A 112955-nucleotide genomic window follows, 5' to 3' on the forward strand; every position below is an offset into this window, starting at 1 on the left:
AGGTTCAAAAATTCACTTTCACACAAATGACCACTTTACCACAACTCAGATTATAAACTCAACTATTTGACCATAACTGCTATTTAAAGTGCACAGAAAAATGCTAGCAGCCTAAGAAAAAACAATGTGAAAGAAATAAATCATTAATCTGACTCTCTGGTAATACATTAAGGGAATATGCTTTTAAACAAGACCGATTAAGAAAACTACTGTAACGGGGGGAAAAATTAAAAGGTTACTTCAAAGATAATTGCAGAAATACAGTTTAAGAAAAAAGTGGCTAAAAACCACTTTTCCATTCTGGAAAAGAAATGTTGGGAAATATCAGGAAGGGAGAAAGAACATAAAGACTCCTAACTCTGGGAAACGAACTAGGGATGGTGGAAGGGGAGGAGGGCGGGTGTTGGAGGGGAATGGGTGACGGGCACTGAGGGGGGCACTTGATGGGATGAGCACTGGGTGTTTTTCTGTATGTTGGTAAATTGAACACCAATAAAAATTAATTAAAAAAAACCATTCTGGCAAAGCTTTAGTGAAGTTTAATATTTTATTGGAGAAAATGTTAATTAAATAGTCACACAAACATATATATGTATACATATGTACATAGTTAATGGAGTTATATTAGCATAGAAAGTCATCTATATCAACATACTGAATTACATAATTACATGCAATAAGCTTTATATATAGTGTATGGAGAAGATTAGGGGTGGGAAGCCAGAGAGAGATAGACAGGCAGAGACACACACACAAGAGTGAGCTGTGAGTCCAGAAAGGAGATTTATAACAAGTGGGTTTTTTTGTTTGTTTTTTGTTTTTGCTTTTTTTTTTTTTTTGTATAACAAGTGGTTTGAATAAGGAATATCAATCAGTCTGTGGTGAGCACGGCAACAGTAGTTGATTTGTTTATACTATTTAAAGATCAGCAAATGTGGCAAAAATATATATTAATACATATTATAAATAGAGATAGATATGGACCTCTGCTGACACATGAGGAAACATAGCAATATAAATGGAAGCTTTAGAATAAACTCAACTTTGCTCCAGATAAATTCCTTTGCCAAGATTTCCCTGGTTAATTAGAATTTTAGGGATTTTTAAAGTAATAATTTTATTCCCAAAAGAAATCTATAAGAAAATTATCTATTTTTAAATAATCCAAAAACCAAAATATGCTGCAAAATAAAGCTCAGGCCTGAGATTTGACATCACCATAATTATTTTTTTACATTTTAATATAATTTCTTTAAAGTTATTACCCATTTTTCACTTTGAGTATATATTTTATATGAAATATATTGTAATAATTAGTATATTGATTTTTGGTAAATACTTTTCCTCATTTTAAATGTTATGACCCTTGTTTATTCGAAGCTGATTAATTTCTTTAAAATTATGGTATTCTGTGAGAGTATCTCTTAGAATGACATTGATCTTTCCAGTAGAATAATAAACTAAATCCACCGAAAAGGAAAAGATAAAGAGTAGATTTTATTTCTATTGTTTGTATACAGCACAAAATGAAGTGATAATTTTATAAGACCATCAATACTGCAAATGGCATAATGTAACTATTACCACAATTACAGAATCTTAGAGATGAATGGGGTACAGTTAGATGTCACGTTTTTTTAATTCCTGGTTTCTTGTATTTATGACAAGACGGTTCCAAAATCCCTCAACCGAAACTTCATGCAAACTAGAGTTTACATGAAAACTGTCCAATTGTTGATAACTCTGGCGTAGTGGGTTGAATCATAGACCCCCAAAGACAGGTCTACCTGCAACCACAGAATGTGACCTTATTTGGAATCAGGGTCTTTGCAGATGTAAATAAGATATGGATCTCAATATAAGAACTTCCTGGAGTAAGAAAAAATAAGTGGGAAATATCAGAAAGGGAGACAGAACATGGAAGACTCCTAACTCTGGGAAACGAAGTAGGGGTGGTGGAAGGGGAGGAGGGCAGGGAGTGGGGGTGACTGGGTGGCGGGCACTGAGGGGGGCACTTGACGGGATGAGCATTGGATGTTATTCTGTATGTTGGCAAATTGAACACCAATAAAAATAAATTTATTATTTAAAAAAAAAAGAACTTCCTGGAGTAGGATGAGCCCTAGATCCAAAGACAAATATCATATCAGTGACGGAAAAGAAGACATGGAGACACAGAGGGAGAAGTCATGAAGATGCAGACGGAGGTTGAAGGGATGCAGCAGCAAGCCAAGGAAAGTCAAGCATTGCTCCTTCTCAGTAAGGAGAAACTCAGAGGCATGGAAGGGGTATTCCCTCAAAGCCTCCCCACCAACACTTTGACTTCAAACTCTTGGCCTCTTGAACAGTGGGAGAAGAAATTTCTGTTGTTATAAGCTTCCAGGTTTGTGATCCTGTGTTATAGTAGCTCAAGAAATTAATTCATGTGGCGATTCTCAGAAGATGGATACAGGAAAAGATGGTCTACAGATTTAGGATTCTATAGCCCCATCTTTAGGTTGCAGGAATATGAATGTAGTTGAATAATAATAAAATGAATAATAAAAGAACTAACATCAATGATAGTTACCTTGTTCTCTTTTTAATATCTAAAACTGGAGTAAGTTCTTTAATAAATTTATTTTTTATTGGTGTTCAATTTGCCAACATATAGAATAACACCTAGTGCTCATCCCGTCAAGTGCCCACCTCAGTGCCTGTCACCCAGTCACCCCCACCCCCCGCCCACCTCCCCTTCCACCACCCCTAGTTCGTTTTCCAGAGTTAGGTTAGGAGTCTTTCATGTTCTGTCTCCCTTTCTGACGTTTCCCACTCATTTTTTTCTCCTTTCCACTTTATTCCCTTTCACTATTTTTTATATTCCCCAAATGAATGAGACCATATAATGTTTATCCTTCTCTGATTGACTTATTTCACTCAGCATAATACCCTCCAGTTCTAAAGGAGATTTCAAATTATCTTCAGGCGAATGCTCATTTGATGAAATTTATTTATTTTCATTTTTAAAATTTTTTAAGAATTTTAATTCTGGTATAGTTAATATGGATTGTTATATTAGTTTTGTGTGTACAATATAGTGATTCAACACTGCTTAGTTGATTAAGATTAATGTTGGGGATTGGAGTGAATTAATTTTGTTCTCTAGACAGTCTAAGCTTCTGGATAATTGTGATATCTTCCTTGTGTTATGATGAATAAACTTTGCCTCTCAATGTGGTGAAATTCATGGCTTATGACCTAAGAAAAGAGTTAAAGCATCCCGATAATTGTTTTATTGTCACAAAAATACACTCTGCCAAGCACTCACTCAAAATGCCTACAATAAAATAGACATTTATACAAATACTTTTATTTTTTTTCACTGAATTTCTGTCATTAAGATAGGGGAAGGGGGCACCTTAGTGCTTTGTACAACTATTCAATTTACCAGGAAATTTAAATAATTTTTTAGAGAATCAGGCATGGGAAATTGTATTGCCTTAGAATGTTTCATTCCACTTAGTTATGGAATAAAATCAAGATTAAATGAAGCAAGTTCTAAAAATAAAGTTTATAGTGGAAGACAGATGAGAAAATTTAGACTAAGAATCTGATGTTAATATTTTACTAATTCAGGGTGATGTTTACTGCAGTTTTGTGTTGTTATAGAAAGTTTAAAACATGCCTCTTCTTGAATTATCTAATGGTCATAATAATCACTGTTATTTGAACTGCTCCTTCCTCTCTGAAAGAGAATAGAGAAGGTGTACAAGGTGTTATCCTGGGGTGCCAGTTGGTTAAGTGTCTGCCTTCAGCTCCGGTCAGGTGCCCAGAGTCCTGAGATCAAGCCCCACATTGATCAAGAAAAAGGCTCAGCAGGGAGCCTGCTTCTCCAGTCTCCCTCTGCTGCTCCCCCTGCTTGTGCTCTCTGTTAAATAAATAAATGGAATCTTAAAGACAACCACAGAAAAACTCCCCGCCAAAACCTCAAAGTGTTATCCTGCCCTACTGAAAGAAAACCTGGTGGAGGAAGAATTATCTACACTTGAAAAAAAGATTGAATTACAAAGCAAGTTTTATTCCATCACCCTTAACTGTCCCCAAATCATGGTTCCAAAGTGTCATGGGAATTTGAGATCCCATACTCTGTTATAATATTCATCAAATAGCATCACATTTATTTTCTTCCAAAACTCATTTTTCACAAGTAGAATTACTGTTAAGTATTTCCTATTTGTAAAGGACACTGCACCACCTTTTTATGTTGGTTGAGTTAATTAAAAGGAGTGATGAGTTAATAATCAGTATTTAATTGTCATAGAGTTGGTGAGTGAAAAGCCCTTCTTAAGACAAACATAGTTTACAGCTAAGTGAACAAGTAAAGTTTTCTACAGAAAAAATTCATATTCTCAAAATTATTTCTCAATTTTCTTGAAAGTATTAAAACAGTTCATATAATAGCACTATTCTTCGCCTCTTTTAGGGAATACAATTAAAATAAAACAGCTTTCGGACATAAAATTCAGATAGACATAAATTATACTTGTTATATGAACACAGGTGTATAAATATTTTCTAGCCAAAAAAGGCCAAAACACAGGTATACAAATATTTTCTAGCCAAAAATATTTTCTAGACAATATTCATCCAGCACTTTGCTTTACATGTTCTCATAGAATTAGCATCAGTTACTATTTTACTTCTGTTAAAGATGTCTGTTTTTGAAGCTTTACCCTCTCTTGCCAACCTAATTTTACCCAAGATTAAATTACATGCACTTGAAGTTCTGATGTTTATTTTCGGCTTAATGGAAGATGTCTTCTTTAGATTTTTGCACGCCTATTTCTAACACATATGAGAGAAATGAGAAAGAATATAGTTTTTCTGATTTTTATCCCAACTCTTCAAATGTCTTCACAATACTCATACGACAAAAACCTTGTAACCAGAGGAAGCCACAGAGATGACTCAACCACACCCTCATCTCACCCTGAAGGAAAATGAAAAACACTGTGTGCTGAAAAGCTTATACTTTGCTAATAGTCTCATGAAAAAAATTGATGTGCCTGCCCTATGTCAAGTCGCTAACCATGAAATAGTTATAAATAAGAACTCACAAGGATAATTTTAAATTTTTGAAAAGTTAACCGAGTGGCTCAATGTAAAACACCAATAACTTACTGGAAATTAATGAAAATCTGAGAAGAGTTAATAGCCAGCAGCATTCCAAATTACAGGATTCTTTTTACTGAAGTAACAGAAGATAAAAATTACAATCAAATTGGTAAAGTAATGATACTAATAATATGTCAACAGTTAATCTACTGCAGTGTGATTTACCAAAACTGAAAGGAAGTCCTGGCATCAGATTAAATCACCTGCTTCATTTGCATAACCACAAAGCCATATTAGTTTTCACTTTCTCCTTTATTGTTTTTCTGGTATCTATAAAAGTAACTAATATTGATACCTTTTCTTCCTTAATATTACAAAAAATATTCCAAACTCCTTTCAATTTTTCTCACTCTCCCTGACCCACAACTGTGACTTCAAAGAGAAAATCCCATTCTCCAGAGACCATTGTTCCTCTGTCTTCCTTTTTCCTTAGATCCGTTTACCACAATGCCCCAAATCTCTATGAGCCACATTTATGCAGTACATGTAGCTGCTCCTAATTTCCTTACTTCATCTGACGGCTAAAATCATAGGCAAGAATAATATGGCTAACTGGTACATGATGACTTTGACATTGTTGAGATGAGGAAGACATCTGAGTGGGATGGGAGATGAGAGAACCCTCCATAATAAGACTGGAGAGATGGAAAATTAAAACAATGTTCCGAATTTGCAACATCTGAAAGTCTAGAAGCGCATATGAGTTGACATGAGCAGAGGGTTTGTGTTCAGTAAAATGTATCCTTGGACAATCCCATCATGTTGAAGGGGATGGGAGGTGGGGGGGGCACATCAATAGGGCACATCCTATTGATGGAAGAAGGAGATAGGGATAATTGGCCCAGGAAAATTCTTGTTTTATGTCTACCATCCCAACATAATAATTGTTAGTACTCTTTTCATTCTCATAAATGCCTCTATTTAGACAAGTCATCCTGCCAACCTAAGGCCCATCACCAGTTCTGATTTTTGAATAATTTAATACAGCCAAGATTTTTTATTTGCTAATTATAACTGCCTATTTTACTCATTTTCCATACAGAAATGTCAGTCGAAGTTTATTACCAAGTGTATCAAATTATCTTGCATTATAAGTTATTTCCACATTCCAGCTGATGGTTTTAATGATCTTAAAAATAATTCTATTAAATGCATCAATTTCACTTTGCATTAAGAAGGGAAAATTAAGACACAACAATTTTACTACTACTATTATGTTTTTCTATCTAGCAACATTGTTCTTTAACATATAAAATTTCTAGTTACTTTAACTTACCCATTTTTAACACCAAAAAGAAAATAGTCATTATTGGGACACTTGGGTAGCTCAGCAGTTGAGCGTCTGCCTTTGGCTCAGGGCATGATCCCAGGTCTGGGGATGGAGCCCTACATCGGGTTCCCCTCGAGGGACCTGCTTTTCCCTCTGCCTCTGTCTCTGCCTCTTTCTCTCTCATGAATAAATAAATAAATCTTTAAAAAAATAGTCATTATTTGTAGAAGAAAAAGATAAAGGCAATAGGATAAAAAAATGCTCTTGCTTTTCCACTATGATTAAAATAATTAATTTTACTTGATAACTCATCAAAGTACCCAGCACCAGCTATTTCCTTTCCATGACCAATAGGCTAAAATAATGATTCTGTAAAAGCAATAGTCTAAGTTGGTTCCTACCTATTCGATCTCTATCTTAGATTACAAATTTATGGGGAAAGTAGATAGAACGCATCTGGGATTCTTAATAGTATTTGTTGAATCATATAAAACCATAATTAAAATGTATATGAGTATGGTTGTGAATTTTCTTAAAAGATTTTCCCTTGACCTCTTGATTTCCTTTGTTATGATCATTTAACATAATTACATATGCCCTTTAAGCAAGTTCAATTTCTTTGTTCTTTATCTTATTGTTGGTATCATTTGCTAGGTTATTGTCACATTAAGAATTTTGTCTTTTTTAAAAAAATACATCATGAATCTTTTTTTTTTTTAAAGATTGTATTTATTTATTCATGAGAGACACAGAGAAAGAGGCAGAGACACAGGCAGAGGGAGAAGCAGGCTCCTCACAGGGAGAGGGATGTGGGACTTGATCCCAGGACCTAAGGATCACGACCTGAGCCAAAGGCAGATGCTCAACCGCTGAGCCACCCAGGCATCCCCACCATGAATCTTTAAAAAAGAAACTGAATCAAGCTCTAAGCATTTTCTGAAATTTTAAAATATAAACCCTAGAAATTTTCAGTAAATACAATAATATCTGCACCCTCATTTTGCTGGACACTAAATCACCCTTCATCCTTCCATCCATTCAATGAATATTGATATTAGGAGTCCCTATTCTGTGTCAGACACTATGTTAGATACTGTATGACTTTACAAAGTTACTTAATCTCTCTGAGCTTCAGTTTCTAGTCGGTAAAATTGGAATAATAATTTACACTTCCACTTAGAAAATTACTGGACAGCCCCAAATTCTAATTCAAACATAACCGACTCTTTGAAATGGTTCATGACCCTTCATGGGTTCTTAAAGTACCCTCTGAGCATTTCTATAATAGCATTTGTATTCCTGTAGTGCAATTATTTTTTAATTTTCCTTTCCATTTTTAAACTGTGAACTCCTGGAGGGCCGTAATTAGATCCCTTTAAAAATAATAATAATAATTCCCGGGGCAGGTCAGGTTGCTCAGTGGTTTAGAGCCTGCCTTCGGTCCAGGGCGTGATCCTGGAGACCCGGGATCGAGTCCCACGTTGGGCTCCCTGCGTGGAGCCTGCTTCTCCCTCTGCCTGTGTCTCTGCCTCTCTCTCTCTCATGAATAAATAAATAGAATCTTTAAAAAAAATAATAATTCCCAAGTTAGGTTAATAGACAACTATTGACATATTGTTGAATCAAGTGAAAGACTTAATTAATTAATTAAAGAATTGTCTTTAATGGCATTAGTTTATCTCCTGAAATGGTAGAATGTTTCAATATGTGAAATTAATGAATATTGCCCTTGATGCTTTAAACTTTCTTGATACACCAAACATCTCATAAAGGACATGGCAATACAGCTATCTTTCCTCTCAGCCTCAGCTCCACATCTCTACAATGTTCTCTGAGCTGCTTGCTCATTTCTTTTTTCTTTCTTTCTTTCTTTCTTTCTTTCTTTCTTTCTTTCTTTCTTCTTTCTTTCTTTCTTTCTTCTTTCTTTTCTTTTGTTTCTTTCTTTCTTTCTTTCTTTCTTCTTTCTTTCTTTCTTCTTTCTTTTCTTTTGTTTCTTTCTTTCTTTCTTCTTTCTTTTTTTCTTCTTTTTCTTCTTCTCCTTCTTCTTCTTCTTCTTCTTCTTCTTCTTCTTCTTCTTCTTCTTCTTCTTCTTTTCTTCTTCTTCTCCTTCCTTCCTTCCTTCCTTCCTTCCTTCCTTCCTTCCTTCCTTCCATGGTTGTACTGATTCTATTACTTTTACTGAGCCATTTTATCTTCCTTACATTCAATACAGAGAGATAAAACAATATAAAGAAAAATATGCCCTCATTATTGTTATTTCCAATAAGAAGGGTCTGCTTCCATTCTGCACTCCAGGGGATATTATATAATAAGGAGCACTTAAAGGCTCGAGTGGATCAAACCACTATTTTGATTCTGACCCACTGAATAGAATCTCATGCATATTTGGGCTAACTTCATGGGATCCGTAATGTACCATTTCTGTGGTATCCTCAGCTCTCTAAATAAGGAAAGACTCTATACAAGAAAAAATAACAATCTGTCTGTAAATTATATCTATAGATTCTTTAGTGTAAGGTGGAAAAGGGGCCCATTCTTGAACACATGGATACAAATATTATTGTGATCTAAGGATTATTGGATTGATATTGTGTCTGTTATACTGACAATAGGGTGCATCAAAATCACTGTCAGATTAAGAAACTTCCACAACTTGTCTCAATTCTTCAAATAATGGAGCAAGTTCCTTTTCTAGACTGACAGTCCTGTACTGGCATTGCCGTTAGCTATGAAACTCCCCCACCAAAGGTAAACAATCGAACTGAATCACCTGATAGGTGTTATAGTAGCAGATATTACTTTTATTTTTTTGAAAATTCAAGTTTGCTCCCCTGGTCTGATACAAACGCAGAGCTGATACGAAACCAGGTTGCAAGGTGTGCTCTGGAGCATTATCATTGACCACTTTAGTACTAGGCACTCTGCCTTTATCTCACACAATAGTGTGGAGCCCTTCAATCCTTGGCAACATTTTATACAGGAATCAATTTAGGTCATTTGCCATGATGATCCCCTTTCTTCCCAGGTTCAGTTTCCACACCAGGTTTTCTGAGCTGTCATGTTCTCTAACCTGTAAATCCAGGGACATTTTCAAAGATAGTCTCCTCTGAAAGCCAACCTCACATGATTTGCATCTCCTCTGTGCTCCAGGAAGCACTTCCTATGCCTCTCAGGCCCAGTGACATGAGTCACAGGCTCTTTTTCTAATACTATCTCTGTGCTCTGAAATTCTGGCTAACTAACTCAAAATTGGTGGGCTTATTTACACCTTAGCATAGTAGATTCAATATCCTATAGCAAATATATTGTATGGGCTAATTGGACAAAAATACACTTATACAATATTTGCAAGAATTTATTTCAAACTCTGTTGTTATACCAGAGTCTTATCAATTGAGCATCAGCCCTGCTCTTTCATGTATTCTTGGAATGCAAGTGGGAACATGGAAACTATAGTTCCCAGAATCCCTCACCAATAGGATTTAGTTTGAATTTGTGAGCTTTAGATAGCAGAGAAAAAGAGAAGTGCTATTTCCCTCTGGCAACAGCTGGCACCTGAACTGACAAAGTGACTCATGAGATTTGGCTCAGCCACCCGCACACTAAAGGCAGTTAACATCATCAGTGGCATCTTCCTCTGATCTGTACATTCCTCCTTGAGATCTTCCAATATTTCTCTTAGCACCTCTCTCTGCTCGAAATGCAAAAAGTGATTTCTGTCTTCCTGAAGACAAAGATTTGGATATAGTGGTCATAACAAAACTTAAATATCTGATAGCTGAGATATGAAAGGAAAAAAATCTTAGTGGTTGAATAAACAGTTGAACCTCCTCCTCAGCACCTCATCTCCATCATCCTTCTCTGCTTTATTATACAAATCACCATCTGACACCCTAAATATTTTTTTTTTCTTTTCCTCTCTCCCTTTCTTGGGCGGTGAGGGGCAGTGGGAGAGGGAGAGAGAGAGAATCTTAAGCAGGTTCCATCCCCAGTGAGGAGCCGACTCCGTCTCACGACCCTGAGATCATGGCCTAAGCTGAAATCAAGAATTGGGCACTTAACCAACTGAGCCACCCCCGTGCCTTAGTTAATCTTTTTAAATTGCCCATCATGGTAAAAGTGCCATGACAACAAGGATCCTTCTTTATCACACTGTCGAGTCTCCAGTTTTTAGAGCAGTACCTTTCGTGTGATTGCTACTCAATAAAAATATTTTAATGAATGAATGAATCTGAGAAAATGTTTTTCATTTTTCCTGAGTGTCAGTAAACAGAGAAAAAAAAGTCTGGCTCTAATTACAGTAAGAAGAAACAGAGCATGCATATTTAATTTTAAATAAGTCCTTGTCCTTTTTGACTAGTCTTCCAGCTGTGTTCTTCCTTCATTGTCCTACTATAGTCACCAGAAGTTCTATAACTAAGTTGAAAGGGGTAAAAAAATCAGCCCAGTCCTGGACAGCATTCTGTCTCTTGACTTATCATTAAATCCCCCATAGTTGCCTATAATTATAATCAAGAAGAATTCAATTTAAGGGTTGGTAATTCTGATATTTCAGAAGAATATTTTAATTTTTAAAGATTTTATTTATTTATTCATAAGAGACACACAGAGAGGCAGAGACGCAGGCAGAGGGAGAAGCAGGCTCCATGCAGGGAGTCAGATGTGAGACTCCATCCAGGATCTCCAGGATCACACCCTGGGCCGAAGGCAACGCTAAACCACTGAGCCACCCAGGTATCCCTCAGATGAATATTTTAAATATACAAGCAACTCCTTCAAGTGAATTAGGAAAAAAAAAGCACTAATACTTTAACCAAGGGCAAAGAGTATAAACTGACATTTCCAAAAATAAGAGATAGTGGTAGTGATAATGACCAAATAAGATAGATATTTAATATTAGATAGATAGGTAAGATATTTAAAAATCATTTATAAAGCTAATATAATTTGAAATTCGCTTTTCATGAAAATGTTTAACATAAATCTCTAATTAAAATAATAGCAAAAAATTTTAAAATATTAAAATAAAATTAAATAAAAGCAAGCAGAGGAATAACCTTTATACAAAATTCATATTATAAATTTATTAAAACTTATGAAATGATCTGGCAAGTGACATTGCTAAGTATAAAGTAACTCATTTTTTTAAAGATTTTTTATTTATTTATTCACAAGAGACACAAAGAGAGAGAGGAAGAGACATAGGCAGAGAGAGAAGCAGGCTCCATGCAGGGAGCCCGATGTGGGATTCGATCCTGGATCCCAGGATCACGCCCTGAGCCAAAGGCAGATGCTCAACCGCTGAGTCACGCAGGCATCCCAGTAACTCATTTTCTAGGACCCAAATTCCTGAGAATGAATACAGAAAGATATAAGATATGTGAACAAATCCATCTATTTATAAAATTATTCATCCATTTTTAAGTATGTGTTGCAAATAACTTCAGTTTCTTTATATCTTGTCTCTTTACTCTCTTTATAGTGTCTTTAATAAAAGGAAGTTCTTAAAATAAAATAGAATTTAGCAATCAATTCCTTTGTTCATATACCTTAAACATATTTCATGTTTACTGTTTTTCTTTTGCTCTTTCTTCTGTCTTCCTTTAAGATCATCTGCCTGGAAATACTGTGTTTTCCAAAAAAAAAAAAAATTCTATTAAAAACGGGGTATAACTGGGGCACCTGAGTGATAGGTCTTGATCTCAGGGTGGTGATTCCAAGGCCCCTGTTGGGGGCCTACCGTAGAGCCTATTTAAAAGCAAACAAATAAATAAAGTTTTTAAATGGAGTACACCTTTAGAAATTCTTTCATTTATAAGACAACGGTTGTAAAATCACCCTCTTCTCACCCTGCCTGCCAGTTCTCCCAAGACAATTTTATTGAATATACAGTTCTAGTGCCTTGAAAGTAAGAGTCTATTTTCTTCTACCTTCAATTGTTTCTATTAAGAAGCTAGCAAAATTGAGAGTCAAACTAATTGTTATTCCATTGTAGGTGATCTGAATTTTTCTGGTCACTTTGGAGATCTCTTTACCTTTGGTTTGGTTATTTCATCAATGTTTTATGAGCAGATTTTTTAAAAATTGCATTTATCCTTTTTGAATTATACTAAGAAGAGTGTGGGTGATTGGATTACATTCTGGAAAACCTTAGCAGGTGTCCCTTTTTATATCCCCTTCCGGATCCCTGAGTGGCTCAGTAGTTTGGCACCTGCCTTTGGCCCAGGGCGTGGTCCTAGGGTCCCAGAATTGAGTCCCACATCCGGCTCCCTGCGTGGAGCCTGCTTCTCCCTCTGCCTGTGTCTCTGCCTCTCTCTCTCTCTTTCCCTCTGTGTCTCTCATGAATAAATAAAATCTTTAAAAAAAATCCCCTTCCTACTAATTCTCTACTCCTTCTTGGTAATATCCTTCATAAATCTTCACCTGTCTTTCATATTTTCATCCAACTCCTTTTCTAAATTGTGGTTATTTCTTTAGATCTATTTTTTTAGCTTATTAATACTCTTTATTTTTATCTAATGTGCTATTTAACTCTTCCAACAGAATAGTTATTTTCAATCATTAGAGTTTTATTTCTGGAAGTTCCTTTTGGTTCTAATTTCAAACTGGTCAAGTTTTATATTCTGGTTCCTTTCTTACGCAATGAATGTATTTTATTTTACAAAATATATTAAACGTACTTATTTTATATTCTTCTTTGAATAATTTCTATTGTTGTAGTCCTTGTAGGTCCTCGTAGGTCTGCCTGACTTCTAAGTTTTTGAGTTTTTTCTGTCATTTGTGGTTGCATTCCTCACGTATTTGGGGACTTCCTTATTATGGGCTCATTTTTCCTGGGACTTTATCTGTAGAAATTATCCGAAGACTCTCTTTAAGGGAATTCCACCAGTGAGGATCAACATTTGCTCCTGCCAGGCTCCTGCAGCATTCCCAATGTACGTCCACTTTAAAATAAATGGTCTGCCTGCCATTTCAAGCCATTGAGTTTGTATTAATTTCCAATCCCAAACTATAGAAGTTCCTGACACCAGGAATACTTAGGGGAGACCTGGTTTCTACTCCATACTCCAATCTGAGTCCGTATCTAATGAGAGAATTTACCCTGTGAAAACACCGCCTCCAAGATTTCTATTTCATGTGTTATCATTTCCTAGTTGTGTTTCATTTTGGGGTCTAGGTCCCCCAAACATGTTGCCCAATAACCCAAGCTCTGGCCCCACCGTGACCTCAAAGCAATTGCCAACTACTGTGCTTGCCTACTAGGGAAGTCTTTCTTTCTCACTGTGTCTAGTTTCAGCTTGTGTTACCCTTTCCAGACATCCAGCCTAGTTAAGCCTTAAAATCATGTTTAACTTTTTCTTGGGCATCGCCAAGTGTGCTGTCACGGGAAGGGTTTCTCTGTACATCTGCTATGGTGTTGGAAAGGGGAGGCCTCTTTTATTACTTGCATTACTTGTATAATCAGACCAAAATAGAATATTTTAAAAAGTGAGAAGAAAGAGATTTGGTAAGGCACGATTGCCCTTCGGTAATATCACCAACCATTTAAACAAATACCCACCATTTGTTTCAACGTGGATGGAACTGGAGGGTATTATGCTGAGTGAAATAAGTCAATCAGAGAAGGACAAGCAGTGTATGTTCTCATTCATTTGGGGAATATAAATAATAGTGAAAGGGAATATAAAGGAAGGGAGAAGAAATGTTGGGAAATATCAGGAAGGGAGACAGAACATAAAGACTCCTAACTCGGGGAAACGAACTAGGGGTGGTGGAAGGGGGGAGGAGGGCGGGTGTTGGAGGGGAATGGGTGACGGGCACTGAGGTGGACACTTGACGGGATGAGCACGGGGTGTTTTTCTGTATGTTGGTAAATTGAACACCAATAAAAATTAATAAAAAAAATGAATAAATCAATAAAATCTTAAAAAAAATAAAAAATAAAAAAAAATAAAAAAATAAAAAAATAAACAAATTATTTTATAATTATAAAAGCTGCCATAACTGTCACGTTCACAAAACGAGACTTCAGTCTGCCTATGCATAGTTTGCCTATTTTTTAAATGTCAAAACAGAATTCTCTTTACTTTGAAACTTAAATCAGTTTCTTTTTTTTTTTTTAACTCATGGCACAGGATATACCTTTTGGCCCTGTCTGGAGAGATTATCATTTAAGAGCATCTCAGTCTCTCTGGCTGCTTTTCCCAGTTTTGAAATCTATGTGCTTCAGTTCTCCCAGAAGGAGAAGCATACGTGAAACACTCCTAAAAGCAGAGCTTAAAGAAAATATCTTGGCTTGGGAAATAAATCGAAAATGAAAAGCAAAATTGATACTCATTCATTAGATGTTGCTGCTGCACACTCATTAGCTCATTAGTAGGCACACATCACCAGTTGGTGAGTGTCCTGTGTTAGACTAGGGAAAACCACCAGGCCATGCTCCCGCTGGGCTGCTTAGTGAGAGGCACATGATTATTCTCACACCATATTTTGCACCTTTAAGTTATGAAAGAGTAACAGAGGAAGCAGACAAGGTTTTCTGTGTTATGCTATTTAAAAGGAGAGGGGATGCTTTACTGACTAAAGAATCCTCTTCATTTCATTGACCATTATTTGAAAAATTACAAACATGTCTTTGCGTGCAGAAGGCTCTCTTCTCTACAGATGAGTAGGTCATGTTGGCCTGGGAGTGCTCCTCTTAAAATGTAAGGGTAGCTAGATATTTTTATTTGCATATAAAAATTATCATTTTGACTAAATGCTTTCCTTTACAAGTAATATTCTATTTAAACTGTGATATTTGCACACTCTATTTTAACCCAGCTCTATAGGAACCCCCTGAAATAGTATTGTCATCCTATGGTGGAAGCTCCCAAGAAGGGAGCCCTGGGGTCTCATACATTTGATACCTAGAGATAAAAAAGTGTTGAAGAATTTCCAACTCTTTGTATAAGGCATTTGTTTAATCAGTGGTTACTTTTCAACATGACCTGCCATGAAAGGAAGCAGGAACAACTCAACCTTTATGACGTTTGAAGAATTGGTAGAAAATGACTTGAGTGTATCTTCCTTAATAGTTTCTTCTGTAAGTTGCTTTATTGAATATACTTCCAATGTTTTGCCTACCTCTTCAGTAATCTGCCTAGCTTTGTCCTTTCCTTCCTTCCTTCCTTCCTTCCTTCCTTCCCCCTCGTCTCTCTTTTCCTTTCTATAAATACATAATTACATACTGCTATTTAGATAACCATTCTATTAAAAATAAAGCTATCAAAACTCATGCTCTCCGTTCCTTACTTGGCAGCTTAAACTAATGTCAAGCAAAGAATTTAAGAGAATATATAAACAGCTCGAAGTGCAAGTGTTGAAAACCCAAACCTATTACATAATTGTGTCAGGAATAGGTACCCGTCCAAGGAATTCACAGTAAGACAACTTTACTGCCTTGAAATATTTGGTCTTCATACTCAACCATCAGAATGGACTACAGGTGCTTGTTAAAATGCAGGTTTCTGGGACCTACCAGTACTCAAACAGTCTGATTTAATGTGTCTGAACTAGGACTCTTTATTTCACATAATTAAGAAGCTCTTTTCAGGATAACCAGAGTGATTCATACCTCAGGATTATGAGCCAGATGGCCCGAGTCTGAAACCTGCTTTTGCAACTTGTTAACTGTGTGCTTTTAGGAAAGTTATTTAATCTTCCTATGCCTCAATTTTTTCCTGTGTTAAGTAAATATAATAATAATGCTTACCTCAAAGGATTACTGGAAGGAAAGGATGACCTAATGCACGTAGTGGTTAGAACTGTGTTTGGCACATATTTAACATCCTACCATGCCAACTATTATGATTCTTCTTGACAATTAAAATGTTAGAATCCTGGAAGTCGTTCATCCTTGTTTCAATGACTTTGGTTGTGGCCGATGTTGTTTTCAAATCAACTTCATTGAGATAAATTTAGATACAATAAAACACACTCATTTTAAGTGTGTAGTTCGATGAGTTTTGATACTTGTATATACCCTCATAACCACCACCACAATCACGATATAGAACATTTTTATCACCAAAACTTTACTTGCGCCCCTTTTGCTGGCGTGCTCCCACCCTGGCTCCAGGCAACTGCAAAGCTTCTCTCAGTCATTACAGATGAGCTTTGCCTTTCTTGAATTGCATATAAACGGAATCTTGCAATATGTACAATTTTATGTCTTCTTCCCCCCCCCCCCCCAGCACAATGTTTTTGAGATTCGTCCTTGTGATTTCATGTATTAGCAGCTTCTTCTTTTCTATTGCTGAGTGGTATTCCATTATACAAATATACCATGATTTGCTCATCCACCCATCTGTTGCTGGATATTTGAGTTGTTTCCAATTTGGGGCTATTACAAACTCCAAATAACCTTTGTTGGAAGCTGGCATTAGTTTTCCCATTTAAAAAAATAGAAAGAGGGGATCCCTGGGTGGCGCAGCGGTTTAGCGCCTGCCTTTGGCCCAGGGCGCGATCCTGGAGACCCGGGATCGAATCCCACATCGGGCTCCCGGTGCATGGAGCCTGCTTCTCCCTCTGCCTGTGTCTCTGCCTCTCTCTCTCTCTCTCTCACTGTGTGCCTATCATAAATAAATAAAAAAATTTAAAAAAAAAAAATAAAAAATAAAAAAATAGAAAGATAAAATACTCAGAAAACAGAATCTGGCTTTATATGGTCAATTATTTTGGAAGGTCTTTAAAAATCTTGTAAAAGCAGGGTAGAGGGTAGGGACTAAGCTACAGTGGAAGTAGCAATATTGAAAACTAAGTGTGTTTTGAACTAAGTTGGAATGAGAGATTAACCTTAGCTGTGGACTTTTCCTGTTGTTTTTATAGACATCATATCTTTGTGTGGCTGAGCTGTTCCTTTTCAATGTGTCAGTTTTTACTCATAGGAAATATTTTTTTTTATTGGGTAGAGTTACACTCAATAAATATCTTTGAGTAAGTTTTGCAAGTCTCTCTTTTGCAGTATCCAGTAACCCATTCATCTTAGGGACTTCCACGTCAATGTCTCCACCCTATGTTTTCTTTTCAATTTTCTGAAGTCGACAGCAGTAAACATATCGAGGTCTACTACTACCGCTCTGGCCTCCTTTTGAAACACAATTCATGGAATACTACTGGTATTGTGTAATGATATAGAGGTAAAAGAGTCAATACGACTAGGACTTTAGGACATGAAATTAAAATAGGGGGATCTCCCCTATCGGTATGTTCAGCAGATTTTTCAAATACGAGAATCAATAAAGAAACCTCTCTCCATGTCATCCAAGTATAGGGACATTATGTCTACATGGAAAAGGGTGGCACAGCATCTTTCAAAGTCTAGATAAACCGAAGATTTTTTAAATCGCCAATCCTGGTTCCACTTTGTTTAATGGTTCTTTGCATTTCTCTTTCCTTTAACATTTTATGATAAGCAGAAGGAAAACCCAAGCCATGCCTTCCAACACTTTGCTTAGAAATCCCCTCCACTAACCATCCAAATGCCTCCTTTCTGGTACCTGCAGACTGTAATTCAGCCAAATTTCCTTCCACGTAGCCTTTCCTCCAGTTTCCTGTAACATATTCCTCATTTCCAGCTATGTCCTCACTGGCAGCATCTTCAACTTCCTAATTCGACCAGCAGTCAGATTATGACGTGTTCCGTATTCTCTAGAATGATACAGGATCTGTCTACCATGCTTCCACTTCTCACATTGTGGAGTTCTCGCCTGTGGAGTTAACATTCATCTGTTCACTAACAGCACATTCAAAGCAACCTAGGCTTTTGAAAAATCATGCCCCACAAAATTCCTCCAGGCTTTGCCATTGCCCCATTTCAAAGCTACTTTCACATTTCTAGGTATTTATTACACTAGCACCGCACGCTCCAGTACCAAAATCTGCATTCCTTTCCCATTGCTGCTGTTACAAACAACCACAAACCAAGCTACTTAACACAAATTGAGACTCTGAAGTGAGTCTCACCGGATTAAAATCGAAGCCTTGGAAGAGCTGCTTCTTTTCTGGAGGCTCTCAGGGAGCCTAGGTTTTGTAGCCTTCTCCAGTTTCTAGAGGCTGCACTCATGCCTTGGTAATAACCCCTTTGCATCGTCCAAGCCAGCAACTGCTGGTCAAGGCTTTCTCACGTTGCATCACTCTGACTCTGACCCTGACTCTCTTGCCTCCAGTTTTCATTTATAACCACCCTTGGGATTACAGTGTGCCCACGTGTATTATCGGGGATAACCTCCCTATCTCAAGGTCAGTTGATTACCAATCTTCATTCTCGGTGCAACCTTAATTTCCCCTAGCCATGTGCCTCGGAGCATGACATAGTCATATTTTTTTCAGGGCATCTGAAGGCAGGGAGGGCACATTATTCTGCATACTGCTCTATTTACTGATAACAAACACCACTGGTTTGAGAAAACAGAGTGAACATTTCTGTCATCATTAGAATCTCTTAGAGTCCAAACTGCTACCTGCAATTTAAGGACTCCAACCTTACATGGTCTGCCCTTCCTAACTGAAATTTCACACTCTAAAAGAGACAGTTTGGACCACTAAACACGGTCCCAGCAAGGACAAGTTAGCAATGTAAAGTTTATCTAACCAGCTGTATTTAAAACAAATTGAAAGTAAATCATCTTAAGAAGGAAAGGAGGGAAAAGGAGTCATAAAGAGGAAAAAGATAATGAAGTTATCTTTCTTGTGTTTGACAAGTTACCCTGCTTTGATAAACAGTAGAGTCAAGTGGTTTGTCCATTTGCTAAAAAATAAAGTGACGTTCTGTCCCCGACATATTAAGAGAGTACACAATAATGGTCAATGTTTCTCATGTCTTTCCTCCTGCTGCATTGCCCCCATCCTCATTTCTCTCTCCATTCCCTTCGGTTTATGAATTCATGTTTGGTTTATGAACTAGACCAAGAAGCCAGGAGAAATGAATCAGTTAGTCCCATGACTTTATATAAACTGATTTGGTGGTAATATTACAGAAAAAAAAAAAAAAAAGATATGCTGGTTCTAAAAATCCCTAGGTTTAGACAAATTCATACAACCCGTTTCCACATCTAGCATAATATTAGATCTAGCATTAATATTAGATCAGGGCTTCTCAAACTTTAACATACCTAGGAACCGACTGAAAATTTAATTAAATGAATATTCTGATTGTGTAGGTTTGGAGTGAGGTTCATAACTCTTTATTTCCAGCAGGAAGACAGGTCAGGATGATCCTGCTGATAAGCGGGCCACACTCTGAGTAGCTAAGAGTCAGATCACTTCTCCGGTTGCCATTGTCATTTCTGAACGTGAGAAGAATACACATTTGAATGCTTTTGTGCTATGGTCAGTTGTAGCCGCAGAATAAGACAAGCGTTTTGAGAAGCAAAATTTAAGCTTTTCTGCCAAAGCTGACAAGATCACCAAGGATCGCTTTAAACCAAATACTAGTCCATGTTAACATTTTTTATTGAGTTGTCATGACAACTTTCCTGTTCTCAATAGAGTGGAAGCAAGTGGGTTTTAACATACACATTATCTATAAGACAGGATATGGATCCAGCAGATGACGAAATACTCATCTATTCATTAATCCACTCAACAGTAATTTTACTGAGTCCCACTTAGGCTGCAAAGATTACTTCCCTAACATCAGGGACTCTTAGCACTTTTTCAGGGTGTAACAAACATCCACGTGCTTCAGAACACGTGTTTCACGATCACTAGTACCTGAGGTTGGTTGCTTTTCCCACATACCGCATTGCCTGACCAACACAAAGGATGGGAGAAGGAGATTACACACACTGCTTAGCTGAGAGTTTACCCAGTGGCCCCTGGCAGAGATTCCTGAGGTTAAATGTAGTACTTGTGAAGGATTTGGTGTGATATGGGCTATGAGGATGGTGAAGGCAGAAAGGAATGGGTTAAGCAAGTCATGTTCCAGGATGAAAGGAATACCAAGAGTAACGCTAGTAAAAAAAAAAACAAAAACACAACAACAAAACCACAATTTTCATGTAAGCCTATAGTGCATGCAACTGGAAGATAGGCCAATGGGGCCACTTGGCCCCAACTAATCTTTCCACTTTACCTTCCTAGACTTTCTTTGTTCCTCATTTAGTTCATATTTCTAATTCATGGCATCAGTCTGTTTCTTGAATATTGGTCTTCATGCCTTCTCAACGCCATGCCCTTGCTCACACATTTCCCTCTGCCTGAAAACAAAACCAAACAAAGAAAAATCTCCTCTATTTCATCTTTTTATAATGACCACATTTTAAAGGCCTAACTCTAATGCTGCTCCATTACGAAGTATTTCCCCTATCAGAACGTATCTCTTCTTCCTCTGAGCTTTCATATCATTGAATTTATTTAAAAAAAATAGTAGGAGATCCTCTTTCAATTGTGATGTCCACTGAAAGAAGGCCAGCCTCCTGGTAGGTTAGTCAACGCCTTCTTCATGGTCTCCCTGAGGACTGGGACATAGTATTTCACATTGCTCCACAGAACTGTTTCGAAGCTTGTGAGCTACAGGGGATTATAGACACAAAAGGGAAAGAGTACCTACATATGTGCTTACAAGTATTTCCCTAAACACTTGCCATCACAAGGTACAATTCAGTTGTGATATATATATATATCATATATATATATATGTCTTAATCATTGATAATGTCTTAATCAATGTCTTAATGTACCTTAAACAATGTACAAGGTACAATTCAGTTGTGATATATATATATATATATATATATATATATATATATATCAGAGGTGTAAAATGTAATATAGTTGTAAATATAGTACGTTGTAAAAATTAAGGTTTTCTGCTTCCTACAGAAACATAAGGAAGGCCCTTAGGTCATCTTAACACATTATGTTCCTATCATATCTGATTGTTTAAAAATATTGCTCGTGTGACTCTACTTACCTGGTTTTCCAGTGTTTCCTGTTCTTGATTCCTCCTCGAGGTCACTTGAGACAATCACACAAGGCTGACGTAGTCACCTACTGCAATTTGACTGCACAGTGCAACACTGGGTAAGTATTTTTATTTTTTATTCTATGTCTTAAGTTCTTTGAGCTCTGAGGACAAAAGCCCTCCTGATTAAGACATTATCATGGACTGGGAGTAGAGGAGAAGGTTTCAGAGAAGGTGGAACCAAAAAAAATGCATATGTATAGCTCTGAACTTTTGCCTGATAACTAAGGCCAAGTTCACTTAAACATACCTTTTTACATTTAAATGTATCCACCCCCCCCCCCACCCCCCACATCCTTTGCTTATTTGCACAATGTTTGTCAAGAGGAGAACGCAGTAGGCAAGACTGGGAGAAAATTCTGCATATGTGGTGAGTCTAACATGGGACCAAATTATATGCTGGGTTGGGGAGAAATACAAGAACTGCAGATAATCATGAATGCTTGGCTTGAGGTCCCGGGTTTGAAGAAGGGTCACAGAATAATCAGGATTAATTATGAATTCAAAATGAAATAGCCTAATGGTTTTTTTTTTTAAATCGAAAAACTGACTCAAAATCAGAATCAGAACTTATTTTTCTGTGCTAGAATACTCTCTCTCTCTCTTTCTCTCTCACACACACACACACACACACACAACCAATATAATTAAATGCATTGAACCAAGCAGAGTGGGGACTTTACTGGGAAGACAGTATAAGCTCTGCAACCGAAGAATTGCATTTGCAAAGCCTTAGATTGGTTTTAAACCTATAAACCAGGACAAAAAACCCGGCTGTGCGGTATTAACTTCTCAGCAGAAATGTTGGAGGGTTTAGCTACTGAAAACGACAGTTTTTCTGGACCAGTGCATAGCGGAGTTTTTTTTTTTTTTTTTTTTTAAGTGAGCCAAATTTTCCCTGAGTTCCCTCCCTTTTTTTTTTTTTTTTGGTTTCTCTTCCTTTGTCCCTGTCCCTTCGCCTCGGTCTCCGCACAGTAACTGCCGGGATGGCGACGGGGCGGCTGGGGAGCACCGGACTCCGTCCCCTGCCCTAGTCTGGGCGTAGTGGGTGGGACGCCAGCACTGAGCTGATTTTCCCAAGCAGGTTTCTTGCGGTTTTCCGACGCTTGGGCTGCGCCAAACCGGAGGCAAAGGGCCAAAGAGCAGAGCGGGAGCCGCCGCCACCTGCGGGGGGCCCGGGGGCGGGGAGCGCGGCAGCGTCGGCGGGAGCGGACCCGAGGGACCTCAGCATGGTGCGTTCTGGTCTCCACTTTCTTTCTCCGTCCTTCGGTGCAGGGCAGGGGAAGGGGCTCCAGGGCCTCGGGGGCCTCGGGGACGGAGCCGCAGAGGGGCCCGGGCCCCGGCTCCCGGGGCGAGCGAGCGGAGCGGGGAGCCCTGGGCACGTCGCGGCCCGGGCCGCCCGTGGAGCGCTGGACGCGAGCGAGCCCGGGGCGGTGCCGCGGCCCGACAGGTGCGCCCCCCCCCCCCCCGCGTCCCGGGCGCCCGCTCTCCCGCGTTCCCAGCGGGGGGGTCGGGGGCGCCCCCAGGTCCGGAAACGCCGCCGCGGGGTGCGGGAGGCCGGCGAGGGAGCGGACCCTGCGCGCCCCGAGGGGCCGCCCCTCTCCCCGGGCGCCCGGCCTGGGCTCGCCCTTCCCCTCGCCGGGGGGCTGCGGCGCTGCGGCTGCTCTGCCCCCGGGGCCCGGCCCGGTGCCCACGCCGCGGAGGGGCGGCGGAGCGCAGGGCACGGCGCCCCGGGCCGACTCAGGGCGCAGGGGAGCGCGGGGCCCGAGGGGGGCGCCGACGGGGGGCGCTGTTCTCCCACGGCCGGGCGCCGGGGCCTCGGGTGCACGCGGGGGTACGGGGGGGGGCACGCGGGGGGCGCTGCTCGCCCACAGCCCGGGACATCGGGGTGCACGGGGGGGCGCTGCTCTCCTACGGCCCGGGCACCGGGGCCTCGGGGTGCACGCGGGGGGTACGGGGGTGCACGGGGGGGCGCTGCTCTCCCACGGCCCGGGCGCCGGGGCCTCGGGGTGCACGCGGGGGGTACGGGGGAGCACGCGGGGGGGCGTTGCTTTCCCACGGCGGGGGCCTCGGGGTGCACGGGGGGGGACACGCGGGGGGGGGCGCTGCTCTCCCACGGCCCGGGCGCCGGGGCCTCGGGGTGCACGCGGGGGGTACGGGGGGGCACGCGGGGGGGCGCTGCTCTCCCACGGCCCGGGCGCCGGGGCCTCGGGGCGCACGCTGGGGGGGCGACACGCGGGGGGGGCGCTGCTCTCCCCGGCCGGGGCCTCGGGGCGCACAGGGGGGCCTCGGGGCGCACGGGTGGGCTCTGCTCTCCCACGGCCGGGGCCTCGGGGTGCAGGGGGTGGGGCGCTGCTCTCCCCGGCCGGGGCCTCGGGGCGCACGGGGGGGCGCTGCTCTCCCACGGCCGGGGCGCCGGGGCCTCGGGGTGCAGGGGGTGGGGCGCTGCTCTCCCACGGCCGGGGCGGCGGGGCGGCGGGGGCTCCAGGCCGCGCGGCGGCGTTGCGGCCGCTTCCCCCGCGGGCTGCTGCGCGGGGAGCCGCTCGGCTCGGAGGGCGCGCACAGCCGGGGCGGCGGCCGGGGGCAGCCGCTAACTTCCAGCGGGGCTGCTCGGCGCTGGGGCGAAGAGTAAGTGTGCGCGCGTGTGCGTGTGCGTGTGCGGGTGCGGGTGCGTGTGCGTGTGCGTGTGCGCGCCTGGTCTGATCTGGCCGCCGAATTTCTGCCCGGGATGCCGGGGCACCGGGGTCCGGGGGTCCGGGGAGACCGGGGCGTGCAGAGGGGCGGCCGGGATGCCGGGGGGGGGGGGGTTCGGGGGGACCGGGGGGGGGGGGATCGGGGGCCAGGGGAGACCGGGGGGGGGCCGGGGAGGCCGGGGAGGGTGTCTGGGTCCGGGGTCCCCCCGGTGGCCGCCGCGGCCTCGTGCCCCCGCGACCGCAGGCCGTGCGCGTGTGGCTGCTGCTCACGCTTCTTCCCCGAGGCTGCGTTTGCAGTCGGTGCAGTTTGCACGTTGAAGGAGGCCAGGCTGACGCTCTCCCTCAGCGGTAACCGGCCGGAGGCACCTGGTCATCGAAAACCCGTCTGAGTTTTAAATACAACAGGCCACACACCTGCGCATTTTCAGTATTTGCCGTGAGCGGTGAGCGGTGAGCGGTGAGCGGTGAGCGGCGCCCTGCGCCCGTGCCCGGTGCGCACCTGCCTGCGACCCGGTCTTGGGGCCTCGCTCACCCTCCGTGAGGGACACAGGGTTGAGGAGGCGCTTGGCGGTGCAGAGTTTTAGATCCCGGCCCCCAGGGTGGAGGAAATCTGTTGCTCTTCCTAAAACGGCTCTATTTTCTCCTCGGGAGTGGTCACTTCAGGTGTTAGGAAGAGTTAAAAATCAGTGACAGTAAAAATAGCACAACATGAAAATCTAAAATTCCAACGCAGGTTTGAAGTTGTGGAAAAGCTGAATGAGCTTTATTACTCTCCGCGTGAGACTGTCTGTGTTCTGCTCAGTTACTGGACAAGTGAGTGTAAATCTGCTGCAAGGGGCCATGAAGCCCCTGATGCTGTATTTGAACATTTGAGTCACTGCATTTTTAGGGCTGTGGGCCAGAGTCCTCAGCTATCCAAAGGGACGTTTGACCCGAAAGAAAAATAACCAGAGTTAAAATACTTAAGCTTTACTTTTTCTGGTCAAAACAATTTTTCTGGTCAAAACAATAGGCTTTACACCTAAAGCCTGCAGACTTAAAATAGTAGGCAAGATTCTAGAGTAACTCATGTTACAATAATTAAACATTTCCTATAAAAGAGGTCCGCTTGAATGATTTTAAATGTATCAGGAAACTTAGGTAGGTAAACTTTAGTTAGTAAAAATTGGTCGTGAATAGGTAGGTACATTCTGTTTCTTCTTGTACTGTGAGATCTCTTTCTGGCATGACACAGAAAATTTAAAAAAAAATTGTATTTTTCTCTACTTGAAACCTGATAGAAATATAAAGTACTTATACTTGTGGTGGTGTTTCAAAGTATATGGATATAAATAATCCCTTAAAGGCTCTCCTTTTAGATGTCCAGGTATAATATATCTAAGATAGTTTTCTGTCATTTAAAGAATGTAGAAGAAAAAAATTAAAAATTAAAAAAAAAGAAAGAAAGAAAGAATGTAGAAGATGTAAATGTATTTGACTTACATCTGGCAACACTGAAGGGGGAATAAAGTAGTAAACCTCATAAACTTTATTCCTTGTATCTCTCATAACTATGGTTTATAAAACAATCTTTTTTTAGGGCATTTCTTTTGAAAAACTTTTAAGATCACACTAAAAACTAAAGGAGTCATAACTAAAATTAAGTTATTTCTATTATGAATATGCCAATAAAATATTCTTGTGCCTAAATGTCAACTGTTTTTGTCTAGATATTTTTCAAACAAAAAGACTTAAATCTTCAGTTAATATCACTTTTTTAAAAATAAATTAAGCCTGGATAACCTTGAATTTTGTCAGGAACCGTATCAGGGAAATTAAATCCTGTATTTACATTTGTAGATTACATTTGCTAAGAATTAATAATAATCATAAGAGGGAGAATACAGATTTTCTAAATAATATTGATACCCCCCAAAATTTCTAGCTAAAAATCAAATTAGCCCTAAGAATTAATTTCTCCAGGTAAAGAGAAGTGGAAAGCTAAAGCAGTGTTTGAATAAACCAAAATGTATGTTACTGATGGGAACATTTTTTAGAGGAAATTAACCCGAATATTTTCTATTTGTCAAATTTGCCAGCAAGTTGCTTAGTTTTTCTTTGCTGCGATACATAACTTTTATGGCATTGATTTATATACCATTTAATTATAGGTATTCACTGAAGCTGCTTGTCTTACATACTACTAATTACTTTTCTGCAAATTTGTAGAAAGAGATACTATTCTTTGTAAAATATCAGTAATTACAGTTTTAATGTCTAGACCATCTGGATTTATTCAGTAAGGATTTACTAGGTGCCTATGCAATACTTTTGAGTATCTCTACCTTGACCCGATACAAGAAGCGCTTTTGACAATTTTTAGGTCTTTATACGAACAAATTTGGTTGTCCGTAGACTAGTGGACTTACTCGGGGTCAGGATATTTTGCCTGTCCTGAATCACATTTGCTTATTTTATTTCTCTCAAACAGTTTAGAAGTGTCTGACCTATTTCTTTCTTTTTTTCTCTCTCTCTCTCTCCTGGGTTCAAGACAACAGATTTTATCTTCCTATAGTCATGAGGGCTCTAGAGCATGAACAGAATTATTTGCAAGGAGTGAAGAGCTGTAGGTAAACTCCCTCCTCAGCCCAGAGTAAGAAAGAATGATTACCATTTAAAACTTATGGGCCCTTAACTTACGGGTCTCTGGGGCATGATACCCCTTGCCACAAAAATGTGATTTTCACTGCTTGTAGTGACTCATATCACACCCGAAATGCTTTCTGGCAATTAATGCTTGTTTTATAAAATGAACCCTCCCTTTCAGAAAATCAAAGGCAACTCAGTTTAATTAACTCACATACCATCTCCTCCTACTCACCACAGTAGGAATTAGCAGAAAGCCAACCAAAGACAATGGCTTTGGGAGTGAACACCCTGGGGAAAGGAAGTTGGGCAGAGCAAAAAAAACAAAAAAAACAAAAAAACAAAACAAAACAAAAAAACAAACCAAAACCTTCTTAATCTTGAATTATTTTCCAGGTCTGACCTATCTACATATGTCCTTTCTCTGTGTGGCAGGATAGTTGTCACTGGAATCACAGTGCCTGGCACATAGTAGGTGTCTTATAAGGTTAATTGTACTGTCTTTGTAATTATTGAATTATGGGTTTTTTTAATGCTTTGATGCTGTAAGTTGGTCTGTTCAAGAATACAATTTTTTAAAAAAATACTTGTTTTGTACTGATGCTTTATGGAATATTACGATCTGGATCACCCAGAGACACTGCTGTGCTCTTCTCCCATATGCCATTCAGAACTGCTTGTAAACTGTTATTTCTTTCACCGTTGTCCAATTTCCCTTTGTCTTTTAAAATTTACAACCTTCACTTGTGTTACCCTGTCCCTGTTACCAGTGTCCAGTTTTTGACCTCCTGGACATTCTACTTTCCTTGGGAATCTAAAATAATGGAGGTTTTTCATCAGCTGTCATTGTTCAGGGCTTCATTCAACATCTGTGGGTTTGGCGGTCACAGGACCCTAACCTGCTTGACCTCCCTTTGGGAATCTGCTGGTATTTACCCACTTGGGCCTTCTCATCCCTCAGGATTGCCCCAGCAGAACAAAACGCTGCGAATTTTATACTCTTTCTTTCCACAGCCTCTTATCCCTCTGCTAGTTCCACTCACTACCCAACATCCTTCTTTCTCATTATTGTTCATTGGCCACCCTCAATTTTCTCATTTTTTCCTCTCTTTACTTACCACACTCATCTTGAACAGCAATGTCAGCTCTGCTCTAGACTTTGGATCTCTTGCCATTAGACCTACCAGAATCAGATTCATTCTGAGCTCAGCTTAAGAGATGGTTAATAGCACTAGGAAGTTATTTTATCCTCTCTTGGATAATTCCATATCAAATTCTCCATAGCCCTTGTTCCAGATTTATCCAGGTTTTTCAGCCCGTCCATAGTATCTCTACTCTTTTCGTTCTTAGCAGATGACCTTACTTCCATATTCACAGAGAATATTAAGATCAGTTTAGGCAAACCATTTATCAAGATTCATCTGGAACTTAGGAGGCGTTTCTTTATTTGACCCATCCTGAGCATAAGTATTCTTTTCTTAGATTGAACGATATTATTTACCTCTGTAATATTCGTACCCTGATTATTACCTCTTGGGGTACTTATACAAAATGCTTTTATATATGATAACTCTGTGTTTCTATTGGTACTATCCAGTTCCTTCAACTCATCCTTAATTGGCATGCCTTGGAAGTCCCATTATCATGAGGGAATTTCTCTTTTGGATGCACTCCTGTTTTTCTCAAGGTGTGCTGCCTAGAGCATAGATGAGTGGACTGATGCCATTGGTTATCTCCTCTGGATACTGTATAGTAAATCATCCTAAAATCTAACCCGGCTTTCCCCCACCTTTTCTGTGCATCCACACTATACTGTTTAATCATGCATCCTTTTATCCATACTCTTCTGCAGGTACGCTTCTCCCCAGCTGTACATTTGACTGCTTAAGTTGGGGCTTTTAAAAATACTGCAGTTAAATTTAATCTTTACCTTTAGTTAGCCTAGTGTTCCAGAAGGTCAAGGTATTTTTGGATTCTGATTCCTTGATAAAGATTAGCCATTCTTCCCGATTTGGCAGCATTCATAAATTTGGTTAGGATACAATTAATATCTTTATCCAAGTAACTGTAAAATGCTGAACTGGAAAGACGTCTGGCATGATCCTAGACACCTTCCTCTTGCTTTACATGACTCTACGAATTACTAGTCCTCTTTATTGGGGATATCCAACCGGTTATAAATAACATCAAGTAACTCTCTTTCTTTGGAGTTTACATCCCCTTGTGTGGCCCAGGGGTATACTGTGACAGACTGCTCAGATTCCTTGCTAAAATGCATTTCCACTTTCTGCAGAATAGATACCAAGTTATTACTTTTAGATAATGATATGCTCCTTGACACCCTTCACTAGCTTATAGGTAACGCCTCACATTTTTGAATACTCACATACCATAGTTTTAAGAATCTCTTGGGAATCATGCCTGGAATGACTATCATCGCGCTCTTTGTTCTCTATCAACCCTTCTTTTCATTATAATATTTTTAAAGATGATTTTAACTATTCCCTTATTTCATCTACAATTGCTTCCAGTACTTTGTAATGCAGTTTCTTTATATGAATGGATTTAAACTCATTTAGAATACTTAACACCATTTTATACCTTGGGCCTTAAATTTGTTACTTTGAATTTGGTCTTACTTGTGGCAGTATGAATATTATTTTCTTGAGGAACGGATGTGAAACAAAACAAAAATAGAATGATTCTGCCTGACCAGTCCCGTGCCATCATCTGCATTTCATCACCTCCCCTGCAAGTTCCTATACCTGATATAAATGCCATTGTCTCCACTCTATCTCAAAGATAAACTAGAAGAATTAAAAGAACTTTTTTTTTAATTTGTAATTTTTGAAAGCTTCGACTTCTTTTATATTTTACGGCACTCTTCTCAGAGGCTCAACTTTTTGTACTTCTCCCAGTAAGCTTTATTACGGATTATGCTTGTCGCTGAGTGACATACAAGCAAAGTTTATGACACAGTCCCTGACTCGAGGGAATTTACAGTGTGCGTGTAGAGATAACAGAGCCCAGAAATAGTCTCAGCATTACACACATCAGCACTTAACAATGAGCTTAACATGAGTGGTGCCTTTCTAGTAAGAGCTGAAGAACCTAAAGGAGAGAGCTTTGCAGGATGGGCATCCTGAAGGCTCTCTGGGGAAGACCTGACTCTTCGTTGAGATTTTAAAAGAGGACTGATGTGGGACTTTGCAAGACCTGTAGGATTTAAATATAGAGAAGAGTGGGAAGAGTGTTCTGGGCAGAAGATAGGAAAGGCACAGAGCAGGAAGCAGCTGAGTGGGGTAAGCGTGGGGGATGCGTGTGTGGGTCCATGTGCTTGCATGCCCATGTGGAACTGGGCTGTGGAGGGAGAAGGAGTGACACCAGGTCTTCTCAAGCACAACCTTGAAGTATTCCTTTGTGGAAAATACTATGACCTCTCCCTCCATTTCTACATTTCTTTTCCCTTTGCTCAATTTTTGGGAGACCAATAACTCCTCAACCTTTAAATCTCAAACTAGACTCTACTTTTCAGAAACTTCTGGCCTTCCCAGTCTGCGTTGAGTGCTTTGTTATGATTCCATTCAATGCCCTGTGCTTCCCCGTCATATTCTTATATTACCCTATCATTGCTTGCTCAGTTGTCTGTTTTCAGCATTCATTACACTCCTGTTCGGTGGCAGGAGGTACCGTATCTGTCCAGTGCTCATTCCATTCACTGACACCTAATAGAAGTGTCCCATGGATCCCAAGCACTCAGTAAAAATGTGTGCTATGATACGGGCCTGCTTGGAGTGATGAGGCTATAATGGGGCATATTTATAAAAAGATTTAAGGTAAAGTGAGATTGGATTACAAAGGACTGGGATGCCAGGCTGAGTTTTGGCTTTATTAGGTAATGAAGAACCATCTTGATGTTTGAGTTTGGGGACAGGATACGGCACATGTGTGACTTTTAATTAGACCTTCGTAAATCAATTCAAACTATTCAAAACTTGATACGCATTTCTAAATTTAATGAGGGAGTGATTTGGCTCCTTACCATGGATCAGGTGCTTCCCTCTGTGAGCTTGAGAAGCCCCTGTAACTTTAATGCTGTGTGTTTTATTAGAGAAGTTTTGTTATTTTACTAGCCTAATTTTATATGTAGGATATTGAGGTTATTAGCTGCTAACTGTTCTCAAGTTTCATTTGCAATTTTGCAATTTCAGATACTCTCTATTATAAGTATTTAAATGTTCCATGGTTTATATAATTAAGTTAATAACACATGGGGCAAGTGATTTTAATGTTCCATTGATATCATATAAACTTTTATGTCATATATTTGTGAGCATACAGTTTAATCAAGATAGCACAAAGAGGGGATCCCTGGGTGGCTCTGCGGTTTAGCGCCTGCCTTTGGCCCAGGGCGTGACCCTGGAGACCCCGGGATCAAGTCCCACAACGGGGTCTCTGTATGGAGCCTGCTTCTCCCTCTGCCTGTGTCTCTGCCTCTCTCTCTCTCTCTCTCTCTCTCTCTCTCTCTGTCGCTCATGAATAAAATCTTAAAAAAAAAAAGAAGATAGCACAAAGAGTGGGGTATGTAGAGGATGACAACTGTAACATGGAAGAGGTTTGGATAAACACATTAACATTGTCAATACTTGATGTGTCAGTATTTAAAACAAGATATTTTTACAGTGGATTAGCATTCATTTGTAAATGTGATTAGCAACAGGCCCCTTTCCCAGGGAAGATTCTTCGGGTAAAATTCCTTTTTTTAAATGTTTTAAAATATTCACAGTCATTGATTGTTAAGTAACATTCCTGTTTGTCCATCTTTACCCCAAATAACAATTTAATACGCCATGCATCTATCTTTGGTTCTCTTCTGTAGGGACTGGCTTGAGTAATTCTTAAGCTCTTATTGTGTTGTCTTAAACTTAAAAAAAAAAGTCAGCAGTGGTATATAGGAGAGCTGTGGTATTTCTTGAGAGAATCTGTTCCATGGGTAGCTAGCCAATTAGCCTAAGTGAATTTGCTATCTTTCTTCATTTTTTCTTTCTTTGCCACCCTTTGAAGCTATATGAATTTATCCCGATTTAGACTTGCAACTCATCTGATGGCTTAGCCAAGGGCAAGAAGGTTATATATGAAAGGTATCATAGGCCATCTACCACAAAAGTTTATTTTTTCCCCCCACTGGTCCTATCCTGGGGATTGATGCAGTCCTTTGGATTTTATCTCTAGGGGGCCCTGGAATAACTGTTTAACTGAGAAGAGTAGGATAATCTTGTTCGCCCAGTAGCAAAAGTCACATTGATTATATTGACTTCTACCTTCAGGCAAGAGCATGGTTTCCTGGACTGCAGACTTTTAAAAGTTAAGAGAAAAAGAAAACTGAAAGACCTACTGTGGGGGCCATAAATGAGAAAGGTAGATACAAGTAGGGTACATTGGGTGACACTATGGTGCTCACACAGGAAGAAGAAGGTTAAACACAGTAAAGAAGGTCCTGAAAAAAAGTTGTTTCTTCATACTTTTGTTCCCTATCTTCACTGGGGGTGGTTAGAACATTTTCCTCACCAGCCTGTTGTGGCCTTGATGATCTAAATCAAACCAGGGTAACACTGGCTTAATTATTTTTATCTTCATATTGGAACTGTTTCAGTAGGTAGGGGAAATTGGTAGCTGTATGTTGTCATAGTCTATTTTACACGCCGTAAAATGGTGTTTGGCTTTGTTTCTTTACATTAACTGTCCTTGATAAATAATCACTGGTGATTGTATGAGTACAAGAATGTGCTGCATGCCATGTGCTAAAAACCAGTGTAAGTGGTGTAGAGATCATGCAGTGTTGGTCATTTCAAGCGGGTGTTCTGCTGGCCTTACTTTACTGTCTACCTCTGCAGTTCAAGGTCTTGATCATGCTCCTACTTGGATTCCTGTGTTGTGGACATATTGTCTTTACTCTAATGGATCACCAAGCTCTTTTTTTGTTTCATTGTCTTTTGCACGTATTTTTCTGCTCCTTGGAATACCTTTCTTGTTTTCTATGCCTTGTGATTTCTTACTTATTCGAGAAGATGCAGCTTAAAGTCTGTTTTTGAGGAAGCTTTTGCCAATGTACCATGTCAGGTTTGGATGCAGATTTCCTGTGTTCCCATCAGATGTGTAAGAAACCACACTTTAACTGAATTTTTGTGCTTCTAGTCTGTCCACACCCCATTACCTACATGAAGCATTCCCTAAGGGTCTAGCGCTGGTTAGTTTTCATTTCTTTTGGTTTTTAGGTTCCTGAATCCTCATCTCTTAGAAAGTGGTAATAGGTGATTAATAAATATCTCTAGGATGTATGAACAAATGAATGAATGAATGACTGGTTAGATGGATAAATTGAGGAATTCAGGTAGAAGAAAGAGGGAAGATTTTAAGGCAAGTTTAGGTAGAGTAATTATAAAGAAAGGTCCTGGAAAAAGCATGTTGTGACGGGGTCTAGGGCAGTATACAGACTCTGAAAAGGAAATACATAGTCTTGTCCAGTATCAGAGACAAGGATAAATTGGTGGACACAGAATTAGTGTGACATTAAGGTAAATGCTGTGGAAGAGCAAAGTGGCACTACCCAAATGATTTGTGAGATACAAACCTAAAGCATATTATTTATAGTACTACCCATGCATTTGGTAAAAGAACCCACAATCATTATGTAATTGTTTGAAATAAAAAGTGATATTTTTATCTTTCTTTTAAAGATTTTATTTATTTTAGAGAGAGGGGAAGAATGCAAGTGAGGGAAGGGGCAGAGGGATAGGGAGAGAGAGAATCTTAAGCAGGTTCTTCCTTGAGCGTGAGACCAACACAGGGATCCATCCCTGCAGATCATGACCTGAGTAGAAAGCAAGAGTCAGGAACTTAACCAACTGAGCCACCCAGGTGCCTCAAAAGTAATATTTTTTTTTAACATTTAACATATTCAGGTTGTTTTAGTAGAAATATATGAAAAATATTCGAGCCTTACTCTGATATGCAGTTGAAAAGGGAGGAGTGATTTAATAGTGTTTTCAGATAATGGTAAATTTTGTTGATACAAAAATTTCCAAATTTGAAACATGATCATAACTTAAAGGTTACTTGCAAAATGGGACATGAAACCGTTACAATCTATATTCAATGAATGGATGGATCCTTTATTAATGCATGATTTTGTAACATCATAGTCTTTAGAAAATACTGGTTCACTGAGCTTTGCCAGGTCTAACAAGCATTGACACACTTTTACAATTTATCATCACCATAAATCTCATCTGGAAAGATTTGTAAGTATTGGGAAGCTGTCGAGTTCACCACGGCAGATGTAGATGGTCCAGCTGTAGGCTGAGAAAGTCTTCCAGTCTCATCTTTTCAAGCCAAGAATACATCCTTAAATATATGAAAAATACAAATAAATTTTTCTTTAAATTGGAATAAATATTTTAGAATTTACTAAAATAGCAGCTTAGGTAAAAATTTACAATTTAGAAAACATACACTAATACTACTGCGAAATAAAACAGCCAAGTGTAGTTGCTTTTTGTATTTACATAGAGGTGTAAGAACAACTGGGGAATTTCAAAATTATGATTTATTGAACAATGATGGGGTTACAGAGATGACAGCAAGTAAAACCAATGATTTCTGGGAAAAGCTCAGAAGCTCTGAACTGAATTAATCCCTGAACATGCATATGTTTATACACAAATCTCCAACCTTAGGAAGTTCTATGCAAGCACAAATCCCATGAGCTGATAAAATGATGACATTGTTAGATGTCGTGTCTATACCTTTGAGAGACTGGGAATGGAAAGGGCACACAGTAGCTCAGTAGTGTCATGAAAATTGTGGAGTTACATATCCTTTAAAGGGCCCCGGGGCATCCCCCAGAAATTGCAGATGACGCTTTGAGTATTACTGCTTTTAGTTCAACCAAGCCATGAGCGATGTAGCATACAGGTGCTAGAATGACTTTATATCTGATTTCAGAAACTAGGAGTCAGCATTTATTAAGCACATATTATATTCCAAGCATTGTTAAAACAATTAAAATTAAAGCTTTCTTGAGCCCCTTGAGAAATGTTCTAGTCTATCACTTAATGTATAAATGAGGAAATGGAGTCAAGACCATTAAAGTTCTTTGCCTTAGAGTCATATCTTCATTTAGTGGTGGACCCAGTGTTCGTAGCTAGGCAACATCCATCCTCTTAAATACTATGTCTTAGCACCTTTCCTGGCCATATAAAAGTTTTTCTTGTGGTTTGCCAGTGATTTTGCATACATCGATATCATACTTGCTTACACATTAGTCAGCTTAAACTCAGGGGTTAGGTTTCAAAGACCTGTGAACTTCCAAATAAAATGCATGAAACAGGAGATAATTAATGTCTTTGGAAGAATTATGATAGAAATTCAGTTAAATTAAAACAAAATATCTTTAAATTTTCCACCAATCTAAAGTTGTTATGATTGTTATGGGTAGGCACCTCTTTTCTTCATATGTACTAACTCTTGAAGAATATTTTGTTGGATATATAATTTAAGGGAAACATTTATTTGTTTCTTCGGTCCTTAATTTTTTTTTTTAATTTCATTATTTGCTAGTTTCCATGACTCCCTGGCTATTCTTTTTCTTTTTATCTTTGAATTCCAGAAATTTGATAACAAAATGCTTAGGTGTGATTTTCTTTGGGTTTATCATACATGAGGATTTGCTGAACTTCATGGATCTGTGAGTTAATGCTACTGTCCAATATGGACTATTCCCGGACATTTCAAATATTTCTTCTTCTTGTATCCTCTCTCTCTTATTTTTCTTTCTGGGACTCTAAGTACATGTATGTTAGACCTTTCGATCTTGTTCTATAGATTTCAGGTGCCCTTCTACATCTTTGCTGTTTATTCTCTTTGTGATTCTCTTGGGGTTATTTCTATTAACCTGACTTGAAGTTCATCGATCCTTTCCTCTGATGTTAGGTCAACTAAATGGAATTCTTTATTGGTGGCATTGTATTTTTCATTTTTAGGATTTCCAATTGTTGCATTTTCTTTGCTTTCCATTTCTCAATGGATACTCTCTGTTTACACATCCACACATACATATTAAGCTGCAAGTGTGGAAGACTGAGTCAATATAAATTGTGAGGCATCTCTGGATTCTAATCTATCTTGCAGCAGTTAAAAGTTTGATAAAGATTTACCCAGTTTTCTTAATACCTACCTCGGGGAGACTCTAACCTTCCACCACTTCATCTGGGATGAAAAGAGCCATGACTCTCATCTCTCCTAAGGTCTGTTTTCTTTTTTTTTTTTCTTTTGGAATCTATTTCATTTAAGTTTCTTTGAGTTATCCACTGAGTTTTGTTTTGTTTTTAAGAACAACTTAGACAGTGTGCAACTTATGTACAATAAATCTCACATTTATAAAATACACAGCTGGATATGATTTGACAGATGTATATAACTGTGAAACCACCACCATAATCAACGTAAAAAAAGATTCCCATCACCCCTTAAAAGTTTTCTTGTGTCTTTTGCTGATCAATTCCTCCCTCTTCCTTTGTCCCCCAGACAATCATGATCTGCTTTTTTCTCTACTTACAGATTTGTTTGCAATATCTAGATTTTATGTGGAAGTAATGTAATCCTGTATGTGGAGCCTCATTCACACGGTTTGAGATTTATCTTCCTTGTTGCATGTATCAGCTGAGTGATAGTCCTTTACCTGTGTGACTATGCAACATCTTTTTTTATTTGTTCACATGATCAGAGACATTTGAATTGTTTCCAGGTGTTGACTATTATGAAAAAAACCCTGCTGTGAACATTTGCATTCAAGTCTTTATTTGAATACATGTTTACCTTTCTTTTTGGGTAAATACTTAGAATTGGAATCACTGGGTGGTATGAAAAGGCATGTTTAACATTTTAAGAAATGACCAAACTGTTTTACAAAGTGCTTGTTCCTTTCTGGATTCCCACCAGCTGCATATAAAAAATTCCAGTTATCCCACATCATTGCTAAGTCTTGGCGCTGTCAAATCTTAGACTTTCCAGTGGGTTTTTGCCTCATAATTAATATTATTGACTATAGGAAGAGCTATTAATGGAGTATTTATATATCTTTTTTAGTGAAGCATCTGTTCAGATCTCTTGCCCATTTTTTTAATTAAATTGTTTGCTTTCTTATTTAGCAGTAAAACATCATATATTCTGGATTTAATTACTTTTGCTGATATATGTGTGGCAAATGTTTTCTCCCAGTGTGTGACTTATCTTTCTGTTTATTTAATGGCATCTTTTGAAGAGTAAAAGATTTGGAATTTTAATGAAGTCTAATTTGTCATTTTCTTTGATGTTTCATGATTTGTTTTTTCTATTTAAACATCTTTGCTTCATACAAGATCATAAGGATTTTCTCCTGTTTTCTTCTACAAGTATTATCATTTTAACATCTACATTTATGGCTGTGATCCATATAGAATTAACTTTTGTATATAGTGTGAGATATGGATCAATGTTCATTTTTTTCCATATGCATATCCAGTGGTTCCAACATCATATATTGAAAAAACTTTTTTTTTTTTCTCACTGAATTACCTTGATAATGTTGTTTGTATAATTGAACACACAACTCTGGATCTGTTTTGGGACTCGCTAGTCCACTGATCCCTGTGTTACTCCTTCCAGACCAATATCAAACTCTTTCGATTACTTTATCTTTACAATAATTTTTAAAATAAGGTGTATAAATCTTTCGGTGTTGTTTTTCCTCTTTAGTATTGATATTCTCTCTTCCCCTAAATCTTAGTATCATTTTATCAATATCTACTAACGTGACAGCTGGAATTTTAATTAGAATTGCTTTGAATCTATAGATTATTTAGGAAAAAATTGGTACATTAACAATATTAAGCATGATATACCTCTGCATTTCTTTGGCCTTTCTTATTTTATCTTACCAGCGTTTGTAGTTTTCAGTACAGAGGTCTTACAAACCCTTGGTTAGATTTGTTCCTAAGTATTTCATATTTATTGATTTTATTATATATGGATTTTTAAAAATATTATTTCCCAGGAGTTTACTATTAGTACAGAAATTACAATAGATTTTTGTAGATTGGCATACATACATACGTCCATGGTTGTATCTGCAACCTTGCTTAATTCACTTCTAGTTGTTACTGGCACCATTCATTTTATTGTGCTTCACAGATACTGTGGTTTTACAAATTGAAAGTTTGTCACAACTCTGAATCCAGCAAGTCTCCCAGGGTCATTTTTCCAACAGCATTTGCTCACTCCGTGTCTCGGTGTCACATTTTGGTAATGATCACCATATTTCAAGTTTTTCATTATTAAATTTGTTATGGTGATCTGTGATTAGTGATTTTTAAGTCACTGAAAGCTCAGATGATTGTTAGCATTTTTTAGCAAAAAGTACTTTTCAGGGACACCTTTGATTTCGACTCAGGCTATGACCCTCATGGTGGTGGGATGGGGCGCTGGACCTGGCTCTGCACTCAGCAGGGAGTCGGTTCGGGATTCTCTCTCCCCCTCTCCTTCTGCCCCTTCTCATCCTTGCCCTCCCCCTTCCTTTAAAATAAATAAATAAATCTTTTTTAAAAATAGGGCAGCCCCGGTGGCGCCGTTTAGCGCTGCCTGCAGCCCAGGGCGTGATCCTGGAGACCCTGGATCAAGTCCCGCGTCAGGCTCCCTGCATGGAGCCTGCTTCTCCCTCTGCCTGTGTCTCTGCCTCTCTCTCTCTCTCTCTGCATACCTATGAATAAGTAAAATCTTTAAAAAAAAATTTAAAAAAAAGAAAAAGAAAGTACTTTTCATTAAGGTATGTACATATTTTTGGACATAATGCTATCGTATACTTAATAGATTATAGTAATGGTGTAAACATAACTTTTATGTGCACTGGGAAGCCAAAAAATTCACTTGACTCACTTTGTTGCAATTTTGCTTTACTGCCATTGTCTGGAACTAGACTTGCAATATGCTTATTTGGTAGATCCCTTGGGAATTTCTACATGAACAATTATGTATACATACAACACATAGGCATGGTCTCATTTCTTATTCTAACATGTGTTTTTATTTCTCTTTCTTATCGCAATGACTAGGATAACTTCAGTACCATTGATTAGATGTGTTGAGGAGAGGCATCTTTGCTTTGTTTCTGACCATAGTAGGAAGTGTTAAGTCTTTAATTTTGGGTGTGACTTGAACTGTGTTTTTTTTTATAAACACCCCCCTGATAGGTTTTTTTTTAAACTTGATTATGTAGTTTGTTTAGCTAGTTCTCATTATTGGGGCTGGAGTAGGAGTCTCTTGTGATTTTCTACCACCTAATTAGAAGTGAAGACTCTGTACTTCTACTTTAAGCTAACTTGATATAGATGTGGCTAAGCATTTCTATTTACAGAAAACTACCACTGTAAATAAAGAAAGAACAAGAGATTTCTCATTCTCAAAATCCTTTTTTCAAACTTGCTGTTTCTCAATGTAATCTGTAATCAATCACATTGTAGTATTTTCTCACCATAGTTCCTTATTTTTCACTTTTACTCTACTATTCTTATTGAAATTTGTCTCATTAAAGTTATGCATTTTTTAAAAGATTTTATTTATTTATTCATGAGAGACACACAGAGAGACACACACATAGGCAGAAGGAAAAGCAGGCTCCCCTACAGGGAGCCTGATGTGGAACTCTATCCCAGGACTCCAAGATCACGACCTGAGCTGAAGGCAGACACTCAACCACTGAGCCACCCAGGTGCTCCAATAAATGTCTTTTTAATCTAAAAGTCAGATGATATTTTCTCAGCCCTCCTCCTATGGACTGAGTTGTGACCCCACCAAATTTCACATGTTGAAGCTCTAAACATCCCCAACATATTCGGAGGTGAGGGCCCTTGGGATATAATTGGGTATAGATGAGGTCATAAAGGTGAGACCCTCATGATGCTATTAGTGCCCTTAAAAGAAGAGACAGCAGAGAACTTCCTCTGTCTCTCTCTCTTTACACCATGTTAGGATATGGTGAGAAAGTAGCCATCTAGAAACCAGGAAGAGAGCTTTTACCAAACCCAACCATGCTGGCACCTGCTCTTGGACTTTCAGCTTCTACAACTGTGAAAAAAAATGAATGTTTATAGTCTAAGCTACCCAGTTTATGGTATTTTGTTATGTCAGATTGAGCTGACTAATAGACCCCGTTACCCTCTACAGACTTGTAAAATACACTTCTTTTTGAACATGTGTCCTCTTCTGTTTCCATTCTCATTATAGTTTTCTGATTGCTGCTTCTCCATTTGAGTCATTAAAAACTCTTCTCTAACCCTTAAATATGAATATTCCCCCAGAGTAATGATTTTGGCTATTTTCTCTCTTCACTTGCGGCCCTTTGCCATGAAACAGTTTGAATTAAAGTCAATTTTCAGAGCTTCCTCAGTGTGGAGGACCACACACTCATGTCTCTTATCCTTAATTAAAAATTCCAATTTTCAAGTACATCTCTACCTAGACTCTTGGCTAACAGTTCAAGATCCATGTGTATAAAATTAAATTCAACATCCCTTCTCTCAAGCTGACTTCTGTTACCTCTTTCTATTAATGGCACCATTATCTTTCCAGACAAAAAACCTCAATGTCATCTTGTTCCTCAGATCTAGTCATTTGCCATGTGATGCCAACTTTAATTTTATAATATCTCTAGTACCCATGCTTTCCTGCCCCTTCCCACAACTTCCTTCAGTCCTCATGTTCACTAACTGCTCCCTTCTCTGGCAGGAGTTTTTGCTAATGACTTTATGGCCAAACCCTAGTCATTTTCAAATGCAAGCTCCCAATTCCATGCATTCCAAGAAGTTTTCCCTGATTATCTTTGTGCTGCCACTGCCTAAAAGCAATGTTTCTTATAAACATCATTAATTTTCTATCTCTACCTGTTCTCCACTTTCTATTAGCCATTTAAGAAAAAATATATCACCCATACTAGACTTTGAAGAAAATTAAAGAAAATTTTATTTTTTTCAGAAACTTAGTATTGATTGAATTATGTTGATTTATTAATACTTCGTTATAAAACTTGTTTTCAAGAAACAATAAATTTTATAGGCCTCATTTTACTTCTATTTTATACTTTTTTTGCCTGAGTTTTGTCTTTTATGTTATTTATAAGAATGGCCCTGTATTAGTATGTTTTATTGACATTAGTTCGTATTTATTGAATACCAAATAATATATGATGTTTTGTACTCAGTGCTTCTGATAAAGCAATGAACTACAGGAAACATGTATATTTTTTCGTTTAGCTAATTTAACAGAGAAGTAGAAAAGAGCATAGGTAATTACCTAAGCATTATTGGGTTCTTTCTCGCAATTCAGTAAACTTCATAAATTTCCATCTATAACAAGATTTCTCCCTTTCAAAAAAGGTAAACAATAAATAAAAAAAGAAAAGTAATAAAAATAAATCAGATGGTAAATACAGAATAATAAAATAGAAAAGGCAAACATATAGGAAAACTTTTTGAAACATTTTTCTTCTCAAGTTGTATGCCATTTATATATATATAATATATATAATATACATATAACATATGTATATATGTATTTGTGTCTATGCATGCACAGGATCCAGTGAAAGTAAAAAGAAAAAAATGAGTGAATTTGATAATAAAGATTTAAGCTATCTAACTCCTTCCATGTTTATAAAGATGACTTCCAGTCAGTTACTCTGTCATTTAATTACACCATAAAATAATTCATTGGAAGTCCAAAGTTGAATATAATATATTGTGATCTACATTGGCTGGTTAGATTAAGTCTGGAAAGATACCGACTTTTTTTTTTTTAAGATTTTATTTATTTATTTGTTTTAGAGAGCAAGAAAGCAGTGGGGGGAGGAGAGAGCCTCAAGCAGGCTCTGTGCTGAGTGAGGAGCTGACGTGGGGCTCGATATCACAACCCGAGATCAGGACCTGAGCTGAAAATAAAAGTCGGATGCTCAACCCACTGAGCCACCCAGGTGCCCCCATACCTACTTTCAATTAAGTGGCAAAGATTGGATCATAAGTAAGGTTATTCAGAAAATAATTTTAGAGAATTGAAAAAGGACTTAAGATAGCTTCCTGACAAAGTTCAAATGGTGATAAGAAAATCATGAAAAAGAGTCTGGGGAAATATTGTAGAAACTAATACAGCCAAAGCAATCTTATGATATGTATTAATATTAATCAATAGATATTATTAATAATAATATGATGTATAGATGAAATGCAAACTCCTGATTGGACTGAGCTGAAGTATTTTTAACTCTCAAATTATTAAGGGTGGAATTTGAATTAAAATTACTGTTACAAATAAATTTAAAATATTGAAAACTAATACTACTAAGTGTTAAATTTTTCTCAAAGCAGTCCTTGCAATTCCTGGGGATTCACAAAAGGGGAGCTTTTCTGCATTTCACTTGAAGGGGCGATAAAAGTAGAGTTGATACTTGAACAATGTGGGGGCTCGGGACACTGACCCCTGCACAGTTGAAAATCCACATGATTTTTGACCTTAAACTTAGGTACTCGTAGCCTACTGTTGACTGGAAGCCTTACCAATAGCATCAAGCCAATTAACATATATTCTGTGCGGCATATGTATTATATAGCGCATTTTTACAATAGCATAAGTTACAAAAAGAAAATGTTATTAAGGAAATCATAAGGAAAATATATGGACAGTACTGTACTGTATTTATTGGGGTGGGGGGGAAATCAGTGTGTGAGTGGACCAGTGCAGTTCAAATTCATGTTTATCAAAGGTCAGCTGGATAGTGGAGTAAATTCTGGGCTTGTAGTCCATCTGCCTGAGTTCCCAACTGACCTCTACACCTCAATAACTTTGAGGTTTGGGCCAAGTCATTGAGATCTGACCTCTGTTCTGTCATCTGTAAGCAGGAAGGGCTACAATACATGGTCTCTAGCATCTTTTCTAGTTCTAAGCCTCTATTATGTAAATGCCATCTTTATGTTCACTTTCATGTAAGAGATACTGAAATGGAGAAGAAAAATTGCCTGGAGTTTAGTACGATCAGGAAAGTTTCTTTTAACTTTTCCCATTTTGAATCAATTAGATGTAAAAAGGCATTAAAATAATATGGTTGTGGTTTGGGATTTAATGGGAACGAACTCAGCCTTTCTCAACATGTAGCTTTGTGCGTATCCAAATATATACCTGCAAAGGACGTGTTCAGAAGCCAAAATTTACTTCTGGTAATGATTTCTTTTAATTTAATCATTATGTAAAAGTTCAGAAGGAATGGAATTTGTGCTGGACTCTGCTGCGTTTCTTTTGCTGGCCCGGTTCCAGCATGACCATCGGGGATCTGGATCCCACTGTTGGTGACAAAAGGTCATTTTCTGTCTCACGAGCCAGAAAAGCTCTGCTGTTGAACTGAAAACTCAAGAAGGCCCCTGACTGCCCATCATATCCCCAGGAACTTCCAGAGAAACATCATTCCTAGAGTGTCCAGGGTGGGATCTCAGGGTGAATTGTAGAAGAGGAAGGTCTTTTTCAAAATACAACCTTCACTTGCCTTCCCCAGGTGTGTTACCCACCTAGCACCTCCATGTGTTCAACATACCAAAAGCTTGCCAAAACCCCTTTGGTTAGGATTTTTAATGGAGGCTTCATTAAGTAGGCGTGATTGATGAAATCATTGACCATTAGTGATTTCTTTAAAAGATTTTATTTATTTATTCATGGGAGACACTGAGAGAGAGGCAGAAACATAGGCAGAGGGAGAAGCAGGCTCTCTGTGGGAAACCTGATGCGAACCTAGATCACGACCTGAGCTGAAGGTAGACACTCAACCACTGAGCCACCCAGGTGCCCCAGAGTGGCCTCAACTTTGATGGGAAGGAAGGGGTGATCTGACTGGAACAAAACTCACCCAGTGGTAGAGGAAAATAGAATTATCTGGGCTTTAATGTGTCATATTTGAAACAAGATTCTGGAAGAAGACACAATAGTGACCTTCATGAGTCTTCTAACCCAGCCCTTGAAACTTTTCTCAAGATGTTGAGAAAATGGGCTCCGAACTTTAAAGCCATGAAAACTTAAGACTTGTAAATACTTTCTGTCAACAAAGAGAAAAAAAAGAGAACAGAAACAAATATACCAAGAGTAGAGGTGCAGGCAGTGAAGGAAATGCCTAGACTGGGCCAGGAGTGGGAAGGTCAGATAAAGCTAAACTACCCCTCAGGAAAACAGTGGACTCTCAGGAACCCTCCCCAGTCCGCTTTCTTCAGAGAAAGAGAATGTGCATGAGTGGGTCGGGGCAGGGTGAACAGAGAAAACTTTAAGCAGGCTCCATGCCACTCGGAGCCTGATGGGGGTTCAGTCTCATAATCCTGAGATCATGACCTGAGCTGAAATCAAGAGTCAGATGCTCAACTGACTGAGCCACCCAGGTGCCCCTCTTAGGACCTTTTAAAACAGGGGTTGACAAACGGTGGTGAAATCCAACCTGATGCCTGTTCTTGTTCTGCCCTAGAGCTAAGAATGGTCTTTATCTTAATAAATGGTTGACTAAATCCAAAGAAGAAAACTTCACAATACATGTACACTCTATGAGATTCAAATTTCAGTGTCCATAAATAAAGTTTCATTGGAACACAGCCATACTGTGACAGAATAAGAAATATATATTTGGCTTCTGCCTGTTGTTTCCTGGCACACAACTGCTAAAACCTAAGGAATCTCCAAAGTGATAAGGCTCCTGGGTAGCTTTGGGATGGGGCCTGGTTGCCAGGGGAACCAACCACATGAGGAGAGGATTAGAATTCTGTGTCCCAGCCTGACCTCTAGAGAGAGGAGAGAGTTTGAAGGTTGAGTTAGTTAATCACTAATGGTCGGGAGGCCTGGGTGGCTCAGTGGTTGAGTGTCTGCTTTCAGCTCAGGTTGTGATCCAGGGGTCCTGGCTTCTCCCTCTGTCTATTCCTCTGCCTCTCTCTGTGTCTCTCATGAATAAATAAATAAAATCTTAAAATAAAATTAAAAGATGAGACCACTTTGATATCTCCTCATTATTAAAATGTTAATTCAAGTTCTCCACAGGTGTGACAATCTAAACCAGAATCCATATTACTCTTCTTAGAAACCATGGTATCTCCTATTTTAATAAGACTCTGGCTGACTTCACTTGATTTCACAAATACCCTAAAATTAACATCCTACCCATATCTTAAACCTTTCTACAAAATAAGTACACATTGAGAAGGTAAGCACATAAAAGAGTTAGCCCTGAATCAATATTGAGATAGTTTATGAAAGCAATGATTGGAGGCAAGATTGTTTGTATAACAATACTAATCATTTGTCAACCCAGCATTCTAGGAAAAGAAAATCAAATACCACAGAATTTCTATGTCAGTTTGGTCATTACAGGTTTATTTTGTTTAAAACGTTTTCCGCATTGGGAATAATGTGGGTTTGTAGAATATAGTATGTACTTCAGCGATGTAAGATTTGCTTGATTTATATCACAGGTTTGGTTTCATGAGTGGAAAAACGGGTTTAAAATCTAGCACAAAAAAAAATCTAGCACAGTCCAATTTTTATTCTAATATTCTATTAAAGAAATTTGGCATGCAACTTATTAGCTAGTGAAATTATATAAAATAAAACCATATTAGAATATTACTCTTCTGGGCCATGCTGTAAACTCTATTATTTTGTAATTCAATAAAATAAACACTAATTTTTGACATAGATACTATTTTCTTGGTATGCATTAATGTTCTTCAAGTAGAGAATGTTTTCCAAATTTGGAGAGTTACCAAGCACTGTAAACTCTATTATTTTGTAATTCAATAAAATAAACACTAATTATTGACATAGATACTATTTTCTTGGTATGCATTAATGTTCTTCAGGTAGAGAATGTTTTCCAAATTTGGAGAGTATACCAATCTTTAGGTATAAAAATTGAGAATTACAAGTTCCCTTAAACTGGTTTTGAGCGCTAATAGGAAAGGTGTCAGAGGTATAAAATGTTAGTGGATCTTTCGGAGGAAATGGAATAAATTTGTCAATCTTTGATTTTGTGACTTCACTGAGCATGATTCCCTCGCACAATACCTTTGCATAGATTTTTCTCTAATCCTTCATATATCCCTGTTCCATCACCATTTTACCATTTCACAGTTGAGATAACAGGAACTCGGTGACATTAACAAACTTGTGTAGCATTGTGCTCCTGCCAAGTAGGAATTGTGATAGTCAACATTAATCATTACATGTTGGCCGCCAGGTACTTTTGTAAGTGCTTTGCATTTGTCAGTTTGTTTACTTTCATAAATTTGTTTACTTTCACAACACATTTATGAGATAGTTGCTGTCAGCATCCCTATTTTCCAGATGGAGAAAGTGTCGGCGAAGTTCAGAACTTAAGGTCACAGAACTGGTCCATGGTAGAGGCAAGAAGCAGACACAGACCACCTGGTCCTAGAGCCTGAACTCAGTCGCTTCTACACTCAGTCTACCACTTTAGGGCACAACTGTGCATGGCACTGACATCTGTGTGAACTCACCTCTCCAATCATGAAGTCTCTCTCATGATCATCATCTTCAGGTATATGGATATTAATATGTAATCTCAGACACTTAAAAAAAGTCATCATTGCACAAGAGACAAGAGGGGAAGTAAGTGTGTATGTGTATGTGTATGTGTATGTATGCATGTATGTGAAATCAAAGATGTGTTTCCAGGTCTTCCTGACTGGCCAAAACTGAAAAAAAAAGAGAGAGAAAATGGAGAAGTCTAGATGTTGGATGGTCAGTAATTTTATTGTGCCACTTAAATTAAATTTGTCAATCAGCCCAATTGTTTAATCATCATGGACCTGTTTTCATTTTAAAAGTTTCATCAGGCTATACTACCTGTATCATATCATAATGGAATCTGTAGACTCTTCAAGAATGTGAACTTATTGAGTGTTTTTTTCTAGGTAATTAAGTTAGCTTTTCATCTTCCTTGCAAAGTTAAATCAAACATTGTTGAGCATACAGGCATTTCTAGAATAATACGATATATGTGTTCCTGAAAAACCTCATATGCTGCAAAACTGCACTAAAAATAAAAGGGCTTGTGGGAAGAAAATGTGTTAGAGCGAAACCAGTAAACCCTATGAGCGCCAACAAAAGCAACAACAATCATAAAAATTATACAAATTTAGGTAAAAAGACTGATTGCATTCTAAGGAATACTGCAATTAATGATAGGCCTGATATTAGGGGGAAAGCTGAATAAATTATAAGAAAGTGCTGAGCCTGCTGAGTTATGGAGACAAGGGGAAAAATAGAGGAAAGGTCTAATAAGTACTTCCAAGATGAGACAGTGGTCAGACTGAGGTAGGAGGAAGACCACGAGGTGGTTGGAAATCCAGCATGGCTGCTACTTTATACAGACATTATGCCCTCTTTAGGACCGCGTATGAGCCAGTTCACATCACAGAAATACACAGTATTTATATGAAAATTGATAGAAACAAAAAGAATTTTTATGATGTAAAAGGGAACTCCATTTCTCATTTAGATTCTTCCATAATAATTGTTATATTTTCAGTAAATATATTTTTAAATGACTAAGTCTCTAAGGAACTATTTTAGTCATAGAACAATGATGGGAATTACAGAAATAGCTGCAGGAAGTTGTTTTATGTATTTCAGGGACAAAAATATTGAAATATTTATCTGATTTCCACATGACCTACATGACCTACCGTAAGTGGTAATGGTATTTAACTTGAAGACATACTAAGTGCATGTATTCAAATTTCAGTGCTAATCACACTAGAAAGTCCTGAACATGGAGATTTAGGATTTATCCTCCCAAAGGTTTTGCTCTTTAGGTATAAAACATTTGGATGTAAACATTTGGATATAAAAATTGAGAATCACATAATGCTAATTGTTAGAGTTAAAATCTCCCTACTATAGACTATACTAAACTCTGGTGTTACTTCACAGATATTAGAGAATTGCTCCCAATTCCAGTGAAAACAGATTGTGAATCACACCCACCTTATTTTTAATAAAGCAGTAATACAATTTGGGGGACCTGGGTGGCTCAGTCAATTGAGTGTCGACTGTTGATTTTGGCTCAGGTTGTAATCTCGGGGTCCTGGAATCAAGCCCCATGTGGGACTCCATGCTCAGTAGAGTATACTTCTCTCTCTCTCTCTCTCTCTCTCTCTCTGACCCACCCTCACATACACACACACACACACACACACACACACACACACTCTCTCTCTCAAATAAATAAATTGTAAAGAGAGAGAATACAGTTTATTAAATTATATTTATCAGTACTAGAAATAACTATTATTATAATTATTATAAAACATAAGTTGCATGGCTACTGTATCTTTGGTGAGGCAGTTGACATCAGGTGAGGGGGAATTTCTAGTATTTTGGTCACACAACTGAGGTTGCTGTTGCCCTTAGAGCTCACTTCTTTGTTTCGGAAAGGTTGACAGTATGGGCTCTCCAGTTACAAAAATTCAAGGTAAGTAGCCTTCACTCTCACAGATCGCTGGAGACACCTTATGCGTACATGCACATGCAGTATTGGGAGGTGAATACTCTGTTTTATAACATAAACTGGAGTCAGCTTTCCCATGTCTGGGCTTTTGAAGGAGAAATTACTTTCCAAAAGGAGATTTTAGCAGGAAAGTTGGAGCACTCTGACTCCCACAAGGTGTTATGTAATAGTGAAAACCCAAATTCTGGGCTCAGTTATGATTGAATAACCAAAGTCATGGGAAATGGATTATGGACTCTTGGTTGCTCTCCACAGGCCCTAGACTCCTTTCTCGGCTGTGGTATCAAGAAGTACAGTTGGAGGAATATGTCCTTGCTCTCCTTCAGCCCTCATATCCAGTCAGTAGCCAAGGGCTATAGATTCTCTAGCTGAAATACTTCTGGAATTGATCCACTTTTTCATCCTAAGGTCATTATTTTAGTCCAACCCAGATCAGCCTCCTGTCCAACTCTGACACATTCCTCATTCTCCACTCCAAATAATCTTTTAAAAATACAATCCAATCTATTCACATTCTTCCTTCTTAGTCTTTTAGGTGGTTGCTCTTAGAATAGTTTTCTTTGTTTAACAAGGTTTAGAGAGCCCTCCACAATCCTGGCCTCTGCCTGTCTCAGCTCCCTTCCCTACCACCTTGCTCTCCCTGACCCCATGCTCTAGCCATGCTGGAATTATCTTGGTTCCTAGAACATGACCAGATCTGTCTTGGCCTCCAAGCAATGCTGTTCTGTTTGGAACTCTCTTGACTCAGTTCAGGGTCACAGCTCAGCTCAGATGTCTCTTCCTCCTGGGACAGGGTCTGGATCCCCGGTTTGCACTCTCAGCGCACTCACTGTGCACTTCCCCTTTCTGTAGCATGCATCACATATAGCACTGAAGTGTCTGAAATAGTTCCCCTGCCAGATGTAAACTCCAAGAGGCCAGGCAATGTCCTTTATTCTGCATCTAAAAGAATGCCTAACACATAGTAGACCATCCACAAATACCTTTTGAGCAGAATGAGGAGTAAATGCTATAGAAGTATCAAAGAATCAGTGGGAGTGGAGATTATGAAAAAGAAAATGCAAATGACATGGTGAATTCATCAAGTATGTTAAAACCCAAAAGGTTCATGAGCTTTAACTTTTCAGAAATTGTCATTGAATTGAGCAAGGAAAGTGTCAGTAACACAGTGGAAGCAAAAGCCAGGGAGTTGTAGACTTAGGAATAAATATTTCTTAAGGAAATGAACACAGCACCCAAGGCTTGATCTTTCAAGATGTATGATTCATAAATTACATATCACAGATTTGGGGTAGGACTGTAAGTAACAGAGAGTAGTGGCAGGTTCTACTGGCCTGTCCACATCCATAATCATCCCCCATACGTAGCAGAGATAATGCTAAAGCTAAGGAAGCATGAGGAGATAAAAGAATCTGATATTTGCTTGCTTTTATTTTTTAACTTAGTACTGGAGTGACTTGGACATTCATACCAGTTTTTCTAGTACTTTGTCCTGCTTTCCTGATATATCACAGAGGAAAGTTCTATAAATATTTCCCACTGCAAAAGGAAAAGAAACACACCGTAAAAGGCTGGTTTATGGAGTTTTATTTGATTTTTTTTTCAATTTTTGAAGAATAAAGCTTTAGATTTCTGTTCTGCCTGAAAATTAAGCTTGACACCAGTTTATGAAAATGGTGATGAGTTTGTGCTACTGTATGCAAACTTTGTCCTCACTAAGGCATTTTGTGTTTCCAAATTCTCTTCTCCTTTCAGCTACTCTTAAAAATTTAGACTTTGGAATTTGATCTTAAAACACATATATCTCTTTAACCACAGATTTTGGCAGGACTAGGTCCTAGGCCCGATATTGGACAGTGGATGTAACTGTTTGCTTTTACTATGGAGACTTCGTTCTTAGGCTCCTCCCACACACCCCAATTTCTAATTTGAAATCTGCTCTTTAAGACTTGCTGTTGTAAAAGAGGCTTTCTGTGGCAGAGTCCTTGTGGGTTATTTTCTCTCTGGTCTTCTTATTTTTTTTATTTTTATTTTATTTTTTAAAGATTTTATTTATTTATTCATGAGAGACACAGAGAGAGAGGCAGAGACGCAGGCAGAGGGAGAAGCAGGCTCCCTGCAGGGAGCCTGATGTGGGACTTGATCCGACAACTCCAGGATCAGGGCCTGGGTCAAAAGCAGACGCTCACCCCCTGAGCCACCCAGGCGTCCCTCTCTCTGGTCTTTTTATAAGTAGAAAACAAGATTTTTGTGTGTAACTCTAGAGTTTAAATGATGGATAGCCTCTTTACCTGAACAATCATGCGTCCTGGTTATTAATATGAGGCCAAAAGCTGGGTCATTATTCCCACCATAACGGAGTTAATCACTTACTAGTAAAAGGGAGAGAGCATTCAGTATATCTGGAAGCTGTTTAATCATCAACCTTGAAGATGGCAAATACCTCTCTGAGTTTCTGAGAACATATATCCCACTGCTTGCCAAGGCCTTGTCACCAAGTTCATTACTTTAATTAATTAGTTTTTCCTTTACTGTGTTACTCTCATTTTTACAACCAGCTATCTACCGTGTTCAGCCACTGACCAAACCATTTCCAGAGTCACTGCTAAGGTTACACCTAAAAATCATCACTGGTTTAGTTGAAGACCATTTTCTGTATTCCTAGCAGGCAAACACAAGGCAAACATAGGTTTCCAAGGTATCTGCGTTGAGTACATCTGTTTCGTAATGTAATTTCATCGGTTGAGCAGATGAAGAATGCTAATTAGCTTGTTTATATATATGTGATTTAATGAGATTAAACACTTAACTGATCTTAAACTAAGTACAAGTTGTTTCCTGTTGCTGTTTTTACTTAGTAAAAAACAGTGTTAGACACATTTTCTGGAAATTACAGTGCTGTGCAACCCAGAGAAGAGAGAATTTCAAGGTTGACTGGTCCGTTTTATCCTTCTGAGATTGCATAGGAGGCAGAGAATCAAAGTATTGGGTTTAGGGACAAGGGTTGAAATCCAACATTAATGAAAAGCCTAAAGTTAATGGGAGATGTTATCATAAACTGTATTATGTCAAACTCCTAAGTCCCAAACTAAAATTCCGATATGTACCAGAATGATTTATTTCAGGGAGCAGTTCTATACCTTCATCGGATCCAATATAGAATCTTCTAATTTATTTTTTTGCTTTCCTTTTTTTTGAATACTTTCTTCTTCTAGTTATTGTGGTCGTATCTTGATATAATTGAAATCATGGCATTCAGCTAATATAGCTTTTCTTCCTAAAAATTATGTACAATAATGGTATTATAATTTTTATGGTTATTTAATATTATCTACTATGCTGTCTTTTCTTTTTTACTTTCAAGTTGAACAAAACAGATGCACAAAGGCTGCTATATTTTGAGGGTGGGGTGGGTAGAGGAGATGAGGAAGTAGCTCTGGTCCTATAGGCAGAATTATATTTAGCTTAAAATGCTTCAGTTAACCTGCTCAGCTTTCTATAACCAGAGGTCAGCAAGCTATGGCTTGATCCAAATGGATAGGGCCCATCTGAGGGCCAAGTCCACAGCCTGTTTTTGCAAATTCAGTTGTATTGGAACACATCCATACCATTCCTTCGTATATCAGCTGTGGTTGCTTGGTGTTAAGTCATTGATAGAAACCCACAAAACTGAAATTATCTCTCTCTGGCCCTTTACAGAAAGGCCCACTGTCCACTGATCTAAAGCATGTATGAGGACGGGAGTTAGTGCATAGTAATAGCTACATTCGGATGTAGTAAAGAATGAGAAACATATATTTTCTCAGAATTGAATCTTTTTTTTTTTTTAAGATTTTATTTATTTATTCATGAGAGACACACAGAGAGAGAGAGAGAGGCAGAGACACAGGCAGAGGGAGAAGCAGGCTCCATGCAGGGAGCCCAACATGGGACTCTATCCCGGGACTCCAGGACCACGCCCTGGGCTGAAGGCAGGCGCTCAACCGCTGAGCCAACCAGGGATCCCCCCCATCCCAGAACTGAATCTTAAAGGTGGTTGAGAGCCTTGGATTTTTAGGTCTTTCAGACTCCAAGTAACCATTTTCTCTATCACCAGATTACTTTGGGTCACTCAGTAGCCTGCTGAGGGAGCTCCCTGTTCTATTCTGGCAGAAAGTGTTTTCTGTTCGTGAGCAGATAGGCTCTTCCTTGTATCTTCTTGAAGATTCATAAATTACATATGATCACAGATTTGGGGTAGGGCTTTCATAGAGAGTACTGGCAGCTTCTACTGGCCTGTCAGCATCCATAATCTTTCCCCCATACCTAATAACCCACGACACACCCAAGGGCCATCAGATGACAAATTTAGCTTCCTTATTTGTCCCAGTTCAGCAAATGAATTGTCCATTGTCCTAAACTTATTAGAGAACTTATCTGTGACAAATTACAAGCTGTTACTTACACACATTAAGAACATATTAAGAGTATTGAGGCACACAGAAAAGAAAAGGAATAATTGATCTCCAGTTCTAAAGAATGAAATATAAGGCTTTATCCTGGATGATTCAACTGCTACTAGCCTGTGAGCAGGAGAATTATGTTCTTGTTTGTTTTTTAATATAAACATGTAAACCATATCTTTAAATGAATCCTAGTTTATGACCTAAGCCTGATTACGTAGAAACTGGTCTAGGAGTTTGGGTTCATAGAAAATACATTGGCCCTGGTGTGACATGGACCTAGATTTGAAGCCTAGCTGTCACTTTCTGGCATGTCAAATGAAAGAAAATAACCTCAACTGTTGAGCCTCTGGCGCCGTGAGAATAACAATAATGTGTCATATGGTTTGTGTGAGGCTTAACTGTAAACACAGACTCCCCAGCACCTTACATCATAGGAAGTAAGTAACCTTGGGCTCTTTTTGCACTCCTTTTCACTCTGTGTGTGTGTGTGTGTGTGTGTGTGTGTGTGTGTTTCAAAGAATGGAAGCAGTTGGTGAACCCAGTTAATCAAGACCGTTATGACAAGCTGCATTCCTAACCAGACGGTTTCAGTGACAGATAACTAGTTATCTGGTTGTGGATTGTGTATGGAGATTCACAGTCACAACATCAATACAAACAAAATTACAAGGGAAACATGCTGGAATAGCCGCACATATGTTTTCAGTGGGCCTCTGGGAGAGAGACTTTCTTGGTTTACTCCAATGTCATCTAGACTCAGATCCAGAGACCCCTGCAAATCCAATGGCATGATCTTAGGGATCAGTTCTTTGAAAAAATATTATTTGTTTTTCATTTTGATGATATTTCAAAATTCCTTTGCTATTTATAGAAACAAGCATCTTCTTTTGAATTAACATTTCAATTAATCTTTTTTTTTCAACTAAAATTCAGCATTTCAGATCCATAAATATATACTTGAGCATCACTACATATATATTTTTTTCCATATTAGGAGACACTGGTTTCTGCTATCCTGATTTTTTGGAAAGGGGAGCATAATGAGAATGTAGTAGGACTAGCACTAAGACATAGATTTATACTTGGCTTTTATTTTTTTTAAAGGTTTTTCATTTTATTTATTCATAGAGACACAGAAAGAGAGAAGCAGAGACACAGGCAGAGGGAGAAACAGGCTCCACGCAGGGAGCCTGGCGTGGGACTCGATCCCGGGTCTCCAGGATCACGCCCCGGGCTGCAGGCGGCACTAAACCGCTGCGCCACCGGGGCTGCCCTATACTTGGCTTTTATCATAAAACCATAAAGTTTCACTCTTTTGGAATCAAACTAGACCAAGTGGGCTATAAAAATGGAAATCAGTAGTTTGTGGTAGGGACATGTGGAATATAGCTCTGTTACGTTTGAAAAATACTAAAACCAAGTATTTTACTAGTATACACACATTAAAGATCTTTACCAAATATTTCATCGATTCTGTAACTGACATGTCCACCAGAATTTTCTGTCTACTTGGAAATGATATATGAATATGAGGTCTTTGCCTTTTGACACCTGTTTTTTTCTGTTTTCGTAAGTATACAAAATTCACTTCTCTTTCTGTTCTGACTTCCCACTACCCATAGACACTCCAGTCACCCGTATTCTTGATCTGCTAGTGGCTTCCGTTTGTCACTCCGCATAAGAAGAACAGCTTTCCCAGAGGTGATCCACAGCAGGGTGAGAGGCCACTAACACCATGTTCTGCACGAAGCTGAAGGATCTCAAGATCACAGGGGAGTGCCCTTTGTCCTTACTGGCACCTGGGCAGGTTCCCAAAGAGCCAGGAGAAGAGGTAGCGGGAACCTCAGAAAGTGGCAAAGCAACTCTGCCCATCTGTCAGGATGTCCCTGAGAAGAATGCACAAAGAAGTCTTCCTCAAAGGAAGACCAGTAGGAGCCGAGTCTATCTTCACACTTTAGCAGAGAGTATTTGCAAACTGATTTTTCCTGAGGTGAGTGCTTGCCCTTTTGAGATTTTACTGATATTTTGAAAATTGTAAACGAGTATTTTTAAAGGAAAATGTAAACGCGTGCGTTCTCACTTTCAAGGCTATAATAGATGTAGACTGTTTCCTGGAAACATATAAACACACTCCTGGAAAATGATCATGTTCTTAAATTGTGTTTAATCTTAAAACGTTGAAGATCTTGAATTCTTTTTAAAAGGGTCCTGCACTCTGATGAACTTTATGACTTTGAGCAACTGCTTAGCCCCTCTTATCCTCAACTTCCTTATTGTAAAATGGTAGTAATAACAGTGCCTACTCCCTAGAGTCTTAATGAGCATGGTCTGAAATAATCCATGGCCCTTGCCATCCCTTAAGTGCCTTAGGTAGTTGTTAGCTATTATCTTAAAATTAAATTCCTTGAAGAATGCCTTCTTTTCTATCCATTTTCTTCTAATTCCAAAGACCGTTATATGTTCCCTGCCCATTTGTGGAGGTGGGAAAATCTCCGTTTCCACCTCTGGCTCTGTGTCCGAAGTCTCTGCACAAGCCAGGCTTGACCTGCTTCCTTGAGTCAAGGTCATGGCCCAGTGCTTGCAAATTAGCTCCGGACACTTCTTCTTCTTCATTTTTTTAAAGATTTTATTTATTTATTCTTGAGAGACAGAGAGAGGCAGAGACTTAGCAGGCTCCCCTGCTGGGAGCCTGATGTCAGACTCGATCCCAGGACCCCGGGATCACGACCTAAGCCAAAGGCAGACACTCAACCACTGAGCCACCCAGGTGCCCCTAGCTTGGGCACTTCTTGATACAGCTCTGTGAACTGCCTAGCCTCGTGCCACTTCAAAATCTGGAGCACCTTCTGTTAATCCACCTATAAGACATCCCTGGGGACAGGACACGTCCCTAATGAGGTCACATATTTTAAGAATGCAGGGATATGTGGAGAGTTCCTCTCCTCCTGCAGGGCTAAAGAGAAGAGCAACTGAAAAGTCTTCATGATGTCGTCCACCCTCTGGCAGTGTTCGCAGTTTTATATGAACTCACTTAATCTGGGAGATTGCACATTGATCTAATCCGACCCCAGCTATAATAATCCACTGAAAATTTTCTGTTAACCCAACACCACCCCTTTGCTTTGTGTGGAGCGCTGAAGAACCACAGGCTACTGACTTTTGAAACTTAAAGGAGCTTCAGAGGTCATCTTGTTTCATTCCCAGGAAGGACCTGGGAGGTTGAACGACTTGACTTTTACAGTCGCACAGCTTTCGAAGGGAAGAGCAAGTACTGCTGTCAACAGAATGACTAGAGCGACTGCGAAAGAAGAGACTAGCATTGAATCTTGAAGATGGAGAAATTAGAATCAGCAGAAAGTTGGAGGAACTTACTTCAAATACAGTATTAGCACAATAGTACTCTGGTTAATGGTCTTTGAAATGGAAATATTTCCTTATTCTCACCCCACCCAAGTTACTAGACAGCCAGCTTTGGCTAGGATGAGCGATGTCATCCCTCTCAGGGAGTTGGTTGGCATCATCGTCTGGGAAGTGGTTGGGACTCTCATTTCCAAGAACAGAGTGAGATGCACAGAGATGAACAGATGGTGAGGATGGGGAGGCTGGAGAGCTTCCATATTTTCCCTGGGTCCTGTCATTACCATGTTGGCTTCATTATTTTGTTTGATAAATTTTGAATTCCTGCCATTGAAGTCAGACACATGTTGGAATCTCTTTTTAAAACATTCTGAATACCAACTCTAAATGACATTTTACCTTTTCTCTGGTTCTTTATTTAGAATAATCTGTGTTGTTTGTGAACTCACAGGAATAACCATCAAAATTTGACTACAGCGTCACGTAGCAGGGAAGGCAAAGCTATAGGACCTCTAGGGATAAAAGGTAGAACTCTGACAACTGAGGCCATTTGCCTCATAACAGTAAATGTCCCACTACCAGATGTTTTTGGACTGTATGGTATTCAGTGTAGATTATTTCATCAACTCTCCAAACATCAGCGTGCTTTGATCAAATACAGCTTTTTTTTAATTGATTCTTTTTTATGTAGACAGATTTAATGCTTAGCCTACTGTTCAGTTTTAATCCTATCAGCAACCTAAAGGAGAGGCTCAAAACAGCATTTGACAACATTATAGTTCTTGTTTTAGATCATTAAATTTAACTATGCAATCGTGGTGTTTTGGGTTTGTTTGGGTTTTTTTTCTGGCAGAGGAGGGGGTAAATATCCTTAGCAGATTTAGAATAGGGAGCTGTCATTCCAGAGTAGCAGAATTGAAGGGCCTGAAAAGGTGTAATGTTATTGCTCATCCGATGCAAACTTTTCATTTCTGTTTTTTTTTTTTCAATACATTCTAGATTTTTCCCCCTGAGCTCTATATGCACTTTAAAACTGAAAGTCCTTCTCATAACTCATTTTATTAAAACAGAAGCTTGTTCTATTTTGCTTAACTCTGCTGCCTCACTTGACCAGTGGAAACTGTAAGAGGGATATAAATAGTTGTTAGGGAAAAAGGAATTTCCCAACTTGGAGCATAACCAGAAAATTCTTCACTTTCCTCTGGACAAACTACAGAAAGAATCAACAATTACATAAATACACGTATAGATACATATGGTTTTTATATGGAATGCAAAACATTGGCAGCACTGCTAACCAACGCTCTACATCCTACTTACCAACTAGAGAAAACAAGCGATTAAGAGAGATTAATAGATAGTCAAGTATTTCTGAAGCATCAAGGATTACATACAAATAACTTAGAATGTGGAAAAACTCATGAAATACTCAGAAATCAATAGAAGAGAGTAAAAGTGTAAGTATTTGACGAAAACAATTGGTTTAAAGAAAGGAAATTAGTACAAGTTAAGGTAAATGCAAGATTTGTTTGAAATCAGTGATCAACCGACATTGGTGAAAGCTTGGATTTAAGGGATTAGGGAAAAGGGAAAGACAGATAGCTCCAGACTTTTCTAGGCCAGGACATGTAAATGAAATATGAAACATAAATCCGCATTTGTAGTTGAGAAAGGCAGTGGGGGGCTGGGTGTGAGAACAGGAATTTGCTTGGCTTGAGCCACGCTCACACTGAAGTATTGGCAACACATCCAAGAGGATTTCCTGACCCAGAGGAAGTGGTGCCCACCATTCCTTCGTGGAAGACCTGGCACTACCAAACTGGAGTCTTCTATTTGGATCCCAACTCAGCTTGTTTTGTGGCTGTCAGCGAGACCACCCACAAAGGGCAAAAAGCCTGTGAGCCACAGCCCACATCCAAACTCAAATTAGCCAAAGCTCATTGTTTCTTCCCAGAGTGGAGAAACGTCTAGAAAAATCAGTCTCCGTTTCCGAAGCATAAATTCACCACGCTCACCAGTAAAGTAATCATGTTTCTGCTCGATAGAAACTTTCAGGACAAATTTTTAAAAATATGTATCTTCAAATGAATTATGATTTAAGGGAATGTTTAAAACATTTCTTTTCATTTTTTAGTTGGAGCGGCTGAACCTTGCACTTCAGAGAACACTGGCAAAACACAAAATAAAAGAAAGCAGGTAAATTGAACCACTTTAGTTGTGTGAACCTCCCATTACACTTACTGACACCCCTGCAAATAGCCACCACTTAGTGACTGCATCGACGTGTTTCGAATCACTGTGGTATGCGAGAAACTGGACTGAGTGCTTTAACTGCTACTAATCTGAAAGTAGGTGCATTTATTTTTCACATTGAATACATCACTAAGCCCAGGTTCATGTAAAATATTTAGGATTTGACAGCTGTTTATGCAAAGGCACAACTGAGTTGCAAGCCTGGGTTTCTGGGAGCCCATGATTTTAACCATGTCGCATGTACTGCTGCTTTTGACAAGCCATCAGGCCTAGTCTTTCCAACTAAGAGGTACTGTCAATACTTAACAGGTAAGGCAGGGACCCCAGATGATAGGCACAGGCTCCCTGCCTACAGGATACTTCCTAAAGGTGGAGCAGGGTCCCAGTGCCCACCCCCACCCCCACCTCCCACAGCTTAAACTTCCAGTTGCTGCATCGGGAGGAAATTGAAGAATCAAAGTTGGGGGGTGGCTAAAAGGGAGGGGTTGACTCAGGAACCTTGAGGCAACAGCTGTTTATCAGTCCCAAGGGAAGTGTTTCCGTATTTTCATAACCAGTTTGGTTATATTTGTGGGCACTAGCTGAATATCAGTTCCAGTTAGACTTTTATTCTTGCACCCTGTCTTTTGAACATTTTTTAAAGAAAGCTTTCTGTAAACGGTTAATATAGAAGTTTTTGTTTAAAAATCTGCTTTATATAGTTTTTCTAATATATCTTGGCACATTTACTGCTGGCAGATAATGTGATTGGCCTTGGTTTTGATTCCTTGAAGTTGCAAGGATTATTTCATGTGTAAATAATAGGATAAATACTTGTGTTCAAATTTGCAGAAATGAACATTGCTGCTTTGCAAACCAGTACCATTGTGGGAATATTTTATAAATCCATTCATCAGTCTATTTCTCATGAGCTGATTATCTTCCTTAATTTTCCCAGTTGACTAACTGGTCCCAGACTCCAGGCAGCAGGCAAGCCAAGAAGGGGTCAGGAGGGGTCCAGAAGGAGAAAGTGTGAATCTATGCGTCTGACAGAAGCTTTATTTACATGAGTGATACAGAAAGCATTCCAGAATGCCTCTGACCTTAATTCTCAGCGAAGCTGATAAGATAGCCACAAGTCACCCTAGCTATGCTACTGTGTCTGTCTGCTTAAGTCCCTGGCAGCCAGTTGGCTCCAAATTTATTCTCAGGGCTTTGTGTTCTGAAATGTTCCTAAACTAGTTGCACGGGTTCAGTTAGGATGTATTCCCAGTGGGGTATCTCTTTAAAAATACCTCAAACTAAAAAAATAAAAAAAAAATCATTTTATTTGGAAATCTGAAACTTTTTTTTTACCACTTCCTTGATTTCTTAAAGAGCTGATCATACTTTTAAATTGTCTTAATGTTAATTATTCAGTTGTTGAAATAAGATGACAAACCTTCTTCTCATGACTGCCTGCTGATATGCTAAATGGCTTCCCTCTGCTTTGCTTTTTTAGTTTCTTGGATATAATTTTTTGTTTCCTTTGTTCCCCATCTCATTTTGGAAGGTCAGCTTCCATTTCTACTGCTCTCAGCTTACCAACCACTGACCATAACTCTTTTTTTTTGGACTGTTTATTATCTTATATTTGAGAAGCAAAAAATCCATGTATTAAAACAATAAACTGTCCTTAACTGAAGACTGGAGCCCCTTGCTCCCCACCTTTTAAGTGAATGAATTTTAATGCAGCCATTGTGATATCTCTCTGGGTTGGCTTCACAGAGAGCTTTTGCTTTGTTTCTTTTCCTGGGATCTTTGGATCACATCATCATATTTGTGCATGGCTGATGTGTGTGTGTACAAGCACACACACATTTGCTGGCATATATGCAACTTAGTCCTTTTTTTAAAAAAAAAGATAAAGATAGGAGACTTATTTTTAATTGTATTATGTGCTGTTTGTTATTTTTTCTTTTTAAAATAACATCTTTAATTAAAGTTTTTGCAAAGGTAAAATATTAAACTTAAAATGGGTCTTAGTACATCAAATACGAAACTCTCTAATTGTATTCCAAGATGGTCTTTAAAACATCATATCCTGTATATCACAGAAGAGCAACCTTGATCTGCAATTGTACAGAATGAATTTTACAAACATAATATATATATTTACACCCTTACACATAACAGTATGTACAACAGCAGTTGACAGTAGTAGTATTATGTGCTGTTTGGATGAAGTTTTGTTCACATCTCATATCATGGGTGCAAAAAATTGGCAGAACTGGGTTCTCTGAGCAGAAATTCTCTCATTCTTTAGGAAAAAAAATAGAAAAGAAAACAGAAATTGCTTAAAAATTAAGCAAATCTGAAGATGATTAATATAAAGTAATATATAACAAGAGGTATGGGGATATCTAGATTCAAACTCGATATAAAATTATGTAGTGATCCTCAACCAATTTAGATAAGAAAGTATTTCTACGTAGCATTTTGTACAATTATAAGCAGCATGCCTTTATGTGATAAAATAGTGGACTGAGCAGTTTTCCTTCTTAAAAATACTTACTTTGAAACTTCTCTATATGTATTGTGTTTTACTGAAATTTGTTTAAAATTTAGATTTTTGCCTGTTTGTAAAATTGGTTTATCTAATGGCAAACTGACCTACAAATAGAAGCTTAGGTGTCTTCACGTGGATTAGTGATTTGGCCAGTTTGGTCATAAGAAGTCGTCACTATCCGAAACCATCAAAAAACAATTAGGCAAATGTAAATCAATAAATGAGTCATCCAGTCGAAATTACTAAGACTTTTCATTAATCAAAATGTATGCTATTATATTATCAACTTCTGTTCTGTAAAAACCAATGCAGTGTGATTGAATAAAGAATAGATTTCTTTAGTTACTAATTTTTATAAACATAGGTCAATGTAATAGTGCCTGAGAGTTAAATATATAGAGCCTTAAACTCAGAAGCAAGATATACTACATATTTGCTTTAGGAAAGAAGATAATGAAACTTAAAAAGTGAAATCCATCAGTATGTAAAATTTTCTTCTTGATTGTGTTATCAGAAAAATCCGGGGCAGATTTCTTCCCATCCCCCTAGTTGGCCATTTCATACTTCTGGTTCTCTGCCAGTGTAAACCTCTATATTACTAGCCTAGGAAAAGTTAACTGAAAAGGTAAATATGCTTCAAAAAATGATGAAACACTCCAAATCAGGTATGTTTTGAGGTTTTCCAACATTGTTTTGGGTTGCATGTGTCCTTGTTCCTCTCCTGTAAACTTGATAAATCAAGATTTGCCTCCACAGAAAAGGTAGTTCAAATTATTTTGTCATCATGTCTATATGTTCTGATCTGAAGTTGTAGCATTCATTTGTCAGTTTATAATTTAAGATGTTGACATGTTTTCAGGAAATCTTTGGAAAGAGAAGACTTGGAAAAAATAATTACAGACCAAGCAATTGCAGCAGGTAATAGAATTGTTTTAAGAATATCTAATTAGGGAGTAATTATATTTGCAGAACTAATATTTTACCTGTAAACTAATACTTTCTACTAATAGAAAAGTAAAAATTAATTTTCTACTAATAGAACAGTAAATATTTTCTACTAATAGAAAATAGCAGAACTAATAGAACTAATATTTTCAGTAGAACTAATCTTTTCTCCTAAAATATTCATATTTATTTTTTGGTGACTTCCAGTGAAGTATTCAGCATTATGTATTGTGTTAACATAAAGAATAATTCTTTTCATGCTGTGTATTTTTGTTTGACCGAAAACATTTCCTCTTCTTTATAATGTTTATTTGCTGACACATAGATAAGGCTGCATGGGAAGCTGACTCATAGACATTTACATGCTTTGGTCTTGAACGTAACTAATTATTCCTCATTTATGCATGAAAAATTTTATTCAACAATGTAAAATAAAGAATTTTTTTAAAGATTGGTAACAATCCTGGGAAAAAGGACTAACAGTGTTCTCATATTAATAATTTGAGAGAGGCAAGTGGATGGGTAACTTTGTCGTACTGTCCTTTTCAAAGTTGGAGGACATGGCCCAATAGGTTAAATCTTTCTAAAAGTACACAGTATTAAGAATTTAATGATGATGATGATGGCGATGGCTGACATGCTGAGCCTTTCCTTGGAGCCAGGCACTGTTCTAAATATAGTCTCTACACATCACCACAGTGCTATGAAAACGGCACTCTTGTTTTTCCAAATTACAAATGAGGAAAAAAGAAATGATACACAGAATTTAAAGAATAAAGGAGATTAGGGAAAGAGAAGTTACAGGAAGTAAATATATTCCAAGCAAATATTCATTTAGGTAACATTAAACAACAAGAATGCTGTGTTGCTTTAAAAAAAATTAAAAATCGCTTTATACCAACTCTAGAGAAAAATGACAAAATGGAGTTTAATGACCAGTGACTTTAAATTCATTCCTGTCTGATATTCCTACTGATGGAGGACCTCCAAGTGAGACAGTACTCCTTTATCAAGATGTACTGGTTTGTCCTTAGCAGAATGATGGGAGAGCTTTTTTCTGAAATTAACTTGATTCTGTAATACTGATTGTTCTTTTGTAAGAAGAATCTCCTAAGGAAGATTAAAAATCGTGTGCTATGCTTAATGTATCATTCTTTCGTGATTAAGTGATTGGGAATTTTTATTTGGGGTTACAAGAATTGTATGAACTAGTCTGTGTAGATAATTTGAACATAGATGGTCTGTTGTAGTTGGAACTCTTGTTACCAGACGTAAAGGGAACTAAATCATCAACTCAGTGTTAAAAATAGTAGTAACAGTACAGCCCTCCAGGACGATGTATTTGATATTGCGGAAAATGTATTATTTGCTTTCAGGAGTTCCAGTGGAAATCGTCAAAGAATCTCTCGGTGAAGAACTTTTTAAAATATGTTATGAGGAAGATGAACATATCTTGGGTGTGGTTGGAGGAACCCTCAAAGATTTTTTAAATAGCTTCAGCACCCTTTTGAAACAGAGCAGCCACTGCCAAGAAGCAGAAAAGAGAGGCCGGTTTGAAGATGCTTCCATTCTGTGCCTGGATAAAGATCATGATTTCTTAAATGTTTACTATTTTTTCCCTAAGAGAATCACGTCCCTGATTCTTCCCGGCATCATTAAGGCAGCTGCTCACATATTGTACGAAACCGAAGTGGAAGTGTCACTACTGCCCCCCTGCTTCCGAAATGATTGCAGCGAGTTCGTCAATCAACCCTATTTGTTGTACTCCCTGCATGTCAAAAGCACCAAACCATCCCTGTCCCCAGGCAAACCCCAGTCCTCGCTGGTGATTCCGGCTTCCCTCTTCTGTAAGACTTTTCCTTTTCATTTCATGTTTGACAAAGACATGACGATTCTGCAGTTTGGCAATGGCATTCGAAGGCTGATGAACAGGAGAGACTTTCAAGGAAAGCCTCATTTTGAAGAGTACTTTGAAGTTCTGACTCCGAAGATCAACCAAACGTTTAGTGGAATCATGACTATGCTGAACATGCAGTTTGTTGTCCGAGTGAGGAGATGGGACAACTCTGTGAAGAAATCTTCCAGGGTAAGGAAAATGTCATGGCACTTTGAACAGGAAATAAATAAATCATTTCTTGGTTAAGGACTAGAAATGAAAAGGTAAAAAATACATGCATCTCTGAGACATTTGATAAAACATGTTTAAAACAGGTCTGACATCATTTTAAGGCGAAAATCAATTTAAAGCAAAATCCTTTCTGCATTCATATGCTTGCTTACTTGATTCATTACTTCCCAAATATTTACTGAATGCGATCTACCTTTTAAAATTCTTTCAGGGCATTTTTATAAATGGAGCTAGGTAAATATTTATATAAAAATATGTTTTCAGTCATCATCAAATAGCTGGCAGTTGGGAGTAACAAGAGGCATTATCTTGCAACAAACATACAAAAACTACTTGTTTCTTATAGGAGACCACTAGATGGATTTTTAAATCAATATATTTAGTAAACATGGAAAATCAGTAACTTTTTTAACTGTTAGAGAATGTTGGGGAGTGGGGCTGTTCTCATGGTAGAGAATCTGGGTAATCGTTTAGTCCAAGGAAAGAGTTTGCAAAATCATAGTTGATCGTATGAGCAAAGCTAACGTTGAAGCTTATGATGCATATAACTTTGAAACATGCATGATTCCAGGAGATTTGCAGTTTGTTCCCACAGTTTTACCACTTTTTACCATAAAAGCAGTGGAGCTAAAGGTTCAAAATAGGTAATATGGAAAGATGTTCATTACAGCCAAAAAATAAAAAAACAGTGAGATACATTTTTCCGTGTGAAACAAAACAAAATGCTACTTGCAACTCCCCCTTTTTCACTAAACAACACGTTTTGGGCATTCTTGCATGTCATGAGGTATAGGTTGATTTCCCTTTTACAATGACTGCATAGAATCCTAATGTTTGGTTGTCCTCTATTTCGCCAGTCCCCTGTTGAAGGACATTTGGGTTGATTTCTACTCTTTGCTGCAGGGAACACAGATACACATATTTGCTCACACTCGTTCAGTAAAGCAGGATGATCACCTACCGCCCCACGTCTCTTGAGGCATCCTTGGCACGATCCTTTACACTGCCTGCTACTATTGAAAGAATACAATAGCAGAAGCATCAGCGTTCCCCTTAGTGAGAAAGCCTTGAAGCAAAGATTTTTTGCATTGTTTACTGAAAATCGTGATCTCTATGTAGAGTTACTCCTATCTATCCGCTCTTCAAAGGTCCACGTGCATCTTAGAATGCACAAGGAATTCAAACCACAAGAAAGCGTCCTCTTCCTTTTCAGCAAGTAGGAAAAAAATAGAGTTTAAATATAAAGGGATTGTCACTGTCTGTCTTTCTGTTTGTCTCAAAAAGGTATCAGAAACTTACAGTTGATTTGACTTTGCTTCACAGGTCATGGACCTCAAAGGCCAAATGATCTACATTGTTGAATCCAGCGCAATCTTGTTCTTGGGGTCACCCTGTGTGGACAGATTAGAAGATTTTACGGGACGAGGGCTCTACCTCTCAGATATCCCGATTCACAATGCACTGAGGGATGTAGTCTTGATAGGGGAACAGGCCAGAGCGCAAGACGGCCTGAAGAAGAGGCTGGGCAAGCTGAAGGCCACCCTTGAGCAAGCCCACCAAGCCCTGGAAGAGGAGAAGAAGAAGACGGTGGATCTCCTGTGCTCCATATTTCCCTCCGAGGTTGCCCAGCAGCTGTGGCAAGGGCAGGTTGTGCAAGCCAAGAAGTTCAGTAATGTCACCATGCTTTTCTCAGACATCGTGGGGTTCACTGCCATCTGCTCACAGTGCTCGCCGCTGCAGGTCATCACCATGCTCAATGCACTCTACACTCGCTTTGACCAGCAGTGTGGGGAGCTGGATGTCTACAAGGTAGGGGAGAGGAGAGCAAGGCCCATTTTACAGGCAAAAGTTGCTGGGAAAAAGCATCATCACTAGGACCTGAGTTACAATGCCGATGAAAGGCTTTCTCTGCAAGCCGCATCCTGGGAGCAGGCATTGTGCATTAATCATGTGGGTGTTCTCTAGCCAGAAATAGCTCTGAATCTGCTCAGAAAGAGAGATAATCATTCTATGAGAGGACTGCCCCATTGTCTTCTCAAAGAATAAGCCTATAATGCGGGGATGCTAGCCTGAGTGGAGGATAGGGTGTAGGACCCATGAACGGGTTCAATTTAAAAGTCAGTGAACAGGACCCTTGGCTGTGGCAACCGAGTTGAATTATTAATCATGAGATAATTTTAAATATGACCTGCGTGGGGTAAAGTTATCCTTTGTAAAAGTAAAAGTACAGAAGAAACATGGTGTTATACAAACTGTCTTCAAATAGGTTAACTCAATGCAGAAGTAACGTGATACTTTGCATGCTGATTAAGACGAAAAAAACACTGACTTAAGGCAGTATTGAAGAAAGGCCAAGGACAGAGACATCTGTGCAAAGAGAGACCTGTCTTCAAATCTTGTTCTCTACTTGGCTTTGGAAGCTGAGAAAGTGAAATAGCCTTTCTCATTTCTAAAACAGAGAAAGTAATATCCACCTACAGAGTTTATATGCACGAATAACATACATTATGTCCCATAAGCTTCATGAACATGACTGTTCCAAAGATTATGGCAAATAATATCTGTTATTCAAGATACCGCAGGATGTATTGAGTGCCTACCATGTACCAAGCATCATTCCAGGCACGAGGAGGCACAGTAATTATCCCTAACATGTACTAGCCTTATTTTAATGTAATTTTATTAGCCATGAGAGAACAATGAGGTGGTTTTGTGTTCTGTGTTCCTAGAATTAAAACTTTTTTTTTTTTTTACTAACTTAAAGTCTTTTGCATTATTTCAGCCATTGGCATTAAGAATAGGGCACCCTTCTCATTTATGTGGCTTGAATCACCTTTTAGTTTGCCATGTGCAATCTGGCATTTTAAAGTTTCACTCAACATGAAATAAATACCTTATTGAGGAGGAAACAAATATTTTTTATGGGAATACATAAGCTTCTGCTTTGTTCCAATCTAGATTCTAGAAATAAAACCTTCCTTTAAAAAATTTCCAGCAGGAAATTCCAGACAGAGTCATAATTCCCTTGGGAAAAAAAAGAGATCCATGTATACTTACTGATAAAATAATTGGCTTCGGTTAGGTTAAGCTTGATGGCCTCTTGTGGAATTTATTATATTTATTAGTAGATAGTTTCTATCTTGACACTGTCTCCTCTCAGAATTGTAAGAAGAAAGGCTCGGTCTCCCTTGCTGCTGCTGTCACTGCTAACAGGGGCAGTAGCCCTCTTCTACAAATTTCAACTTGTTGAAACTAAAACAATTCAGTTTTTCCAATCAAGTATTCAGAATCCGTGCTGTTTACCACGTGGATAGTAGCCAGAGAGTTCCATGGTTAATCCAACCACAACCCAAGCTAGCTAGTGAATCATCTGCTCTGTCTGTATTTCCACCTTCCCTTCCCTTCTGATTTTGCATGAAAATACCTGGAGACAAATCAAGAAGCTTCTTAACCATGAGATAAATGTAAGATATACGGATTGTGAAATCATAAGCTCGCCTGTGAGTGTGGTGGCTTCCAAGAAACAGTCTAGCTGTTGTTTTCCCCAGGACCTGTTTGTACCAGGACTTTATTTAACTTCATTTTCTTGTTGTCTTTAGTCTTTGGTTCATTTTGCAATTCATTCAGTCTTCATTTTTTGATTGTTTTAGCAGATATTTACTGTCATCCAGGATTGGCCAGCATGAGCGAAAAGATCTCATGTCTGGGGAGAGAAGGGCGGGCTGACCAATGCCAGATTTCCATATGACATGGTGAATGCTCGATTCTGAACACATGCCCACGAGGTGCTATGACAGCATAGAGAATAGTCATCTAACACCAAGTAGGAGTGAGGCATCACTTCTGATTCAGTAACACTTATTGGGTACCTGAGACATGTTAGCCATTATTTTAGGTACTTCGTATATCGCTGGGGAAAGTCTTATAGAGAGGCACTGCTGCCTGGTTCGCTCCTTAGCAAATATATTGGGCACTGGCAACTTAGGAGTTAATAAAACAGACAAACTGAGATGGCTAACATTTTACTGGGGGAAAGAGGGAAAATGAACAAATGAGCAAGTATATAGTATTCCAGTTGGTGTGATATTCCGGATAGAGCTAAACAGGAGAAGTGCAGAGGATAAGGAGCGATTGCTATTTATAGAGGACAGTTGCGGCAGGCATTTCTCATGTGGTGATGTTTTAGGAAAGGAGGGACATACCAAGTGGCTGTCTGTAGGAGATTGTTCCAGGCAAAGGAATAGCAAAGTGGGAACATGTTTCGTATATTTGAAGGATAACAGGAGGCCAGTGGCACTGGGACAAGGTGAGCAAGAGAGAGGATGAAGAAATAAAATCTGAGATTAGCAGAAAGGTCAGAATTTGAGGGGCATTGCAAGAGTTTCAAATTTTATTCTGAGGGAAATGGAGAATCACTGAAGGTTTGTCTGCCTTTCTTTTTTCCTTTCTCATCTCCATCCCTCCAGACTAGAAAGTTTGGGCAAGAGGAGTGATATGATTTAATACTTTACAGTAAAGATTTAGTGGAGAAGAGAAATGCAGTGGTTACGATTTGGTGGATGATTTGTGGATTTAAATTAACCAGTAGCTTTGTCATCAGCATCACAGACGGATAAAAATCCCCTGTTACAACAACAGTAATGACAATGATGACACTTGGAATTTATAGAACAGCTTGATTTTCAACAGGCTTCCAATAGGACCATTGTTTGACATCTTCATTTCTGTCCTTTATTATTGATAATCATGTAGACCCACTTATAGTTTCTCTGAGAATCCTCAAATCCTTTTGAAAAACTATGTCTTAGTTTTGTATCACACATTCTTATAAATCCGTATGACATTGATTGACCAGTGACTGTTCAAAACACTGTATGCAGGCAGCCCGGGTGGCTCAGCGGTTTAGCGCCGCCTTCAGCCCAGGGTGTGATCCTGGAGACCCAGGATCGAGTCCCACGTCAGGCTCCCTGCATGGAGCCTGCTTCTCCCTCTGCCTGTGTCTCTGCCCCTCTCTTTCTCTGTCTCTCTCATGAATAAATAAATAAAATCCTAAAAAAAAAAAAACACTGTATGCTAAGAGGATATAACATCGGCAGGTGATTCCAAAAGCTTTAAGCAATTTGTTATAAACACAAAATATCATTTGCATTACATCATTTGCCTCTACAGAGCCATTTAGATGATGGGAGAAGGAAAAAAAAAAAGGTAAAATGATGTGTTGAGTCAGCAGCAAGTCTGGGAGTAGAAGCCACTCCCTGATGTTGTGCTCACAGAATCACACTGCCATCCAGAGCAGATGCCTGAGGCAAGGCTCCCAAACTTTATGACGTTCCTAAAAGGGAAAGCCATTTCTGAGAGTATCTGATTGACTCTGATTTGCCACAGGGCCCAAACACTGAGACTTCTGCTATATGATGTGTACTATAATTTTTTTCCGAACTTGTATTTGTAATATGGAAAATATCTATTATGTGTAGGTGGAGACCATTGGTGATGCATATTGTGTGGCTGGGGGATTGCACAAAGAAAGTGACACCCATGCCGTCCAGATAGCACTGATGGCCCTCAAGATGATGGAGCTCTCTGATGAAGTCATGTCTCCCCATGGAGAACCTATCAAGGTGAGGCAGACCGTGTATTGTCCAGCAAATGTCATGGGAAGAGAGCAAATGCTTATTAATTAGTTATCCAAAGAATAGAGCATCAGTCGGGGTTTAGTTGCGGGGAGCAAAATCTGTAAGTTACTGAGGCTGGGAGAAATTTTTGGTAGAGTATCCAGTGGCTTACAGAATCGCTTAGAGGACAAATCATCTATAAGTGAAACCTTCAAAGAAGGGCTCCACTGGGTGTTATGCTAAATGTTGGCAAATTGAACTCCAATTAAAAAAAGGGGGGGGGCTCCCAAAGCTGTTGAGAGTCATTGCTTTTTCCAAGATCAAGAAGCTGGTTCTGGAACTCTATCACCCCAGCTGCAGTCGGCAAACTTCTGTGTTCAGAAACCTGCTGCCTCTGTTATTGGCACTTCTTATAATTTGAATCAGGTTCGTGGAAATCCTGCATCGTGACCCTCACAAAGTCAGGGACTGGAAACTAGGCCCTCTGCTAAGCATGCCATAGGACACCCAAAGGCTTCCACAGTTGTGCTTGCACTTGGAAGCAGCAGAAGTGCGGTGCCGGCAAAAATCCCGGCTTCCAGATCGCTTGCGAGCGTATCTGATTCACCAAACCAGAATGCATCTGGAAAATGCAAGCGAGTTTGGAAAATGTAATTTTTAGTTTTCCAACCCCTGCAGTGGATGTCATGACACTATAATGAAAATTGACTGCTAATCCAACCCAGCATTTTCCAAAGCACATAACACTCTAACATTTCTAGATTATCTCAGAATAATGTCTTACTGCAGCCGAGAAGATAAAATTACCATGCCAGGCATTAGTTTACTAGAATACAAGAAGATCACCTTGACTCGTCCTACACATAGTGAATCTGCTGCTTCATTTTTATAGGACAGTCCTCTATTGATGATTTTCAGAAATGGGACTTTGAAGTCCTAGAGAATCCTATCTGGCATACTCTAAAATCATAGAAAAAAGAAAAAAAATGTAAAATACAAAACTATACTACTCAGAAGTGTAGGCTTGGCTCTCTTCGTAATGGAAGCCATATGTTGAGCCCAGTCTTTTCCTCCTTACCCTGCTACCCGATGGAATGGAATCAGAGTGAAAGAATAAAAATTATTTCCCCCCGCCAAACTCTACATGTTTTTCCAACATGCCATATGTATAAATCATCTACCACTGCTGATTTCCTTACTGACATCTACCCACTTCGGCTTAGAAAGCTGCAGGTGGAGTATTGATAGAAACCAGAGGGCCGAATGTGGCAGGGAGCGTAAGTGCAAAGTGAATTTGGAATCAGATTCCTGTTACTCAAAAAAAAAAAAATTTTTTTTAAAAAAAGATTCCTATTACTCTCCTTCCTCTTCCCAGGATGTCCTTGGCGAGACATGTGCTGTGTCAAAAGGGGTCCCCAAAGGGAAGACTCCCCCAGCAGGTTTCCACTCAGGACTCATTGTGCATCTTAAACTTTGGATCATTGTCTTGTGAATTGGAAATGAAATTTGTGAATTTGCATCTGAATTTGAAAAATTCCCTGAAAAGAAAGCTGTGGCTGTTGAGAGCGAAATTCAGAACCCGAGAAGGGGGCGGAGGGAGGGAGAGCAGCATGGGAGGAACCAAGGGGCATTTTCATTGTCTGGGCTGTTTGGATTGAGTGATTAACTGATGATTGATTATGAAATAGAGAAAAGTTTTATGATAAGTTTATCATGGACAAAGCTAAAATAACTAAGTATAGAGAGAGAACCTGGTTTAACCAGAAGAGGGCCCAAAAGGAGCAGAAACTTTCTGATGTAAATTATGTGCTAAAACTGTGTTTGATATTTAGACACAGAAGATAGCTTTTTGTTCATACTGATTGGTTGGTACATGGGCAAAACTGTATTGTCCTAAAGAAGAAAATACCAGATGTAACAGGTATCTAAGCTTTGCTGATTAAAATGAAATTGTGACAAAGAAGGGACTCTAAAACTAATCCAATCCTGTGTTTTATAGATGAAGAAAGAACGAGCGGGACATAAAGAGACTCACAGAGAGTCAGACTGTCCATTGTTAGTAGAGTTTGGTTGGGGATGCAGGGCTCCTGATTCTTACTCGCGTGTTTTTGTTTGTGCAGAATTCATCATGATTTGACATCTTACAAGCAAATGATTCCAAAACGTTGTTAGCAAATATTTAAAATTAGTTGTAAAAGTAGGCAAAACTAGAGTCTTCTGAATTGTGAAAAACATTAAATCGTTGAGTACTTGGCCTTTGTTTAAAATGCATATATCTAATGAAACTTTTTTTTTAATGGTCCACTGAACAGAGGACATGAAAAGAATGCACGCGATGTCCGATCGTCATATAAAATATCCCCGCTTTAACTTACTGTATTGTAGTGGCAATTTAAGAATTTGGGCATCCCATAAGAACAGCAAGAATTCAGACCTTATAGAAGATGCCTGTTTAAAATATTGTTTTAATTGTTCTCCAAATCAATGACAATCTTCAGAATTCCCTTTTTTTTTTTAATCCTCAGAATTCCTAAACTTTCACCCCAGCATATCAGAGGCTGCACCTTATATCTAGATGTGGCCCAGCTCTGGTTTTTCCATACATCCAGGAGTGTTTAACAAAAGTATATTATGGGGATCCCTGGGTGGCCCAGCGGTTGAGCACCTGCCTTCTGCCCAGGACGTAATCCTGGGGTCCCAGGATTGAGTCCCACGTTGGGCTCCCTGCAGGAGCCTGCTTCTCCCTCTGCCTGTGTCTCTGCCTCTCTTTCTGTGTGTGTCTCTCATGAATAAATAAATAAAATCTTTACAAATTTAAAACAAAAAGTGTATTACGTAATGACAAAAGTCATCACGATGTAACTCTAAGCAGCTCCATCTCTGCTTCCTCTGTCACCGTCCGCTTAAACCTTACAATTCCTTTCTCCTTTCACGTTAGTCATTGAGCAGTGACAAAGTGTTTGCCGTAGATCTTTTTATTCTGTATATTCTAAGAACTGGCTTCCCTCACCCCTGCCTGACAGTGCATTGGGAAACCCCACCTGGGGGCCAGGAATTTCCGTCTGCCTGACTTGATGGACAGAGCAGGTCCACGTCCACAGCCATCCACCCTTTGTCGTGTCCCCCTGGTGACCATGCGAGGTGTGCCCAGAAGGCAGTGCCCCGAAGGGGGCTGAAACCAAGATGCTCTGTTTTCCAGGCCCAAATGCATGCAGAGTGGAGAGGAGCTGAGGGGGGACTGATCTTGCATTAGGAATTTTCAGCCGGATGCGAGTGAAGGGAGGTTGGCAGGAGGTTTTGCAGAGGAGGGGAACGAAGGGCAAAAGCATTTAAAGGGCGTCTGTATAGTCCTGCTGAGCAGGAAGCGTTTTATCCCTGACGGGGACCTTGTGTCACCTTTGGCTTCCAGATGAGGATTGGACTGCATTCCGGGTCCGTGTTTGCTGGAGTCGTTGGCGTTAAAATGCCTCGCTACTGTCTTTTTGGAAACAATGTCACCTTGGCCAACAAATTCGAGTCCTGCAGCGTACCACGGAAGATTAACGTCAGCCCAACGACGTACAGGTACGGTTTGCATTGAATGCCTGAAATCTATTACTTTTGTTTAATCTGTAGTTGGCATTTTCTCCCATGGATTTTTCCTCCCTAACAGTCTCTGGCTTTACCAAGAAGAAAGCAAGAACTTCATGACCCTCGCCTTTTTCAACATGACTCTGCTTCATAAGAACAGCTCTCCGGGGACACTTGGGGTCCCAGCGTGATCCCTGACATGTCCTGTCTTCCCCCACGCTGATTCTTGTCAAAGCACCTATAATGCTCTCCTGCTTCGATGGCTCTTCTGACAGCAGTACAGTCCAGGCACTAGTCACCCGGACTTGGTACGGTCCCCACGGGCTACAGGGCCCGGTCCCCAGGATGCCCTTACCTCAGATGCCAGACAGGAATACATTGGATCTCATTTTAAGAATCCAATTATAATGGAAACTCTTGAATGACAAAAGGTTTTCCAGATATGTGGGGTAGCTCACTTACCAAGCTAACTATCCCCGGCAGGTTGTCTTTCCTATGCTCCAAGACCAGTGTTTTATAGCATCTTCTTTCCCCTTGAAGCTCCACAACCTCTCCTTTCCAGCCCTGAGTCTAAATTGATAACCTCACTTCATGTTTCACAGAAGAAGAATAAAAAAAAAAAAAATGCAACCAGATAAGCACTACACCACCTTCCGGGGGCAGATCCCATCAGCCTAGCCACCCCAGGGCCCTTGTCTTAGGCACTTATTCCGTGGCAAAGCCCCAGATGCCCCGCTCCCCTTCCAGGCGGTCCCTCCAGGTTTGCTCGGAGGGCTGCTGCTTCTTGCTTTCTCAAAAACTTGTCTCCTGAAAATACTTGCTTGCTCTCTGCGATTAATTTCTTTAGTGGAACGATTACTCCCATCAAAATACAGACATATCTTTTACTATCAAACCTCTTAAAATAGGATCGTCCTTGTTGCCAAGTGTATCTCAGCTACCCCCTGTGTTCATGTTCCTTTTTCCAGCAAAGCTCCTTGCAGAAGTTGCTTATGCTGACCGTCTCTACCTTTTTTTTTTTTTTCTTTAACCTCCAGTTGGCTATTTGACTCACACCAATCGACATGTGTCCTTTGCAGTCCACCGAAATGGTTCTTATTAGGGTTATCGGTGTCTCTTGCTAAACTCATGGGTCAGTTTTCTCATCTTCCTCAACATTTCGATGGCAACTGAGTAGCTTGAGCACGCCCTCCTTGGAGCATTTTATTCCTTACATGTTTGTGGCACCCCCCTAACCTGCTTTTCTCATTACCCCAGGGCTTCACCTTCTTAGTTCTTGTGTTGTTGTTCTTTCCCTATCAAACTTTCCAAGTGCCCAGAACTCTGTCCCTATGGTCTTCTGAGTCTGAACTCACTTTTTTTTAATCTCTAGCCCATCCCACAATTCTCCTCTGAGCTAACGACCCATGTATCCTGTTCTGTATTTTTACTCAGATGACTAATTGACAAATTAAAATTAACGTGATCGTCTTAGAACAAGTGATTTCCCACATGCCGCAGCTTGAGGAAATCCAGTCCCCCCCAAACTTAACTTCATCAATCTCCTTGAAATGGCACCACCGTCTACCGAGTGACTTAGACTATAAACCTCAGAATGATCATTGCTTTCTCCCTTCACAGCTTACCACATCCACCTACAAATTATATCCCGAATACATCTTTTTTTACTTCCTTCAGTGTTACACCCCAAGGCAAGCCTCCTACCTCTGTCCCACCTGAGCCAACCCAGGATCACCCTCACCCTTCTGCTTGCTGTCTTGCGCACCTCCTCCCCACAGTCCATCCACCACACAGTAGCCAGATTGTCTCTCTAAAGTATGAATCCGGGGTTTCTGATGGCTCAGGTGATTTAGCATCCACCTTCCGCTCAGGTCATGATCCCAGGGTCCTGGGATGGAGCCCCTCATCACGCTCCCTGCTCAACGGAGAACCTGCTTCTCCCTCTGCTTGTCACTTCCCCTGCTTGTTTTCTCTCTCTCTCTCTCTCTCTCTCTCTCTCTCTCTGTCTCAAGTAAATAAATAAAGTCTTTAAAAAAATAAAGTATGGATCTGATCTCATCACTCCTACATTAAAACCCCTCCAATGGCTTCCCAATACAGCCAGAACAAAATTTAAATACGTTACCACAGACTAAAATGTCCTCTTTGATCCATGTCCTGCCAGCCTGTGTCACTATATTTTCTTCCACTTTCTCCTTCACTCACTGACACTCCGCCACCTTGGACTTACTTTTTTTCATTTGACTTGCTAAACCCATTCTTGGATCAAGGATATTGGCTCTTCTTCTGCTTTCCACTTCTTTCCTGGATCATCCTACGTCTTCCTCTTTCTCATAATTAGACCTTAAGTCAAGTGTCACCTCTTCAAAGAGAAACTGTTAGCCGCCATAGCTAGAGGAACAACAACTGTCACCTCTCACACCTCACATTATTTTATTTTTTCATCTTCTTAGCTTGTACCCATGTCTGAAATGGTGTTTTCTTTATGTGTTTATTGCCTGCCTCCCCTTGTAGAGTGTCAGCCTCCTGTGGTATATACATTTTATATCCTCAGTTCCCAGATCAGTGCCCAGAACACAGTAAGAAAGCTGTAAGTGTTTATTGGTTGACAGTCCACTCTGATATAAAAATGAGTCACGATAGCATGAGAATTGGAAAAGTCCTCGGTGACTCTTAATAGGCCTAGAGTCTTCTTAGATGCACCAGGGAGGGATAAGAACTCACATCCTTAGAGGATATGATTCTCTTCTCTGGAGGATTTGAGAGCAATGATCCTGTGATAACAGAAGAGTGGTTCTTGTAAAGTGTTCAATGTATACGCATGGGCACTTTGAGGAATCCTTGGGTGTATGTCTATCCTTAAAACCACACTTTTGCATCAAAAAAGTGCATTTTCTGTTTCTTCTATTTTGTTTTTAACCAGTATAACACAAAACTCTTTCAAAATCTTCCTTTGAGGCAGCCTGGGTGGCTAACCCTAAAGCACCACCTTCAGCCCAGGGCATCATCCTGGAGTCCCAGGATCAGGATCGAGTCCCACGTCAGGCTCCCCTGTATGGAGCCTACTTCTCCCTCTGCCTGTGTCTCTGCTTCTCTCTCCGTATCTCTCATGAATAAATAAATAAAATCTTAAAAAAAAAAACCACCAAAATCTTCCTTTGTTTCACATCTCGAAGTCTGGTTGCCTTGAATCTTAATAGAAGACATTGATAACAGCTACTCATTTTACTCTCAAAATGTAATTGATGATCTCAATCGTGCAGAATTGCAGAAAGCTGAGACGAGACTAAATATTGTCCAAATCTTCCAACAGAGGATTGTAACACTTTAATACAGATTTTCAGCAACAGGAGAAGGCTCATAGCTTTAATCCTTAGAGTTGACATAGTGGCAATGCTATGAGACATACACATACAGGATTTTACACCATACAATAGTGTCACCATTTTTAATAAATTATCTTTTGATTATAATAGTTCTATATGCTCGTTGATCGATGTTGAAGATCAGTGCTCTGGCTAAATTTATTTCAATCTTTTGTAGACAAATATGGTATGTTTTCTTTTTCCTTTTTCAATTTACTTACCTCTTACTCTCATATAGGAAATATTTATGTCTTATCTAAAGGGCAAGTGGTAGTTAAAATACTTTATTTAGGCAAGAAATAAGCACTTAATATGAAATACATTTAACCACATTTTAAAATGCTTTCTTTTAAAAACTATTTTTTCCAAATGATAGGGAAATTTAAAGTAGAATAGATAATTTAATTTCAATCAAAAGTCCATGCTTTGTGAAATTTAATAATTGGGTTGTAAAATAAAGACATAATTTCAGCTCTATCAAAGTTTGGGACAAACAATAGACTCCATTAGACATTGTACAAATATAAAACTGAATTATTTCCTTGAAGAATTTTATTGCTAATACATTGAATTCTGGGGTGACATTTCTCAAAAAGTAAAATAACATCAATTGTAGCTTCCTTGATATATTTATGAAATATTTGTAAATTTAGGACACAGAATACATACCCAACATGCACAAAAAATCCTTAACTTTAGATATTACCTTTCACTTCCAATTTTAATCAGTAATTTAGTATGCTTCTATGTCATGACAGTTATACATTCCTTTATTCTCAGTGTCATGAGGAGTTTTATTTTGGGGGACAATTTTCTTCATTCTTGTTTGATTGTACTGAATTGCAGAAAGCTGAGACAAGACTAAATATTGTCCAAGTTTCAGGTCAGTGGATTAATAAGTCAAGTTTATGTGGTGATTCAGGGATCATTAAAGACAAAAATGGCAGGTGGGAGATAAAAATGGATTCTACGCAGAGTGGGTGGGGAAGTAGACCCAGGAACCCCTGGTTGCAAGAGAGATCTGAGAATCTAATAATAACAGAGAAGAAGGACTTGAATTTTATAAGGGGAAGGACAAAGAGAAGAAAGAGAATAGGAGAAAGATGACAGAAAATAGGAAAGTTGTTGCAGCAATCTGGGGAGAAAGCTGTCTGGTCGAGGGACAGTAAAGAAAATCCCCACCATGTGTGGACAGCTGCCCAAGACCATTGCTGCTTTTCTTGGGTCTTATCTCCTTCAGCCTCTCATCTAAATGGTTTTATTTTTGCAACCTGTTTTCCTTAAAGATTCCGATCTTTTGGGAGCACCTGGGTGGTGCATAAGTGTCTGACTCTTGCTTTCGGTTCAGGTTATGCTCTCCAGGTGGTGATCTCAAGGTCATGAGATTGAGCCCAGAGGTGGGCTCCTTACTCAGCACAGATCCTGCTTAAGATTCTCTTCTCCCTTTGCCCCTCCCCTCTGCTCGTGCTCTCTCTCTCTCTCTCTCACATTAAGTAAATAAATCTTTAAAAAAACATTCTGATCTTTCCTTAAAGATGATATCATGAACATTTCTAACTCCATGACACTCTAATTGTGTTTATCTGTAGGTTTCTTTAAAAAGCATAGAATTTGTATTCAGAAAGCATGCCGTACAGTCCTAAACATAGAGCTTTCCGGATGTGTCATCCTGAGTAAACCCCTTAATAAAATCAAATGGTATACTTTAAGGCCACTTCTAGGTACTGAATATTTTATATAAATTTAAATATAAGGTTATGATTGTAAATACCGTATTTAAATAGGAAATGTTGGGTTGATGTGAACAGAAAAAAGTCCTTAATTACCTATCATTTTATGTGTTGCCATTTATCAAACCTTTATTATTTTTATGCATTTTACAAATGCATTTTATAAATTAATTTAAATGATTAAAGAACATAAAAGAAAACATGACATCCATACGGCCAATACTAGTATTTAATAAATGTCAGTATTTTGTCATTTTTGTTTCAGATCCCTATTTTAAAAAACAAAAATGAAATATTCTAGTCCCCCCACCCCGTTGTCTGACATGCTGGACTCTGTGCCCCATAGGGTTTGTGGGGGCAGCTGACAACATACATTTCCTACAGACAGGCAGGCTCCCAAAGAGAGAGGCAGAAAGGCACTGAGAAGAGAAAAGCACGCTCAGCAGCTTCTCCCAAACTCACCAATAAGATTTGCTGCTTCGGTTTACCAGGAAAGAAAGTGGGCAGAAAGAGGCCAAGATTGTAACTCTCATTTAGGTTCCTCCAGGTGGTAAAACAAAACCAGAGAAAAATAGATTCTCATTCAACCTGTCCCTGTCCTTTCATGATTTGCCTTAAATCTGCTGAATATTATGTTTTTCAGATTTTTTTTTTATGAAATGTAAACCCAGTCCATTTATTTAAATTATTCCTGGGACGCCTGGGTGACTCAGCGGTTAAGCGTCTGCCTTAGGCCCAGGGCATGATCCTGGAGTCCCAGGATCAAGTCCCACGTTGGGCTCCCTGCATGGAGCCTGCTTCTCCCTCTGCCTGTGTCTCTCCCTCTCTCTCTCTATGTCTCTCATGAATAAATAAAATCCTTAAAAAAAAAGAAAACTATTCCTAACGCAGTGGTGTGCTGATAAACCAACATTGGGAGTAAGGTGGAGAATCTTTGATTTTTAGCATCTACCAGTTTCTGTGGTGCACATTCTCCCACCACAGTCGGTTTCAGGCTACAGATGGTTTTAATTGGCTCATAAAATTTCTGAATGTTTGGCTCTCATAAGCCAGTCAAAAGCCAGGTCTAGCATGTCACTATATGTGCATGTCATATAATATGTATTCTAGAGTATGAATAAGCATGTATCTCTATAATATACCTACAAATGGTATTCCCAGATCATAGGCTATATCCAGTTCAGCTTTACCTAAGCATCAATCAGATGTCCAAATTGGTCTTACCAACTTATATCCCACCAATAGTAGATGAAGGCTTCTGCTCCCTAAATGTTACCAATGCGCTGAGTGTTAACTAATAGCTAATTGATGCTTAACCAGTCATGTTTAATCTATTTATTTAATCTTTACAAGTGTCCTAAGGGACCTGAACTGTTATGACTCCATCTTAAAGGCCAGAAAACTGACATCCTTGCTGCTATTCCGACCTAGATCTCCCAGACTTTGAAGTTTATACTTTTAATACTATGGCATTCTGTAACTTTTCATTATATATTAACAAATGGTATGCTTTATAAATAAGAGGCTCTCAAATATTTACAGATCATGACTAAAGCATTATTTCATAAGTTATTTTGCAGATTACATATTTATTGATGAGTTTTTAAAAATTAGCTCATTGAATGCTCACCTGTTCTTTTCTACTGAACGCCTCCCATTTTTGAGACCTAGATTTCTATTCAGTTGGTTTCTTGAGTACATAGAAGGATGTCACGGTACCAAATCTAATGTGACGCCATCAGTCTATTACATTTAGACATGATATCACAAACTGAGGAGTAGGAGGCCATGATCTGGTTGGGCAGATACAATAAGTGGTTTTCTGTGGAACTTGGTTTAGGGCCCAGAACTGTCAACATTTTCCATTTTGAATGCATGTGCCTGAATAATAAGCTAGAAAGATGCCTATTAAGTATGCATTTGACAGAAAGCTAGGGAAGCAAATAGAAAGAGGAGCCAGTAACTTCATCAGTAGGATTGGAATTTAAAATGAATTTAACTCATATGTGGAATTTAAGATACAAAACAAACAAGCAAAGGGGAGAAAAAATAGAGAGACAGTCAAACCAAGACATAGACCCTTAATCATAGAGGACACACTGATGGTCACCAGAGGGGAGGTGGGTGGGGGATGAGTGAAACAGGTGATGGGGATTAAGGAGGGCCCCAGATGTTATATGGAAGTGTTGAATCACCATATTATCCGGAACCTAATATAACACTGTATGTTAACTAGCTGGGATATAAACAAAAACTTTTTTAAAAATCAAAAATAAACAAGCACAAAAAAAATGAGTTTACCATAATGGACAAGTAGTTAGTAGCAAATAGTAAAATATGGTAAACAGATAAATTTAGAAGAAATATTTCCAGTACCAGATAGTAAGAAAAGTGTCAATTTGTACAATTAAATCTTCTTTTACTCTTACCTACTTGGAATTCATAAAAATTCTATTGAGAGATTCAAATGTCATTCTCATTATTAATTATTTATTTCTATATCTATATCTATCTTATATAGAACTTTTCTTTCACAACTTCTTGCCCTTGATTACTTTTTCAAAATATTTACAAAATAAATGAATCAATAAATGGACAATGTCTTCTTTTTCAACTTAGGAAGCCTTATTCTATAACACTATGTTTATTCATGGGTTTGGGTTTTTTTTTTTTTTTGCTATAATTAGACTTTAAGATTATTTTCCATTTTTCCCACTACCGTGAATTTACTGTTATATGAGTTATTGATTATATCTATGATTACTTTTCCTAATATGAGTGAAATACATTATTTGGTAGAATTTTTTTGTTATTGTGAATTGATTTTTCATTGTTCTTCTGTGAAGATGCTTATTAAAATAATTAGGATCTTTCTGTCAATCACCCTGAAAATGGTTGGTTTATTACAGAGACGGTCTCCAGCTTTTGATGGTTCAACTTAATGATTTTTCAACTTTAAAATGGTGCAAAAACTATATGCATTTGGTAGAAACCATAGTTTGAATTTTGATCTTTCTTTGAATATTGATCTTTTCCCTGGCTAGTGATATGCCACATGACATTTCTGTTCCCAGTCAGGGGCTAAACAACAGATACATTTACAACCATTCTGTACCCATACAACCATTCTTTCACTTTAAATAAAACATTGAAGAAATCACATGAAATATTAAATATTTTATTATAAATGTGTTATAATAAAAATGTGTAGGCTGTGTGTTACAGGATTTTGCCAACTGCAGGCTACTGTAAGTGTTCTGAGCACATTAAGGCAGGCTAGGCCAACGTTCTGTAGGTTAGGTGTATTAAATGCATTTTCAACTTACAGTATGTTCAATTTATGATATGTTCAGCATATTAAGATGCAACCCCATCATAGGTCAAGGACGATCTGTACTCTCGGTAATATTCATTTAGTTGGGTTGTTTTGTCTTGTGTAGACAGTTATATCAGTATTAGATGTTAATATTAATGTTTTGATTTTAATCATTTCAGATTACTCAAAGACTGCCCTGGCTTTGTGTTTACCCCTCGTTCAAGGGAGGAACTTCCACCAAACTTCCCCAGTGAAATTCCTGGAATCTGTCATTTTCTGGAAGCTTATGAACCAGCAACAAATTCAAAACCATGGTTCCAGAAGAAAGATGTTGAAGATGGCAATGCCAATTTTTTAGGCAAAGCCTCAGGAATAGATTAACAAAATATGTATCTGATTATTAGTCTTTGGGTTTTGACTCCTATGAGCATGTGTGGAATCTCTGAAAGCACTTTAAGATTGAAATGACTAAGAGTAGTATTAAAATTTCAGGAACTAAGTCACGATCTACTTTTCTTCCACTTAACATGACAAAAATGTATTCACTTCAAGTCTTCAGAGGAAAAAAAAAAAAGGAAAGAAACATCAAATTAGGGGGATATTTCTCTTACTGTAACTATCACTTACTACCTGTACTCGAAATTCAATACATTGTACATATATCAGGTAATTGTAGTGACCTGACCTGTGCAACCTGATGGAGTAACCTGCAGTCTTGTGTCCTGGTGGAATGCCATGGTTGTCAAAGTGTATTTGTGATTGTGTTGCCTTAAAAAAAGCTTTCCAAATAGAAATGATAGTCTTTGATACCATAAGCTCTTTGCACCTTTCAGCTCTGCATTTTATTATATTTCTTCATTTAACTGGTGGCATATGTAATGAAATAGGTTGAGTATTTTTTTTCTGTTGCACTTTTCCTTTTTTAAGAAAATGAGCAATTATGGGTTAGATGCAATATGAATATAAAATAGTTCTTCTATAAATATCAAAAATTGTTTTATAAAAATATCTGCCATAACATGATGTGTCATATCAATAAATACTGCCTTTTGTTTGACATTTTTCTATTCTGCACTTTTAAAGGCTATTTTAATTCATATTAGCAATTTAATTCGTATTCATTTGTTTCTGTAGCATAACATTCGAGATAAAAGAGACTTCTAGCCTGTATTAAAATGCAATAACATCATTCTAATTTAATTAGAAGCAACATGAGAGTAAAGTAAGAGTCCAGGGGATATACCATAAAGCACGGAAATAAGACATTAAAACACACACAAACACACAGAAATTTGGATCTATTTCAGCAGACACCCTGCATTGTCTTGCTGAGCTGTACAAAGTTCCAATGAGAAAATCTAAGTTCAGAAGTGGGAAATGAGATTTGTTCTTTTCTCTAGTAGCTTATTTTTAAATATTTGTGTTGGACACTTTGGTGTGTATATATGTCCTAAGAATCATCAAGTTTTTTTTTGTCTAATTAAGTACACATCTGTGAATTTTTTTATTCTAGTTGAATTATCTCAATGATCTTTTTTAAAAAGAATGTTAATATCAGTGAAGAAAACGATGCTGTGATTTCATTATGGAAATTCTTAAACATTTTTCTGGAGCTGGAACTTTTATTTTTAATGATATTAGTCTAAGCTCTCTGAAGACCTAAATAACATACAGAGTTTGGTTTGGGATAAGGATCTGATTTTAAAAAGAGTTCAATTTCAAGGCAGGAGAAAGATGAACATTATAATTTTTAAATCAGTATTAGCAGAGCCATAGACACACTAGCCTGGTGATCTCAGGAATGAAAAGTCATTACTGATTGACCTCTAGTATCCGAAATTTACTACAACAGATACAACGACAATTTATTTACTAAATGATATCCCAACATCTTGAAGCACTGACTGAATCTTGTTAAATACCAATCCTATTATCGGAAAGTATTATAGGCCTTGGGAAAATAGAGTTATAGTCTCACAATTATATGAAATTAATAAAAGCATTTTAAAGAAAAATAAAGACTTCTATACATATTTCTTTCTAGAACTGAGCCCTTATTACAACAAAATGAAACGAATTAAAGGAAATTGGAAAGCATAAAATGAAATGTGTTTATCAAATTTTTAAACAGACCCCAACTGGGTACGAATTTGTGTTCCAAGTTTGTAAGTTAATTAAATGTTGGCAACTTGAACTCCAATAAAAAATATATATTAAAAATAAATAAATAAAATAAAATTCAAAGAATATTTTCTCTGTATACACACACACACACACCCAATGGAAGAAAATGTAAACAACGTGAGTTAAAGATCTACAGGAATTCCTTGTACTTTTCTTATAACTATTCCATAAGTTTGACAATTTATTTAAATAAAAAGTTACCAAAAATGTAATTTCGCAAAGAAATTAAATTTTCTGTGATAGATGCCCTGGGCCAGCCTACAAAGGGTCGCTAATTATGGAATACTTTATGGATCTTAAGTAAGATGAACATACATTTCCATGATAGAATATATTCAAAATTCACAGCATGGATGCTAAAAACAATTAAGGAGCCCTTTTTTTCTCTTATCCATGATGCAGGGTAGCAATTATGGAGACATTTTTATTTTTATTTTATTTTATTTATTTATTTATTTATTTTTTATGATAGTCACAGAGAGAGAGAGAGAGAGGCAGAGACACAGGCGGTGGGAGAAGCAGGCTCCATGCACCGGGAGCCTGATATGGGATTCGATCCCGGGTCTCCAGGATCGCGCCCTGGGCCAAAGGCAGGCGCCAAACCGCTGCGCCACCCAGGGATCCCTGGAGACATTTTTAAATCCAGACCACTGATAGTAGCCAGGGACAGAAACCCTAAAGGGTAAGATTTCAGGAAAAGTAAGGGATCAAATTAGCAGCTCTGAAGTTAGGAGTAGAATTAAGGATGATGGGTAGAATGGACAGAGGGTCTATGACGGATTTGGGGGCTGAGAGTTTTGAATATTGTTGCCAGTTTAACTATTCTAAGAAGTAATGTGGGTCCCAAGAGTGCTTCCCAATCAGCCTGTGTCTCTGAATTCCAGGAACTGTTCTTTTTGTTCTAGTCCTTTTTTTTTTTTTTTAAGATTTTATTTAATTTATTCATGAGAGACACACAGAGAGAGAGGCAGAGACACAGGCAGAGGGAGAAGCAGGCCCCATGCAGGGAGCCCGATGCAGGTCTCAATCCCGGGACCCCAGGATCACACCCTAGGCTGAAGGCGGCACTAAACTGCTGAGCCACCTGGGCTGCCCTTGTTCTAGTCTTATTGTTTCCATCTGTGGCTTCTTGTTCCTTCTATATCTCAAAAGAAAATGATTCATGCTATTCCCTGAGTATGAACACACAGGTGTGAACATAAAGATGGCACGTCTGGTACTGGAATTTCATACTACTCTAAATGTCATTAGTCCTTCAGATCCTTTGGTCAGAAGGAAAGAAAAATTGCTTTAACATTTCACCAACCTCTCTGCCAAATGACTTCTCGCTCATATTGCCAATCATGCCAAGGCAGACCCTTCCAAGCATGCCCTATGGTTATGTTAGCAGCAGTCATAGGATGGAACAGGGTGTTCTGTGGTGGGTCTAGCAAGTGAAAGAAGTGAACAAAGGGGAGAGTCTACTCCACATAGTGTCTGGGAGATAGACATGGCTCCCTGAGATTCCCTGGCTGGAAAATGCCCAACTGGAGCTTTTCATGCAAAGCCCCAATGAAGTCTAGGGCTATATAATGCTCTTAAGCAACTTGCAAGTCCCTGTTAAAACGACAGTCAATGGTCCCAAAAAGAATGGGTTAATGAATTCTTATAGTAGTTTCAAGTGCATGGATTTTTTTTCCTGGATAAATCGTTATTAAAGAGTGAAAAGGAATCTCTCACACACACTCATCGGGATGGCTGGATAGATCATTAACCTTTACTGAACAATAAAACTTAAAGTACATTTTGCCTGATTGTGCACGTCAGTGCACTCTTTAGATGGTTGTCCCTGGAAAGTTAAATGAAGGCAGAATTGAAGGGTGGAAAGATTGGGAATATGATGGGTGAGAGAGATGGAGGGCAGATCCTGGAAAGAGCTAGGCCGGGGTGTTAACAATTCCTGTGTTGAAGGACTTGCCATCCTCTACAAAGCAAGAACTCAGTGCTGCAGAGACCACAGAGAAGTGCAACCTCCTTGTCTAAATACAAGCTAAAAGCAAGGGCTGCCTGCTTCACTAAGCAGAGAACACCAAAATGTACTTTAATCAAAGTTTACAGTTTTAAAATGTACATTTGTGGTTAGGATTCTTCTCAAAGCCTGGGACATCTTTGTGTTCTCTCGCGAGCAGAGGAAGAATCACTCCTGTCCTGAAAAGCCTAAGCTTATGGAAGTAATTAGTCCTTCGTAGTTTTTGTTGCACTCAGTTTCCTTCTGCTGTTAGCACGTTTGCTTCCAGATTCTAGACAAAGTGCAGCTTCAAGTGCTTCTTTTAGTAGGTGGGTGATGTGCACTCATTTGATGTTCTTACTTTCAGTCACTTCAAAAGTTTTACATTTTGTTGCCATCTATATATTTCCTGTGAAGCAGCTTTGCTCTTAACCTTTCGTACCTGCATCTGTTTTAACTGGCTCACAAAATCGACATACTTTTTCATCCAAAGCCATTATTCCTCTACCTATGCCCATTTCTTCTATTCAAATGGTATCTGCAAAAATAAATAAATAGATAAATAAAGAAAACATTTTTTTAAAAAATAGCAGAGGCTTCATAAATGCATAGATTCCCATTTTAAAAAATAGAAATAAACTAAACAAAAAAAAAAAGTGATATTCTGAAAGCCAGGCTTCTTTTATCAATATCAGTACACACTCCTCTCCATCATAATGAACTTTATTTCAGGAAAATGTTAATATTTTAGATTTAAACACTGGGACAGAAATCAGGACAAAATTTAAATGGCAGATTTGGATTTCTCAGATATTCTGGTAAAAGATTTTGGATAAGGTTGTGCTTCCTTTCAATTTTTTTAGTATTTAATGTCAAAATATTACATTGCAAATAAACCTTACAGATTGTGATGAAATGTGCTTGGCAGAAAAAAGTGACTATGCATAACGTCCAAACCTTAAGTAAGGTATCTGCTAAGATGGTTGTTTAGTCTGAAATGTTGCCAAAGCCATTTGTATTGAGGAAAGAACTCTGAGGCAGGCTCAGAGAAAATTAAAACAAAGCGAAACAAAAAAATGTTGCCACAGAAGTTGGACAATCCAAGGTATTACATAGCGGGAATAAGAGGGGTAAAATTGAAGCCTTCTGGAAAGCTATAGTGACAGTGGTCATGGAATTCTATGCCCTCAGGAGTACTGCTGCCCAGTGCAGCAGGGATATGCAGCATCTCGGCAGTGTTCAGTCACAGTAGGCTGCCTTCTTCCCCAAATAAATTGTCTTGGAAAGTTGAAGTGAATAAAAATATATTAGTATTTGAGAATGTGCTGTTCTTTCACCTCCTCCCACATGTTAATTAAAGATGCCTTGCAAAACCGTATGACAACTTGATATTCACTCATCTAAAGCAATGTTCGTCAATCTTTGGATTCCTGCACACTACTAGTAAAATATTGTAGTACACTGACAATATATTATAAACACATAAGCATAAATGTAATATTACTAAGATTTATGATTTAAAAATATAATATGCTGTCCCCAATCTGATATACTATGATATAGTGGTAAAGCTTATTTTATTTTTTAAATGAGCATGAATACAATTTAAAATTCTAGGTTTTTTGTTTTTTGTTTTTTGGTTTTTGGTTTTTGTTTTTTTTTACTTAGCCCCAGTGGAAACTGCTGCAATAGCCTAGTGGGTCTTCATTTTCACCGAGTCACATACAACTATGAAAACTGGATAAAAGAGGAGAGACACAGACCATCATCCTTCCTAAAATGTGCATATGACCTGTACCCTAAGACTTATCAGTATCTCCAGAGGTTTGGAGGTTCCCAGCATTCTACTCCTAGAACACCCCAGGAAGGTAACATAACCCTCAAACTTAAGAGCTTTTTATCAAGAGAGGAAAAAATGTAAATAATATTTGAAATAAATGTATAACTAGGAGAAATTGGTGACTTTTGCCTTAGGTGAAGCCACTTTTGATTTTTGAGGAATAAAGAGAATTAGTTTATTTGGTTCTATTCTGTGGAATGATTCATGGAGCTTCACATATACGCAACTAAAATTTTCTTTTCAGCATATCAACCTATTTTCCTCCAGTTTTTGGTAAAGATACATTTCTTTTTCTAATTTAAGTACTACTTTTCATTTTTCTTCTATGTAAAATAGAACCCCCGTTGGACCTTGCATTGAAAACCTTCTTGATACTAACAACACTCCTTTTATTATTACTTTCACAGTCTTTTTAAGTAACACATTTATTTTGAGTTCTGCTTTGGCCGAGTTGCAAAGTCTTTCAAAAAGTTATCCTGTATCTCAGAAGCTTGTTAGATATTGCTGCCACGTAACTATTGTAATGAAAGTGTTAAATAATAATAAAAAAAAAAACTTTTTAAAATTTCAAATGAGTGCTGTTTAAAAAGAAAAGTGAACTGTCGAGTCACATGAAAGCAATGTTGTTCCAAGCCATGCAAACACATTTGTTCTGATGTAGGTCTTGTTGCTACAGATGTAAGAAACTTCCAACACAACAGTGTGGAAAAACAGGACCAACAACTATTATCCCTTTTCAAAAAGTTACTGTCAAATATGGCACTAACATAACCAAAATGAATTTCCTTAGATATGTAAAGTTCCTATTTTCAACAAGACTACTATCCAAGTTTTTCAAGTAACTATAAAATCAAATTAAAAAAAAAACTAAACGGAAGAATAAAACTGTACTCTGGCTATCCAAGTGTAATGGTTAGTGGCACAAGCTCTGGGGGGCAATTTGTCTCAGCTACATTCTGCTGAAAAACAACTTTCCATCACTGCCTTTTATTTGGTAGGGAAACAGAAGCACAGATTGCCTTTGGTCTACATTATCTTTTCAGGATGTTTGTCTAGGAAACCGCCTTTGAAAATCAAGATGATGTCTCCCTTGAGCAAAAGGGCAGGCATATTTAGTGACCATTATAAAAAAAAATTGTGTTCCTAAACTCAGGGCTTCTTTCTTATAATGCAACCCATTGTGTGTGCAGGGTCGCTTGGTTCTCTTCACAGTGTCCTGTGGAATTGGGGCCCAGGGAACCAGTGCAAATTACAGCTGAGGCTCTCCGTCTGCTATCATAGTTGTGAGAAATGAAGTCTTTAATCTCTGCCCCAGGAACCTGCTGCCAGCCTCCATGACACTGTGGCAGTTGGAATTGTTAATTTGCAATTGAACTAAAAGCTCACTCCTCATAGTTTTTGACAGTTTTAGCAATGAGGATGGGATCCTGACAGAGAGATGGTTTCCTGGAAGAGGGAGTATAAAGATGTTGCAGGCTGATGAACAGGTTTTGAGGGAAGAGTCTATGGGAACCAGTGACAAGTATGGTGACCAGATCATATGGAGGATTACACGTGGTCCACAGGATTATACATGGTCCTCCATTGTGTTGCCTGCTAGTGAGGAAGAATGTGGAAGGAATTTGCATGTCAAGCATCAGAAAGGAGGTTCAAAGCCAGTTGCCTAAACTGTGGCTTGGTTGTTGGTTGTAGTCCTCCAAGTGAGAAGTCTTCCTCCCCAGCCAGGGGGCCAGCCTCTAGTCTACCTCATTATCATAACTGAGGCAAAGATCAGTCCTGGCTTAAAGGATGTTTCAGGCCCTCTCTAGACAATGGTTACTGGGAGGTACATTTATATTCACAGCAAAGGAAGAAAATCTGCATGCCCAATGAGCATAAACCAGGTGAATTATTAAAATTTCAGCTAGTTCACTTGGGGAATGAGCATGCTAGATGCACCATGCTTTGTTAAGAAAGGATGGCAGCAGCTGGGAAGTCTTTGTTTCCTAAATTCCAGAAGAATTCCCGATCGATCGATCGGTAGGAGCAGCACGTAGGTAAATGTTAGTAACTTGGGTGCCCCGCAACTTTAACCACATCTCGGAGCTACAAGGCCCTCCTCTGAGCGTTCTGGTGATTACAGGCCTTCCTCAGAAGCCCTCCTTGAGGTTTAGACTTGTCGCCTCCCCAGAAGAGCTACTAAATGACTCTTACTATCAAGCCCCTATTAGTTTGCCACTAGGCTCTTGTCAAAACCGGAAGCCTTAGCCCTCAGGATCTTGAGAGTGTCCAGCCTGATATTCCACTTCAGAGTAGGTTGACTCAGACTCAATCATTAACGAGGTGGGACTGGCTCCCAAGCTTCCCTTGGTAAGTAGAAACAGGATGATCAAGCACGCAGCTGGCCTGACCCCAGGGCCACCTCAACCTCACATGGAAAAGTGGCAGCTGTCACTGTGGGGGGAGCTATTCGGCTGCCCACAGCAAAGCTACTGGTTCAATGGATCTCTTGATTCACAGAGGTTTCCTACATGTCTGGGCCTGGTTCACTGATGGTTCAGCTAAACTAAAACCCACTGGTGCCCTAGTATATTTTTTACTTATTCTTGGGTAGTTGCTAATGTCCTAGCTCTTTGGACTGCTACGTATCAGCAGACTAAAGATACCCCTCCCTGGGGCCATGAACAGTCAAAACAAATTATAATTGCTGAATCATTCATGTAATTGCCTGTGATAAGGACCTGTTCTCTAAAGATATGGAATAGAACCCAGAGACTAAATGAAACTGCACCTTTCAGATTTCCCCCATCCCTACCCTGGATCCATCACTGTAGTGAACATAGCAACGTGTTCACCATCGTAGGTCAGGCACAACAATATGCGTCAGCCCTTTGACCCCTTCTTGAAGCTATCAGTGGTGCATCACCAATGTCGACACCTTTTTTGGATCACAGTGCAGCATTCCAGCTGGATCAGCTTGCTGCAGTTATATTATTATAGCCCTTGAAAATAAGCTCTGTATTGTTTTAACATTCTTGGAACATTTATAGTCTAACAATGGTGTACTTTTTATTGCCAGAGCTACTCAACAATGTGCTGATACTCAAATTATTCAACTCCATGCTTCCTACCACCCTCTGGTACTTGTATCATTGATCACTAGAAGGAATTTCTCAAAAATTGCCTAAAATTTTTTTGACTCTACTCTCGTCACCTCCCCTTGATTTACACACCTTAATAAGGAAGCTTGATTACTGAATGCAGTAGGCTAAAGGAAAGAATCATCTCTTCTAGGCTGCTTCTTGGGTAATGAACAGAATGAAAGGTATAAGGAGCTGCTAAATAGACCTTTTTTAAAAATTCAAGACTTTGCTCTGGCTTTTCTTGGGCATGATTTTCTTTCTGTTCCTAACAGAAATTCGAGGCCAGCATGGCTATCCAGCCTCTGGGTTGGCAGCCCAGATACCATGGGACGTAGAAATTCAGACTTAATTTTGGGTTTAGCCACTTGGATTCCCTTGTTGGGTTAGCATAGTTCTAAATCATAGGATGACTTCTTGATTAAGTAAAATTTTTACTGAGTCCTCGCTTAGGCCAGAGAGGGGGGAATTCAAACAATTTCTCTAAATTTTATTTTAAAATGCCCTTGTTGGGGCAGCCCAGGTGGCAGAACAGTTTAGCACCACCTTCAGCCCAGGGCCTGATCCTGGAAACCCAGGATCAAGTCCCACGTCGGGCTCCCTGCATGGAGTCTGCTTCTCCCTCTGCCTGTGTCTATGCCACCCTCTTTCACTCTCTCTCTGTGTGTGTCTCTCACATGAATAAATAAATAAAATCTTTTAAAAAATGAATATAAAATAAAAATGCCCTTGTCACTCACCATCTAGCCTTTCCAAATGAATGGTCTGGGTGAAATTAGGGGAAGATTTTTAAAAGGTGAAGTTATAGCTACTAAAATAGGACCCAGATTCATGATGATGAAGGGGAAGCTATAACCCTGGCCCCTGGTGAGTGAACACATTGACCCCCAGGAAGTGTGGCAGAGGGAGGAATATTAATGATCTTTATCATCCAGAGCCATCCCTGGATCCTTTCTCATAAAAGAAAATGCTTTCATTTGGTTCCAAGCTGTTTTAAATGCCCTAAATTGTGCTGACTAATGGCTTGCCATTTCTTATGAGACAACTCTGAACATGAATTAATTACCATCCCCTTAACCTTACTGAATCTATCAGACACAGCAGGGGATGGCTCCAGCACATGCATATCCTACATAAACCATCTTTTCCACTCCATTCCTGTAGCTGCTGCTCAGTTATTTAGTGGATCGAATGAATACCACTGGCTGGCGGCATGGATCCATGGGACAGGTTGGGCCAACTGCACTCAGTTCTTCCATTAACAAAGACTAGACTTATGTATTCAAACTGAACTGGGAACCCCACTGTCTACGAGCTTTCTGGGAAGCGACAGAGGAGGCATTATCAACCTGTGCCCCCTGACTAAAGTAGGTTCCACTTGAGAGATCTCGAGAATGGTAAACACCACTATCTTCTTTCCAGGGCCGCCACATGCGACTTGGGACTGTCCTCCTCATGCATTAATTCTGAAAACACAGTGAATTGTACTGTAGGGGTAGGGGTATGGAGTAATAAGGAAGGAATATGACACTTTCAAACGTTCAATGTAGTGCCAAGAGTAGGTACCTGCAGAGGACTACAGAGGTCTCCCCAGAGTAGGACCACTCTTGATTACTCAGGGAAACTTCCTGGAGGGATAACGGACTGACTATTCACGCATACGCTGCAAGCAGTTGTCCCTGTGATGGAAGTCACACGGGTAGAACGGTGCAATACAATTTCCCCCAGCTTTAGCTGAAGTCAAAGTTGCCACGTAGGCCCTCGAAGGCTTCACACCCAGACCAGTGAGCTGAGGATTATGGATGATGATAAAATTGTCCTAGCCTTTCCCCCTGTAGGTCAAGGTGGAGTCTATGCAATCTCTAACATGACCAAAAAACTTAAGGAGAAAGCCACCTGGCCTTCTAAATTAGACCTGGTGGTTAATGGGGCTTTTTCAGCTGTTTGGGTCTAGGATTCCAGGGCAAGATTGAGGTCACTACTTCAGCGTGGCCTCATTCTGCTGCACGGTATTGTTGATACTAGCTATAATTAAATGTTATATGAGCCAAATTGAATATATTTGGACTCAGTTCTTTCAATAAAAAAAAGATCAGAGTGCTATACTTAAAAAATTCACCAAAAGCCAAGATGGCATAGAAACTAGGAATGAATAATGTTGGGAGATAATTTTCCATGGGCCCTTCATATTTATGCATCTTTTATGACCAGAGGCTCTGACTACCTTTTTCCCACACTATCTTTTTCAAGGATGTTTGTATAGCTAACTACCTTGTAAGCTACAGATAGTATCTCCCTCTGGAACAAAGGGAGGCATGCCTACAGTCCAGGATAAAAGACTCAGGGTTCCCCAAGGTCAAGGTTCCTATGTTATAATATAACCCAGGTGCCTCCTGGCCCATTTTGCATCATCCTGTGGGAACTGGGACTTTAGAAACTGGCTATTGCTATTGCTGTGAGTAATACAGTCCTTAGTCACTGTCCCAGGAGTCTGATGTTTTCTGCCAGTAACCTTGGAACTGCCTCAGGCTAACTGGTTAGCTTGCAAGTAGGAAAAGGTTAGGACAGAGTGCCAAAATTTAAAAATCAGATGATTCTCCATAGAAATCTAGATCATAGATCTCACTAAGGAATTTCAGTGTAGTTAGCATTATTGGCTCACAATTTATCCTTTCGATGAAAGGCTGTCCCTGAGTGGAAGCTGCCTCATTTGGGCTGGAAAAATATCTAGCTCACCGCAGTCCCCAATATCACCTTTTGTCTTAAATGTTCCCAAACGGTCTCATCACTTTATATTACTTACCCAATCCAGTGGGCTTTAGAGATTATGGCTCTTGCATATTTTACTAGAAGAGCAAACCTGCTTTATGAAAATGATGATAAAATGGAATATTCATCGTGTCAAAAGAGTCTTTCCTTTATAACTCATAACTCATATTAGGATTTCATTAAATAGCTACCCTTGATACATTTAAACGTTATTTGATTTATGGTCTTCAGAACTATGTAGCTGTCACAAATTCAGTTTCTATACCGTGAGATTTACATTAGTGCTGCTCTCTCGTAGTTCTGATAGGAGAGAGCTGTGTGTATTTATTCAAATTGTAGGTGGCACAGGGTGGTGAGTTTGCACTCTGGAGCTGGTCCAGTAGTACAGACATAGTTTTGGGTTCAGTCCCCAGAGAGTTGTTGTGTCAATAACTTGAATATTATGACTCATGTCAAACTTGCCTGATGATTTTGAGACCAGATAAAGTCCCAGATTACACCTTTGCTTCCTGTTTACAGAAGAAGTAGTCCTATTAACTGGAGTCTGGATTCTTAACAGAAGGGCAAGGCATAGGCCCACACCCATTAGGATGGACAGAGTATAGAGGAAAGAATTTCCTCAGCTTCCTGTCCTGTAAAGGCTGTCCTGTAAAGGAGGCAGAAATATTACAAGGGTGAGCAATCCAGTCTGCAAGCCCTCAGCTAGTCTTGTGTTATTTAAGGTAGGCTAACCCGCAAATAAACAAAACCCAGAAGGTTAGTAGCCCACATGAACCCGTTATCTCTTACATAATGGGGGGGGGGGTGATGCTTCACTAGTCATCCAGGATCCAAACGGACCCTCTAATCTTCAGCTATACCCTGAGCATAGCTACCCATTGGGCAAATGGGAAAAGGAAATGGGAATGTTTGTAGCGAGTTGTTATGCTCAGGCTTGGGGGTAACACATGCCCCTTCTGCTCACAGTGTGAGTTTAAGCTAAGTGACGTGGCCAGCCTCACTGCAAGGAAGGGGAAGAAATGGATCACTTGGTGATGGGCACAGTTCCTGGCACAAGGACTTATTGAGGATGTACTCAGTACCAGGCAGTGTTCTGTACTTTGCGCCACATGTCACCTGGCAGTTCCACATAGTCAGGAAAGTGAATGTTTTTGGACAAATTATACCCAACTTCAGGTCTGGGAGCAATGTAGGATTGAGAGTAGGTGATAATGAAGGTAGAACCTTAATGTGGCAGTGCATCTAAGCCTCCAAGGGAAGACTGTGATGTCCTCTCTTCCCTCTCCCAGAACAGAACAATCATTGTTGATGCTCTCTGGATTTTGTCCATCATCTGCTGATCCCACTGGACCAGGGTCCAGAACCCTTTATCCCTAGGGAAAGATGAAACACATTCGAGTGAAGAGCAAAAACAAAACAAACAAACAAAACAAAAACAAACAAACCCCTCCCTATTATAAACTTGAATGGTTCCCAAGTGAGGGAGGTAGGACACCTCTAAAAAGAAACCCAGATAACGGGTCTTGTTATAATCTGGCAAATGCAAGGAAATGTCTCTTCCTCACAGACCGTTTATGTGAATAGTGGGTGTCACTACACTTTGGCTACTGTTTGGGCTATGAAGGGATTTGGGACGGGCTCATTCTCCTTTAATCAGATGCTCTGACCAATCAGTCCTTGCATGCTGGTTCCCTCCCACCCAACAAATCGCACACTGAGGGCAATTTTTTTTTTCAGGACAAGTTTTACCCTAAGAGCAGGAATCTTGCAGAACAACTGCTAATGGGGGCTCATCACTACCAGAGCTGGAAATAGTCTGTACAGAACCTTCTTGCAACTGACACAACCCACATAAGAATCTCTTGTAGTTTTTTACGGGGTGTTCCCTGCGCCTTGGGTGTCATTCGTTTTTCAACCCTGATACCAAGTTGGAGGAGACCAAAAGTGCCACGCATCAGGCTTTACCTGAGAACCAGACAGTGGATCTCTAAATGTGGACCACTTGCTTTAGAATCGTTGGATTCCATATGGATTTCTTGGTAAACATTTCAATCCACAGTTCCCCTATTTCCTGGACCATAATGATATTCCTAGAGGCAAGGAACATGCAGCTTCTTTGAATTCCTTCTACCTTCCTTGTTCCTAGCTCTCCAAGGCTCAAGGTTAGGGATATGATAAGAGACTCTAAAATGCCAGATGATACACCATCGGGTTACATCTGGGACCAAGACTAAATGACAGTTACTAAGAATCTGTGCCAAGGAGTAATAAGGATGCCATGAACCAGAAGATAAAATGGTAGAATTAGACCAAGAAAACCCAGTCAATCGGTTTACAGGGGTTTCAGTGCATTTATTCTTAAATGCATAATCAGTATCTTTAGTGTAATCCATGATAAATAATCTTTTGATTTTCATGCACATACTCATCCCTGAAATGTGACTCATCTTCTCCTCCAGAATTTCTCCCTACCCTCAAGATAATTAGTTTCATATGTTGCTCCCCTTTTCCTTTCCCAGCCTTCTAGTTTCACTGCTGGCTTTTTCTCAAATCCCATTCTCAACTCTCAGGATGAACTATCTCCCTCTATATATTCCTGATATTCAAATGCAAGTTAAAAAATAGAAAAATTAACTAGTGTCGGGAAACGGACCGCATATTTTGGTAATGGTGGAAGGAAGGTTTCTGGCTCTGAGAAGACTGGTGGGGAAAGAAACTGTAGATTCTGTAAGGCACCTACCAGCACAAAGAGCAAAGATAAATTTTAGTTCCCCAAGTCAAAAACTATTAAATAATGCTATCTATCTTGTAAAAAGGAAACTTCCCAAAATCTACCTACTTATGTCATATGTACACTCAAATCAATATCTTTTTTTTTGTTTTAAGATTTTATTTATTTATTCATGGGAGACACAGATGCAGGCAGAGGGAGAAGCAGGTTCCATGCAGGGAGTCCAACGTGGGACTCGACCTGGGATCCCAGGATCAGGCCCTGGGCTGAAGGCGGCGCTAAACCGCTGAGCCACCAGGGCTGCCCTCAAATCAGTATCTTTTGGATCATTTTTCATGCAGGAAATGAATAGAATTCCATGTAATTTATGTTTTTCCCACAATTTTTCCAGTCTTCTTTGTGATTCTGTGAATTTCTCAGGGGTCATATGTTTCCTCTTGTGTTTAAGTCAGCCACAGCTAGTTTCTTTTGCTTGCGGTGCAGAACTTTGGTGGACAAGCCAACAATTCCTGTGTCAATTATTTCTGGGGAAATATTGTTCCTTCAAAAAAGGCTGCAGCTAACCATGGGAGGGGCACCCAAGTCCTATATTATATATAAGCTACATCAGTATGGTCCTTTTCTTGGTGAAACACAATATAGCCAACAAGATAAGAAGAAATTGATACACATAGTAATAGGATATGCATAGAATAAAGTGGGAAATTTGCTACAATTACTGACACCTCTGAAGGATTATCATAGAAATATAACTTATAAAAAAAGACAGGGGGAAACAAACTCGTATGAGACTCTTAACAACAGAGAACAAACTGAGAGTTGATGGAGGGAGATGAGTGGGGGATGGGCTAGAAGGGTGATGGTATTAAGGAGGGTGCTTGTTATGATGACCACTGGGTGTTGTATAGAAATGATAAATCACTAAATTCTACCCCTGAAACCAATATTACACCATATGTTAACTAGCTGGAATTTAAATAAAAATTTAAAAAGAAAGAAAAAAATATAACTTATAGGTCTGCCTTAGTCAGCTTGGGCTATTGTAACAAATACCATAAACTGGTGGCTTCAATATCAGACGCTTAATTCTCACAGCTCTAGAGGCTAGGAAGTCTAAGCTTAAGTTGCTGACATACTGAGTTCCTGAAAAGGGCCCTTTTCTTGACTCGCAGATGATTGTTTCCTTGTTGTGTCCTCACATGGATGGCCACTTCCTCTTTTTATAAGGACATTAATCCCCTTTTAGGACCCCCACCCTTATGACCTCCTATAAACCTAATCACCTATCAAGAGCCCTAATACTGTCACATTAAGAATTAGAAAAGGCTTCAACATATGGATTTTAGGGACATAAATATTTGGTCCTTAACAAAGTCTTCAAGAGATCTCAGAATTTGGTTCAGAAAAGATACTGAGAAAACTGTATTAGTATCTTATTGCTGCTATAACAAATGACCAAAAATTTAGTGGCTTAAAACAAAAGGTTGTTACTTAGCAGTTCTGTAAGTCAGAAGTCCTAAAGTCAAGGTGTCAGCAAGGCAGAATTCATTCTAGTGGTTCTAAAGAAAAGTCATTTTCTTGCGTATTGCAGTATCTAGAGGCCACGTGCATTCCTTGGCTCATGGCAACTTCTTCAAATCACTCTTACCTCTACCTCTATCACCACATCTTCTCTGACTTTGATGCTTTTGTCTCTCTCTTATAAGAACCTTTATGACTATATTAAGCTCATTCAGAGAATCCAAGATACTCTCCACATATCAAGATCCTTAATTATGTGTACAAAGTCCCTTTTGTCATATAGGGTAACATATTCACAGGTTCTGGGGATTAAGACATGGACATTTAATGGAGAGGGAGAGGGTGGGGAGGGGAGGGTATGATTCTGCCCACTACACATATCAAATATCACATATGTGGGAAGGGCCACATCACAGTTCAGGACTCCCTTTTCAGTTCACAGTTCTCTCTATGGTACCATGTCTTTTCATATGGGACAACTCTTGACTTCACTAAAATCACCTTTACCCAAGTTACTCTGGAAAAAACACAGATTTCCATAGCAGGCCAAGAAAGTAGGTCTGAGTGGTCTTGGAAATTATAGGCATTTATTAGTGGCCTTTTTTTTTTTTTTATGAGACTTTTGGCAGAGTTGAAAATGAAAACAATGAAAGAAAGAAAGAAGAAAGAAAGGAAGAAAGAAAAGGAAGGAAAGAAAGAGAGAGAAGGAGGGAGGGAGGAAGGGAGAGAGGAAGGAAGGTAGGAAGGAAGGAAGGAAGGAAGGAAGGAAGGAAGGAAGGAAGGAAGGAAGGGTTCAGTTAAGTGAATACACATTATTTCGGCAGATAAAATTTAAACACAGAGCCCTGGGTGGTTTGATTTTCATTCCCTTAGGATAACAAAATGGAATGACTCTAGACTGCTTTATTCTGCTGACTTTGGCTTCTGTCTGTAGGGCTGGAGTGATAGAGGCAGGGATCAGGAAATCCTGACTCTTAGTCTCTATATAATGTCATTTAAGATTCAAGTGTTATCTTACCTCATGTTAAAATGGACTATTTACATTTTAATGAATACATTTCTTAAATGAATTGTGAATTCACATTTGGTGGGTATTTACTGTGTGTCAAGCGCTGTAGTATTTCCTTTACATACATTATCCTATTTCATCTCCACAATTGCCTTACTTCACAGGTTTAGACAGTTCAGTAGCTTGTCCATAGTAGGGCTAAAGGCCAGAAGTCCTATGTAGCCCATTCTCATATCTTCTTTGTGGTATTTTCTCACAAGAATATTCATAATTCATATAATTCAGACAGAAAATCATATAATAAAAATAGCAAATCCAGTGTGCATTAAGTTGTACTATATATAAAAAGCATTCATATGTATCTACCCATTTGATCCTTGCCAAAATGCTATAGAAGATATAAAAGTTACTATCTGTAATATCTTTGTTTTAAAGATAAGAAAAGTGAGGTTTATGTCAATTCCCTCTAATTCACATAGCTCATTGCAGATAGTTTGTCTTTTGATTTCTCTTTACTCTATCAAGCATTATAATAACCAAACACAAACTGTTGATTTCTCCAGATAGCTAAGGGAAAAGAATGATGTCATAAGGAAAGAGCTATAGGTTTGGAATCTAATGATCTACCATGGGGTCAATGAGTAGAGCCATGGTCTTTATCATTGTACGAGTCCCTTACTCCTCTGTGCCTTGGTCCCAACATCTAAAATGATCAAAACCATCTCCTTCATGGACAAGGGCAAAATATGTGTGAAAGTACTTGGTAAACTGCAAAGGTTATTTAGAGGCAAGATTTTTTTTCTTTTTAACTAAACAGCGTTAAAATCATTCTAGTAGAGCAAATGTTGTTTCACACTCTAATCTTTTCAATAGGGTATAGATGCTTCTCAAGTGAAACATCATTACCAGCTTTATGAATCTTGTTAAACCAGTTTAGAACTTTTTGTTTCTGTATTCTAGTTTGATGTTCTTTGTCATGCGGGGAGCCATCATATAGGTACACCAGAAATCATAAAGATCCTTCAAAATGCATTCTTTTTTTTTAAATTTTTATTTTATTTTATTTATTCATAGAGACAGAGAGAGAGAGAGAGGCAGAGACACAGGCAGAGGGAGAAGCAGGCTCCATGCAGGGAGCTCGACATGGGACTCCATCCAGGGTCTCCAGGATCACGCCCTGGGCTGCAGGAGGCCCTAAACCGCTGCGCCACGGGGGCTGCCCTTTTTTTTTTTTTAATTTTTATTTTCAAAATGCATTCTAAATGACATTTTATTAAATACTTATGTTTTGTGAACATACTCATGATTACATTCAATGAAACTGTTTTACTATAAATGTCAATGGAAATGAGTAATATTTTATAATGTCATGGGCTAATTTTTTTTTTTTTAATATTTTTTATTGGAGTTCGATTTCCCAACATTTAGTATAACACCCAGTGCTGTCATGGGCTATTTTAACTTCGTATGATACTGATTAAGTTCCCATTTAGAAAAAAAAAGTTCATGCTGCACATAAGTGGATCAATGGACAATCTACTTCCTTTTCATTGTTTTTATTCATGTTGTATTTGTTAGAAAATGCATAACATTATTGTATCTTTTAGTTATATTTCCATTTCATTTTCAACAAAAAAGAAAAGAATATCAATATGAATGTCAACAGACACAACTGTTGGGAAGAAAGAATTTCCTATGCCCTCAAGATCCTTCTAGCTAGACAAGAATCAAATTGACATGAGACAGATTAACAGGAGAAAATCAAACTGAATTTCATACACATAGGGAATCCACATATGAAATTCCATGACTGTGAGGCAACATGAGGCTTATAAGAGCTAAGGAAAGGGGTAGGAATCTGAGGATACAGAGGAGAAAGATCATTAGGAGAAAGGTGAAAGGAGATGTTTGGAAGACAAAACAAATAGTTTGCCTACTATGATACAGATAAGTAGCTTATTTAAACAAGAAATCTCTGTTAATAGTTCTCCTCCTGGTACCTGCAGGCAGTTGGTGGGGGGTATGTGGGGTGAAGCTAAAAAGTTTTTTTCTGAATCTGCTGGGTTTTATTTGCTTTTAACTCATAACAAGATTTACATCCAGGTGGCCCATCTTGAGGCAGCCTCCCTTGGCCCCTACACAGACAAGGGATTGTCTAGTTGTCACTTGTCACTCAGTTCTTCTTACGTGAGTCTTTGGTTTATTCAATTACTAATGCCATATAATCAGTAGCAGAGCAGTGTAGCTCTTTAAGGTTTATGAGAAGCCTTCAAACATGTCGCATTTGATTCTCCTAGTACCCTAGTTTAGGAAAGTGGGCCAAGCAATATTATCACCATAGTAAAACGGAGAAATTAGGACTCAGGTTAACTTGCCAAGTAGTAACTGACAAGGCTGATCTAGATCTTCTAATTGCCATGTTTCAGCTCTTTTTGCTACGCATTCATTGCCAGTCGATGCCAGTTAACTCCAGGGCTCGTTAAGCCTACATTTCCATAGGGGGGCTAAAGGGGTTTAGACAAGTTAATGGTTGATTTCAAAAACAGCAATAACAGCAACAACCTCAAAAATAATATTTGCTGATAGTTTCTCGGTGCATAATGGTTGCCACTCTTGTTTTAAGCATCACATTTGTATTAACAATTTGCTATTCACAATAAACTTGTGAAGTAGGTACTATTTTTAATCTTCTCAACACTGGAGTGTATTGACCTACTATTTTTCCCATTTTATAAGTGATGAAACTGTATTTAAAGAACCGAAGTGACTTGTCCAATGTTAATACCACTACTAAATCACGGGGAGGGGGCAGTCTGACTAAAGAATCTAGTTAACTACTTCACCATGTTGTCCTCAGAGCTGGCTCTGTTCTTTGTTGATTTTTTTTCAATAAAGATAAAAAGAGAAGTATTCAAACAAATGAATCAGCGGTTCATTCTCTCCTATTTCCTTTTGTATCAGTAATACTCAGTCATGTAGCTGAACATAGACTAGAAAAGATCAACACTTTAATGTAATATCTAGAGGTGTTTACGAATTGTGAACTGTTTTGGAATAGACATATATAGCTCAAGTACCAAAGGCTCCACAAAGAAATATTAATTGGGCTCTGAACCACGCAGGTTAAGAAGCATACAAATATAAATCAAATCAGAATTGTTGAAATTAAGGAACATGTTGCTCCATGAAATGATCCAAAAATAGAAGCCCCGATTCCATGGTAGAAAAAACTGGCAAAACATCAAAACCTTGAAAAACACATGCACAGACCTGAAAACACCCTCCAAAAATGTGTTCCTTTTTGCCACTAACCTAAGGTTTATTATTTTTGTATCTCTGGAAAAGCCTTGAAAACAACAGTTACAATACATTTAATATTTAACTTATGTGACTAATTTATTGTTATTAGCTGAAAATGAAAGTCATGTTAGCTGATATTTCTGAAGGCCATATATTGCCTTTTTATTTATTCATCTTTTACGAATTGAACTAAGCTTCAAATAGTGTTGTCTTAAGGGCTGGCTAAGAGATTCCTTAAGCTCCTCCTATTCCTACAGTACTAATTCTTCTTCTCAGCATGGGGTATACAGAGAGGAGGGTATCATGAAGCAAGAATTCCTGTCCCCTTCCAGAATCCTTCTAGCTGGACCAAGGGTCAAATTGACATGAGACAGATTAACAGGAGATGATCAAATTTAATATCTTACATATAGAGAATCTACACAGACATAGGAATCCCAAATATAGTGGGGAGAATGAGGCATATTTGTCATCCTGAACTAAGGAGAGGGGGGTATTGGTCTGGAACTTGAAAGGAAAGGAATGTGATTGACAGGGCAACAAGAAGAGCAGATGTTTCATAATTAGACGTTTGCCCTGGCATACAGATGTATCACACAGATAACATTTATGTCTGCTATTAACCCTTAATATGGGAAAAAAAATCCCCAATTTAGATTCTTCTATGTAGTTAAGGAAAGGGTAAAAATTTCTCAGGTATCTCTAGAGTCTCAATTCCTTCAGCTGGAATAGTCTGCATGCCAAGTGGCTCATCTGGAGGCAGCCTGCCCTTGGCCCCCATGGTTCCCTCTTCTGAAACTTTAGGAAAGATGACCTGGTATACTGTTTCATGTCCTTGAACTAGTCCTTTATTTCTGAAAATAGGTCAGTTCAGGTAAGTTCATTTCAGGAGGCAGTGATGCAGTTGTGTTCTCAAAGTTAGGCCTGTGGTTCAAATAGTCAGATATTAAATGAGAGGTATTTCAATGGAAAGAAAGGAAAACAACAGTTAATGATTAGATCAAATTATAAACCAGTTCCTGAGTTCTCAAAGGTAGCCAGTCAAGATTTCTAGATGTCAGGCTCCAAGCGTCTTCAGATAGAGTAAGGGCAGGCAGTGGCAATCTGACCAATTATCCCAATTTGTAGTTTAAATATCTCTGGGGATCTTGTTGCATGGCCCACAGAGGAACAGACACAAAGATTGTCTATACAGGCATTATGGTAGCAATTTCTCTGAAATTTACATTTAGTTGTTTATACTCAGTTTGCAGGGCTTTAGGAAAAAGGGTAGTTTTAGCTCTCAAATGATTTCAAGTCAAAAAGAGGGGGGAAAATCAAATATTAGTTTAGAGAGGTGTAGCCAGGTATTGGAGGACACTAGAATAAATCAGGAGTTAGTTCAGTTTATAATGAATAGTATCAGAATCTAGTATCTACAAAAATGGGCTACTGAAACAAATTTTTGCTCTATAATCACTCTCATTTCTATCAAAGATAGCCAAATTAACACTAATTTGCAAGATAAGTCTAGTTTCAAAAAACAAAAACAAAAACAAAACTTGGCCTATTTCCCTAAGTCCTGCAAGAACCATATAGATTCTTTAAAAACTTCTTTACTGGAACTTTTCATTAGGATCCTCTAGATTGAACTTTTAACAGCCTCTCGAGGCCAGAAGCCAAGCCAAATACTTGCCATCAGACTATGTCCGCAATACCTATGGATTTGGGTGAATTCTTTTCTTCTCAAGGTCCTCAAAGTATTGTTTCTTACACTTGCCAGGAATTGACCTTCTTACTCACTTGGCAAGGCTCTGGGAAATCTAAAAGCAAGGTACCAGGCTGATATTTCTGAAGGGCTTTATTGGTTCCATAAAGCTAAATCTGATTGTATCTGATTGTACTAATCTCTCTCTCAAATATCACATTCCAGTCCAAGCTTTGGTAGCAAAACTAATGCGTTCAGTTGTATCCTAAGAGATACAGATTCCTATTGAACTTATGCAAATAAATATTTTGCCGTTAAAATTTTAAGAATATTAACAGTTTTTGAGTTCTGGAGGGGGCAGATAGGAAGCAACATAAATGTTTCAATTTGTTCACAAAAGTATATTTTATCAAATCACTGTCAGTTTGCTTAAGACAAAAAGTTTTCTTAAATCAAGAAAACTAAAGCATTTTTGAAAAATCAACAATGTTACAAACAAAAAGTTATAAAATTTATAATTATCTTCCTTAGTTTATTCAAGTCCCATGATAATAATTCTTATTCCACTTGAATTCAGTTTTTCTGGTAAAATGAGAAATGTAACCTATTTCAATTTTATGATCTTAAGGCTATCAGAAACGTGTACTCAAGAGTTCTTCCCATGAGTCTCACTGAAGATGAAACAGGTCCATAGGAAGCTTTTAATAAGAACATCTGGGTAACAGTGTAACTGTCCATAAATGAGAAAAGACTTAAAAATGGCTATGCTTAAAGAGCTGATTCGAGTTCATTACAATGCAATTGATAAGAAAATCTGATTATTTTGTGACACACACATATCACTTCAAGATAATAGCATACCTGGTTATTATCATCAGCTTTCTAGTTTTTTTTTTTTTAAGGATTTTATTTATTCATTTGAGAGAGAGAGAGTGCAGGCAAGAGGACTAGTGGAAGAGAGAGGGGGAGAGGGAGAGGGAGAAGTAGATTCCAGTAGGGAGCCAGGCATGAAGCTCCATCCCAGGACCCTGAACTCATGACCTCAGCTGGAGGCACACATTTAACCAACTGAACCACCCAGGCGCCCCTGCTTTCTAGGAGTTGTACACAATTTTTAGAACATTTATTTAATTTTTTTTAAAGATTTTATTTATTTATTCATGAGAGACACAGAGAGAGAGAGAGGCAGAGACACAGGCAGAGGAGAAGCAGGCTACAGGCAGGGAGCCTGATGTGGGACTCGATCCTGGGTCTCCAGGATCATGCCAGGGGCAGGTATTCAACTGCTGAGCTACCCAGGAGTCCTAAAACACTTATTTTAATTACATATCTCTAGAAATAGAATCTAAGGGCAGCCCAGGTGGCTCAGTGGTTTAGCACCATCTTCAGCCCAGGGTCTGATCCTGGAGACCCGGGATGGAGTACCACGTTGGGCTCCCTGCATGGAGCCTGCTTCTCCCTCTGCCTATGTCTCTGCCTCTCTCTCTCTCTATGTCTCTCATGAATAAATAAATAAAATATTAAAAAAAAGAAATAGAATCTAAGAGAGTTTGATATCACTTATTTGTCAATGCTTCCCATGTAATTTAACATACGAAATAAGCCTAATCAGCTTAATTTCTCACAATATTATTGTTTGGAAATGTTTCAGGGGCCCACTGGAAAATTTCGGTTAGATTGTGATCTAAAGTCTTCATTTTAGAATTTCATTTTGGCAAGTATGTCAAAAAATATCAAAAGGATTGAATATTTGGTTAGATATGAACATGAAACATTATAAAACAATATTGAATTATACATTTAATCAAAGTGACAATAAAAGATATCAAAGGCAAATACAGAAGGTTACATAATTGTGAGCAAAATTTAGCTCTTTTATTTTTTTAATTTATTTTTATTTTTTTATTTTTTTTAGCTCTTTTAATATTAACAGTTTTTGTATGTAATCAAGGGCATACTAATAATAAATTATATATAATAAACACAGCAAATTATTTTGGCAAAACATGGATTTTTTTAAGGTAGGTAGATAACTTAAAAGGTAAAGAAAAACATTTTTTTTATTAAGAGCAAGCTAATATTCAAGAAATGTTTGTCTTTTTAACAAAGAAAATACAAATATTTTGCAGTAGTGTCTTTTTTTTTTTTTTTAAGCGATGTATTTGTTTATATTACAGAGGTGGGGGCAGAGGGAGAGGGAGAGAGAAACCCAAGCAGACGCAGGGCTGAAGGTGGAGCCCAACGTGAGGCTCGAGCTTGCATTGCACCCTGAGATCATGACTGGGCCAAAACCAAGAGTGAGATGCTTAAATGACTGTGTCACCCAGGTGCCCCTGCACTAGTGTACTTTTGATATTAAAACTCATTTGCTTACTTACATTTATCTTAATCTTAGCAAGCATTGACCACACATGTAACTCCTCTCTAGAGATTCCCCCTTGAAAAAACCAAAACAAGACGAAATCACAGAGGGACACGAAGGATGAGACTCTTAACCATAGGAAACAAAGTGAGGGTTGCTGGAGAGCAAGTAGGTGGGGGGAAGAGGTAACAGAGTAGATGGGCATTAAGGAGGGCACTTGATGTACTGAGCACTGGGTATTAAGAAGACTGATGGGGGATCCCTGGGTGGCTCAGCGGTTTAGCGCCTGCCTTCGGCCCGGGGCCTGATCCTGGAGACCCGGGATCGAGTCCCACATCGGGCTTCTTGCATGGAGCCTGCTTCTCCCTCAGCCTGTGCCTCTGGCTCTCTCTCTCTCTCTCTGTGTGTCTCTCATGGATAAATAAATAAAATCTTAAAAAAAAAAAAAGAAGACTGATGAATCACTGACCTCTACCTCTGAAACCAATACTCCATTACATGTTAATTAATTGAATTTAAATTAAAATTTTTTTTTAAAAGATTCCCTTTCTACAAACCTGCAACCCGTTTACATTCAGACTTTGTCCTCACTCCTCCCTGCCCAAATAACCAGCTTCACTTTGAGACAAAACCACTTTCTTTTCTCCAAACAAAACCATACTCTTATTCTTCATACTTTCTCTTACTGAAATCACAAATCATACTTTCCTTGCATAGAAAGTTGTTTCCCTTATTATTTCCAGTAGTCTTCATTACATTGAGTAGGTTTTGTAATACTTAGAAACCCCAATTTCTTGTGAGAGTTAAGTAGTGAGCAACTGTGAACTGTTACACAGAGTTCTTTAGCCTGGTAAATCTATTAATATATTTCAAAATTTTTAGAAACTTTTTCACAGTACAATCTTTCAATAAAGCATAAAGCCTGCTTATGAAAAGATCCAAATTTAACTTTAGTTTTCCTGTAATAAGACAAAAGTAGATAAATGCAGGTTTAGTACTTAATGCGTCATTATTTTATCTTATTTGGAAATGACCTAGATATTCAATAAATTTAACTTGACTCATCATTTAACTTATCAGAACTTTAAAGTTTTAGATTACCAAATATTTTGGAAACTATTTCTCACTGGTCAAAGTTTACCCATCTTTTCATTTATTTACATCTATTTAGTTTATTTGTTCTTAACAATTATATTTAGACTACCAATAAAACTTCATGAGGCCCTACACACAGTCAACCATTCTAAGCTTTTCTTCCTAACAAAATTTGCAATAGGAATATCATGGACACATTTGACTTCCAGTCAACACAAGCAGAATAAAAGTTTTATGTTTAATGCTGATAATTCTAAAGACACATATATCTTAATTAAACCAACAATGTTAAATTAGCTTTAATACCAATGCTTTCTCAGATCATGTGAACCTGAAAACATCTGGGTTACTCTTATCTTTCTGAATTTTGGAATACCAATCCTTACAAGTTTTTGCTTTCAAATCCATGAAATAGAGCCCTTTTTCAATTAATTTTAGCAACACCTTCTGGAGGTAGAAAAAAATATCTCACGTTTAGTTTACAATATACATGGACATACGTTCTAGAAATAACAGGAAGCAAACAAAACCTTACAGCTTTTGTTTTTACTAATATTTGTGGAGAGGATATTATAGCCTCAATTTTCAAATATTTTCTTTTTTTTTCCTGATGAAAAATTTCTCCCTTAAGTTTGCATTTCAAAGAATGCCTCTTAGTTCCTAGAGAATGTGGGGGTAGAGAATTCATATCACAAAGGCACAGGGTGACTATCCAAGATTTTTGCAAGGTGGATATTTGAAACATATCTGCCCATTATTAGAGGTGCTAGACTCTGTAGTTTGTCTTTTTTTTTTTTTTTTCCTTTCTTCAGAGTCAGGCAACTGTGGGCTATGTTTACATTTCAAAGATACAGTAAGATTTGTCATTTAAAGGGACAGAGAAAGAATGTAATAAATTTTTTTCCTTAGAGTTTTCAAGGTAATTGCTATTTAAAATTTACCTTGTTTACCTTTTAAGTACAGAACAACTTTGTACCAATATCCTGATCTTTTATAATATCTACAAACATTTTGATAGGAATAGGTGAGGTTTAGTGATACATGATCTTAACTTGCTTCTAGAGTTGCATTTCAGGTTTTGCAGAAATTTGTAAGACAGAAACAGTTGTTTCTATACCAAATAACTGGATTACAGCCTAAATATCAAGGGACAGGCTAGCCTTTTTAGCTAAATTATTTTCTTTATATCAGGGATAATTTTTAAATAAGAGAGGAACCAAAAGATCTACGCCTTTGTAAAGTCTGTGTAATGCATTTTAACAAAAGCCTTTTTTTCCCTGGGTACACTATTCAATCTTGGTTTCCATCAGCTCCTGAATATTGGCCTTTCACTGATCATTTGTAGAGGGCCTATGAAAAATTTTGGCCTTCTATCCTCTGTGAAGGAAGGTTATGAATATAGCCAGATAGTCTTTCTAAATTTGGTAGAATCTTTTGAAAGTAGAGGTAAAAGGCCTTTATAATTTAAAAGATCTGCTGCTGTCCAGGGGACACCAGTTCTTTTGTAGTAGGGGTCTAGGAAACACCTGTAAAGTATATTGCGTACCAATAACGTCTGAAATTGGCAGAGCCTGATTACAAGAGCCCTGGCAGGTCACCACAAAGCAAGCCCTATTGCCAACCTGGGTGCTTTTGTTAAAGTCATTCCTGGCTATTTACATGAGCAACATGTATACTTTGTACCTAGCGATTAGGCCTGAGTGATCTCTGTAAACCTTGTAGGGAAATGAGGCTGGATTTTAAGAAGGGGGTTTTACATTGGATGTGGACATTTATTTTTGTCTTAAGCCTAATTTCTGCTTTTTATTTTGTCAAGGGAGTTCTTAAAGGCTAGCCATTATACTAATAAGACAACTGAGAGTTCTTTATTTTATATATATAAAATATGTAATATAATATATATAATATATAAAATTTATATATAAGTATTTCATATATAAAAATACTTATATATTTCATATAAATAAAATATTTTATAATATTTTAATGAAATATTATAATTTAATATAACATTAATTAATAGTTTAATGATATTTGAATTAATTATTAATTTAATATGATATTAATTGATAACTTAATATTTTAATAAAGTATTATAATTTTATTTCTATAAAATACATATGTATATATTTTATACATGTACATATACATATGCATATTATACATATATGTATTTTATACGTAAAATACATATTTTATACATATACATATATATGTATATATATACATACATTCTTGCTTCATTGGACTCCACAGATAGATAGATTCCAGGAGGCTGACATGGTAAGAAATCTCACCTTCTGCTGGCTGTATGTAAATACATATATATATTAAATATAACCAATTTAAAGGATCTGCTATGTGACCGTTTATAAGTAAGATCTAGTAATAGCAACTGAAACCAATAAACTTTTTAGTCTTTTAACAAAAGCCACAAGAAGTGCCCAGAGAGGACCTACATGATGCAACCCCCACGATCCAAAAGTTTACTTTTGAAATTAGTCCAAGAAAGCAGAGGCCTTCATTGCATGGGTAGTAAGGCTGGTGTGTGTCTCTGGTCTCCGGTGGAAACACGAGACGTCTCCAGTCACAGGCCCATTAATCTGTGACATCAGGCTGGAGCTATTGAGGTGAAACTTTCCAGGACAAACAAACAGTGAAGGTTGAGATGACAAAGGTTCCTTTGGGTTTGTATCTCTCACGAAAAACTTCCCGAAAAGCTGGCAAGGCAGGACAGAGAGACTCAAAACCCCAATCCATTCAACAGGCCATCAAAGTGCACCCTGGTAAGGGCACCCTTGGAATGGTGGAGACCAAAGAGAATATTGTCACTGGTCAAAAAACCAAATTCTTAGGACATAGAACGGGATGAAAGAAAAACTCATTTCTGGAATATGCACATTAACAGCTTGATCTAAGACCTGGGTCTCTTGGAGCCACACTAATATCTAGAAGAGATGGGGCTGGGGACTGTTTTAAAGCGTAACTGATGGCATGGAAGTTTTCTTGAAGGTGGTAGACGGCCTAGTGTCCATGGAACCCATCTGTGACCAACTTATCCTATCATGGGAATCTCTGAGTTCTGTGGCCCTTGCTCTAACAGCTCGATCCTGCCCACCGATTCTGCAGCCTTGGCTTCCATGGTGTCCATTGGCAACAGCCTTTACCTCACATGCATGTTCCAGTCTGTTTGACAAACAACATGAAAGACTCAGACAAAAGAAAACAAAGATGATCTCTGGGCAGAAAGGGATCAGTAACCAAAGAGTTGCTAAGCCCAGGGAGGGACTTCCACCCATATGTCCTCCTGCTAATCTAAATGTAGGAAGAGACAAAAAGGATCCTCACCACTCTTGCTCCCTTGGACTCCGCAGATAGATTCTGGGAGGCTGACATGGTAAGAAATCTCACCCTCTGCCGGCTGACTGCCAGATTTCCCAGGACCTCTCAGCTGCAGCCTATGTCCAGGGCAAGTGGTGTCTGGTGAGCCCAAGTATCCTTCCCATCATGCCACCTGTCCCAGAGCAAGAATTCCTGTCTCCTTCAAATGTTCTTCTACCTGGATTGACAGATTAACAGGAGATAATACAATTCAATTGTGTATGTACAGGCAATCCACACCGACAGAGAAATTACAAAGACTATCAGGCAAAATGAGGTACATGTGGCATCCTGAGCCAAGAAGGGGGTAGGGACCCAAGAAGGGTATGAGACTTCAGAGGAAAGTCTTAAAAGATGGGCACAGGCCCCAAATGGTGTTCCTTACCTGGAGTCCCCAAACTGGTGCTCAAAACATAATGTAATTGCAGCTATAGTATATTCCAGAAATGTAGAATTTTTCCATCTGTACCACTGAAGATGTCACCTGGGTCCTCTCTCTCTCCCAAAGAAAGATGAGGTGATAGACACGAGACATCTTGGTTCCCACCCCCCAACCCCCCAGAAACCACCCTCACCTGGAACAATTGGTTCTTTCGCTAACGATAACCTTCTTGCCCTCCCCCCCGCCCCGCCCCACCGTTTTTCTATAAAAACCTTCCATTTTGAACAATTCTCGGACAGCCTCTCTGCTTATTAGATTGGGTGCTGCTTGATTCATGAATTATTTAATAAAGTCAGTTAGATCTTCAAATTTACTTGGTTTAAGTTTGTTTTTTAACAGAAGATATGCAATTCGCAGGACAAGAAGAAGGGCAGATATTTCATAACTATGTGTCTGTTCTGCCATACAGATGGGTCACTCAGATACAATTTATCTCTGTTGGTGACCCTTATTCTGAAAAAAGACTCTCAGTTTAGATTCTTCTATGTAGTTAAGGGAAGGGGAAAATTTCTCTTGAGCTTGTAGGGTCTCAACTGCCTTTGGCTCGAAACAGCCTGCATACCAGGGGCACCGGGCTGGCTCAGTCAGCAAAGCATGAGACTCTTTTTTTTTTTTTTAATTAATTAATTAATTAATTAATTAATTAATTAAGTTATTTATTTTTTCAAAGCATGAGACTCTTAATCTTAGGGTTGTGAGTTTGAGCTCATGTTGGGGGTGGAGTTTACTGAAAAAAATGAATAAAATAAAAATTTAAAAGAAAACCACTTTACAATGGGGGTCATCTGGAGCTGGCCTGCCCCTGGTAGCTACCAGGGTAATACAGTGCTGCTAAGAATCCTGCATAGACTCCTTGTGACTGTATTCCTATGCGACTTGGTCGAGGAACAGCAGTAGCAACAATGGGTAGGGGGTTGCAGAAACAGAGTGACCCCCTTTTGGGATCCTCCCTGGCTGGCGGGCACCCACTGTCTCCCTAAACATCTGTATCCTTTGTAGTAGTATCTTCTGGGCCAAACAAAAGCTGGCAAAGATGGAGTGAAGAGTCTTCTTTTGGACTCCGAGTGAATAGGGGACAATTAGAAAACAGAACAATAAGATATACTTACAACCGCAAATAGAAGTGTTGGACGGAAGGGGAACCAGTGCACAAAGTTACCAGACAGAAAGAGCAATGATGGGGGCATTTTGAATTTTGGAGAGAGAGAGTGAACAGAATTTGACAGGGTCGCTCATCCTCCACTTCCTCTCATATCTCTCTCCAGGTAAACTTTTCTCATTTTTCATCATCAGAGAGCAGTTTCCTCTCCTTATCTTTTCCTACGAAAATTCCAAGGTAGAGGACACCACAGTGCACCCTGGACTGAGGCACCGCAAGGATCTACTGCTGGTCAAAAGGAGATAGGTTGAGATATGATAAACATTCTTTTTAACAAGTCAGAGAATTATCACATCCTCATAGAAAAATATCAAAAGTATGGAAGGTCATAATTCAAAACGTAAAAGCCTTGGTCTCTCCAGCCACCGGTTCGAATTAGAGACAATAGGCATATCGAGACTTCCTGTGCATCTCCCCAAAGGTCATGCTTACACCATGTGTGTGTGTCTTCTTAGCATCCAAATGGCATTTTATCTTATGAAACCATTAAAAACCATTAAAAAACATTAAAAAATCAAGGATAATTACATTCATGTGCCATTTGCTTATTTAATAACAAATTTTTCTGTACCGTTACGTATCTATCTTTACAGAGCTGCAGAGAGCAACAGAGCTATTTTAATGGTTAGAAATTAATAGTTAATACTATATAATGGTTTAGCCTTTCATACATTGTATAAAGCGTTCCTTTGCACGGATCTAATTTATTCGATCATTTTTGTCATTGCCAAAATTAGT

The 112955-nt window shown here is 38.8% G+C and overlaps 1 protein-coding gene and 1 pseudogene across 16 annotated transcripts; one reads left to right on the forward strand and one right to left on the reverse strand.

Moving 5' to 3' along the window:
* Positions 1-9059: 9059 nt before the first annotated feature.
* LOC112933409 (ragulator complex protein LAMTOR3 pseudogene) lies at positions 9060-9428 on the reverse strand (annotated as a pseudogene).
* A 12127-nt stretch (positions 9429-21555) lies between these two features.
* On the forward strand, positions 21556-83650 carry GUCY1A1 (guanylate cyclase 1 soluble subunit alpha 1). Of its 16 annotated transcripts, XM_072724904.1 has the most exons (12): positions 24857-24937; positions 26655-26733; positions 27146-27220; positions 46193-46406; positions 54448-54815; positions 58317-58378; positions 61822-61880; positions 63284-63993; positions 65359-65844; positions 69513-69656; positions 73060-73214; positions 81811-83650. In XM_072724904.1, exons 5-12 carry the CDS (start codon positions 54561-54563, stop codon positions 82010-82012), a joined length of 2073 nt encoding a protein of 690 aa, XP_072581005.1. In that variant the 5' UTR covers positions 24857-24937; positions 26655-26733; positions 27146-27220; positions 46193-46406; positions 54448-54560; the 3' UTR covers positions 82013-83650. The 16 variants fall into 16 exon arrangements, with proteins under 16 accessions (XP_072581001.1, XP_072581004.1, XP_072581008.1 ...); XM_072724900.1 differs by lacking the exons at positions 24857-24937; positions 26655-26733; positions 27146-27220 and adding an exon at positions 21556-21801 and having other exon boundaries at positions 46177-46406; XM_072724903.1 differs by lacking the exons at positions 24857-24937; positions 26655-26733; positions 27146-27220 and adding an exon at positions 21654-21801.
* The last annotated feature ends 29305 nt before the right edge of the window (positions 83651-112955 follow it).

This window comes from Vulpes vulpes, chromosome 10, assembly GCF_048418805.1.
Source record: "Vulpes vulpes isolate BD-2025 chromosome 10, VulVul3, whole genome shotgun sequence".
Lineage (NCBI taxonomy): Eukaryota > Metazoa > Chordata > Mammalia > Carnivora > Canidae > Vulpes > Vulpes vulpes.

Coding starts and splice junctions, on each gene's coding strand:
- GUCY1A1 (XM_072724900.1), top strand. CDS start 54,561: ATGTTCTGCACGAAGCTGAAGGATCTCAAGATCACAGGGGAGTGCCCT. Junction 54,816..58,316: donor GCAAACTGATTTTTCCTGAG/GTGAGTGCTTGC, acceptor TTCATTTTTTAG/TTGGAGCGGCTGAACCTTGC. Junction 73,215..81,810: donor GTCAGCCCAACGACGTACAG/GTACGGTTTGCA, acceptor TAATCATTTCAG/ATTACTCAAAGACTGCCCTG.